The 143,412-nt window shown below is 38.2% G+C and overlaps 12 protein-coding genes and 1 non-coding gene across 14 annotated transcripts; 7 read left to right on the forward strand and 6 right to left on the reverse strand.

Moving 5' to 3' along the window:
• Nucleotides 1–6,200: 6,200 nt before the first annotated feature.
• On the forward strand, nt 6,201–11,672 carry LOC6050814 (probable protein phosphatase CG10417). Its single transcript, XM_001867316.2, has 6 exons — nt 6,201–6,566; nt 8,597–9,690; nt 9,752–9,936; nt 10,001–10,182; nt 10,243–10,440; nt 10,501–11,672. Exons 1-6 carry the CDS (start codon nt 6,456–6,458, stop codon nt 10,804–10,806), a joined length of 2,076 nt encoding a protein of 691 aa, XP_001867351.2. The 5' UTR covers nt 6,201–6,455; the 3' UTR covers nt 10,807–11,672.
• Nucleotides 11,673–11,727: 55 nt separating this feature from the next.
• On the reverse strand, nt 11,728–18,350 carry LOC6050813 (intraflagellar transport protein 20 homolog). Its single transcript, XM_038259722.1, has 3 exons — nt 18,145–18,350; nt 11,929–12,083; nt 11,728–11,870 (listed from the first exon to the last, which is right to left on the reverse strand). Exons 1-3 carry the CDS (start codon nt 18,266–18,268, stop codon nt 11,754–11,756), a joined length of 396 nt encoding a protein of 131 aa, XP_038115650.1. The 5' UTR covers nt 18,269–18,350; the 3' UTR covers nt 11,728–11,753.
• A 110-nt stretch (nt 18,351–18,460) lies between these two features.
• On the forward strand, nt 18,461–20,291 carry LOC119768753 (BTB/POZ domain-containing adapter for CUL3-mediated RhoA degradation protein 3). The gene is given in 3 exon segments (XM_038259721.1): nt 18,461–18,865; nt 19,048–19,140; nt 19,143–20,291. Coding segments are annotated over 3 exon segments (888 nt in total). The 5' UTR covers nt 18,461–18,696; the 3' UTR covers nt 19,769–20,291.
• Nucleotides 20,292–36,090: 15,799 nt separating this feature from the next.
• Nucleotides 36,091–37,132, forward strand: LOC119770383 (dynein regulatory complex protein 8). Of its 2 annotated transcripts, none has more exons than XM_038265137.1 (3): nt 36,091–36,396; nt 36,453–36,904; nt 36,959–37,061. In XM_038265137.1, exons 1-3 carry the CDS (start codon nt 36,375–36,377, stop codon nt 37,046–37,048), a joined length of 564 nt encoding a protein of 187 aa, XP_038121065.1. In that variant the 5' UTR covers nt 36,091–36,374; the 3' UTR covers nt 37,049–37,061. The 2 variants fall into 2 exon arrangements, with proteins under 2 accessions (XP_038121065.1, XP_038121064.1); XM_038265136.1 differs by lacking the exon at nt 36,959–37,061 and adding an exon at nt 37,068–37,132 and having other exon boundaries at nt 36,188–36,396.
• On the reverse strand, nt 37,111–38,305 carry LOC119770382 (INO80 complex subunit B). Its single transcript, XM_038265135.1, is given in 4 exon segments — nt 37,111–37,422; nt 37,424–37,810; nt 37,812–38,085; nt 38,144–38,305. Coding segments are annotated over 4 exon segments (999 nt in total). The 5' UTR covers nt 38,184–38,305; the 3' UTR covers nt 37,111–37,124.
• Nucleotides 38,306–38,481: 176 nt separating this feature from the next.
• LOC119770164 lies at nt 38,482–41,741 on the forward strand. The gene is made up of 2 exons (XM_038264578.1): nt 38,482–38,690; nt 40,999–41,741. Exons 1-2 carry the CDS (start codon nt 38,550–38,552, stop codon nt 41,698–41,700), a joined length of 843 nt encoding a protein of 280 aa, XP_038120506.1. The 5' UTR covers nt 38,482–38,549; the 3' UTR covers nt 41,701–41,741.
• LOC119770165 (PHD finger protein 7-like) lies at nt 41,728–43,519 on the reverse strand. Its single transcript, XM_038264579.1, is given in 3 exon segments — nt 41,728–42,778; nt 42,781–43,219; nt 43,278–43,519. Coding segments are annotated over 3 exon segments (1,560 nt in total). The 5' UTR covers nt 43,437–43,519; the 3' UTR covers nt 41,728–41,816.
• A 1,566-nt stretch (nt 43,520–45,085) lies between these two features.
• On the forward strand, nt 45,086–52,856 carry LOC119769529 (zinc finger protein 711-like). The gene is made up of 5 exons (XM_038262365.1): nt 45,086–45,593; nt 46,661–46,907; nt 46,967–47,126; nt 47,186–47,411; nt 52,751–52,856. Exons 3-5 carry the CDS (start codon nt 47,080–47,082, stop codon nt 52,790–52,792), a joined length of 315 nt encoding a protein of 104 aa, XP_038118293.1. The 5' UTR covers nt 45,086–45,593; nt 46,661–46,907; nt 46,967–47,079; the 3' UTR covers nt 52,793–52,856.
• LOC6052230 (zinc finger and BTB domain-containing protein 14) lies at nt 52,733–58,843 on the forward strand. Its single transcript, XM_038262364.1, has 5 exons — nt 52,733–53,144; nt 56,942–57,514; nt 57,592–58,248; nt 58,311–58,468; nt 58,526–58,843. Exons 1-5 carry the CDS (start codon nt 52,866–52,868, stop codon nt 58,767–58,769), a joined length of 1,911 nt encoding a protein of 636 aa, XP_038118292.1. The 5' UTR covers nt 52,733–52,865; the 3' UTR covers nt 58,770–58,843.
• On the forward strand, nt 54,224–55,017 carry LOC6052231 (transcriptional repressor CTCF). The gene is made up of 3 exons (XM_001868494.2): nt 54,224–54,418; nt 54,479–54,636; nt 54,701–55,017. Exons 1-3 carry the CDS (start codon nt 54,359–54,361, stop codon nt 54,942–54,944), a joined length of 462 nt encoding a protein of 153 aa, XP_001868529.2. The 5' UTR covers nt 54,224–54,358; the 3' UTR covers nt 54,945–55,017.
• Nucleotides 58,844–70,007: 11,164 nt separating the features above from the next.
• LOC6052229 (fumarylacetoacetase) lies at nt 70,008–71,799 on the reverse strand. Its single transcript, XM_001868492.2, has 4 exons — nt 71,535–71,799; nt 71,384–71,467; nt 70,555–71,290; nt 70,008–70,413 (listed from the first exon to the last, which is right to left on the reverse strand). Exons 1-4 carry the CDS (start codon nt 71,616–71,618, stop codon nt 70,070–70,072), a joined length of 1,248 nt encoding a protein of 415 aa, XP_001868527.2. The 5' UTR covers nt 71,619–71,799; the 3' UTR covers nt 70,008–70,069.
• Nucleotides 71,800–75,281: 3,482 nt separating this feature from the next.
• LOC6052228 (glutamate decarboxylase) lies at nt 75,282–121,632 on the reverse strand. The gene is made up of 6 exons (XM_001868491.2): nt 121,124–121,632; nt 106,715–106,954; nt 93,647–94,215; nt 93,050–93,117; nt 83,225–83,303; nt 75,282–77,655 (listed from the first exon to the last, which is right to left on the reverse strand). Exons 1-6 carry the CDS (start codon nt 121,185–121,187, stop codon nt 77,137–77,139), a joined length of 1,539 nt encoding a protein of 512 aa, XP_001868526.2. The 5' UTR covers nt 121,188–121,632; the 3' UTR covers nt 75,282–77,136.
• On the reverse strand, nt 107,012–107,084 carry Trnaa-agc. The gene has a single exon. It is a non-coding gene; the product is annotated as a tRNA-Ala (tRNA).
• Nucleotides 121,633–143,412: the final 21,780 nt, after the last annotated feature.

Here is a 143,412-nt window from a genome sequence, read left to right on the forward strand (position 1 = left end):
AATAATGTTTCTTTTAATTTAATTTTGATATATTTACTTTACTAAAATTCTGAAAGTGTTTTTTTAACTCAATAAAATGATACATTGTTAAAATATAATTTCTATAGAAATTAATGAATGATTTTGAACTATTTTGATACAAATCACAGATATTGCATTGAAAAATAAAAATTAATATAATAAATATAAATATTTCCTAGTTTTTTTAATTATGTTTTTTTTCGTTGCTCAAATTGTCACTCATACTTCTCAATAATTGAATTATTCAAAATTAATATTTAAATATTTGTATTATTTTCTCTTGTGACGCAACGCTCTCACACTTTAAATTATATTTTAAGAATTTCTGATGATTGATCATTCCTTTATTTATTATTTAAAAATGCATCAAATTAATTATTAAGTGAATTATTTTACCTTTTTAACTAATAATGTAATGTTCATGTTAACGATTACTTAAATTTTTACTTCCTGTGAAATAATGTTGGGTTTCAAGCAACTTTTGTATCACAGCTGAGTAAATCGATTTAAGTAACAATTAACCATAACTACTATCAATATGGAATACTTAATCATTAACGTCTTTCAATTTAGAGGTTTATCTTTCAAGAGAGGACAACTCCAGTGTTAGATAAAGTGACAACCGTTTTAGTCCTATTCAATGAATTTAAAATCATTTTTTAGGTAGTTCACAGACATAACGCCAAAATACATATTGCTTTATTTGTGGATACCAAAAAGTGCTCACTTTCACATTTAAATTTATTTATTCATTTTCTTATGTCAATTTCTTTTGTGATGTTAAAGACGGTCCTTAATTGAATGAAAAGATTTGCTGAACAATATATTTCTAAAATCCAAAAGGCTCCTTCTGCGAAGTTATTAAAAAAAAATCATCGCAAAAGTCTGTCGGGTTCCTTTATCGAGGAGATTGTTATCTGACTGCTTTCGCAAAGAACTCCAGCACAGATTATTCATTTTTTTAATCTGACTACCATCACAGAGGTCTGTCTGTCAGGCTCTAACACAGAGAAGACTTTTTTCTGACTACCATCGCAGAGGTCTGTCAGGCTCCAACACAGAGGAGACTTTTTTTCTGACTACCATCGCAGAGGTCTGTCAGGCTCCAACACAGAGGAGACTTTTTTCTGACTACCATCGCAGAGGTCTGTCAGGCTCCAACACAGAGGAGACTTTTTTCTGACTACCATCGCAGAGGTCTGTCAGGCTCCAACACAGAGGAGACTTTTTTCTGACTACCATCACAGAGGTCTGTCTGTCAGGCTCTAACACAGAGAAGACTTTTTTCTGACTACCATCGCAGAGGTCTGTCAGGCTCCAACACAGAGGAGACTTTTTTTCTGACTACCATCGCAGAGGTCTGTCAGGCTCCAACACAGAGGAGACTTTTTAATCTGACTACCATCACAGAGGTCTGTCTGTCAGGCTCTAACACAGAGAAGACTTTTTTCTGACTACCATCGCAGAGGTCTGTCAGGCTCCAACACAGAGGAGACTTTTTTCTGACTACCATCGCAGAGGTCTGTCAGGCTCCAACACAGAGGAGACTTTTTTCTGACTACCATCGCAGAGGTCTGTCAGGCTCCAACACAGAGGAGACTTTTTTTCTGACTACCATCGCAGAGGTCTGTCAGGCTCCAACACAGAGGAGACTTTTTTCTGACTACCATCGCAGAGGTCTGTCAGGCTCCAACACAGAGGAGACTTTTTTCTGACTACCATCGCAGAGGTCTGTCAGGCTCCAACACAGAGGAGACTTTTTCTGACTACCATCGCAGAGGTCTGTCAGGCTCCAACACAGAGGAGACTTTTTTCTGACTACCATCGCAGAGGTCTGTCAGGCTCCAACACAGAGGAGACTTTTTTTCTGACTACCATCGCAGAGGTCTGTCAGGCTCCAACACAGAGGAGACTTTTTTCTGACTACCATCGCAGAGGTCTGTCAGGCTCCAACACAGAGGAGACTTTTTTCTGACTACCATCGCAGAGGTCTGTCAGGCTCCAACACAGAGGAGACTTTTTTTTCTGACTACCATCGCAGAGGTCTGTCAGGCTCCAACACAGAGGAGACTTTTTTCTGACTATCATCGCAGAGGTCTGTCAGGCTCCAACACAGAGGAGACTTTTTCTGACTACCATCGCAGAGGTCTGTCAGGCTCCAACACAGAGGAGACTTTTTTCTGACTACCATCGCAGAGGTCTGTCAGGCTCCAACACAGAGGAGACTTTTTTCTGACTACCATCGCAGAGGTCTGTCAGGCTCCAACACAGAGGAGACTTTTTTCTGACTACCATCGCAGAGGTCTGTCAGGCTCCAACACAGAGGAGACTTTTTTCTGACTATCATCGCAGAGGTCTGTCAGGCTCCAACACAGAGGAGACTTTTTTCTGACTACCATCGCAGAGGTCTGTCAGGCTCCAACACAGAAGAGACTTCAAAATTAACTATGACTAATCAATTATAACGGCAAAAACGTTGCTCAAATCAAATTTCAAAGCAAAACATTGATTGTCAATTTCTGCATAAATCTATAAAATTTTCATTAGATTTCTAAAACGATAGTTTTCAATTTCCACAGCATCAAGCAACAATCTAATATTGCATCAAATTCACATCAAAAATTTATCGTCAATAATAACAACAATCAAATCTTCATTCAAATGAGAACTATACATTTTTTCATTAACCATAAAATTAATAATCAAATTTAGCATTAACTTCAAAACAAAACATTGGTCATCAATTACCATATGAACAATCAAATATTGCGTCAAATTTAAAACTCAAAATTGCCCATCATAAAACCACAATCAAATATTGCATGAAATTTAAAACCGAAAAAAATACCTTTCTATAATAACAAAACAAAATTCTGAAAACAAATCTTGGCCTTCGATTGCCACAACAAAAAGCAAATCTATCATCATATTCAAAATAATAACTGGTTTTCGATTACCACAATATCAATCAAACCTCGTATCTTAATCGAAACAAAATATTGGTTTTCATTTATCGCAAAAATAAGCAAATTTGTCATCTTATCATAACAAAACATTGGTCTTTAATTCCCTCATCAACAATCAACTCTTTCAATCAAAATTAAACCTGTAAATTTTGTAATTTGTGATTTTATTGGACTTTGCATCAAGTTATTGCCACAACAAGCATATCTTTCATTAAATTTAAAACAAAACTAACAAGAAGCAAATATTTATCTTATTCAAAAATAAACATTGGTCTTCAATTACCAAAATAACCAGCATCCAATCCAAAATAAAAATAATGATCATCAATAATAACAACAATCCATAACAATCAAATTTTGCATCAAATTCAAAACAAAACATTGGAGTTTAATTTTCACAACAACAATTAAACATTGCATCAAATTAAAACAAAACATTGGTCGTCAATCAAAACAACAACAATCAAATCTAAAGCAAAAATGTGATTGAACAAAAACAATCAAATTTCGAGCAAATTATTTGCCTTCAAATTCCATCATTAACTTAGAATAAAACATTGGTTTTCAATTATCACAACGAAAAGCCAAACTTACTACTTCAAAACAAAACATTCATTCCCAATATCACAACAACAAGCAAATCATTCATTAAATTCAAGACCGTCAATTATCGCAGATAGTTTTATGCCTTTTATCAATTTCAAATAACAAGTTCAAGCAAACATCTACCTGTTTCAAAACACAGGCAAAACAACAAAGCGAAACTTTGGACCTGCATCCTGGCAGGTAAACAAAACTGTTGGATTTCACAACACAACAATTCAAGCAAAACAAATGATCTTTCATGAATCAAATGGTTCGACTTACCGGACTGTGCCATTGTCGTGATCGGGGACTTTCTTTTATAATAAAAACACAGATATTTTGCAATTAACAAACAACACGTCTTATTCCACAGAAATTAACCACAAAACTGATTTGACAATCTTCATTCTCTCTTTCGCCAGCCGCGCGCATCTCGTTGTTTTCTCGCTTGTTGTTCTCTCTCGCAGCTCGCTAGCGCGCTCTCGCACTCCATCCGCAATCAGCTAACAAGGCAATATTCATGAAGGTGCGCACTTTTTGTTGCGCTCTTAACTATTATTTATGATTTATATCAATGTTATAATAAATACTCATTTAATAATTTATTACATATTCAATCCTGCAACCCATAATCCCTACACACGGTGAGTAGAAGGATCCAACAAAGAGGAGTACGACGAAAAGCGGCATAATCGGAGGTGGTCAGCGCGGGGGTTTACAACACCGGTGAGTATTGAGAATGTGTGCAGTGGATAACCAGCCAACTTAACATACTTTCCATGTCTTTTAGCAACTTCCCGCCCACAAACGCTAACCTCGCGACGGTGTAGCTTCAGCCGAATGGACCTGGACAGTGCTCAAAATCGAATTCCGTTCCAGATGCGCTTTCAGGATCGGGAACTCCCCGTTCAGGCACTTTACTTCAGAGCCGAGAAACGTCGACCACCCTTCCCGAATCAACGGCCAACTCCTCCAAGACTGTCCTGATTGAGGCCGGAAACGTGGCCATCTTGTTCTTTACATTGCTGTCGCGCGTCGAAACCACCATCCGGAACCGTCCAGCCTGGAGTATTCAGAAGTGACCGGTGACGTACCGTAAGAATCGGTACAGCTTTGGCTTAGACTCGGATGTTGTTCTACCTTGGGCAGAAGAGTTTAATACAATAAAAATAGTTTTTTTAACATACTGTTTAATTTTTTTTAAATTAATATAAAAATCAAGCAAATTTTTTTCTGAAATTAGTGTAGTAGTGTTAAATGTTGTGTATTCTTGTCATAAAAGGTTTCTTTTCCAATTAAAAGTAAAATACTTTTACCGATACAACGATTTTGTTCGAAAAATGCATGGTAGTATCAAAAACTTTACAACTTTTAAATTGAAAAGTTTGAAAATATTCACCAACGCGAATCCAACGAACGATCTTTTTAAATTTAGAGTATTTTTTCTTTGTGTGATCACTTTCTTTCCATTTTAATGCAAAAAAAAATTTACAAGACAATATTTTTTAATGAATCAACTATGGTCTTCTAGGAACGAGCTGTCAAGTAGGACTTTTTCTGTCAAGGAGGGCTGCAAAATTGGAGCCTAACATTCCCTTTCACTCAAATGACAGTTTACATAAGGTGTGAAAGGGACACACTCTTGGTTAAAAAAGTTATGTGCCCTAATGAAATGGCAAGCACGAATTATTTTCTTAAAATTGATCTAAAAATCAATTTCTATTTAAGAAAATCTTTTAAATCCTTTGCGGTCGAACAGAGGGTCATTTTTCAGAAACAAAACAATAATATTATCACAACATTTAGCCTCATTTTAGGACCCAATTCATCAATCAATTAACTAATGAGTATCCAGATTTTTGAGCGAAAATGGCGTTACGAATGGTGAACGCCCGAAATGTCAAAATCACGCAGTGGTACCAACATTCCAAAAGAAGTGTGCCATGACATGACAGCCAAACTTGTTTTGTAATGTTGATATCACTGCGTAATTTTGACATTTCGGGCGTTCACCATTCGTAACGCCATCTTCGCTTAAAAACCTGGATATGATTTAAAGGCTCTGAAGCAAACTTTCGATGCATGTTCATTAGAAACTGGATGGGTATGTACATAAATCCAACGATTTTCAACGACTATTGTGAAGAAAATCCTATAAAATCGAAAAATAAATCCTCTAAAGAAACGCTAGGAAAGAGCCCTTCTTTCATGGTGGCAAACGGATTTTTTTCTTATGATTGATCTGCGAAACACACCGTGCAGCCAATTAAGTTCAATTTTGACCATTTCAAATGTTAACTTCCGTGATGAGACGTCACTGTCAAATGCCCGCGTTTTTACAAGCAAACTTTTTAAAATTGCCGCTAGAGGGCTTGTTAAAAGTGCTACTATCCCAACATTTAAAAATGGCTTACATTTGTTCGCATTCAAAAATCGCTATAAAATTTAATTTAATCACAGAAATTTCTAGAAGATTACATCAATTTTTGTTTGGAAAAACATAACTTGTAGCTCCAGTAGTAAATAAAATTGCCTTTAGTTTAAATAAATGTTTGCAGCTGCATAAAAAGCTTTCCCTCCAAGCATCATCCATTTAACATGGACCCTTTCCCAATGTTACGCTCGACTTTTTTCTTATTTTTCATTGCCGCCCGAAAGTCGCCGTGGAGTATCGCGAAAAATCGCATCTTTGCCGGGTCGTAATCGTGTCCGCGCGGCGGATAGCTTCCGAAACGGATTAATCTCCTGTGCGCCGCATTCCGGAAGTAACCAGTGTGAAGTGGAGTGTCGAGTGCAACCCCGAAACGGTGGCCCCACGCGTGAAATTTGCGATCGGAAAATTTGCCAAAATTCACAGCCTGCTGCTGCTGCTGAGCCACAGAAATGGGCGCCTACTTATCGGAACCGCTCACGACGAAGAACTCGTCGGACGAGGCCAACAATTTTCTCGCGTCCGGTTCCAGCTCGATGCAGGGCTGGAGAATTAGCCAGGAGGTGAGGGGGGTAGAGATTATTTTTTGGGGTTTTCTGCAAAGGTTGAGTGTGGGGGAATTGGTGGGAAGGGAGTGCTGCTTCCCGGCATGGTCGGTCGCGTTCCGGCATCTTGATTCTCTCGAGTTTTTCTTCTCACCTCACCGCAGCAAGAAGACTGTCAAGGGGTGGAGGAAGAACGAAAAAAATGCTTGTTGTACGGGTGTTAACGCACAAATTGACGATTTTGTAGAAAACATTTGGACGACACTGTAGTAGAGATTCATGTACTTTTCTGTTGTATGTTTGTAGATGTTTTAGTACATGTGCCATAATGTTTTGTAAAGTCTCCCGGTTAAGAGATTTAGCTTGCTCAGAATTCCCAGAAACTAGACCAGTTACTTCTGACCAGACGGTCGACCAGAACAGACACAGCAGAAACAAGATAAGTAAAGTTTACCCGTCCACAAACACTCTGTCTTTTGAACGCAAAGCGGAATAAAGTCGTCCCTTAACTCTACGCGTATTTTTTGACTCACCGAACATCTCAGGCACAGGACCACATCCAACGCTTGGAATGTGCGTCAACAACGGGAAAGAAGAGTGCGGTGTGGTGTTGGATCATGGTTGATTTGGACTCGTAAGGTTGCCCGCGAGAGGTTTGTTTGTCAGCAAAGGCGGTCTCATTTGCATTTGCATGAGTTTTCGTGTTAAATTATTTAAAATTTGCTCAGTCAGAAGTTGATAAAAAATAGCTTTGGAAATTCTCGATAATGTGCCACTTCGCAGTTAGGAAGAGCGATCCGACCGCACGTCAACTTTGAGACACGCACGCAACGCAGAAAAACAAGGCATTTTTCTAGCATTGTAGCTCGTCTGGCATCGAGAATAGTAGCTATTCTCCTAATGATCACATTACGGAATTGCCCGATCCAGCTGTAGTTGAATCTCAAATCATTGCACAACAATTTACCATTGATTGAATTGAACCAGTTTGAAACTCCAGAAATCAGTGCTGAGTCTGACTCTCTACAACATCCTCACCTCCAACTTGCCGATGATTGATGGAGTCAATCAAACCATCCACATTAACGACCCCCGGGTCTTTTGTGGTCTCTATTGCAAGTTTCTGCTCGAACCTAGGAGTCCGGAGGCTTAAATGGGGAGAGCACCCAAACCTCTTTACTCCAAGGAACCTTCCACCCCAGTGTTTGAACTGACGACCTTTGGATTGCGAGTCCAACCGCCGCCAGCGATTCCACCGGAGTAGGCTTGGTTTGGTGTGTTGTTTGTACTTATGGCATGGAGACGACTCCTACACCTGGAATGACTTAACGGCCTAACAACAACCAAGGCCGGGACCGACATTTTACTTCCTCATCCGATTGATGGAGTGTCGTACGCATTTTTTGCGGACGGTACTGCATACTTGGCACCGAACAAGAACCTGAAGATCGTCGTCACCCACCTTCAAGCAGCACGGAACAACCTCGAGTCTAGATTATTCAGCTGTTGAAAGGCAGTCCAAATCTCAGTAACTTCACACAAGTAATGCTTAAACAACGAAATAAAAGAAATGTAATGATCAACGTCAACGGTCAGCCTGCAACGTAAGACGATAACGTCGTGGTCCTAGGAGTGGAAATTCATCGTCAAGGAGGTGAATCGGTCCATCAAAGCGCTCTACTCCCTTCTGAATTGGCAGTCGAAGCTCAACATCAAGAACAAGTCACTGGTGGGCAAGTGCATCATTCGGCTAATGTTGACCAATGCTTCCCGAAAACGACTTCAGGTTAAGCAGAACAGGCTGCTTTAGATGGTGCACAACCTGGGTCCGTTGTACCCGACCGACGATCTACACAAACTGGACGGCGTCGACACCGAAAGGGCAACGAGAACTTTCAGGAACGAAGCACTCATCCGTCATCAACTGTGATATTAGTTTCAAGCCAAACATAGATCTCTGAATTGCAAACGTAACATTCTGGAGCAGAACTGTTAAATTGAAATAAATAAAAGTGAAAATTAAACTTTTTAATCTATTTTCTCTCCAGGATGCCCACAACTGTATCTTAACTTTCGACACCAATACATCCTTTTTCGCTGTGTACGATGGACACGGCGGATCGGAGGTGGCCCAGTACTGCAGCATTCATCTGCCCACGTTCCTGAAGAAGCTCTCCGCGTACAAGGCAAAGGACTTTGAGCAGGCGCTCAAGGATGCCTTCATCGGGTTTGATGCGACCCTGCTGAGCGATAAGGTCATCGAGGAGCTGAAGAAACTCTCCGACAAAAGCAACGGAGAAGACGAAGCAATAGAGGAGGACGAAGAGGAGGACGAGGACGACAATGTGGACGACCTGTGCAAGGAAGCCTGCATGCCGTTGAACGAAGTTCTGCAGATGTACAAGAAGGACAAGAAAAACCCAGCCATCAGCAAACTCAAGGAAGGCAACAGCTCGAAGCCGGTGTCGCCGTTTTTGAAGGGCAAACGAAAAGATTTGACGTCCGATCCGGCGGAAGAAGCTGCCGCCGGGCCGAGCTCGAGCAACGCCGCTGGCTCGTCTTCAGCGGAAGCGGACGCTTCGAGCAGCAAAAATGAGTCCACGCCGGACGCGGCCGACTCCACCGTCAGCAGCTCCAGCACTAAAACCAGCGAGTCTTCGGAGGTGCCAGAATCGTCCACGGCTTCGGACGAGAAGAAGGCCGCCGACCAGAGCGATGAAATCAGCGACACCGCCGGGAAGGTCACGAAGCAGGAGTGCGCCCCGGACAGTTCGTCCAAGGCGGGTGAAGACGACAGCAAGGACTCGAAGCCGGTCGTGAACGGCGATGCGGCCGAATCGAAGGCCGTCTCTTCGTCATCGTCTTCGGCTTCGGCAGCCCAGGAAAATGGCGTCGGATCGAGCAATTCCGCCGCCGGAGGCAGCTCCGCTTCCGGTAGCGCCGTAGACAGCTCGTCGGCCGGATCTTCATCCGCTGCTGCCGCCACCACCCCGAAGGGACGCAAGGCAAAGAACGGCGCTGCGCTCGCCACCCCGGTGGACGACTCGGACGATGATGACACCGAAACGGACGAAGAGTTCCCGCCGGTCGCGGACGCCAACGAAACGTCGAGCACCGAGGACGGCGAGGAGGATCCGTACTGGTGAGTTAAGCTAGATTGTTGCGTTTCACGGACGCGGACTTATTTGCCACAATTTTTGCAGCGAGGAGGGCAGCGAAGAGGAAGAGGACGAAGACGAGGGCGAAGGGGACTACGACGAGGAAGACTACATGAACGAAGAGGACGAAGCGTTCATGAACAACATCACGGACGAGCCCGGCAAGGACAGCGGCTGCACGGCGGTTGTGGCACTGCTGCACGAGAAGGACCTCTACGTGGCCAATGCGGGTAAGATGTGCGATTAGGCGGGGCGTTGGTTTAGATGTTCAAAAATGTTGTACTTCTTCTACAGGTGACTCGCGCTGCGTCGTCTGCCGCAATGGAAAGGCCCTGGAGATGAGCTTCGATCACAAGCCGGAGGATCAGATAGAGTTCGACCGGATACAGAAGGCGGGCGGTCGGGTCACGCTGGACGGGCGCGTCAACGGGGGCTTGAACCTGTCGCGTGCGATCGGCGATCACGGCTACAAAATGGTGCGTTCGGTTGGTGCGGTTGTCTTGTTGTTGGATATTTTAAAGGTTTTGCCTTTTCAGAACAAGAAGCTGCCCCCGGAGGAGCAGATGATCTCGGCGCTGCCCGACATCAAGAAGATCACGATCGGACCGGAGGACGAGTTCATGGTGTTGGCCTGCGACGGCATCTGGAACTTTATGACCAGCGACGACGTGGTGGAGTTTGTCCAGGAGAGAATCGCGGATCCGACGAAAAAACTGTCGGAAATCTGCGAAGAGGTACGATCGCAATTTGTGGAGGCATTTCTCGACAATTTTTAACTAATGACACCCTTCCAGATGTTCGACTACTGCTTGGCGCCGCACACCAAGGGTGACGGCACCGGCTGCGACAACATGACCGCCATCATCGTCAAGTTCCAGTCGAGTCTGACGGGGGGAGCGTCCCGGAAGCGTGCGGCCTCGCCCGAGCCGGAAACGACCGCGTCCGAGAGCGACTGCAAGAAGGTCAAAACGGAGGAGGCCAAATCCAGCACCAACGGCGGCGGCGGCGCCAGTGACGAGAAGGAGGCGGCCGCGGCCGTGGCCACAATCGCCGAACCTGCCACGTCGGAAGAGGACGCGGCAGCGTCGTCTTCGACGTGAATTCATCGCTCGCAGTAAGTGGAATCATCATTTTTCTTTTCTAATTTATCATCCGACACACGTTGGCCCAGAATCACCCCCGCGATTTCAAGCAAACGGACACGTGCGTGCGTGAAGTTCGTTTTAAACTCAGTTTTCTTTTGACTAACGCGTTACACATTTTATGGAGTAAGTAATTGTAGTACATAAAATCAAACAAACAAACAAACACATTCAGAAACAATTAACTACGTCATTGCGTATGGTCAGTATTTCTTGGGGGAGAGTTGTTGTAAAATTTTGAACCTTTGTTTTTAACGCTGGCAGCAGAAGAGAAGCGATCATGCTTTTAAAGTAGAACTCAAGAGAACAGTAAAAAAATCCCTCTCTCTATTGACTATTGAGAAGTGTGTGCTACACGAAATTTATTGAATAATTATATAAAGCATCGTTATTCAAAAGTAAAGCAAAACACACCCACAAAACAAAGTAAAATCTGATAACCAATAGTCGTTTAATGTGAAAAAGGACAAAACTCGTTTCCATTTGATACATAGTGTCAACTTTTAAAAAAAACGAAAAAGTATAAATTGAGCACGTTGATGCTTAGTAATTACTAATAGATGATGAGCAAAGACACTATACAGGAAAATACAGAAATGAATGTAAATATTGCTTACTTTAACCATCAAACACAAAACAAGAAACATTAACAAAACCAAACTTGCGCCCATGAAATCATAAAATAAAAAAGTGTCTGTAGCAATAACATAAAAAGGAAAAACATAAAACCATACCAACTGCGAAAAAAATCTGAAAAATTTTACCCTCCCCACATAAAGCCCAGGTAATTTGTAGCTGATAGAGGGCAATAAAGTGTCTTTTGATCAAATTTGAGCACTTTTTCTCTTAGTAAGTGTCGTATCACAGTGAAAAACTCCCTAAATTTCAACCAACTCTTTATTCTCCTACTGATTCTGGTAGAAATTGTCCACAACCTCCTGCTGCTCGGACTCGATCCGCTGCAGATACTGATACTCGATCTTCAGCTTGTCCAGCTCGACCATTTTCTCGATAATTTCGCTCTGTAAAAAAAAATCCATGTCTCATTCATAACCACGCACACGCTCAAGAAAAGTCTACCTGAATCTGCTGCTGCTCGGACTCGCGCTGCTTCGAGAACGTCTTGAGCAGGTTCTGCACGCCGACGGCGCGCATCTTTTCCTGGTCCACTTCGGCGGCGAAGCCCTCGACGATGCCGGCGAACCGCTCGATGATGCCGCGGAACTCGCCGAGCTCTGAAAGGAGCGAATTTTTGAAAGAAATACAAGATTTGATTTTCAACAAGTCAGCTGGCAGGAGAAGTTTGTTGTCGACTGTTAGGGGACCTTTTAGCTACCCAAAACCAGATCAAGAAAAACATCGTAAGGCCGCTTAAAAACTGGAACATCAACACTTCTCGTCTTACAAATCCATTTCCTAAAATAACAATAAATACCATAGGACTCATCAAAACCGTTGTCACTGATCTCCACTGGACACTTCTGGAACCGTAATAAACATGCGACGCGTCAAACTTCTTAATTTTGGATAGGGAGTGTTTTAAGGTGTAACTTTGCGACCTTGAACGGTTCCAAGGTTCTGCGGTGGCCACAATCGAAACTAAATTCTCAAAAATCTCAAACCACTCTTGCGACATAACATTCTTCATGGTTTTAATACAGGGTGGCCACCTCGGGAAAAAACCGGGAAAACCGGGAAAAAACCGGGATTTTTATCCGCCGGGAGAAAACCGGGAAAAACTCGGGAATTCGACTGACAAACCGGGAAAATATTTTAAGTTTAGTTAAAATTTGACAAAAGCCTCTTTAATTTATTCAATATGTTCTTTTCTCAATTAGAATGTTATTCCTGTTATTATAAATGAAGAATTCGCGAAAACTATGTTTGAATTTGTGTAGTAGACTCATGCTTCTTGGTTATGGATGTTTTTTGTATCCTATTATATTTTTACAAGGCGATTTTTTTTTAATAAAGCAAAATGTTTCCTCTACCAGCGATTCTCAACCTGGGGTACATATACCCCTGGGGGTACCACAAGCGGTCTCAGGGGGTCCGGAGGACAAACCCCGCAATGGCGAACATTTGTCCCAAACAAAATATTTGAGAGAATAAAAAAACAAATTGCTTTGAATCAAAAAATAACAACCATGCCCAATCAGAAAATGTTTAAAAAATATTTGAATGATAAATCTATAATTTGCATTCGTTTAGAAATTTTATGAATTTGAAGTAAAGTGCACCGTTTTTGAGTTTTTAGTTTTTTTCTACAATTATTTGTTTTAAATTTGTATATGCAACAAAAGAATGGATCAAAAATGTTCAAAAAAGAAAGCAGAAAAGAATTTTCTCAACCATTTAATAGAATAATTTTTCAATTGAAAATAGCTACAACTTCAAAAAAATACTATTTACAAAATTTAAATTTACATAAAAATAAAATTTAAAAAAATATGGGGATGTTTGTAGAAATGAAAAAGACAACGAAAATTTAATTTACAAAAAAAAATTATCTAAATTTAAAGACATTTTCAGTAGTTTTAAAGAAAAACAGGAAACAACATTTTGTTATGAAGCTTTATTAAAAAAAAAAGAAAAAAAAAACTGATTTGAAGAAATGTACATGGACGTTGTGTGGCCTATCCAGTACATGTTTTTAAACAACTCTAGAAACAAGATTTACGACATTTTTAATACTTCAAAATTCATGTTTCTTTCTTCGTGAATTGGAATGTAAAAAAATCTCATGCAAACGAAAAATTTCATGTATGAACGCTAGGGGGTACCAGCAGCTTAATGGCCTATCTACAATCACTTAGCTTAGAAAATTTCACTTAGCTTAGGAATTTGAATCAATGGAAATGAATCTGAGTTTCTACAATGGAAAAGTAATCAAATTAGAAACTGACGTTTGGTTTGGAAAATTTCAAAATCTACGGTAAGTTGACGTTTCCATATCAAAGGTAAACAAACAACTGCATAGCAACGTATATCAGCCCAGCAAGTTTTCTAAGTTGATTGTGGATGACGAACGTAAGTTGCAGACTTTCCAAAGTAACTACTTTACTTAGATGTTCTAAGCTAAGTGATTGTAGATAGGCCATAAGTCAGTCATGCAATTTGAACGGAACCCGTTCTGCGTTCGTTCTCTTTCTTCAAAACGAACTGAACCCACCGCGCAGGAGCCATTGCTTTTCGTTCCAAAAACAGAACGTCACTTTTTCGTGCCGTTCTCTTCAAAGTTTGGAACGCGTTCTGTGAACCGCCTGTAGCCAGAGGCTCTCTATGGCAACTGTTAAACTTAAATAAACATTCAGTAGAATGCTTTGTACAGAGCTTAGTTAGCTCGGTGGTAGCATGCAAGAACAGTATTCAAAGGAAGTGAGTTCGAATCTCAATTTTGGAAACATTTTTTTGTGTGGTGGGTGCCAACTTTTTGACGACGACTGAAATTACATTTCGACGTCGTCGTGCTATCTTGTCGCACCCGCCATTTTGACGTTCCGAGAAAAACGCGTTTTAATGTTTGACCTTGAATATTCAAAAACGAGAGCACGCAATGTAAACAATAACAAACACGTTTTGTTTGGCTGACCATTCTGTGCATTGTCCCAAAGTTTGGTTGAAGTTGGTTGCTGGAGTCCCGAGTTATAATTACAAATGTTTACGGTAGTCTAGCTTGTACGTGCGACAAACGCATCCTGACTTTCCTGGCCTGAAATCCCTTTGGCTTTTGTCGCACTTACATCAATTTTCATGGAGTGACAAGATAGCACGACAAGATTGAAACTACTTTCATATGTAAAGTGACAAAAATACACGGAGTTTTTCGGTTTTTGTTGAATATCTCAGGATTGAAATCGAATTTTGGGGATCTGTGAAGGTCAAAGGTGAGGCATTGTGAGCTGCACAAAATGGCGTTCTTAACTCAATTTGGCCCAAAATGCACGTACGACAAGTTAGCACGATGGCGACGATTTTATACAAATCAAGGGACACTCCAGCTGGGAGGCTAGGAGACTAAATTAAACGGTTAAAAAGCAAAAAAGCACCCCAACTAAAATGGAGACGAAAACATATCGCCACCGTGATTAAAAAAAATCAATGCTTTTCTAGTTCAGGAAAAAAGAGATTCGAACTCATTACCTCTGATTGCTAAACCTAATTGTTACCACTAAGCTAGCAGTACTGATATGTAAATAGGTGATTAAAAGTCAATGAAATTTAGCTAGTCTACTGAGGTCTTATCAAAGGTTAATGTTGAAGTTCTGAACTGGGTTCTCCGTTCGTTTCAAAAAGGCCTACTGAACGAACGTTTCTTAGAGACGAGCGTTCGTTCTCAGAGCTGTTATTTTTCGTGTTGCTGTGTGAACTTGAACGAACGGAGAACCCGTTCAAAAGCATGACTGGCTTAAGTAACACGAAAAAGGGTACCTAGCCTAGAAAAGGTAGAGAACCGTTGAATTATAACATATTTCAACATAAAAATAATAATATCATGGAGTTTCTGTTTGTAAATAAATTTTATTTGATAATATTTGAGAATCTCAGCCAGACAAATTATTAAGGACAACTTGCAATGATTTTTTTTTGCAAAGTTTTTTTAAATGTCGTTTGAAATTTATGTAAAATTTTCAGTAATTTTAAAAATATAATATATTTAGAATTCTGCTACAAAAACGTCACTTGAAATACAGGCAATCACTTTTAGGTGATTACTACATCAACACAAAAATTGAGATCATGTTGAAAATAAGGCCGATGCTAATATTTTTCAAAATTTTTGTCCCTCGGCTCTGGCCGGGGTCAAGTGGGGAATAATCCATAGTCTCAACATTTGAATGCAAAAGTGTTCAAATACATTTTACACTAGTTTATTTGTTTTGTCTTCAAAAAATGTAAGATTTTGCGGTAACAAAAAAAAAACTAAAGGTGTAAAATTTAAAAAAATAAAAGATTATTAAATTAACATGCTTAAAAATGATTCCAAACGCAAGGGAATGCATTTTATATTGATTTCAGCTGGTTGCACTTAAATTTCAATTGAAATTTTGATGTTTTTTAAAAATATTTTGTGCCCCCTGATTTTTCGAGGCAACTAACGAATTAACGAGCATTTACATAACTGTTGATAACAATTTATTTTTGCAATTCTTTTCTTTAAAATTAATAAATTGTAGTAATAATTAATCTCATTCTAAAAAATAAAACGATTTTTTAAATTTTGAGGTTAAACAATCTACATGTATGATGATGAAAAATCCCAATCATTATGGAAATTAGATGTTTGGATTGGAAACAGATAAAAACGGCTTCGTTTACAACTTACTTACTTTTTACTCAAGATTTGAAAGCTTTCTTGAGGATTTCAAACTTTGAACCAAATGTATGCGTTCAAAAAGTATGTTGGTACTAACGTTAGCCTAAAAAAACATTGTAGTTTGGTTTAAAAACATTTCGGAAAATTCTCTCTGGGCTCGGGAGAAAACCGGGAAAAAACCGGGAAATTGAAAATCGAAATCTGGTGGCCACCCTGTTTTAATAAAGAAGTGTTCCTAAATTGAATTTTGTTATCTGCTGGAACCACTATTGAGAATACCTGGACTAGTCATCATTAAAACAGCCCCGATTATCCGAAGGTTTGTACAATCGGTAAAAGAATCATGAACAAAAATGTTTTTTTTTTTTCTTACGCATTACTTCAAATTCGGATTCTGGATCAGTGCATAATTGACAAAGGGAGCGCGTGGTCGTAAAAAATATTCGGAGTGAAAAGTAATTTTTTTGTGTGTGCCTTTTGTTTCACATTTTTGAAAATAAATAAATATATAATGAACGAAAGACGCACTGACAATGTGGATCGTTGAGTTAATAGTGGAGCAAATAACTGTGTGTGAGTGAGTTTGTGTGTTAACCAGAAAGACCTTCCCATAGCATCGTTGCTCAGAAGGCTCGCCGACGGGTCTGTTATGAAAGTCCTCTCCATAGCGTCGTAGCTCGGGAGGCATCGAAAAGCCAATACCTTGAGCAGCATGAGCATGGTTGACTACCAATGAGCTGCTACTCCGTTATTGAGGCATCGAAAAGCCAATATCTTATCCTACTAACCCAAAAAAAAATTAATCACGTGATGCTTGAAGGAGATGCTGTGGATTCAACGGTCTCAAGCGGTATCAACAAGTATACAGCGAAAAACTGTGCGCTTGATGAGTCTGCAACTTCAACTATCGGACTAACATTCCTCCCTTTCGTTGAACTGCAGGCTTCTTGGGAGGGCGCCGGTATTGACTAATAAAGTAGAGATCTTCAGAGGTTAAACAGTGAACGGGTGGTTGGCTCCCACTGATCATTTTTGATTCATTGTTTAACTTCAGCTGATCTGTCAATAACGGAGTAGCAGCTCATTGGCAGTCAACCATGCTCATGCTCATGCTCATTACTTCAAATTCGGTTTCTGCTAGTTAGTGTTAGTCGAAATGATATAAGGAGTCGGCAAGCCATGTACAGTAGTTGTTCGGTAACTGGGCGTTGTTTAACTGGGCTGCTTTTTAACTGGGCGCTCGATAACTGGGCCGTAGCCCAGTTAAAAACAAACAAACGTCAAAAACAAACCGAAATCACCGAGGGGTTAATGGATGCAAAAATCATGTTCAACAAATAAAAAAAACTTTTTTCAAACTTTTTTGTAATTTCAAGTCACAATTAGAGAAATATGAAAAGTAATCATTGTAATTGAATTTGAGTAAGTTTTATTTTTATATTTCATCAAAAAAATATTATGCATCTTTAGACCCCTCGTTATTTTTCGTTCAGCCCAGTTAGCGAACAGCATTCGGTGACTGGGCTACGTTCTCAGCCCAGTTACCGAACAACTACAGTATAAAAATAACAATCGGCTACACATTGTATTGCTTTTTATCCACTCCTGGGTTTACTCTTCTGTAAATTGAAATTGATTTGTCCAAAACCGTGCATGTTGCCTTCGTTGCTTTTTTCATCAATACATTCGCGATGATGTTACTGGCATTAGCAACCTTGGAGCTCGAAACGGACCTGACATCAATGAATGGAGCAAACCAGAGAGAGTTCACAGCATAGCTAGATGCAATCAACAGGGCCGATGTGACTAACTGAAACAACATCGCTACAGAGGTATTCGATGTTCAGAGCTTCCTCACTAGCAGCTCTGAGCTCTTTCTCAACGACATCAAGATTTGTCGGTGGTTGTTTCTGCAGTTAGTCCGCATTCTACACTTTTTTTAATCTTGCGTGTTCATGGAAATATAAATGCATTCTTACTTTCCGTGAATTTCTCGCATTCATCCTTCAGGTCGTTAGTTTCATTTGCCACCTCTGGATCGATCACCCGTAGCGTGTACAGATCGTCAATGTAGAGACCGGATTTTCCAAATTCTTCGCTCATTTTCTGAACGATTAAATTTTTTAGACGGAGATTGCTTGTTTATAATTTAAATTCGTCAAAAACTAAAAGTTTGCTCAATAGCATGCCATGGTAACGAACCCCGTATGAAAAATGCTACTAAAATTTATTGCCACATTTCATAGGGGGGCCCACGTCGCTGCTGCCTTCACTGTAGTTCCATGGATCTGTCATTTTGTTTTTGTTTTTTTCTGACACCCCACAATCCGTCCCGTCCGTCGTAGTCGTCGTCGATTCGTCATTTTCACAGTGATGAGTGGACGCACGAAAAAAGAAGGTGAAAATTAGTAAACTCTGCACCATTCCACGAACGTCCGTCGCGCGTTGTTCCGCGGATAGTCAAGTGTAGGTAGCTAGCTATAGGCGGAACCACCAAAACCAAAATTGCGAACCACGAAGAATCGGCCAGGATGTCGGGAGAACAGAAACCTACAACCCTCAAAGGCAGCCCGTCGCAGTATGTCAAGCTGAACGTAGGAGGATCCCTGCATTACACCACGATCGGGACACTCTGCAAGCAGGACACGATGCTGCGGGCCATGTTTTCCGGCCGAATGGAAGTGCTGACCGATCCGGAAGGTGAGTTTTGAGTTGGGGCTGGCCTCCAAATGTGGAGTCAATAACGCGAGTTTTGACACTTTCGCTCACCTTGAGTGGGGTGAACGGCAGAACATTGACCAGACTCCTCATCATGGTGGGAGAAAGTGCTTTGTAGCTTTGTTAGTTTCGATTGATGGCAATAACATCACCTCCTTTTGCAGGCTGGATCCTGATCGATCGCTGTGGGACGCACTTTGGCACAATTCTCAACTTTCTGCGGGACGGAAGTGTGGCCCTGCCGGAGACGACCAAGGAATTGCCGAGCTGCTGGCCGAGTCCAAGTATTACTGCATCGAGGAGCTGGTGGAGGCGTGCGAGAAGATCCTACTCCGAAAGGAGCGTGAATCCCAGTCGGAACCGATCTGCCGCGTACCGCTGATTACCTCGCAAAAGGAGGAACAGTACTTGATAACGACGGCCACGAAGCCGGTGGTGAAGCTGCTGATCAACCGTCACAACAACAAGTACAGCTACACGAACACGAGCGACGACAATCTTCTCAAGAATATCGAACTCTTCGACAAGCTTTCGTTGCGGTTCAGCGGGCGCGTGTTCTTCATCAAGGACGTCATCGGTTCCAGCGAGATCTGCTGCTGGTCGTTCTACGGCAATGGCAAGAAAGCTGCGGAAGTGTGCTGCACGTCGATAGTGTACGCTACCGACAAAAAGCACACCAAGGTAGAATTCCCCGAGGCTCGCATTTTCGAAGAAACCCTCAATATTTTACTTTACGAAAATAAAAATGCCCCCGACCAGGAGCTGATGCAGGCCACTTCTCTGCGTGGCGCCGTCGGGGGCATTTCCTCCTACACCAGCGATGAGGAGGAGGAACGGACCGGCCTGGCAAGACTGCGCTCCAACAAGCAGAACAATCCCACATGATTCACAAACCAGCTCGTCCTGCGGAAAAAGTTGTTGCCAAAGAGAAACTGAGCCTCGTCGTCGTCGGTTCGGAGTGTATGGTTTGTTTGAGAGAGCGCGGGAACAAAATCAGAAATGTTTTTTTTTCTTCTTGGTACAATTGCAGGGGAAATGTTATCTATGAAAATCATTAAACAGATTGACTGAGTATCAATCGTAGCGCGTCAAAAATATATCGTTGTCTGTTCCAATCTGCGTGACACAACTCTTTCCTAGCAGTGTCACTCCCATCCCTCAAGTGAGATTCCTGAAACTCAACTGTAAATTAAAAAAAAAAGTCCCCTTCTTTTATGCATGGATGCCAACAAAGGTTCCGTGTCCTTTTCAGAAATAAAATTTAATAATATCTAATGGACGAATTTCAATAAAAACAAAAAGTATGTTGCTGGTGACGAACGAGAGGAGAGTCGCTGTCTGTGTTTGTGTGTAAAACTAATAATGGTAACAATATATTAACAATAAAAAAAATACTATTTTAGCGTAAGGTTCTGATGCGGTTTTCATTTCTAAAGAAATTCAATTAAAAATGGTGTAGTTTGTGAGTACTGAGTTTTGAATTGTCATCTTTAGAAAACACCGATTTTTACAATCTTCGTAGTTCCTGAGTCAATTTCACAATAGAAACATGTATAAACAATAAACATGTTTATTTTCATCCATTATGTGATTCGAGGATTTTTTTGTTAAGGGTGTAAAAGGATGAAAATAAATGTTTTCATGCATATTTCATTTGTGAAATTAACTTAGGAACACGAATATGATAAAATTATCACCAGAAAATGTAATCTAAGGGGTTCTCCGAGCAAAAATGTATGACCAAAAAATTCACTGAAAAAGTAAAGTGTCCATTTTGTATGTTGAACTGCCTTAAGGCTAGTACGCTGATCGGAAGGAAAGGGGTCAAGAAATGGCGTTACGAACAGCAGAACAAAGGAGAGTGAGCGATTTCTTGGGGCTTTTCTTCACCCTCTCTGGCTTGCTTTCGCAGCCGCTGCTGCCCATTTGAAATTTTTCTTGACCGATTCCTTCCGAAGTGCATAGGGGCAGGGGGGCAGAATGGGCCACCCTTGGTTTTGGGCTTTAGAACCCACTCTAACTTTTGGGGGGGGAGCGGGCGATTATCGGGGGTTGCCAGTGCCAGTTCAGATCCTCTATCCAAGACTCAATCCATGATTTGATTCAGCACACGCACACAAGCATACCCCACCATGCTTGCACGCACACACTTTTATTTATACATAACGCCAAGAAATGTCAACCAGAACTGTCAAAATTTCTCACTGACCGTGTCGAAACGTGTTTCGTGTTTTTTTTTGCTGCTTAAACGGAGCGTCCATCAGGAAGTTGGTCAAACTGATGGCCAAGAAATCACCGGTAATTCAGGTGCCAGTACCCGGGACATTCGTCGATTTTGGGAGGAGGCACATCCCAGAACGGTAGGTAAATATCGCAGTTTGTTGATTGGGTAGTTAATTTTCGACGGTTTGTTTTCCCCCCCAGAACCACTGGCTGTTGCAAATTTGTTCACTTCTCCGGGTGGATGCAAGTGGCCAGCTACAACCCGCTATCGTGCGATTCTAACGTGGTTCAAGTGGCCGCCGTGAAAGTTGGCAATGTCACTTTCTCTCGGTCACAAAGAAGTGCCAGCATCCGCAACGTTCAACGATCGGTTCCAGTTCCAGATCGAAGAGAGAGGGTGGCAAAGCCGTAGCCGGTCCGATAGTCGTGCAAGCTGGGTAAAATTATTAAAAATCATTGATACTGAATATTGTGAAATGACTTCGATTTTTCGACAGCGCCACAGCCGCAGCAGAAGTCGGCCCGAGCCCCACTCCAGATCGAAGAACGGTTCCCGTATGCAGGGTATAGAACCAGCCAGTAAATCTACGACACCGCAGGTAAAGACGACACCCTATCGTAGGCTGGCGGCGTCAAGGATCAGGAGATAAATCAGGTGCCAACATTCCGGAGATCGCAGTTCGGCTAATCAAGTATCTGCACATCCGGCGGAAGACAACAGTAGCAGCAGACCATGCTTTTCCTGGTGTTAAACACGGACGCGAACTTAAATACGATCTGCCGTGGTACATACGAATTTGCCACCTGAAATGGGGATAGTTCAAACCACTGGCGGTACCAAGGGAGAGAGGGCGGGGTTGTTCCTTTTTTTGTCCTCGGCTTTCGTTGTTCGGAAAGGTGTCGGTCTCAATTAACCGTCACCACACAATTCTTTTAGGTGTAAAAAAAGAAAGAGAAAACAAAACACACAAAAACACAAGAAAAGACAACACCACAAAAACACAAAACTAAAAAAATACTAAAAACAAGAATCCAAAAAAAAAACAAATACACAACATACCAGTACACAAAATTAGGAAAATAATAGAAAACTAACATACAAAAATCCAACAATCCAAGCATCTAAAAAAATCAACTAATATTGAAACTATTCTATAAAATATATAAAAAAAAATAAAAAAACTAAACCTCATAAAATTTAACTCAATTTTACACAGTTCAACTTAGTTCAACTAAATCTAATTATCTAAACTTAATATTATTTAATTTACATACTTACTAAGTCTACTTTTATTTAACTCGATTTAATTGAATTCAACTCAATTTAATTTTGAATTCAACTAAATTTAACCTAAATTTGCTTACTTACTAACTCAATTCATCTAATTCAACTCAATACATATGCTAACTAAATAAATTGATTCAACTTACTTTAACCAAATTAATCTAAATTCAACCAAATTAAACTTAATTTAACTGAGTTTAAATAAATTTAGCTCAATCAAACTTAACTTAACTTAATTTATCTAAATTGAACTAAATTTAATTTTTTTGATCTTATTTTTTTTTAATTTTTAAGTTTATTTTAATCAAACTCGACTCAATTGAATTTAATTTAATTCAACAAAATTTAACTTAATTCAACTTGACTTACTTACGTTCTAACTCAATTCATTTAAATTGAATTGAACTAAATTTACCTAAATTTTACTTAAGTTAGTTAATTTTACTTAAATTTTACTTAAGTTAGCTAAATTTGACTAAACTTAACCAAATTTAATTAATTTAGCTAAAATCAGCTGAATTAAAATTTATTTTATCTGATTTAAAGTGAATATAACAATATCTCATAAAATTTAATTAAATTTAAATATATTTCATCTCAATTCAACTAAATGTAACTGAACCTAATTAAATTTAACATTATTCAACTTAACTATACTTAAGTTAACAAATTCAAGGAAATTTAAATTTTACTTAATTAAACAAAATGTAACTCATTTTAATAAAATTTAACGAAATTTTTAATGTATTTAAATTAATTTATGTAATTTAAGCTAAGTTTAACTTAGTTTGACTAAATTCAACTTTATTAAACTAAATTGGAATTAAATTATATTCAAAAAAATTTAGCTTAGTTTAACTAAATCAAACTTAATTTAACTTGATTTCATTGCATTTCACCAAATTTCGCTAAATCTAAATAATTTTTTCCCATCAATCTAAATTTAAATAATTCTTTTTAAATTTATATAAATTTAATTTAACTAAAATTTTATAAATTTAACCAATTCTTAGTAAATTTAACTAAATTTCGCTAAACTCTAAATTTAAAATAAACTAGTTAGTGGAACTTTGTAACAACCATGTAAATTTGGTAAGAATCAAATAAATTTTGTAAAATATTGTGTAATTCAGTTAAATTTAGTGAATTTTAGTTCAATTTTGTTCAATTTTATTTTAATTAGGTACATTTAGCCCACAAAATATATGAAGCAAATTTTGCCAAATATAACAAATTCAACTAAACATAACTAAATGAAGCTCAATTTAACATAATTGATCTAAATGTTCAGACTAATTTTACTTGAATTTAACTAAGTTGAACTTAATTTCACTAAATTCAACTAATTCTTACTGAATGACACTAAATTGTTATTAACTTAAATTTTCTACATTTAACTTAATTTAACTCTATTTACTTACTTACTCAATTTATTTAATTTTGTTTTATATAAATAATCTCAAGTAAATTGAACTAAATTTACCTAAATTTTACTAAAGTTAGCTAAATTTTACTAAATTCAACCAATTTTATCTAAATTAAGCTTACTCAGCTAAATTTTATATAATTTTATCTTATTTCAAGTAAATTGAACTATATCTCACTAAGTTTAACTAAATTCATATTAATTCAACAAATTTTAACTGAATCTAATTAAATTTAACATAATTCAAGTTAATTTTACTCTTCAACTAAATTTAACCTTTTTTCTAAATTCAACTTAATTAATTTTATTTTGAATGAATTTAACGTAATTAAACAAAATGTAACTCAGTTTAACGAAATTTAACAAAATTTAAAAGAATTTTAAATAAATTAAAGTAAATTGAGCTAAGTTCAACTTAATTTGACTTAACTGAACTTTATTGAACTAAATTTAAATCAAATTAAATACAACAAAATTTAGCTTAGTTTAACTAAATCTAACTTAACTTAACTTAATTTCATTGTATGTCACCAAACTTTGCTAAATCTAAGTAATTTTTCTAAATTAAACTAAATTCAACCTAATTTAATCAATACTTGGTAAACTACATTAAATTTAATTCAACTAAAATTTTATAAATTTAACTAATTCTTGCTAGTTTTAACTAAATTGAGCTTATTTTATCTTAATTCAACTAATTTTGGTCAAATTGAATTTTACTAAATTTGGCTAAACTTAGTTTATCTTGATTTAACTCAATTTAACTTAATTTAATTCAATTTAACTTAATTTAAAACAATTTTGCGATGTTTAATAAAATTAATTGAACGTAACTGAATTCAACAGAATTAAACAAAAATTAACCAAGCTTAACTAAATTTAACCAAAATTAATTATTCAAATTAATAAACTCAACAAACAAACAACAAAATTTAACACAATTTAACGTTAATTTAGCCAAATTTAACTAACAAAATTTGGCTAAATTAAACATAATTTAACTTAATTCTACTTAATTTTACTAAATTTAATTAAATTTGACGGGATTGAAAGTTTTGAAGTTTTGAACACTCTATTTTACTTATTTTATCTCAATTTAGCCAAATTTAATTTAATTTAACTCAAATAAACTAAATTTAAGTGAATTCAGCTAAAATAAGCTCAATACTACTTTATTTAGTAAAATTTTACTGAATTAAATGACATTTTACTAAACATAAATATATTTTACTTAATCAAATCAAATTTTACGTAATTTAACCAAATTTTATTGAATTTAACTCATTAAACTAAATTTTGCTAAACTTAACATTTTTAAACTAAATTTAACTAAATTTACCTGAATTAAATTTAGCTGACTTAACTTCTGCCAAATTTTACTCAATCTTAGTAAATAAAACATAATTTAACTATTTGACTTTATTTTACTTTACTCTGCCAATTTTTATCTTAGTTTATCTTAATTTAATTCAATTTCACTTAATTTTACTCAATTCAACTTAATTTTACTCTATTCAACTCAACCAACCTACATATATACTATTGAGTTATAATTAACCTGATTTTACTTAAAACTTTATTAAGTTAAAATACACTAAATTAAACTTGGTTTAACTTAATTTTACTGCACTTAATTTCATATAAACTTACCGTAATTGATTTTTTTTAAACTCTTTATTATAGAGTTTTTCAGCCGGAGGCTGGTTCAACTCTTTCCGTAATTTAGCTTAGCTTAGCTTAATTTATCTTAATTTATCTAAATTCTAAAAAAATAACTAAATTTAACTCAATATAACAAAAAAAAAATACTAAATTCAACTACAACTACAAATTTTCTAAATTATACTAAAATTTCCAAAATTTTGATAAATTTTGCTAAATTTAACGAGGTAAAACTATTTTTTTAATATATTTAATTAAATTCAACCAGGTTTTTTAACTTAGCTTAACGCATATACTTAATTACCTAAATTTAATTTAATTTAGCTAAGATAAACAAAATTCTACTTAACTGAATTTAACTCAATTTAACAAAAAAAAAACTCAATTCAACTGAAGTTTACAAAATTTGTTGAAATTAAACTAATGTATCAGTTTTTCCTTAATTTTACAAAATTTAACTAAATTTTACAAAATTAATCTGAAATTATCTAAACTTAACAAAAAATAACTCAACTTTACTATATTTAACCAAGTTTAAAAAAGAATAACCAAATTTAACTAAATTTAGCTCAATTTAATATAAATTATCTTAATTCAAATAAACTTATCTAAATTTAACTCAATTTAACTAAACTTCAATTATTTAAAACAACTAAATTCAACTTAATTTAAACAAATTTATTTAAATTTAACTAACTTAACTTAATATTAACTGAATTTATATTAATTCGACGATAGTTTACTTAGTTTAACTAAAATTCAACTGAATTAGCCCAATGTTATAAAAAATAATATTATTCAACTAAACTTAACTAAATTTTACTTATTTTAAATAAATTTAACCAAATTTAATAATATTAAACAAAATTTACCTAGTATTAACTTAATTTTACAAAATTTAACTGAATTTTACAAAATTAATCTGAAAATATCTAAACTTAACAAAAGTATGTAAATTCAACTAAATTTTACTAAATTTTACTTAATTTCACGAAATTTAACAAAAAATAACTGAATTCAACTAAGCTTTGCTGTATTTAACCAAGTTTTAACAAAATTAACCAAATTTAACGAAATTTGACTAAATTTACCTAAATTTAACTTAATTTAGCCAAATTTAGCTCAATTTAACATAAACTATCTTAATTCAAATCAACTTATCTAAATTCAACTTAATGTAACTCAATTAAACTAAATTTAACTAAACTTCAATTATTTGATATAACTAAATTTAACTTAATTTATCTGAATTCAACTAAATATAATTGTATTCAACTTTATTTAACTAAATTGACCCAAATTTAATCAAATTCAACTAACTTAACTTTAATTTAATTTGACTTAGTTGAAATAAATTTAACTTGATTTAAATAAAATTTAACTGAATTAAACTCAATTTAATACAATATAGCTTTATTCAACTGAATTTGACTTATTTTAAATAAACTTAACCAAATTTAATCGAATTAAACTAAATTTACTTAGTATTTACCTGATTTTACAAAATTTAACTGAATTTTTTAAAATTAATCTGAGAATATCTAAACATACCAATAAATAAGTCAGTTCAACTAAAGATTACTAAATTTTACTTCATTTCATCAAATTTAGCAAAAATAACTAAATTCAACTAAACTTTACTATATTTAACCAAGTTTAACCAAAATTAACCAAATTTAACTAAATTTGACTAAATTTACCTAAATTTAACTTAATTTAACTAAATTTAGCTCAATTTAACATAAATTATCTTAATTCAATTAAACTTATCTAAATTCAACTAAATTTAATTCAATTTAACTAAATTTAACTCGATTTAACTCAATTTAACTCAATTTAACTAAAATTTACTCAATTTAACTAAACTTCAATTATTTGATACAACTATGTTTAACTAAATTTAACTTAATTTATCTAAATTTAACTAAATGAAACTGTATTCAACTTAATTTTACTAAATTTAACCAAATTTAATTCAATTTAACTAACTTAACTTAATTTTAACTGAATTTATCTTAATCCGACATTAGTTGACTCAATTTAACTTAATTTCAATTAATTCAACGTAATTTAACTTAGTTGAATTAAATTTAACTTGATTTAACTAAAATTTAACTGAATTAAATTCGATTTAATAAAAAAAAAACTTTATTCAACTAAACTCAACTAAATTTGACTTATTTTAAATAAACTCAACCAAATTTAACCAAATGAAACTAAACATAACTTAATAGAACCAAATTTAACTAAATTTAACTGATTTCAACTTAGTTTATCTTAATTTTATCAAATTTATTTATACCTCATTTTGTAAACTTATTTCAGCAAAATTAACCATTAGAACCAATAAGACCTATATAAAGTCATGTAATCCTACTAACCCAACTTATATTTATCTGAGCTAGTTATAATTAGGTTAAGTTTGTATTGTTGATGTAAGATTTAATTGAATAAAATTTTTAATCTGTTTTTTGTTTTTAAACCCTAATTATATGATCACCCTAACCGAAACTAAACTGAAACCGGAAAAATAAAGCCAAAATCCGCCGTGCGCCCCGTTTTGCCCGCCTGGTCAAAACGGGCAAATCGTGGGCAAAATGCGTAACGCCGCCAAATGCGTAACGCCCGCCTAAATGTTGCATTCTGGCACGAAATGGGCCACAACGAGGGGAAAAAGCGTGCTGAAAATCGGGCCCGCTTTCAGGCAAAACGTCCCCGCTTTTTGGCCGTTTTTCGCCCATTTTTCTATGTGGGAAAGGATTTAGACCAACTCGAGCCAAACATTTCATTAGGGCACAAAACCAAAACGTAAACATTCGGGATTATTACACTATTCCATTCATTAGTACACTCCCTACATGCCCTCCAAGAATCAGATTGATAACAAACAATTTCCTATTGAAAAAATCCAAAACTCAAAAGGGCCCATAACAATGTTCACTCCGAACCAGAAAAAAAGTTCAATTGTGCCCTTTTCTTTTTCGTTAGTTTTTCGTAGTTGAGGAACTTTCTATGTTATAAAGTGAACTTTTCATACATTATTAACACTAATTCACTTCAAAACAACGTTTGGTTTACGTTTCACCAAAGATTTCTGCAGAAAAAAACTTCGCCGAAACACAATATTTAATACGGTCCCGCGGATGCTGTTCAGTACACAATTGAAGAATTTTTATGTTTCACATGCTTTATTCTCACCATTCGATCACAAAACTTCACCAATTAACATAATGTTCGCTGAATTCCTCATTATTTCTAACTGAACAAAAGGTCCCATAAACATCATTCAACACAAGAATCGGATGACAGCGCTTTAGTGCCCTTTCAATTCTCTTTGAAATTGCATCTAGAAAGGGCCCATTATGAACAACAGTTGGAAAGTTGAAAGGGCCTAATAACGAGATTTTTTTTAAATAATGAGTTTTATTGCGAAAATCAACATAAATTAAAAAGCATTCAAGCAGAGTTGAGGATAATGATGTGTTTTATCGTATCATAAGTAAAAATACCATCAGTCAAGCTTCTTTTTTAAATAGGAATTGAAACAAGTTGTGCACTTTTTGCAAGCGATTTTCTCGAATCGCGATTTTTGGTTTTGTGCCCTAATGAAATGTTTGGCTCGAACTGTAAGGCAAGGGTCTTATAAACGACGTCAAATAACATCACCACACCGAAAACGACGTTTGAATTCATTGTATTTTTCGAATTACAGTCGACTCTCTTGTTGTCAATATCCAAGGGACCGTCGAGGAAGAGAATCATCAGTTTACAGAACGATGCAAAATGAAGACTCGATTGAAAATATTTTTTTCTTGATACCCAGCTATGGGAGAGAATCATGACAACGTCCATCAAACAAAAACAAACCAATGTCAAACACCCTTCAAAGCTTCGTTTCGCCAAGAAAAATGTCTATGTAAGCCATGGGAAAGTGAAATTATTGACAACTGGAAGAGATTTTCAATGCAAACAGAATCCAAGGGACCGTCGAGGAAGAGATACATCAAGCAAGAGAAAATATCGAGGATAAAGCCAATCGAAGTATGCAATGTGAAGGGACTGAAGAATTCATCGATAGATGGAATTTTTTTTTTTTTGAATTAAATATACTTTATTGAATCTTTCTTATAATAATTACATTTGGTTTACATAATAAGTGGTCAGCTGTGGCTCTTCAGCTTTAGTTTGCTTTTCGTGATTTAAACACTGTTCATTTTCTTAACTTTAAAAGTATATGATTTATCATTTTTGTAACACTAGGTACAATGAGGAAAAAAATTTAAGAAAACATAACCTAACCTAAAACTAACTTAATCTTACCATAAACTAAACCAATCCTTGAATCAAGGGGTATTCAGATATAGCACATTTTTCCCTGAATTTCAAACATTTTTCTTGAATCTTCTGATCCAACATTTTTACTTCTGCTAATTCATGAACCTCACTTGATCTTGTCCAGCCAGGAACATTCAAAACCATTTTGAGTACCTTGTTTTGGACACGCTGGAGCTTCAATTTATGAGTTCTAGCGCAACACTCCCAAACAGGTACTGCATACTCAATAACGGGGTAAATTATTTGTTTGTAAACTGCTAGCTTATTTTTCAAAGATAGCTTTGATTTTCTGTTAATTAAAGGATACAAACACCTGATGAGAATGCTGCACTTGTTCAATATTTTATCTACATGCTGCCGAAACAATAGTTTCGAGTCAAGTATGAGACCTAAATAGACAACTTCCTTTGACCAGGGTATTGAAACATCATTCATTTTAATCAAAACATCATCCTTTGGGACAAATCGGGCCGATTTGGAAAGTGGAAAAATGATGGTTTGAGTTTTGGCTGCATTTATGCGAATTTTCCAGTCGCCAAAGTATTCGGAAAGAACGTCAAGACCCTTCTGAAGACGGCCAACTAAATATCTGGTTATTTTACCCTTATAAATAACGGCAGTGTCATCAGCAAAAAGTGACAACACACCATTACCAGGAAGAGTAGGCAAATCAGATGTAAAAATATTGTACAGAAGTGGGCCAAGAATACTTTGGGGAACCCCAGCATCAATGTTGAATAATCCAGAAGCAATCCCATTCAGAAAACCCTGAACGATCTCTCCGAAAGATAGTGCTGGATAATTTTGATAAGATACATTGGAAAACCGTATAAATACAGTTTATGTATCAAACCATCATGCCAAACATTGTCAAAAGCCTTCTCAACATCCAACAAAGCCATAGCAGTTGATTTAGACTCAAGCTTGTTCTGCTTGATGATTTTAGTTACTCTCGTAAGCTGATGAGCAGTATTATGTCCCTTTCGGAAGCCAAACTGCTCGTTCAAAATTATATTATTATCGTTGGTAAAATCCAAAAGCCTTGAATAGATGACCTTCTCAAAGAGTTTGGACAGACTACTCAAAAGACTAATGGGACGATAACTTGTTGGCGATGTTGGATCTTTTGAGGCTTCAAAATTGGTATGACTTTGCCCAGTTTCCAATTGGTGGGGAAGTAACCAAGTTGCAAACATTTATTGAAAATATTGGCTAGATGTTGAAAGAACTGATCACTCTGTTTTTTCAACACTAGATTAAAATGTTATCAAAGCCAGGAGCTTTCATATTTTTCATTTGTTTAACTGCAACTTTGACTTCCTCACCAGAAACATGGGAATCTGCAGGAAATTCAAAGGTAGAGTCATTGATTGTTGAAATACTATTGGCAACTGATGTTTCTTTACGGCTGGTCATGGAAGCGCCAAGATTATGTGAACTAACAAAATGAAGCCCAAGTGCATTTGCCTTTTCCTCGGATGTAATCAAAGGAGAATCCTCAACAATAAGAGGAGGAATAGGCTTTGGTTTGTTTTTAAGAACTTTTGAAAGTTTCCAAAATGGTTTTGAATAATTCCCAAGCTGGCTTACATGTTTTGAAAATTCTTGATTTCTGATATTGTCAAGTCGGTCTTGTATGATTTTGTTCAAATTGTTCACTGAAATCTTTTGTCATAGTCCCCAGTCCGTTGATATTGTCTCCTATAAACATTCCTAAGTCTAATCAAGTGTTTAGTATCTACGTCAATATCAGTTACCTTAAAATTAACAGGAACCTCCCGAACGTTGGCAGCCTCTGCTTGGTTGATAGCCTGCTGGATCACCTCCAGCGAACGATCAATATCGGCAGAAGTTTCCGGGTGTTGATCATAGTCGATGTTGCTGTCGACCACTTGCTGAAACTGCTGCCAGTCAACGTTGTGGTAATCTTTCCGGGTTGGTTGCCGCTGCGGAGTAACGGAAGCTCCAACCTCCACAACCACCGGATAGTGATCAGAACTCAACTCTTCAAACACCTCAGGATGAGCCACGTTCTCAGCCATATTGGTAATGAAGAAGTCGATGATTGAGTGATTCCCAGACCGAGCCACCCTCGTTGGACGATCCGGACTCACAACGTTGTAGTATCCGTTTTGCAGATCGTTGTGCAGAATCACTCCGTTCCGATTCCTCCTGCTGTTGCCCCAAACTTCATGCTTCGCGTTGAGGTCACCAGCGATGATGTACTTTGCGCTCCGCCGTGTCAGCTTCTGGATATCGCTCTTCAGTTTTGCTGCTGAACCATCTCTGGCATTCACCTGACGTGGGCAGTATGCAGCAATGAAGAGTACTGGGCCAACCGAAGTGGGAATTTCCACCCCAACGGCCTCGATGATGTCCAGCTTGAAGTGTGGCAGCCGGCGTGGCTTGAGATCACGATGAACAGCGACAAGCACACCTCCTCCTCCAGAGGTGGTCCTGTCGAGCTGCGTCGCGATCTTGTAGTTTTGCAGATAAACTTTTTCACCGGGCTTCAGATGAGTTTCCGTGATGGCAGCTACGTCGATCTCCTTCTCGCGAAGAAAATCCACCAGCTCTAAATTCTTCCTCCTAATGGAGCAAGCGTTCCAATTCAGCAGCTTGAGGGACCTACGATCCATACTGGATGACGAACGAGGTCAGCACTTCAATCTGCTGGGTCTTGGTTTTGCATCCACGCAGTGCAGCGGACATCTGTTTGAAAATATTGAGGAGTTCGGTTGAGGTGTAAAGATCATTACCATTTTCCTCAACTGCTGGTTCTTGGGTTGGTCTTGGCTCCTGGCTGAAGCCCGGTGGTGGCGGTCTCGGCTCCTGGCTGGAACCCGGCCGTGGATGATTCATCTCAGCTCTCTTCCTGGGATCCAACGGCAACGGTGCCAAGTTCGGGACCTGGCGTCGCGGTTGAAGAGGTGGAAATTTTGCTCCACCAGGGCTGGAGGAGTTCTACGACGCTGAGGCTGATTCTTCGTCGATGCTTGCTGCCGAATTTTCACGAACTCAGCTCTCTTGGGGCACTTTCGGTCGGTTGACGAGTGCTCACCGTTGCAGTTGAGGCACTTCACCAGCGAATCTTGGATGCACTGGGATGTGATGTGCGCATCGGTACCACATTTGGCGCAACGACGCTTCAGGTGGCAGTTCTTACCTCCGTGCCCGAAACCCAGGCAGTTGAAGCATTGTGTGACGTCACGATGCACTGGTCGGTATCGCTCCCACGACACGATAATGTTGAAAACCGCTCGGATTGCCTTCAGCTCAGGAAGCGTCGTCGATCCCTTAGCCAAATGCAGCAGGTAGAGCTGGTCACGGTACTTGATGTCTTTGTTGCGTCGGCTCATTTTGTGCACGGCCAACACATCCAGTTTCAAAACTTTTAGCTCGGCAGCTAATTCCTCCACTGGCATGTCGTACAGACCTCTGACGACGATTTTGTACGGCTTATCCATGACGACATCATGGGTAAAGTACTCCGCCTCGTTTTCGGTCAAGTAATCCTTGACCAGTTGATAGTGCTGCCTGGATTGCACCAGCACCTTAAATCCGTCCTGACACAGACGAATGTTGCCTTGGACTTTCCCAGACTTGATGAGTTCAACCAGCCCCGCTCGAAAGTCGATCGTTGCTGCTGATTGCCGCACATAAAAAGGAGGCAGTTTCTCCTTTCGCTGTTTCACTTCATTCTCCTTTGCTTCCGCTACCTGGTCCTCGTCAGGCAGTCCAGCGAACTTGTTGTTCTTCAAAAGCTGCTCCTCGTGCGATGAAGAGTTCTCCTCCTCCTCATCCATCGGTACAGTACCGTCGCTCTTTTTCGTCTTTTTGCTGTTCGATGTCACTTCCAAAAGCACCTTCCTTTTGGAAATTCCCGGTTTTTGGCCATCAGTTGAGGCCTCAACCTTCCTTTTGGAAATTCCCACTTTTTTGCCTGCTTGAGCCGCAGGTAGGGCAATATTGCCGGCGTTTTGCGCCGGGACGCGACGAGTCATGTTGATTCAGACAACCTTCACCAACGAATGCTCGGATAACAATGATCATCATCGATAGATGGAGCAATATTGATATCGAGAAGATCGACAGCCAGAGAGTCGAATGTATGAGCAAAAATGTAAATTTATTGACAAAACCATGCAAATGTTCGTTTATTTCGAGGTTCTTAAATAAGCTTTCTCGAAAGTTAGATTGTTTGAAAAAGTTTGTTCAATGTTTAGAACGCTAACAGGAGCTATTACGAATGTAATCAAACAACAACGGATCCTTCAAGTCATTTAGAGGCTTGGTGGTGGAAGTGTTAAATTAAAATCCACTTGGGGGCAGAATGGACCACCCGTTTCCTGCCTTATAAAAACAATCAAAAGTTATGAAATTCTGGTTAAATGGATTATTTCACTTCTGGTAGCTTCACAAATCACGTTTAATGCAACATTAGTTGATTTTTTTAATTGTTTTGATGGTTATTTGTAAAAACAATGTCTTTTACAACATATTATCACTATTTTCAAAAATGTTTGTTTTGGTAGGAGACTATTTTGCCTTCCTCACTTTACTGAGGAAAGGCTATAAAATCACTCGAAAAATGAACTTCTCAATTAGACCTCATAGACCCACCTTCATGTATACCTATCGACTCAGAATCAAATTCTGAGCAATGTCTGTGGGTGTGGTGGGATGTTGATCAAAAAAATGTCACTCGATTATCTCGACATTGGCTGAACCGATTTTGTCCGTTTTGGCGTCATTCGATCCGTCTTGGGGTCCCATAAGTCGCTATTAAAAATGATAAAGTTAAGTTAAGTACTTCAAAAGTTATGCTAAAAAAACGATTTGAACAATAGTCCGGAAGATTATAAAAAGGGTGGTTTTTGTAAGAAAACCCGTCATGCTATACATTTTTAGAAAGGTATTTAAAAGACCTTTCCAACGCGTCCAAGACATTGAAGATCTGACAAATCTATCAAAAGTTATAAGCTCTTAAGTGTTATTTATACGCTTTTTGGAGGCCGTATCTCAGATATGTTGATGAAAACGTTGTCCGGATCTCTCATGCGACCTATTGTTGGATAGGTATTCAAAAGACCTTTCCAACGCGTCCAAAACATTGAAGATCTGACAACCCTATCAAAAGTTATAAGCACTTAAGTGTTATTTACGCACTTTTTGCATTTTGGATAGCACCCTTTAAATGTGAGGAAGGCGCCAACCACCTAAAGGTGGATTAAGTAACGTTTTTATAAAAGTGGTCTGACTTCATGGAAACTATGTTAGAAAGGTCCCTTTAGTCATTTATCATCTCCCTTCAACGTTTTATTAGACAAAATGGCTTGTTTTTTAAGGTGGCCAATTCTGCCCCGCACCCTGGAAAAGTAGTCGAAAAAACTTTTTTTTAAGGTGGCTCAAAAATAGTTTTAAGTAAAAAAAATGTATCAACCAAGTATACAACAACATTGAAGGGAACATCCCAAAGCATAAGCCTACTACACTTAATTCATAAATTTGTATGTTTTTCTATGGTTTTTGGCTCATTTTACTTAGGCGGACCATTCTGCCTTCTGCCACAAGTTAGCACGACGGCGACGAGATAGTAGTCCCAGATGTCCCAACAAAATGTCCTCCCTATAGCATCTGCATCGGTTTTTTTTCGTGTTTTTTACCGTTGTACATAAAAATAGACACAGGGCTTAAGTACCCAATTAATGAAATATGAAAAATAAGCATTGCAAATAAGTTAATAATAATTTAACCGGGACCGTGGTGTAGGGGTAAGCGTGGTTGCCTCTCACCCAGTCGGCCTGGGTTTGATCCCAGAAGGTCCCTGTGGCAAATTTTGAGACGAGATTTGTCTGATCACGCCTTCCGTCGGACGGGAAGTAAATGTTGGCCCCGGTCTAACCTAGAGGTTAGGTCGTTAGCTCAGTCCAGGTGTAGGAGTCGTCTCCCTGGGTCCTGCCCCGGTGGAGTCGCTTGTAGACAGTTGGACTCACAATCCAAAGGTCGTCAGTTCGAATCCCGGGGTGGATGGAAGCTAAGGTGTAAAAAGAGGTTTGCAATTGCCTCAACAATCAAGCCTTCGGGCACCTAGTTTCGAGTAGGAATCTCGTAATCGGAAACGCCAAGGCAATGCTGTAGGGCGAATAATTTGATTTTGATTTTTTGAAATAAATTTGATTAACTTTTAATGTAACTTGTATGCATTGGTGGACCCCTCGTTATTTTCCGTTCAGTCCAGTTAGCGAGCAGCATTCGGTGACTGGGCTACGTTCTCAGCCCAGTAACCGAATAAGTACTCTATCATAAAACTCGGTGCAAAACTCCATTCTTTTCAGTACTCGTGGTATTTACTCGCGCTGAAACTATCTTCATTTTACTCGTTGCATAAACTACTATTTCTCCGAACACTTGACTTGGCATAATCTGGCATATTAGCCGAATTTCCAAATACGGTCAGCGCAGCAACCCCCTTGTTGCCATTGGTAACGGTTTTTTAATAAATCGATTCATTCATGGTCCTGCTTCTAATCTCCGAGACCGGATTCAACTGCTGAGATATGGCTGATTTGGATTATCCAGGTACTAAATTGTCCTTATCCACATTCCAAGCTGGTACTTTAATTATAGTTTTCCAGAGATAAACCCCGCCAATGATCTGGAGAAGCGTATCGCGGACGCGTTTCTTATATTTGACCACCACGGCAACAAAACTGTGGACGTGCGTGAAATCGGCACCATACTGCGCTTCCTAGGTTGCGTTCCGACGGAAGCGGACGTAAACGAGGTGATTTCCGCTACCGAGTTTGAAGACTCGAACGGGACGGTGCACCTGTCGAAATTTTTGCCCTTTTGCAGCCAGCTCATTGCGGAGCACAAGCTGGAACCGGCCCCGCCGGAGAAGCTGCTGAAGGCGTTCCGCGTGCTAGACCAGGAGGGCAAAGGCCTGGTCGATCGGGATTACATGACGAAGCTGATTACGGAGGAGGGCGAACCGTTTACGGCCGAGGAGCTGGAGGAGATGATGGCCGTCGCGGTGGACATGGCGACCGATAAGATTCCCTACGAGAATTATTTAAATCAGCTGTTGGTGAGTTTGGGCTTGACATTTTGAGTTAACTTTACTAAGGTTTATGAATCCTAGCACGAACCTCAAGACTCAATTTATGCTTTGGCTGATCAGTTCAGAAATCAAATCAAGAGAAAGACAATTTTCAAATTTTACAAGCGATAATAAATGTTTTTAATTGCAGGTGGACTTCTAATAAACGTAATTTGAAAGAAAATGTCGTGAAATACAGGTTTTTGAACTAGCAAATGATTTGTTTTATTGAGTCTACGTTCATTTTGTAGCAGCGGAAGCTGCAAAGTGGTACGTTTGTCTTGGAGCAGTTGTATCGTTTGAGATTGGAGCAGTTGGGCATGCCGCAGAGGATCGGTTTCGGCGGTTCTTTTCCGATTTGGGGCTGCAGTGGAAAGTCCATTCCCGGAGGCAGTGAAATGGTCGCACTGTCGGCGGTCGTCACATACTTGATCATCGGGATCGTCGTCTTGGCGGGTCGATTTTTGCTGGCCTTGACCGCTTTCGATTCTTGCTTTTGAGCAGTCGTTCCATGGTTTTTTCTTGTCCTTTTCGCGCTTTTCGTCCGCCAGCTGTTTGCGCTTCTGTGACTTTAGCTGAGCCTTCTGGATGGCTTCCGCCGTGAGGACCTTCTCTTTGTAGCCGGTCGGCAGGGCCATCAGTATCTCCGGCGCCGCCGTTGTATCTTTGTCGGTGTTTCGCTCGTACATGGCCCGCTGGCGGGCGGTCATCAGCTTCGGATCTTTGGGTTTTATTTTTTTCAGCTCGTCGTCGACCTCTTCCAGCTTGCCGGACTCGATCGCGTCCAGCCAGCGTTCCTCATCGCTGGACGTTCCGCTGTCGCGACCACCTTTGCCTTTTTTCTTCTTTGCCGACTTTCCGATCGTGGCGGGCTTCATTGAGGATTTGCCCGGGATGGTCCCGGGAGGACAACGCCGCGGCCAGGGTGGGATCGATGCCGGATGTGGACGGTTCGTCGGTTGTTTCGATTTCGGCTATAATCTCCGGCTCCGGGTCTGCCTCCATGTATTCAACCTCGCCCATCACTTCGACCGTTTGTTCCACATCCTCTGGGACGTAATCGTCCTCGTCTCCTTCGTCCTGGGCCTGCGCTCGCGGCTGGGATTTGCTTTTCTTGTGTTTCTTATGCTTTTTGTGCTTCTTGTGGGCGAAGCCGTGGAAATCCTCTTCTGAAATTGTACCAGTTTTAATTTACCGATTTTAATGATTTTTTCTTTTGCAGCTTACCTCCGGGATATTCGTTGAGTGCATCTTTCTTTTTACCCATTCTTAAAAAGATTTCACAAAAAATCTACTACAGAACTAGTTGTAGTTTTACAACAGAATCTGTTACATACAAACTGGTTGTGCACAAATGAATCTCAGGTTTCATTCAATCAAATTTACAAACATAAACAATGCAGCGGCACCTTGCTTGACAACTGTTCCACGATCATTGGAAATGAGTCAATTTTGTGCACCCAATTTGGGTTAAAACCGTTTCAATCGGTATTTTTTGGAGATGTGTATGCGCATCTTTCAAAATATCAATTCATTAGCAGCGGTACTATTTATAAATATTTCAATTTAATTCTTGAATCGTTCGAGCCAGCAAATTTTATAACGGGACTGTGTGTAGAAGGTTTAAAAGGACATGACCGCGAGAAAGTTCCCGGAAGAGGGCAAGTGTCGCACGTGTCGATGTCCGTGCATCGGTGCAACCACAGATTTGTTCCAAGACAGCTTCAAAGGGCAAACGTACGGGGATATTTTACGCGCAAAACTTTCCGTTGAGGTTCGTGCAATTTTAAACCATATCTGTGTTTAATGTAAGGTATGCACTTCGGAAGAACCCGGTCAAGAAAAAAATCGAATGGGCAGCAGCGGTAGCGAAAGCAAGCCAGAGAGGGTGAAGAAAAGCCCCAAGAAAACGTTCCCTCTCTTTTGTCCTACCGTTCGTAAAGCTGTTTCTTGACCCCTTTCCTTCCGATCTGCAGACTAGCCTTAAACTGTAGGTCTATTCCCGTACTGCAGAATTCTGCAATTCTGCACAAAAACGGCAGCAGAGCGTTTCCGTACTTTTCTGCAACAAAAGTAACTTTTCTCTCAGGTAGAACTTCTGCAGTGAGAGAGAAGTTGCAGCAAAACCGTTCCCGTACTTTTCTGCAAGCTCTCTCTTCTCTTTCTTGTTGAAAATTTACTGCAATTTGGTGTGATGGATGTTGAGTACACGCTTACGTAAAATTTGCAAGTTGGGTGAAATCATCAATTTAATTATTAGTTGCAATAAACTTTATGTTTTATTGTTACTAAATTGAAGTAGTCTTTTTGAAGGGAAGTTTGTATATTTTGAATTAATGGATTTTTGGGGTAGTTTTTTTAATGTCTGTTTTTATTGAAATGGGTTTCAGGCTGAACTACATTATGATATAGCGATTTTTTTAGTGTTAATATTTTAACCTGACAAAAAAAGATAACTAAAGTCAGTATTACAGCACGGCTAATACCTCAACAAAAAAAATATTATAATAAAAGATTGTTTTAAAAATCTTTAAAAGACACATTACTTTTGTGTTTAATAATTTCAAATAAATATTTGTTTAGAAATAATTTTTGATCTTCAATTGTTTGTGAAAAGACTAAATATGTGTGTTTAAATAATAGGTAAATTTAATTGGCAAATAATACATTGTACCTTTAACGGTGCTACCAATTCGTATTCTAATATGAACCAAAAAAATTTGATGTAGTTTTGTCAATTCTTCTATTTTAAAAAAATTAAATTCCAAAATTTGGAAATTTTTAAATGCCGCCATCTTGAATCATAAAAGTACAATTTTTATTGGAGTCATATTTTAGGTTAGAAGCTCAGATTAGAGGTTTTAGAGGTTGGAAATTTTGACAAGTTCTTCGGAAAATAGAGTACTATCTGTTTCTATTTTTTTAATATCTGAATTTTAAAATTTTTGATTCACAAAATTTTAAAACATTACTTATTTTTTAATTTTTTTAGCAGCTTTATTTTTTTTATTGAAGCTTTTGAATTTTTGGTGTTCTGGACTCTGAAATATTCAAGCTTTTGATTTTTTTATTCAGAATTTCAAAATATAAGAATTTTTAAGTTTAGGAACTTTTAAGTTTATTTAGAATTTTTAAAATTATGATTTTTTTGATATTTTGAACATTTTGATATATTTATTTTTTAATTATTTTTATTTTTCAAGTTTCGAACGAGGCTTTGAATTTGTGTTTTATTTTTTTTCTGATATAAATATTTGCATTTTTAAATTTCTCAAATATCAGATTTTTTTTAAGTTTCCCAATTTGAAAATATAAGTTTTTTTTGTAAATATTATTAATCATGAATTTCTAAATGTCTAGATTTCTAAATTTATGAGTTTGTGATTCACTTATTTTTTTTAATTTGTCAATTTCGCTGCGTCACCGTTGTTCTTCCAAGTGACATCCATTTATAATTTATTTATGTTTTCCTGAATAATATTTCAAACATTTTGCTATTAAAACGTGTATTTATGGTACCTTTGTTTGTCATTTTTAAATTATTTTTGTAAAACGTACCTGCAATTCTCACTATTTTTTACCTAATGTAAAAGTTTTGAATTATTTTTAATGTATAATTTCTACCTAAGCATAATTAATTTCTAGTTACCTAATAAATGGTGCATGCTTTTAAATAAAATATAAAGTTGAATAAAAAAATAATGCCCCCGTTCTAGAGGCAAACTCCTTTCAATTACTATTTTCTCAATCCCCTCGTCAATCCCTCTATTTTAATTTTTTGAAATCATTAAATAACTTTAATACCCAATTTGAGTAAATCCACACAACTGTGTACAATATTGCAGAAAAAGTACTGGAACGCGCTACCCAGGCAAAATTATTGCTGCTTCTCTCCTTGCAGAACTTCTGCAAAAGAGAGAGATGAAGAGAGCGAGTTGAAAAGTACGGGAACGTGCTGCAAAAAAGTGACTTATGCGGGCTGCAGAATTCTGCAGAAGCTGCAGAAATTCTGCAATTCTGCAAGTACGGGAATAGACCTTGTAACTTACGATTTATTACTATTTTTTTTTTTCGCGTTGTAGCTACCGAACATAGCCGGCGCAAGCTGCACAATCTGCCTGCGATGCACAAAGTTGCTGGAAAGCGTGTACGCATTCGTACGGCAATGCCAACTAACCAACGATTTGCTGGAGCAGGTTCCAGCGGAACCGTCCGGCTTCGAACCAGCGACGAAATGCGAGCTGGAGGAGCAAAAGGACACTTCCCAAACGACCTGCTACCTTGAAATGGACTGCGACGAGGACGACGAGTTCAATGGGTTCTCTAACGACGACGATGAAAGCTCGGATGTTCCGAAACAGGACGCCACAAGAAGCGACGAGCTGGTGGTGAAGCTGGAAATGGTCCAACCCGCTGATGCCGTGGACAGTGCAAATGAAGAGGACGACCAGGAGGAGGAGGACCTGGTGCTGTTTGCGTCCGAGTTGTCGACTCCAAAGCGGCGCGGGCAGGGCGGACGGGGACCGGCCTGGAAGGATGACCACCTGCAGGAGTTGCTGCAGGTGGCGAAGAGGTTTCGTGTTGCGGACGGAAGGATTGACAACACGATGGTTCACCTAGCCCTGCGCGACAATCCGAACCTGGCCCGGTACAGCCGGGAAGCAATCAAGTCGAAGCTGCACGCCGTGAAGCGAATGGTCAAGCAACCGGGAATGCCAAAGGTGAGGAATCGGATTTACGAGCGGGACGCGCTGGAGCTGTTCGGCGGGGAGGTGGAGTCGTGAAAGATTGAAATAAATTTTAATTTCCTGTTTAAATTTTGAATGTTCTGCTTGTTTAATCTATTTTACGATTAAGAGTTAATGGTGGGATTTACATGAGATCGAATAACGTGGCGGTCCTAAAACAGTTTAATAAACGTTGCATCCATACAATCAGGGCACACGTACTCGCTGGGATCGTCCACCCCGGCGCAAGTCATGTGCATGGTTGCGCCTCCACACGCCTTACAGCCGACCAGTTGTTTCGACTTTTTTCCCGACACTTTGCAGCCCTCGGCGCTGCACTTGGACAGATGGATGTCCTTGAAGGCGTACTTTTCCCGCTCCCAGCTGGCGTCCCGCATCGGAACGAAAATGCCGTGCATTCTGGCGTACTCGGTGAACTCGTTCATTTCGAAGCAGTTGGGACACTTGAAGTAGTAACCGGCTTGGAAGGCAAACTTTTGCACGCACATCCGATGGTACCAGCCGATTTCGGTTTTGCCGGTTTCGTGCTCCGGCGGGCACACCGAGCAAAAGCTCGCTACCGGATTGTACGGGCCAATTTCCTCACAGCAGATCCAGCAGGTTTGATTTTCGCTGTGACATTCCGGGTGGTCATTCGGGGCATGTTCGTGACAGTAGGATGGATTTGGGCCGCTAAACTGAGTCAGGCAGTTGTTTTTGACGCCACAAATGTAGTGAAACGATCTCTCGCAACCCGGTTCAACGCATACGACGGCTGCCGAAAGCTGGCCACAGTAGCAGCACTTGTTTTGGCGGTACCTCTTGAACGAACTGTAGATGTCGTTCACGAGAAATCCGAGAACTCCCGACGTCTCCCTCCCGTTCTGTACGATGTATGTTCCGGTTAGCAGACAAAAGTAATGGCACCGGAAAATGTCCTTCTTTTGCTGCTTTTCGATAAATTCCCCAAACCGAAGTACATCCTTCTCGGTCAACAGGCAAATGCCGCACGAGTAAGGAGATTTGGAGCTTAGCACGGTCAGATTGAACCGTTTGTCTACGGCAATGTACGGCTGAAGGGTGGCATTCAGTGTTTCACTCCTCCTGACTAGATCCGACGTCAACCAGCGGTTCTATTTCCCCCTCTTCCCGAATCTCCTCCACCACCGGGCAAGCCTCGACCCGAACCGGTGACCTCATCAGCTGACTTTCCCTGTAAAACTGTCTGATCTCCGCGGCCTTGGCCGCCAGCACCGTCCCAATCTCCTGCAGCCCCGAATACTTCCAGTTCTCCAGCGTGAACTCCGCCAAACAGCCGTCGCACGAGCTCGAAGCGCGCGTCCAGCGCCAGGCAGAATGAATCGGCCGGCAGCTCTCCATCCAAGCGAGTCTCGACCGTCACGAGGGTGCGCGCCATACGGGCGTACTTCCGGTAAAACGGATTCGAGTACTCAAAGCCCTGCAACGCCGCCAGCAGAGCGCTATCGCAGAGGACACTTTCGCCGAGCTGCGGGTACATCTGGAGCAGGTGCTGCCGCCGGGGGACGCAGCCCGGGCAGAACAGGAGTTGGTCTTTCTGTAAGAAACGATGAATGACGATTTTGCTCCAGATTCCCGTTATCAAGCTAACTCACCTGAAGACCGAAAACGACGTGCTGGTTGCCGTCGTTGGGCGGAAGGTACACCAGGAACAGAGTGAACCGAGAGCAGCTCCGGCACGACAAATATTGCAGCCGGTCGATGCCGACGTAGAACGAATCCGCGTCCACCAGGAATTCGTCGGGAATTTCCATTTTGCTTTTTGTGAAACTTAAGTTGCAATTGCAGCAACAAACCGACAAAATGCGCGCGCAATGTTGTACACGTTTATTTTAATCGGAGTTCGCTTTTTATGGTACCGCTGTAATTGAACGTCGCCCAATCGTAAACAAAAACAAACCACTCCATAGTTTGTTACGATTTATTTGTGGTTTTATTTAACCGACCAATCAACTTATTTACATTAGTTTAAAATCATCAGATCACACCATTAAGCTCAGCCATGTCGGCAGCGCGTCGTCGTGGCACCAACTTCCAGCCGCTGGAGGTGCAAGCCCTGCTGCGAGCCTGTCTCACCCACAGCGTGGAGGAGTTCCGGCGCGCAGGGAAATGCACCGGCCCCCTGTTCTACGACATCCAGCGCGAGATGGCCGCGCGCGGGGACTTTCCTGCGCGTCCGTTGAACCATCTGCGCGCGTACTACACCAAGGTGGAGCGCAGCTACAAGCGCGGCCGCAAACCGTACCCGCCGGAAGCGCGCCAAATTTGGGGTGGGCTCGAGGGGGAGGTTGATGGTAGCATGTGATACGTGATACGTGAAATCGAGCCAAACATTTCATTAGGGCACAAAACCAAAACGTAAACATTCGGGATTATTCCACTATTCCGTTCATTAGTACACTCCCTACATGCCCTCCAAGAATAAGATTGATAACAAACAATTTCCTATTGAAAAAATCAAAAACTCAAAAACGCCCATAACAATGTTCACTCCGAACCAGAAAAAAGTTCAATTGTGCCCTTTTCTTTTCGTTAGTTTTTCGTAGTTGAGGAACTTTCTATGTTATAAAGTGAACTTTTCATACATTCTTAACACTAATTCACTTCAAAACATCGTTTGGATTACGTTTCACCAAAGATTTCTGCAGAAAAAAACTTCGCCGAAACACAATATTTAATAAGGTCCCGCGGATGCTGTTCAGTACACAATTGAAGAATTTTTATGTTTCACATGCCTTATTATCGCCATTCGATCACAAAACTTCGCCAATTAACATAATGTTCGCTGAATTCCTCATTATTTCTAACTGAACAAAAGGTCCCATAAACATCATTCAACACAACAATCGGATGACAGCGCTTTAGTGCCCTTTCAATTCTCTTTGAAATTACATCTAGAAAGGGCCCATTATGAACAACAGTTGGAAAGTTGAAAGGGCCTGATAACGAGTTTTTTTAAATAATGAGTTTTATTGCGAAAATCAACATAAATTAAAAGCATTCAAGCAGAGTTGAGGATAATGATGTGTTTTATCGTATCATAAGTAAAAATATCATCAGTCAAGTCAGTCAACCAGACTCTGAACGTAAAGGTTTGTCCAACTACAACAACAAAACAAACAAACCATCCACATTAACGACCCCCAGGTCTTTTGTGGTCTCTATTGCAAGTTTCTGCTCGAACCTAGGAGTCCGAAGGCTTGAATGGGGAGAGCACCCAAACCTCTTTTACTTCAAGGAACCTTCCACCCCAGTGTTTGAACTGACGACCTTTGGATTACGAGTCCAACCGCCGCCAGCGATTCCACCGGAGTAGGCTTGGTTTGGTGTGTTGTTTGTACTTATGGCATGGAGACGACTCCTACACCTGGAATGACTTAACGGCCTAACAACCAAGGCCGGGACCGACATTTTACTTCCTCATCCGATGGAAGGTTGCAGCAGATGGGAATCGAACCCAGAATCATCCGCTTACAAAGCGGACAGCGTAACCATTCGGCCACGCACTTGTCCAACTAAAGAAACGTAATCATTGACCTTCTAGCAATTCAGTTTTCTTCCAGATGCTGTGGAACGGGTATTCTTCTGCAGTAATCTGTCTGCTTTGTTCGACCTACGTCGAAGGGTTACCAGTTTTCCGGAATCAATGCAGGGAAAGCTGCGATAAGCTGAACATTGAGTTTGATGACCAAACAAGAACCGCAGCCATCATTTTGTGAAACAACATCCGGAGCTGGCTCTCCGCCAAACGACAACGAGAAAGCCAACAGCCTTGAATGTAAAGATTTTCAGACAAACGATACTCTTGATGAGATATCTGTTAAAGAAGAAACACTGCCAGTCGAAGTTCAAGTTGACGCCCAACCAGATGAGGACCCTACAGAAGATGCCCGAGACATGCTCAATAGGGTGTAATATCAAAATCGATTTTCCAGCACAGCAATTTTTCAGTTCCTTTGGGGTCCTAAACAACTCCCCAAAGTTTGGGCACGATTGGATTAGTCCTCACTTTGCGCAAAGCGATTCAATTTTCCATATAAATTTGTATGGGAAAAACCATTTTTTTGAATTTTGATATTTATAAAATCCACGTTTTAAGCTGTACTAAAACCGGATTCATATTCAAATGCTCTGGAAGGTGCTCTACAACTTTCCCGAAGAGAGTATGGTGCTAGCATGTCCCTAAGAGAAGATACAGCGTCCTCAAAACTCGTCTAAAACGTGATTTTCGAGCAAAAAACACATTTTAGACGAGTTTTTAACACGCTGTATCTTTTTTTAGGAGCAAGTTAGCACCATACTCTCTTCGGGAAAGTTGTAGAGCACCTTCTAGAGCATCCGAATATGAATCCGGTTTTAGTACAGCGTGAAACGTGGATTTTATAAATATCGAAATCCAAAAAAATGGTTTTTCCCATACAAATTTACAGTAGTTGTTCGGTAACTGGGCTGAGAACATAGCCCAGTCACCGAATGCTGTTCGCTAACTGGGTTGAACGAAAAATAACGAGGGAACTACCGATGCATAATATTTTTTGATGAAATATAAAAATAAAAGTTACTTAAATTCAATTACAATGATTACTTTTCATTTTTTTCTAATTGTGACTTGAAATTACATAAATGTTAAAAAAAAACAAAATTATTTGTTGAACATGATTTTTGCATCCATTAACCCCTCGGTGATTTCGGTTTGTTTTGGTTTTTTGACGTTTGTTTGCTTTTTAACTGGGCTACGGCCCAGTTATCGAGCGCCCAGTTAAAAAGCAGCCCAGTTAAACAACGCCCAGTTACCGAACAACTACTGTATATGGAAAATTGAATCGCTTTGCGCAAAGTGAGGACTAAACCAATCGTTCCCAAACTTTGGGGAGTTGTTTAGGACCCCAAAAGGAACTGAAAAATTGCTGTGCTCGCTAAATTTGGACAACTTTATTTTTTTCCATACAACCATATTACACCCTAATGCACCCTAAAGTCGGTGCAAATACTGGAAAAGAAAGCCAAAGCAATGCGAGTTGTGCGGTAAAACCGTGCTCGACCTCAAAAGTCATATCAACAGCCACTACAAAAACAAGCCGGAAGCGTGTGATTTTTGCTCGAAACGCTTCACCAACCGAAATCAGTTGCTGATGCATCGAAACAAACACACTCGGGAGAGGAAATATCCGTGCTCGTACTGCGGTGCTGTTTACGACACGTGGCCGGGTAAAAACTATCACGAGGTATTTGAAAAGCTGCTTTTTTCTCCAGTTAACAATTAATAAAGATCAAACATTTTCAGAAAACTCACATCGCCGAAATCAACAACATTTCCAACACGATTGCGATCAGTGCGAGGCCACGTTTAGTGTGGAGAAAAATCTCCGAAACCACGTCAAATTCAAGCATCTCAATATGCGTAAACTGCAATGCCTCGACTGCGATTTCAGTACAATTGCCAAGTAAGTGTAACCGCAACCAGTTTATAAAACAACTTTAAATTTTCAATCTTCACATTTAGAGTACGCCTGCTGAACCACGCGCGCAGCATCCACAGCAAGGAGCGTCCGTTCCAGTGTCCGTACTGTAGCTTTACCTCAAACAGCAACACCGGCTACTTCATCCACTTAAAGAGCGGAGAAGCGACCGAGTATCGCATCAAGTGCGGGTATTGTGAGGAAATGTTTTCCAAAGACGCCGCCTTGGAAAAGCACATTGTTCGGGACCATCCGGATCGGGCGATAACGGTTTGAAGTATCGAATTTTTTGTCGTTTGTTTTTTTTACGGTTCTGGAATGGAAACTCCCCCTTTTTCTCGAGCTTGGGAGTTTAGGTGTTAAAGAGTCGCAAGCTCTGTCGCAAGCAGTGATCCCCGTGCACCGCGTTCTCTGTTTTCTGTACTCGATCAAACACCAGCACCGCGTGTGCACGCGTACAGGCAAACCTAAACTCTGCCGTGTACAGTCTGTACGCGCACACGAACCTCGAGTTTAAAACCGAACCTTGCACCCCGGGTACAAACCCCGAGCAAGCCGACGACGCATAAAAGAGACAAAAATAGTTCCCTCACGCTCCCTCTGCTGTAAAGCGGTGTTTCATTCTCCGCTGCAGTCACACTACCAGGGTTGCCACATTTAATTCTGTATAAGGGGGACGAAAATCTGTATTTGGAATCTGTACTGACATTTTCAAACAATTTTTTGAAAAATAAACATTCCTTATCGTTTTTTAATGCGTAAAAATGCCATACAATCAAACATTTAATGTTTGGGCTCATTCAGCAATTTAAACAAAATGGAAAATTATTTAATTTTAATTAAACATTTGTAAAATCTGTATATCTGTATGTTTTCCTTAAAATCTGTATTTCTGTATATACAGATTCTGTATGACCTAATCACCTCAAAATCTGTAAAATACAGATAAATCTGTATTTGTGGCAACCCTGCACACTACAGTGTTTGCCACAGAGAGAGTGAGAAGCAGTCATTTTTTCGTCTCTTTACACACTCTTCGCTCGCACGGCGTTGTACCCAGCCCTCTGTCACGACGGCCATGTTTATGAAACCTAAATGTTCGACGCGAACATGAAGACGACAAAGAAGATGAAGAACGCATTTGCTGTCAAAATTTGAAAATAAACAATCCGCGTGGTAGAAAAAGGCATTATTTCATAATGTTGAAATGATTTCCATGAAAAAATAACGGCATGGGACGGATTTCCAATCGCAAGTTCCCGAAGGACCCTATCCGCCAGAGACTATGGATAAATGCCCCGCGAAGTGGCGATGAAGACGGTTTTGCAAGTTCAAAGTTCAGATTTGTTCGGACCACTTCGCGATGAACTTCTTGTGAGTCTACGAAAGGTCGGATTCTACACAAGCACGCGATTTCTTCGATTCTCTGTGCGAGTCGACAGCGGGAGTTGGCCAGGATGTTTCTGCACTTGGTCGGTTACTCCCTGCCGGAGATTGCAGCGAGTTGTTCGGAAGGATCAACAGCGGGACTTGGCCAGTCCCCGGTCCAGTACTACCCGGCAAATCTTCCCGGTCAATCGGAAGCAACAGTTCTCATCTTTTTTTCGTAACAGATTTGCACACACAAAAAGAGATGTTTCTTGAAAATTTGGTGTAAACAAACAGACAACACCAATACTGCTACACTCACAGAACCCACGCAGTAGTATTAGTGAAGAGCCCACGATTAACAACGTGGGCTCTTCACTAATACTACTACGTGGGCTCTTCGAGGTTTTGGTGACTGTCAAACGTTCTAGCCATTTACAGTGGTGCCAGGGGGTTGGTTGTACCCGAGGTGTGCACCCCGTGTTTACACCGCGTGTAAACTTGAGTGCGCCGTGCGGGGAGAACTCGAACATGGCAGCCTGGTGTGTTTGAGGTTCATCTGCACTGAAAACTTGTACGGCGTGTACGGCGTGCGCGCGTTTCGGGAAGACTGGTCGCAAGACTTGTTTATTTCGAAGTTTTTATAATGTTACTAGATGGTACTACCAAGGTAAACAAACAAGAACGGAACCTTCAAATCAATCAGAGTTTTGGTAGTGGAAGTGTTAAATTAAAATCCACTTGAGGGCAGAATGGGCTACCCTTTTCCTGCCATATAAAAACAATCAAAAGTTATGCAGTTCAAATTAAATGGACTATTTCACTCCCGGTAGCTTCACAAATTACTTTTAGTGCAACATTAGATGATTTTTTTTATTGTTTTGTTGATGCTTATTTGTGAAAATAGTGCCTTATTTAGACATATTTACACTATTTTCAAAAATGCTTGTTTTGGTAAGTGACTATTTTAAAAAAGTGATCAAACTTCATGAAAGCTATGTTGGAAATGTCCCTTAAGTCATTTCTTCACACCCTTCAATGTTGTATTACAAGAAAAGGTTTGTTTCTATCATTCTGCCCCGCACCCTGTAAAGTTAGTCGAAAGAACATATTTTTATGTAAAAAAATCCTCAACCAAGTATACAACATTGAAGGGAACATTCCAAAGCATAAGCCTGCTACACTGAATTCATGAATTTGCATGTTTTTCTATGATTTTTGGTGCATTTTACTTAGGTGGACCATTCAGCCCCCCCTGCCTCTTCTCCCAACGAATAATTAACTAAAAACTCGGAGCTTCCTCTCATGTAGATTCAGAATTGTCAAACTCAGCCCACTTCAACGACTTATCTCTGCGACGTGGGAAAGCATAAATCTTTAGCTGCTGCCGGACGGGTGTATGCATTCCAAATTAGGGATCTGAAAGGCATCATTCCCGGTCGGCCATTTGGTGGCTTTGCCTGTTTAAGAAAAAAATTCAAATCATGATTTAGAATGTATCAATCAAAACAATGTTTTTTGTGTTGTTTGTAAAAAAAAGCATTTTAAATATCGTGATTACCATGCCGCTCACGACATAGTAAAACCACAGACACAGTAAGACCACAGACTGTGGTAAAACTGACTGCATTGATCAGTCAATCCAAGCACGGAATGTTTTCAGCAAAATACGTCGGTGCGTGTTCTCAATTTAACCCTACAATTAGGTTTTACGCCGACTCGATTTGGAGGTTAGAAATTTGACAGCTTGGCTGCACTGTTTACATTTTTGCACGTGTGTCTCAGTAAAAATGTGTGTGCGTGTGCGCTCGTGACGTCCTGGGAGGGAGAAGCGAAGAGGTCTTCTTATTCTTATTCATTTTCTTGTTGTTGTTTTTATTTTTTGTGCAAGATAATTTCTCTTCCCATTTAAATTTCCAGTCAGTCGTCATCTGCCCTTCTTGACAATACAAATTTTCTTGCAGCACATTTCAAAATAGTGCTCAAGATCGTGCCTGACTCATGTGATGCAACTTTCTCCGCCAATTTTTTTTTTTATTCATAACTTATTTTTATTAGGTCCTCTTCGGTGCCGAGACGAGGGTAGGACCGGAAATCATGAAAGTTACATAAAAATAATGATTTTTTAGCTGGGAGCTGAACTCGTTGAAGATCCTCCACAGCTCAGCCGAACTGTAGAGTACCTCCTTGCCTTGTTCCTTCGTGACTCCAAAGGCGTGAGGGGCCAGTATTTTGTTTGCTGCTTCCTGCTTGTCGAAGACGATCCTTCTGTTTATATCCGGAACCGCACCCGACAGCGCTGGAAACTACAGCGTCGTAAGCGCCGGTACTGCCGGACTTTGTTTTCTGTCATTTTCCATTCTGGTTGCAATAAAATGCAAAACCCGAGCTGTGGAGGAAGTGAAGTGAATTCGCTGTGACATGATCATTCTTCCGAGATGCCGGCTTTGCAGAGCGATTGTTTGAAAAACGGTGGCTAATGTTAAATTGAACGATCTTAATTTTTAGGCAAATTTTACCAACGATGATTTTTTTTTCAAAAAAAAAAATGAAAACGTTCTGCTTCTTTTTTATTTATGTCAACCTCCAGCTCGCCGTTTTTCCTTCTTTGTTCCTATATTCGTTCAAAGAATTTGCTTCACTTCCTCCACAGCTCGGGTTGTACTGAACGATTTATATATTTAAACACATTGACTAACTACTACTAACTAAATAAGTCTTAGTTTAAGTACATGTATGCAAGACATAACATTGATTGATTTATGGTCATATTGGAAATATATCTCATGAATACATATTTTCAACTAAATCTTATCAAAAATTAGCAAAAATTGACAAATAAATAAAGTTAATTATTTTATTTTATTTTATCCTCTTTTGTATTTAATGAATTGTCTCAGTCTGAAAAAAACATTTGCAAATTTAAAAACTTTTTTAAATTTATTTTCCTTCAAACACAATACTGCTCTAGCCAAATAAGAACAGTAACAAAAATTGAAGGCGGCTCTCACTGACAGTTCGCAAGTGGCTGACACTGACAACTAGGTGTATTCTTCTCCGCCCGACTCAGGTGACGTCACGCTGTAAAACCTAATACGGTAGCAACTACCATGGTTGGGTTTTCAGCAAGTTTTCAGTGTATGAATAGTTGAAAAGTGTCTGCGGTGGAGATGCCCTAACATTCTTCGATAAACTACACTGATAATCAACATTACACACTGTTCAGTTCACTTTTACACACTTCTATGGGATTTTTCAGTTCAAGTCAGCCCTCTGTCACGACGGCCATGTTTATGAAACCTAAATGTTCGACGCGAACATGAAGACGACAAAGAAGATGAAGAACGCATTTGCTGTCAAAATTTGAAAATAAACAATCCGCGTGGTAGAAAAAGGCATTATTTCATAATGTTGAAATGATTTCCATGAAAAAATAACGGCATGGGACGGATTTCCAATCGCAAGTTCCCGAAGGACCCTATCCGCCAGAGACTATGGATAAATGCCCCGCGAAGTGGCGATGAAGACGGTTTTGCAAGTTCAAAGTTCAGATTTGTTCGGACCACTTCGCGATGAACTTCTTGTGAGTCTACGAAAGGTCGGATTCTACACAAGCACGCGATTTCTTCGATTCTCTGTGCGAGTCGACAGCGGAGTTGGCCAGGATGTTTCTGCACTTGGTCGGTTACTCCCTGCCGGAGATTGCAGCGAGTTGTTCGGAAGGATCAACAGCGGGACTTGGCCAGTCCCCGGTCCAGTACTACCCGGCAAATCTTCCCGGTCAATCGGAAGCAACAGTTCTCATCTTTTTTCGTAACAGATTTGCACACACAAAAGAGATGTTTCTTGAAAATTTGGTGTAAACAAACAGACAACACCAATACTGCTACACTCACAGAACCCACGCAGTAGTATTAGTGAAGAGCCCACGATTAACAACGTGGGCTCTTCACTAATACTACTACGTGGGCTCTTCGAGGTTTTGGTGACTGTCAAACGTTCTAGCCATTTACAATGGTGCCAGGGGGTTGGTTCAAGTATAATTACACGAAAGTGTGTAATCATACTTGAACTGAAAAATCCCATACAAGTGTGAAAAAATGAACTGAAAAAAGTGTAATGCTGTTTACCAGTGTAGGATAAACTGGGTTAATTGGAATAAATCAAATCATTAAGTCAATTTTATTTAGCGTATCATGTTTTGACAGATAATTTCAATCTATTCCGCTGTAAATAAACAGAACAATCGCAAACACGGAAACAACGTAAACAAAAAGTTGTAAAAAAATTGTTAAGAACATTGTTGAATTTCGCGCTATTAAAAATAATTCAAAGTGAACAAAAAAACCCTTCACAATGTCCATCGTGCAACGTCATCGAATCAACTTTCATCCCCAGGAAGTGCAAGCCCTGCTGAAGGCATGTCTCATCTACAAGGTGGAACAGTTCCGACAGGCTGGCAAGAGCACTGGCCACCTGTTCTACGACATCCAGCAGGAGATGGCCAAGTACGGAGAATTTCCCGAGCGACCGTTGTTCCATCTGCGTGCCCACTACCGGCGGGTTCAAAAGCGGTACAAGCAAGGCCGCAAACCGTATCCACCGGAAGCGCGCGAACTTTGGGGAAGGCTCGAGGAGGAAACCGATGATCAAGGTGGATATTGAAGATCTCTTTTTAATGGTATTTTAAATAAAACGTTTGATTTGTTCAGTTATAGAAAACGATGAAACATGGAAAGCTCTTACAGAACAGAGAATCCTCCTGGAAGCTGGTTGCCGGTATCTCACCAAGTCGGAACTTGCCGAACTTATCCGGGAAGCAATTGAGAAGGACGTTGAGATCCAGCTAGATGAGAAGCAGGAGGAAACGTTCAAAGCTATTCTGAATAATATGCATTCGAAGAAGCTTTTTGTAGGTCGAAATGCAGATGATCTCCTTAGGACTTACCACAGGATGAAGAAACGATTTCTCAAAGGCAAACATAACCGCGAGTTTCCCGAGTCGGCGGCCAAGCTCTGGACTAGAGTAGAAGCGGTTGTGCCGGAATCGGTCGATCCCCACTTTTCTGCTGTGGCTTTTCCTGTTCATAAAAATGAGGACAACGTTGAAATCGACGCAAAAGCTGTTTGCTCGCTTTGCCAAGGTTGCGCGTACGAGTTCAAGCACCTGTTTCGAGATATGTATCAGAACCAAACCTATGCGGAAATTATCAACCAGACTTTGAACGTGAAGGTAGGTTCAATTGCTGAAAAATGATCTTAAAATCTTTATAATAAGAAGTTTATCTTTTAGATGGTGTGGAATGGACAATCTTCTGCAGTAATTTGTCAGCTTTGCTCAACCTACGTTGAGGGCTTACCAATTTTCTGGAAACAATGCAGGGAAAGCTGCGTCAAGTTGAACTTCGAGTTGGTGACCAAAGAAGAACCAGTGCTGGAAGAGCCCACCTTCTGGGGAAACAACTCTGGTGCAAGTTCCCCAGCGCATGATATCGATGATGCATTTGAAGAAATGTTGTCGACAGAAACACCAAATCCGACGATTGACTCGGAAGAGACACATTCCATCGACAAGAGCAAGGCTCTGAGTAAAGATCAACGGACCACAGAATTGACCAGAGAAGAGCTGAACATGCTGAAATTCAAGGAGAGCTTGCCATCGAGCTCCAAGCGCAAAGATAAGAGGGCAAAGCAATGCGACCTGTGCGGTAAAACTGTAATCGACCTCAAAACTCACCTCGATAGTCATTACAATGTCAAGTCGCATGCCTGTGACCTTTGTCCGAAGATGTTTACTAGTCGTCATCAGCTGCGTTCTCACCGCAACACTCATACTGGCGCGATAAAATATGCTTGCTCGTACTGCGACGCTGTGTTCGACGTGTGGCAGAGCAAAAAAATATCACGAGGTAAGTCTGGCAAAAAAAAAAAAACGGTAAGAAATAAAACTGAAATACATCTTCTTTAAGAAAAAGCACGTTGTGGAGATGAACAACATCTCTTACAACTGTGACCAGTGCAATGCTACGTTTAAAGTGGAAAGGAATCTCCAACATCACATCAAATTCAAGCATCTTCAAATGCGTAAGCTTCAGTGCTCCCAGTGCGACTTTGCCACAATCAACAAGTAAGTGTGACCGACCTAATTACGTAAATACAACACAGTTTAACTCTATAAACTTCCCGCTCAGAACACGACTGGTGAACCACGTGCGCAGCATTCACAGCAAGGAGCGTCCGTTCCAGTGTCCGTACTGTAGTTTTAACTCAAACAGCAACACCGGCTATTTCATTCACTTTAAGCGACACAAAAACAGTGGTGAAGCGAAGGAGTATCACATCCGGTGCGGGTACTGCGAAGAAACGTTCTTGAAGGACTCCGTTTTTGAAAAACATATTCTTCAGGATCACCCCGATCGGGCGATTAAGGTGTAAGGGGTTGGGATTTTATATATTTATTGTTTTGCTGTTGGAATAAATGTCAGAAAATGTCTAATTCAAGTTGAAATTAAATTGTGTATGTACTGAAGGAATTCCGAAGGGAAACTCGTGTTCCATGCGGTAAATCTATTTCAGCATTTCTTTATTTATTTTTGCATGCACAAAACTCTTCTTCTTTTTACAAGCTGAAATTTGGATATTTGGAGCAACATTTAAAATGGGCGGATAATCATTATAATGATAATTACAGTTTACGATGTTTGCGGCAGGTAACTTTTTCACAAAACTCAAAGTGTAGCTGGCCTTCCCCACATTAACGACCCCGGGGTTCGAACTGACGACCTTTTGCGAGTCCAACCGCAACCGGTTATCTAGTATCAAAACTCTATACGCGCCAACATCACGCGCCAGCGTTACTCGAGTCTGCATGTGAAGATCAACTTGACAACTTGTCGACGCGGCAACGAGAATCGATCGTCCGTGATTTTTTGCAGATTTTTCGAATGAATATTTCTCGAGAAATGATTTGTTAACGAAGCTTGATTTTGAGTACGAGCCAAAAGCAAACCCTATACCTTTCATTAGTAAGAAAGGCAAAAATGGATAGTGTTCAAAGTACCTCAAGAAGAACTTTTCATAAAATTTTGAAAAGTTAAAAGTTAGTAAACTATAGTTAAGAAAATGTTGATGAATGTCATTATTTGAAACTTCTCAAAGTGTCATGATTTTCTCAATGAACATGATTTTGAATCGGTAGACGGAATGCATTTTCGGATTCATTGGACAATTTTCCTCTAGGAGAAGGTTAAATAAGTTTATAAATAATAACTATATGTGTTTTTGAAACACAATTTAAAAAAATCTCCAAATTTATAGGCAATTTCAGCTGAACAAATTTCATGTAAAATGTGAAAACTTGTGATTCGTGCTTTGAATATATAATAATAATAATAATTTAATAAACAAAACGAGTTTAATAAAAAAAAACTGGCAAAATTCCGACTTTTTAACAATTTTACCTAAAATTTTAATGTATTTTGTTAAAAAGCTTATAAACTTAGTTAACTAAATATAAACATTGATTTTTTTTTCTTAAAAACTATATCAGCTGCTTTAGTGATGGTACATTTAACGTACAAATAAAGTTTGAACATCTTAAATATGATTTTAACAAGAAAAACTATGACTATCAAAGTCACCCCGGAATTTGAACTAAGAATTTTTAGCGTAGCTATTTTTCTAAACACCATTAAAAAAACTTTTTTTTTTCAAAAAAGTGCATGGACTTTGTGTGGTCTACCCCAGTAAATGTTTTATAAATAATAATCTTGAGAAAAGCCTTACCTGTTGGCAAATATTTCAAAAACAAATTCATTTCTCATTTTGCACGCTCGCTCATTCGTAACCCTGGGGATATTAAAAACACCCAAAAGCAAAAACTCAAAATTTGGTTTATTGGACCTTTTTTTTTCAAAAAAAACTCCAGATTTCCTGAAGATACAACCCCGTACAACCCCCTCAACAACTCGAAACATTTGGGTGAACTGACCTAACAGTAAATAATTTAATAATTTTTAGTTAGCGTGCATTGTTTTGGCTAATGATCTCAATCCGTGCCGCTGTAATAAAACAATTCGTGTAAACGTAAACAGTAGAGTAGCCATTGATTAAAAATTTTGTTTTTAATGTTAAAATAAGCTTAAATTACCATACAAAATGTCCCAAATTCGCCGCAGCAACAACTTTCATCCGCTGGAAATACAAGCCCTGCTGAAGGCATGTCTCACCTACAAGGTGGAAGAGTACCGACAGGCTAACAAGAGCACTGGTCACCTGTTCTACGATATTCAGCAGGAGATGGCCAAGTACGGAGAATTTCCCGAGCGACCGTTGATCCATCTGCGGGCCCACTACCGTAGAGTCCAGCGGAGGTACAAGCAAGGCCGGAAACCGTATCCACCGGAAGCGCGCGAACTTTGGGAAGGCTCGAGGAGGAAACCGACGCCCAAGTTTCAGAGAACGATGAAGCATGGGAAGCTCTAACGGAGAAGAAAACAGCCATGAAAGCTGCTTGCTCGTATCTCACCAAGCCGGAACTTGTCGAACTTCTCAGGGATGCAATTGATAAGGACGTTGAGAACCAGCTGGATGAGCAGCAGGAAGAAACGTTCCAAGTTATTCTGAATAACATGCAATCGAAGAAGCTTTTCCTGGGAAGAAATTCAAATGATCTCCATCGCACATACAAACGACTAAAGAAACGGTTTCTTAAGGGCAAACACAACCGCGAGTTTCCCGAGTCGGCTGCCACGCTTTGGAGTAAAGCTGGTTCAGTTGTGCCGGAACCGGTTGATGATTTTTCTGTTGTGGATTCTCCGGGACCCCAAGAGGCGAATGATTCTCCTGAATCTCAGGATGCGGAGGACGTAAAAGTTGAAGAAACCGACACAGAAGTTGTGTGTTCGATTTGCCAAGCTTGTGCGTACGAGACGAAGCACCTCTTTCGAGATGTGTATCAAAACCAAACCTATGCAGAAATTATCAACCAGACTCTGAACGTGAAGGTTTGTCTTACGTTTATTTATTGCCTTACGAATAGAAACGTAATCGTTGCCTTTCTAACCATTCAATTTTCTTTTAGATGTTGTGGAATGGCTATTCTTCTGCAGTAATTTGTCAGCTTTGCTCGACCTACGTAGAAGGCCTGCAAGTTTTCTGGAACCAGTGTCGTGAAAGCTGCGACAAGCTGAACGTTGAATTGGTGACCAAAGAAGAACCAGTGCTGGAAGAGCCCACCTTCTGGGAAAGTACCCCGACATCCGGTTCTCCACAAAACGATATCGAAGAAACCACCAGCATTGGATGTGAGGATTTCCAAACAGACGACACTTTCCGAGAACTGACGCTAGAAGAAACGTTGGCAACTGAAACACCGACAATTGACCATGTTTTGGAAGAAACGCAGCCCATCGAGAGGAAAGTCCAACCAACCAAGGAACTTACCAGAGAGGAGTTGAACATGCTCAAATTCAAGGAGAGCTTCTCAGCGGGCGACAGGCGTAAAACTAAAGATGTCCCAAAGCAGTGCGACTTGTGCGGTAAAACCGTAGTCGATCTCCGAAGTCATCTTAACAGTCACTACGGCATCAAGTCTCACGCTTGTGATCTTTGCCCAAGGAAGTTTACCAATCGCTCTCAGTTGCGTACTCATATCAACTCTCATACTCATGAGAAAAAATATGCTTGTCTGTACTGCGATGCTGTGTTCGTTTCATGGAAGAACAAAGACTATCACGAGGTATTGTTGGCAATTTTTAACGTTAGACTTGAAATGCGAGAAAACCCTTTTTTTGTTTTCAGAAAAAGCACATTGTAGAGATGAACAATATCTCGTACGACTGTGACCAGTGTGATGCTACATTCAAAGTTGAGAAAAATCTCCGAAACCACATCAAGTTCAAGCATCTAAACATGCGCAAAATCCAGTGCTCCCAGTGTGAATTCGCCACAATTACCAAGTTAGTGTGAGCCAACTTTGAAAAAAATAATCTTCTAACTATCAACTTCCCACCAAGATCGCGTCTGATGAACCACGTGCGAAGCATTCACAGCAAGGAGCGTCCGTTTCATTGTCCGTTCTGCAATTTCAACACAAACACCAACACCGGCTACTTCATCCACTTTAGGCGGCACAAAAGCAGTGGAGAAGCGACCGAGTATCACATCAGGTGCGGATATTGCCAGGAAACGTTCTTGAAGGATGCAGTTTTTGAAAAGCATATTCTTCAGGAACATCCCGATCGGGCGATAAAAGTGTGAGGATGGAGAGGGTAAGTGCGTGATGCTTTTTATGTTTTATCGATTCGTCCCTATAAAAAAAGTGATTATCAAAAGTGGATTTTACTGCAGAAAGAACGCCATTATGGGATAAAACATCCATATTTGTGAGCTTGGTAAACTGTCAAACGCGAAAAATGCGAGTTTGTTTGTCATAGTCTAATACCTCTTTTGAGCAATTCTCTACGAAATCGGTCTTTTTCTTCAATTTTAATTTTTGTATTTTTAATCCGGCTGAAACTTTTTGGTGCCTTATGCCCAAAGAAGCCATTTTGCATCATTAGTTTGTCCATATAATTTTCCATACAAATTCGGCAGCTGTCCATACAAAAATGATGTATGAAAATTCAAAAATCTGTATCTTTTGAAGGAATTTTTTGATCGATTTGGTGTCTTCGGCAAAGTTGTAGGTATGGATACGGATTACACTGGAAAAAATAATACACGGTAAAAAAATTTGGTGATTTTTTATTTAACTTTATCACTAAAACTTGATTTACAAAAAACACTATTTTTAATTTTTTTATTTTTGATATGTTTTAGAAGACATAAAATGCCAACTTTTCAGAAATTTCCAGGTTGTGCAAAAATCACTGACCGAGTTATGAATTTTTAATCAATACTGATTTTTCAAAAATCGAAATTTTGGTCGTAAAAATTTTTCAACTTCATTTTTCGAAGTAAAATCAAATTTGCAATCAAAAAGTACTTTACTAAAATTTTGATAAAGTGCACCGTTTTCAAGTTATAGCCATATTTAAGTGACTTTTTTGAAAATAGTCGCAGTTTTCATTTTTAAATTAGTGCACATGTTTGCCCAGTTTTGAAAAAAATATTTTTGAAAAGCTGAGAAAATTCTCTATATTTTGCTTATTCGGACTATGTTGATACGACCTTTAGTTGCTGAGATATTGCAATGCAAAGGTTTAAAAACAGGAAAATTGATATTTTCTAAGTTTCACCCAAACAACCCACCATTTTCTATCGTCAATATCTCAGCAACTAATGGTCCGATTTTCAATGTTAATATATGAAACAATTGTGAAATTTTCCGATCTTTTCGAAAAAAATATTTTTGGAATTTTCAAATCAAGACAAACATTCCAAAAAGGCAAAACTTTGAATATTACGCCCTTTTAATATGTTAGTCTTGATTTGAAAATTTGAACATTGAAAATCGGACCATTAGTTGCTGAGATATTGACGATAGAAAATGGTGGGTTGTTTGGGTGAATCTTAGAAAACATCAATTTTCCTGTTTTTAAACCTTTGCATTGCAATATCTCAGCAACTAAAGGTCGTATCAACAAAGTCCAAATAAGCAAAATATAGAGAATTTTCTCAGCTTTTCAAAAATATTTTTTTCAAAACTGGGCAAACATGTGCACTAATTTAAAAAAATGAAAAACTGCGACTATTTTCAAAAAAGTCACTTAAATATGGCTATAACTTGAAAACGGTGCACTTTATCAAAATTTCACTAAAGTACTTTTGATTGCAAATTTAATTTTACATCGAAAAATGAAGTTGAAAAATTTTACGACCAAAATTTCGATTTTTGAAAAATCAGTATTGATTAAAAATTCATAACTCGGTCAGTGATTTTTGCACAACCTGGAAATTTCTGAAAAGTTGGCATTTTATGTCTTCTAAAACATATCAAAAATAAAAAAATTAAAAATAGTGTTTTTTGTAAATCAAGTTTTAGTGATAAAAGTTAAATAAAAAATCACCAAATTTTTTACCGTGTATTATTTTTTCCAGTGTAGTCCGTATCCATACCTACAACTTTGCCGAAGACACCAAATCGATCAAAAATTCCTTCAAAAGATACAGATTTTTGAATTTTCATACATCATTTTTGTATGGACAGCTGCCGAATTTGTATGGAAAATTATATGGACAAACTAATGATGCAAAATGGCTTCTTTGGGCATACCGAAGGCACCAAAAAAGTTTCAGTCAGATTAAAAAATACAAAAAAAAATCGAATGACCGAAATCCTAGAGAACTGCTCTTTTTCAAAGAAATTCACAAAAATCTGCAACAGATTGAATTTCTTCGAGAAGTTTTGGAGCGATTTTCTTTTTTTGTGTGTCGCCTCCTCTCTCCTTTGCGGATAAAGAATGTTTGCAAGAGAACTTTTTTGAGATTAATCCGGCCTTAGTTCCTTATACTACATGTTAAACAATTTGGTTAATTTAATACATTACATATTAGTTCAGAGTAAAGTGAGTTTTTGGCAACACTGCTTATGTTTGTTTACATCCAAGTTTGTGTCGCGTATACTTTTTAATCGATTTACGTTTGTAAATTCGCGTTTTCGTCCAATTTTCTTAATTACCATTGATCCTGAGTGACCGTTCTGTGACGATCTGTTGGAGTACAGTGCATTGATTGCGGTTTACCTGTATGCTGCCGTTGTGAAACATCATCACTCCCGACCCGTACAAGATGGCCACCGAGTGCAAGACCTGTGAGGTGGAAATCACTGGGATCGAGAAGATGGTCTGCCGTAGTTGCGCCTCGGCATTTCACCGGTCGTGTATCGACGGCCTCAATCGTACCGCATTTGAGGCCATCGGAAAGTTCCAGAAAAACTGTTACTGGCTTTGTGATGGCTGCGCAGGTCGTTTCGACCAATTCGTACAGTCGATGGATGTTGATGAAGATTCGGGTCAAGCGACTGACGTCGCTAAGCTGAGTGAAGCGGTTGACAAGCTCAGCGGTATCGTGACCGAGCTCTCCGGTCAGCTGAAGGAAAAGAAGGTTGAGCAGAGTTACGCTAACGTCGTTTACCCGGGCTCAAAACGCGAACGAGAGGACGACGAAGAAAAGGAACCTCCGGCGAAGGTCAAACCAGTCTGCGGAACGCGCACGATCCAGCACCAGATCAAAACAGTGGTCAGTGAAAGGGATTTGTTCTGGGTGTACCTTGGTCGTCTAGATCCCAGTCATACCGACTTGGAAATCGCCGAAATGACCCAGGAATGTCTTGAGCTCTCTGAGCTACCCAAAGTGCGGAGACTCGTGAAAAAAGACGCAGACATCTCCAAATTGTCCGTCGTGTCGTATCGAGTGCTGCTCCCGGACGACTTGCGGGATGTCGCACTTCAAGCGGATACTTGGCCAACGGGAGTTGCGGTTCGGGAGTTTGACTTCGATCTAGGACGGTCTCCTAGATTTCGCCGATTGTGAGCTGTTCGAATGTTCCAGACATCTCATCTGTGTTGCTGTCATGGGACGTTTTACCAAAAGCCGTTTGGAAGTGCCCCGTGCCCCGACACAGTTGAGCCAAACCATTCACCATCATCAAACTATTTTTCCGGTTCAGCTGCACGTCCCGGCCCTGTGTTCGGTCACGGCAACGGGGCCTTCCAAGCTGCCACCTCAGGCAAGTACACTCATCCGTTAAGAACCTCACCGCGCCCTGATGCGTTGTCACTTTCTAGTAAGCTGCGATCCGTCGACGAAGAAATGCTAGCAGTCGCCGAAAGATGTGTCGCTGATGGTCCGGGACGCATGTACCGAGGCATTGAGGTTGAACCCCGCTTTCCCGTCACAGCCGTGCCCTTCACCACCAACACGCTTTCCTGTTTGAGTTCGAGCCAGCACAGTCGTCCCGGCCCTGTGAACGGGACCAGAAGCGGGGTCAGCCGCGCACTGCTTTCAGGCAAGTACATGTGGTTTCCCAGTACTATTCTGCCACCTGATGTTCCCGAGGTTTTCAGCCAACGCTACGTGCCCACTACCGAACCGCAACCACGACTTGCAGTCAATTCAGCATTCTCCGTCCCGGAACAGGATTGTACATTTCAATGTGCACGTGCTGAAATAGCTGATCTGCCGGACCACGTGGATTTTCCCTGCTTCCCCGTCACAATTACGCCGTTCATCACTGCCAATCACCGCTCTGATGAATCAGATACGTCGGGACGCTCGCACCAAGGTAGTGAGGAATGCCCCCGCCCCCCGTACACAGTCGAGTCATCGCAACGTTCCAGCCCGGGTGTTAGCACGAGCCATCAGAGTCGTCCCGACCCTGTGTACGGACACGGCAGCGGGGGTTTCCGACCTCCACCCACAGGCGAGTACAATCAAATTAACGACAGTAGTCCCGCACTGAATCATCAAAGTTTGCAGCAATCCAAAGGCACGCTGAGCTTTATTACCGTCTACTACCAAAATGCTGGTGGTATGCGTACCAAGACGAAGCAGTTTTTCCTCGCCCTGGCCAGCAGCGACTACGACGTCATTGCGCTGTCGGAAACATGGTTGCAGGATGACATCGTGGATGCGGAGTTGTCGTCAAACTACAACTTGTTTCGCCAGGACCGGAACGAATTGACGAGCGATCGCAGTAGGGGAGGCGGCGTGCTCATTGCAGTAAAGAAGGCGCATGATTTTACGTGCACACGTGTTCTTTCTGCGGGATACGAGCATCTCGAGCAGGTTGCGGTTCGGATTAAAGCCCGGAATCATACCGTCTACGTGTGCTGTATTTATATACGCCCAAACAGCCCTCCAGACGTCTACACCTCACATGGGACCGCCGTTCAGGAGCTTGTTGATCTGTCATCTAATGATGACTCAATTATTGTAACCGGCGATTACAACTTACCGCATCTTGCATGGACCTTTGACGTGGACGTAAACGGTTTCATTCCGTTGAACGCATCTACGGAACAAGAGCTGGCGCTGACCGAAAATGTTGTTGCAACGGGACTCCTCCAAATCTGCTCGCTGGCTAATGTCAACGGAAGAATCCTCGACCTTGCGTTTGTCAACGATACGCTCTCAGTCGAACTGATCGAGCCGCCCAAACCGATCCTCAGAACGGATCGTCATCACAAGCCGTTCATTCTTCGGGTGGACTACCCCGATATCCCAGGCGTGGCAACGAGAATCGAGGATGCTGAACCGGATTTCAGTCGCTGCGACTTTGACCGTGTCACCGAATCCCTCAGCAGCATTGACTGGGATGACATTCTGCAAGATCAGGACGCCAATACTTCGACTACGATCTTCTACGACGTCCTTTACGAAATCGTGCGACAGTTCGTTCCCTCAAAGCGTGTCTCACGCAACCGGACTGAGAAGCTTCCATGGTGGAATGCTGATCTGCGAAATCGTCGGAACATTCTGAGGAAAGCACGTAAAAGATTGTTCAAAGCCGGCACACCAGAAAATCAATCCGCTGTCGACCGTCTGGAAATCGATTACGAATTGCTGCAAGACTCACTCTTTCGCGATTACTTGAATCGGGTGCAAGTGGACCTGAAAGACAACCCATCGTCATTCTGGAAATACGTGAGGAGCAGGAAACGTACCAGTGTCCTTCCAACAAGGATTTCGCTCAACGGTTCCACCGCTGAGAATCTGGAGGACGCTGCAAACGTCTTTGCCGACTTCTTCAGTAGCGTGTACGAGGCGGATGCACCTTCTGCTTCGAACGATTATTTGAACGACCTTCCAACATATGATGTCGATTTTCCTCAACCAGAATTCTCACAAGCAGAAGTAAAATCCGCCCTGGACGCTGTCGATCCATCGAAAGGTGCCGGTCCTGATCGGCTCCCACCTTCCTTCATCAAACGGCTTTCTGAGCATTTAGCTAAACCAGTCAGCGTAATTTTCAACCGCTCTCTGTCTGAAGGAACTTTTCCCGACGAATGGAAACTTGCAGCGATCACACCCATTCACAAAACCGGTAGTACTACGGCTGCTGAAAACTACAGGCCAATCTCCATCCTGTCCTGCCTGCCCAAAGTTTTCGAGGTGCTTATCCACGAGGGAATGTACTCTTCCGCCCAGGTAGTAATTTCCGAGTTCCAGCACGGTTTTGTCAAAAAACGGTCCACGGTATCCAACCTGATGGCGTACGTCAGCGCACTGAATGAAAACCTCGAAAAGTTCAAGCAAACTGACGCGATCTACTTCGACTTCGCCAAAGCGTTCGACAAGGTACCCCACACGCTTATTATCGCTAAGTTAGACCGGCTGGGGTTCCCAAGGTGGCTGACAGCATGGATCCGTTCGTACCTTTCGGGGCGGTTTGGCTACGTCCGTCTCGGTGGCGTCCAATCGAGGAATTTCCCGATTCCATCTGGAGTCCCCCAAGGAAGCCATCTGGGACCGCTGATCTTCATTCTCTTCATCAACGACATCTGCCAAAGGTTGCAGTCTCAAAACTGCTGTATGCTGATGACTTGAAGATCTTCCGTACCGTGGCGTCCACCATTGATTGCGTCGCTCTTCAACAGGACATCGACGCGATTCAGGAGTGGTGTAATCTCAACGGAATGAAGGTGAACCCCAGCAAATGTAAAAGCATCAGCTTCACCAGATCACCCGCTCCAATTCGGTACGATTACACCTTCGACCGCCACGAAATGGACCGCGTCTGCTCAATCAGGGATCTCGGTCTGCTGATCGACCGCAAGCTGAGCTTCTCGGAGCATGTCTCTTCCACAACAGCTAAGGCGTTCGCGTTGCTTGGATTTCTGCGTCGCAACACTGCTGAGTTCGAGAACATCAATGCCCTTAAAACGCTCTACATCACCATGATTCGAAGCATCTTGGAGTACGCTGTGCAGGTGTGGGCGCCGCACCACGCTAATCAACGTGATCGCTTGGAGAAAGTTCAGCGCCGTTTCACTCTTTATGCCCTTCGCCGTCTGCCTTGGAGGAACGGCGTTTGGCGGTCGAGCTACAGCGACAGATGCACCTTGCTGGAAATGGTGTCACTAGAAAAGCGGCGAACCTTTCTTCAACGGATGTTCGTCTTCGATGTTCTGACCGGTCGCATCGACTGCCCGCAACTCCGAGAAGAAATCACGGTGCATAGACCAACGCGGACGCTGAGGAACCAGCCCCTTCTGAGGATTCCCTTCCATCGTACTCTATATGGATACAACCGACCAATTGACCGCTGCTGCCGAATTTTCAACTCCGTATCTGACGAGTACGAGCCTAGCATGACCAGAGAACGTTTCAAACGAAAAATTCTAGCTCTTTGATGCGATGTGATTTTTTTTATGTTATTTGACTGTTTAATTTTATTTTAGTTTTTAAGATATTCAGTCTGTGCGACTCTGGTCGAAGACGGTGAACAATAAACAAACAAAATAGCATAACATTGGGATCTATCCGTGGTTGCTACTCCGTTATTGATCAGGACCTCCAAAAAGTGCTCCATGGATCACAGATGAAAAGTAGGAACCAATCATCATAACTTCGCCATTTTCAAAGGCCCCTACGGACCATCCATAAACCACGTGGACACTTTTTTGGGAATCTGTCCCCCCCCCCTTCGTGGACAATTGTCCATACAAAAAAAAATCTTATTTGTATGGGTCGTGGACAATCGCCATCCTCCCTTCTCGATGGTAGAGCTCTCCATAGCTCTATTGACGGGCAACAACACTGCTCCTGGCCCGGACAAGATCAAGTTCAGCTTGCTCAAGAATCTTCCGGACGTCGCCAAGCAGCGTCTGTTGAAACTGTTCAACACGTTGGTGGAGCAGAACATAATTCCACACGAATGGCGACAGGTCCGGGTGGTTGCCATTCAAAAGCCCGGTAAGCCGGCATCCGACCACAACTCGTATCGTCCAATCAGCTTGCTGTCGTGTCTACGCAAGTTGCTAGAGAAGGTGATCCTCGACCGCATCGAACCATGGAGATGGATGGAACGAGAGCACTTGCTGTCAGACACGCAGTATGGCTTCCGAAGAGGCAAGGGAACAAGCGACTGTTTAGCCTTGCTGGCCACAGGAATCGACATAGCCCGTGGTAAAAAACAGCAAATGGCTTCTTTCTTTCTAGACATCAAGGGAGCATTCGATTCAGTCTCCATCGAGGTGTTGGGAGTAAAGCTGCGGCGGAGCGGTCTCAATCCAGCGATGTGCAACTTCCTCATCAACCTGTTGTCAGAAAAACACATGCACTTTGTGCAAGGTGATCTAGCAATCTGGCACATCAACTACTTGAAGCAAAAGTGCCTGCAAAGAACTAATTTTCTGCGCAGCGTCTCTGGAAACCGGTGGGGAGCTCATCCTTCTGACCTGCTTCGACTGTACAAGACAACGATACTCTCGGTGCTGGAATATGGCAGTTTCTGCTTCCAGTCAGCTGCGAAATTACGCTTGTTGGTTCTCCAGCGGATACAGTACCGAAGTCTTAGCATTGTCTTGGGATGCATGCACTCAACTTACAACATGACCCTCGAGGTCTTGGCGGGAGTATTGCCTCTGCGAACTCGTTACTACGAACTGTCTTACTGGTTCATGATCCGGTGTGATAACAGGAATAAACTGGTAATTGACAATTTTGAAACGTTGTTAAACCTTCACGTTGAGTCTCGGCGCATGCTTCTATATTATGACTTTATGTCATCGTGGGAGTGGAGCCCGAGCACAACGGTACAGCGCACGCCTCCGTTACCAGCAGCACCCTGATTAGCTTCGGCACGTCCATGAAAGCCGATACTCGCGATATCCCAAACCATCTTCTGCGGGGAGTTGTACCGTCGATCTTCGCATCAAAGTACAACCATGTTCCTCCAAACAACAGATTCTTCACCGATGGCTCCAAGCTCGACGGCTGTACGGGTTTCGGTGTTTATCATGAATCTTATCAGCTGTTCTTTAAGCTGAAGGACCCGAGTTCGGTTTACGTCGCAGAGTTAGCCGCGGTTTACTGCACACTGCGAATCATCGAGACCATGCCACCTGACCACTACTTCATCTTCACCGATAGCGTTAGCTCTGTTGAGGCTATCCGGTCTCTGAAGCCGACCAGGGAGTCTGCGTTTTTCCTCACGGAAATACGCAAGACTTTAAACAACCTGGCGGCTCAGTCCTTCAGCATCACGGTGGTGTGGGTCCGCGCTCATTGCTCAATTCAGGGTAATGAGAAAGCGGACTTGCTCGCCAAGAAGGGTGCTGAGAGTGGTGACATTTTTGAAAGGCCAATTAGCCTACAAGAATACTACGGTTTTCCGAGGCAGCATGCGCTTCTGGATTGGCAAAAACAATGGGACGACGACACCAAAGGACGTTGGATGTATTCCATACGCCCTAAGGTGCAAAGAAAAGCCTGGTTCAAGGGGATGGACTTGACGCCATGGATGCCACTTGTTTTTTTTTTAAATGTCTGTAAAAAAGTCTGTGTATGTCTGTGCATTTGTCTAAAATTCAAATATATCAATTCATGGTCATTGAAATCCATCAAATATTGCGTGCTTTTGAAGTCTAACGAAATAAGTTTCGACAAAAAAGATTACAAAATATTAATTTAATGAAGTTTTTTAAAAGTCTGTGTACCTCAAAAAATGTCTGGCACAAGCTCAAAAGTCTGTGAAACACAGACAAATCTGTGTATCTGGCATCCCTGCTTGACGCGTGGATTCAACGATGTCCCGCCTTATGTCGAACCATTACTCGTCCAAGGCTCATTTTTACCGTATCAACATGAGTGATACGAACTTATGCGACTGTGGGCAGGGTTATCAGGACATCGACCATCTCGTATGGGCGTGTCCGGATCAACATGTTCACAGAATTAAGTTGAAAGATACCCTCAGGGTTATCTCAACTAGACCTCGATATTCTCTATCCGATCTATCAGTTCCTCTTAGATTCCAAAATAACCATTTAGTTTTTCTTCAGTTAGTTTTCCTCCAGTTAGTTTTCCTTCAGTTAGTATAACTCGCCTTCACACAAAGTTGTCGTTTCTGGTTTGCACCGGAAGTAAAGCAAGATCGCCCCAGCAGCTGGACACCGAGTTGCGGCGGAGGACAAAAGCAAAGGCCAGCAGAGCCAACCAAGACCCCTACACAATCCCCCTTCCCTTCCCTCGCCTTGTCTCTTAACATCAATCCCTTCCCTACTAACCCCGAGTAGGCCGCGGGTAATCGGCTCCCCTCCCACTAACATTTACACACAAGATCCTCTGTAATTATTAAGTCAAATGTAATTACAAAAGACGACTCGGTCCTAACCAGGTCCCAGCACCGAAAAGGACCTAATAAAATAATTTTAAGAAAAAAAAATCGCCATTAAATCGGGAGTCCAATAATCCAATAAAAGTCCCCACAAAATTTCGAAACCGGCCTGCAAATTATTGAAAACACGTCTTTTCTCGCATGTTTAAAAATGAAAGGGGTGTACGGCCCCTCCGTCACGAGAGATCGAAAAAAAGGACCGCGGATTTTTAATCAGGAACCAAAATTACCTCTTAGGACAAAGTATCACGCAAATCGAAGAGGGGTCGGGCAACTGCTGTGTCAGTCGACGCCCGACGGAGGCATAAATTTTCGTATTTTGCCTAAATACTTCTTGATAGAAAAGCACTTCTGGAAAAAATATTTTTGTAGAACCGGGAAAATTTAGCACAATTTTGTCTATGGAACATTGGAAATCGGGCAGCCTCATAAAGAATTCGAATCGATAAAAATGATTTTTTTTCGTAATTTTCACCTAATTACATAGACTGTAATTTTTAACTGACGATATATCGGAAACTATTGGTCAGATTATCTATGTTAAAAAATGAAACTTTTGCGATATTTTCAGAACTTTCAAATAAAACAAATTCAAAAACTTCAAGACCATATCTCAGGTAACTTAAGGCGTGTAGACAAAGTAAAAGTGAAAAAATGTTAAAAAGATGATTAAATACAGTTGTTGATTCGCGGGTTGATGTCGAACCGGGTACCGGTTCTGTGAGCGGAGTGGCGGAATAAAAACATTTATTTTCCACTCGCTACAAAACTTTATCATTTTATTTAGTCAATTAATTACACAGATATTCACAAATAACAATTTACTTACAAGTTCGGTGTTTTTTCACAGCTACTCTTCTTCGCTGCGCCCGTGCTCCCGCTAACTCAGAATGTTTTCAACTTTTCTGCTCTTGATTAGCGACAGCACGGGCACCATATAAACAATAACAAACTTTGACACTACGCAACACAGGGGGTTGCTTCAGCGCCGTACGAGGGACGCGCTCCGTCGCAACAACAGTTGTATTGCAAAAAAGACTTGCGGGCATAATGATGCCAAATGGCTTCTTTAGACAATAGGAATGTTTCATTAGAATCGAAAAATTGACTTTTGAACACGCAGGAATTCCTTTGAGGATGATTAGGACCTAAATTTTTTTGATCTGTTGGTCGGGAATCAGGAATTTTGGAGTTTGCCAAAGCTTATAAAATTTGCCTGTTAAACCAGTTTCAAAACCTTTTTTTATTGCAACATCAATTCTGTTTCCCTCGATCATCACTCAAACGGCTTCGCTGGCAGCACCACCCCACTGGCCGACCCAAACCCGATCCTCAGCTCATCGTTCCGGCAAAAGCCCCGAATGGTGACCTCGTCGTTGTCCTGCAGGAACTTGCGGCTCTCGCCGCCCAGCAGCTGCACCTGCTTTGTGCCCTTCCAGCTAAGTTCGAGCATCGACCCGAACGAGTCCGCCGCGTCGCCGCTGATCGTTCCGCTGGCCATCAGGTCACCCGGCTTGAGGTTGCACCCGGTGACGGTGTGGTGAGCAATCTGCTGCAGCGCCGTCCAGTACAGGTTTCGATAGTTGGACCGGCAGACGGTCGTCGCGACACCGTTGGCAGCTAATGAGTGGGGGAGGGAGAAGGGAAGAAGATAATGATATTCAAAATTTGTTTTCTAATGCGCCTGGTTGGGCCGCGGCTTGGCGACAAACCGGTTTGCGCTGCTGAAAAGTGGTCGGACGGGATAAACAAAATTCTTACGTTTGATGTCCACTTCCAGCTTGATGTCGAAGTTGAACTTTTGCTCGTGGGTTAGATACGGGAATGGTTTGGGGTCCTGGGGGAAGTTGTCCACTTTGAACGGTTCTAGGGCGGCCACGGGGACAACCCAGGGGGAGATGGTTGTTCCGAGATTCTTCGCGGTGAACGGTCCCAACGGAACGTACTCCCACTTTTGGATGTCCCGAGCACTCCAGTCGTTCATGACGACGAACCCGAAGACACGCTTGGCCGCTTCGTCTACGGTGACCCGATCGCCGAGTTCCGTCGGTGGTCCTCCCACGAAGAAGGCCATTTCGAGCTCAAAGTCAAACAGCCGGCACGGCCCAAAGGCAGGATCGGCACCGTCAACGGGCAGGGTTTGGCCGAGGGGACGACGGATTGGCGTTCCGGATACGACCACCGAACTGGCCCGGCCGTGATATCCCACGGGGAGGTGCTTCCAGTTTGGCATGAGGGCGTTTTCCTTGCCGCGGAACATGATGCCCACGTTGGTGGCGTGATGAATCGACGAGTAAAAGTCGGTGTAGTCTCCGATGTTGGCCGGCAGGTGCATCGTGACCGAGGACAGCGGAACCAGTGCAGTCTGCTGGAGAGCCTGGTTGGTGTGAAGCTCCGAACCTTCTAGCAGCAAGTTCTGGGTGATGCGACGAACCTCGGCCCATGATTCGCACCCAAGGGACATCAACGGGTTCAGGACATTGGCAGACAGGGCTTCCTGTTAGAAATTCCCAAAATTAATAACTTGTATTCAAATTTGCGTCAATGATTGTGCAAACATCCGCGCAAAAACAAGACAATCATCACTTACGTGGTACTTTTCGGGATAAAAGTTCTTCACGGCTCCAAGGTCAAGCACATGCTCTCCGATGGCAACTCCGACGCGGTGCTGAGACTGGTTTTAAAAACGAAAAAAACAACCTGATGATATGAACTTCAGATTAAACTTCTAAGTTACATACGTTAGCTTCCGTCGAAAAGACACCGTACGGAAGGTTCTGAATCGGAAAGTCGCTGTTGTCCGGAACCGGTACAAAAGACTTCATCTTGGCGACGCTGAACTGACTGTAATGACCAACCGATAGGACCAGTGCTAAAACGACAGACGATGATAGCGAAACCGCAGCGGCGTTTCGGGTTATAATGATGATGAATGTGGTGAACAAACAAGCAGAGATAAGCTTGTTGCGCGTTGTGAGCTCGGGCGTCGACTGAATATGTTTAGAAATATTCCAGCCAGTTTATCCCGAAACAAGTCGCATTGCTGTTTCGTGTTGGGGTGTGTGTGTGTGTGTTTGCTTTCTACCTGTTCTCGTTCTTTGCTTGGCAGCAACCGTGCAGTAACTGTCGCGGGAACAGATACAGAAATGTTTAGGTTTTATTGCTATGCCATTCCGGGATGATCCACGTGGATGAGTGTGAATGGTGGCACGATCAAGTTTGTTGCAGCGCCAGAGTTAGCAACATAGTTACTTGATTTAATTTATATTATTTAATATATAAGCATGTATTGCTGCTAACATTTCAAACGCAATGTTGATGTACTGTACATGGCGCTATTTGAAAGGTTAGTCGATATAAAACAGATTAAGAAGAAAATCGTCCACAACGTCCCGCCCCTATGGATCAATTGGACCGTGTACTGGACTCACAATTCAGAGGTCGTCGGTTCGAATCCCGCGGCGGGCGCCGTTAAATATGTAAATATGGGTATGGTGGGTAAGTCCTTGTAGATAAAAGGCAATAGTGGCCGACAGCTATAAAGTCAACTTTAGTTTATTAAGAAGGATATCAAATCCTGGGTTATCTCCAATCCTTATAACATTTTTAAACCTACAGTTTTTATGATGGTTCTGTTCAAAATTAAATGAGACGCTTTTTTATGTACATTCCAGACTTGATCCTCTGAAGTCACTATAATACAAAGTTTCGATTATACATACAAAGTTTAATCATCCGAAGGTTTGTATGGGACTTCAGATAAAAGGCAGTTGCAAATGGGTCATTCCATCTCAACTGTGCACGAAAAAGTGCAAATTTGAAAACTACCCTCTCCGATCCTGCTCAAATTTGGCAGGGCTGTTGATACTATCAAAACATGCAAGAATCCCGAATTTCGTCCAAATCGGACCACCCCCTCCATTTTGGTACCTCCATAAAAAAACGACTTTTTGGCAATTTTTGAGCGAACCTCCTACACGGTGCTCAAAATACCGTTATTATGAAAAAAATATGCAATCCGAGATTTTGGTGTCTATCGATTCCTTACACCATAACTCTGAGCAAAAAATGAAAACATTCGCTGATGTAGTTTTCGAGATACAGCCCTTTTAAGATGTGTCATCCGATTTCCAATAAGAAAACCATAACAATCTATACAATTTCAGCATTTCAAAGAATATGCATTTCGAGATAATGATGAATTTTGCTTCATGTGACTGTCAAGTATCTCTGGGAAAAGTTTCAGAAGGTTTGCTGATGTAGTTGTTGAGAAACAGCCATTTTAATGTTCCGAATTTCCGACTTTTTCTAAGAATATCTATTTAATCGGCGTTAATAGCATCTAAATACGGCAGTATCTCAAAAACAACATCAGCAAACCTTTTGAAACTTTGCCCAGAGATACTTGACAGTCATATGAAGCAAAATTCATCATTATCTCTAAATGTATATTCTTTGAAATGCTGAAATTGTATTGATTTTACAGATTTTATTAGAAAAAGTCGGAAATAACATTTTGAAATGGCTATATCTCGAAAACGACACCAGCAAACCTTCCGAAACTTTGCCCAGAGTTACTTGACAGTCATATGAAGCAAAATTCATCATTATCTCGAAATGCACATGTTAGAAGACCGGTCTTGGACTCAATTTTGAAGGAAATTGGACGTAGAATCCATTTTCGTGTTCAAAATTTTGATTAATTCATTGTTTCTACCTGTATTGCGCAATTGAAAACTTTAAATGGCCGTATCTCAAAACACCCCAACATATTTTTGGATTGGATTGGATTGGATTATTTCCCGTTCAATTTTACATAAAAATCACTTATCGACAGAAATGAATATGTTTCGTTCCAGAGATATCGAATTTTAAAGATTTAAGTTTTTGAGATTACCTACATTAGCTTCATTCGCCGCATCTGCTAAAAGTATAGAACTGTATTACTTCGCAACCGATAAAAAGACGACTCGCATGGTTCTCGAGCATAACTCAACCAATCAAGACGTTTTTTTCAGTGATTTGTTAGGATGTCTAGATGATCCTAGAACTTTGCAGAACTCAATTTAATTAAATCTGTAATCTGTAAAAATTCCGCGGAGGCAGTATTTAAAAAAAAGGTGGAACGATGTTTTCGGTCGCAGAAATTATTGAATTTACAAATCAAGTTCTGCAAAATTTTAGGATCATCTGGACATTCTTACAAATCCCTGGAAACAAGAATCGTCCCGATTGGTCGAGTTATGCCCGAGAACCAGCGAGTTGAAGTTACCGTTCCAACTTTTTTAGGAGGCTTGGGCGTCCGTGTTAGTTAGACATGCGTTGGACGTTCCAGTGTTAAAAAATATTTAGTTTTGCATAGAGATTGTCTTTTTTTAATAAACATTATTTTAGACAACAATATTTGCAGTCGGAAAAAACTATTATGGAGCTGTAACTAAAAGTCAAAGTACTGATATGGCAACATTAGAGACACGGTGGAATTAGATGCTGTTCCCCTACTGTCCAAAACAATCCATGATTTTTTTTCAACTTGAGTTTAGTTTTCTTTGGATTTTTGATGAATTATTGTGTAATTATTGTCTTTGCAAACAAAAAAAAAATCGTAGAATCGGACGGTGTGGTGGAAAACTTCAGAGCAACTGGACCGGAAATTAAGCTCCATTATGCTGGTTCATGTTAATTCATTCATTTTTGGCCACTTTACCCTTCTTGATCGTTTGTTGCCCAAATCGTCATAAACTTTTTGAAAAACGCGGATTATATTTTGAAATTTTCTTTAAAATAGCATAAAGTTTACGTAAGATTAAATGCATAAATTAATTTTCTTCGAGATTTTCTGAAATCTGAATGGCTTTCCTTTGATAAAAATAACTCAGGAAAACATAACAGAAGATGTATATTAGCTCTTATTTATTTGGTAATGATGTGGGTAGACATATTGTTACAATAATTCAATTTTGTGGAAATATACGGGATCAAGAGAAATGCCCATTCCGGAAATTTAATCCCGGAATTCGGCCAAACCTTATTGGATAAATCTGGAGTTTTTTTGAAAAGGTCCAATAAACCAAATTTTTATTTTTTGCTTGTTGGCCGTTTTTGAAACCGCCTTGAGTCAGAGGTATTAAAAAACACCCAAAAAGCAAAAACTGAAAAAAATGTAACACGGTAACGTTTGAAAATAAAACACAGATTGTTTAGTGGGTTACAGATACTTATTTGACTTTTTTTTATTTGCAGTTTGATGTTTGCATTTTTTGTAGTGATTTTTTTTTCTTCATTGTAACAACACATAACATCTATTGTGTTTAGTTTTGCATAATGTGTGTCTATAGAGTAGTGCTTGGATCGTCACAAGGGTTCAATTTGAGTCAATTTTCGTTTTGTTTTGTTTCATGACGATTGTTACATATACGATTTTGGTTTGTTACGGTATTATTTAATTGTTCTGGTTTTTTCTTCTTTTGTTTTAATACATCTTTTTGTTTTTTTTGCTAAAATCAGTGCTCGTTTGTGATACACCTTTTGTTGCACGTTTGGGAGACGCTTTCGTTAAAGTTTTCTGTTCGTTTTCGATAGAGTATTTTTTTTTTAAATTTGTGTATTGTTTCTCACTGCAGGTAAACAAGTTTGTTTGGTTCAACAAATCAAGCAACTAATTTATATGATTCTCACTTACGTTGTTCATTTAGTATGTGTGTTTTATGCTACGACTCCCGTCGCTCTCGAGATATGAAATATACATAATGGTGAAAAAGGATTATTTTCTTTTCTTTATTTTAAATGAGCGTTGTTCAAATCTAACGGTACAAGCAAAGGCTGTCTCGTGTGACAGTGCGTATCCTATTTCACCAAGACTTATGGTATCTGAGAGCGAGCGGGAGTCATGTTTTAATTAACATTTCGTTTGAAGGAAGACTTTGTGATTTTGTCGTTTATGTTTTTCTTTTTTTTTCATTCTCTCAACTTGTTTTGCTAATACTCTCGCTCGAATCCTTAAACATATGTATCAATACATGTTTTCAACTAAACTACTGACTTTTTCTTTTTCTTTTGTTAAACTATGAAACACAAACTGTGATAAATAGATGATCAAGCACTTTAACTTCAAATATTCTAAGTTGAATTACACTTCGTGTCAGTCACTAGATTGTTTGTTTGCAAAGGTTTCGACGCAAAACATGGGGGGCAGGAAAATTTTAAAACTCAACATTATTCTTCGGACCGATTTTAATCTTTGGCAAAACTCGTTGCTTACAAGCTCACATGCGTATGGATTTTTGGTTTGTTCATGGGATAAAGGTTCCGTTCTTTCTCTTTAACAACTCCACTCTGATCAACATTCAGTCGGTAGCAATCTTTTGTTTTTCCGCATCAATTCCTTTGGTGTGGGGAAATGTGTGTGTGTGTGTTTGTGATTTAAAGCAATTTTGTTAGTGTATAGTTTCCGCACTTATGTACAATTGTTCACAACATAACCTTGAGCAGATGCAAATGAACAGCAGGCAAAACAATCCTCACAGTGTACACACCTATATCTTTACATTAAGCTACAGGTCATCCTAACCACCATCTTCTTTTATTGCACACTACACATTGACGTTATGTTCAGTTTTTGTTTGATTTGTTTGTTTGTTTGTAACTGAAATTCAAACTTAATATTCGAAAGTTTTTTTTTCCCTTAAAGAAATAATACCAATTAACATGGTAAGGTACGTTTTTTAAACTCTGTCACCAGTACTCAATTTGCGAAATTGGATGAACAATGAACATGTATAGATAGGTGTGGATGTGTGTTCTTCGTTTGTATATTGCATGTATATATATTTTGTATATATAATTCTTTCTGTTGGTTTAATCCATATTTAACAGTCAATTTCAGTAAATATTCTTGCATGGTTTAGTGGTAGTTTGGGGTAATTTGATTTCTTTTTCGGTTTGGCGAACCAATTTCAAATTTCACTAAAAGATATGTCCAGGACACAACAATCATTTGCTTTATTAAAAATAGTTGCTAACAAACACATTTTCTAAACAAGTTCACGAATATATTATTGGAAAACAGATCTCATAACAGAATAAACCAATTTTAAAATAAACTTAACAGCTACACAGTTGTATTCATCATTGATATGTTATTGCAACTGATACTCCTTGGTTGTTAAACGTTTCGTCGCTCTCAAATTGTTCGTTTGGGCAGCTTCAAACCTTCACTTACCTCGTTAAAACTAACGTCTGCTACTTAGTGCTGGGAAAATGGATATCTTTCCTACCAAATTAGTGTGTTATCTGTTTTTTTTTATTGTTGAATGGCAAAGAACACGGCGCAATTGCTACTGCTTACAGATCCTGGCCGAGGCGATCAATCTCGTTGAGCATAAAGTCGACGTCGGCTTCGGTGACCGCGATCGACGAAATGATCGAGCGGAAAAAGTTGGGACGCCGATCGTCCGGCTGGTAGCCCACCATCAGCGTGCCGGACTGCATCATCCGGGACTTTATGATCGGACAGATCTTGCCCAGCTCCGTCTCCTTCTTGGCGTCGTGCGGAACGCCCCGCAGCCGCTTCGGGATGTACCAGAAGGACACGTTCACGCACTCCGGCTCCAGGATCAGGTAGAACTTGTCCGACTGCTGCCGGATGCGCTTCACCTGGTACTCGGCCAGCTCCATCAGGTGGTCCATGTGGCGGGCGAAACCGTCCGTGCCCTTGGAACGCCACTGCAGCCACAGCTTGAAGATGTCGTTGTGGCGGCCACACTGGATGACCTTGTCGCCGGTGTCGTAGCTGATGTCGTACAGCTTGTCCGTCATGAACAGATACTCGGCGGACATTTGGTTACAGCTGATCAGAAGACCCTACAAAGTAAAGAAGGAACCAACGTTAGTCACAAACGTTCTGAAATGGAACGGAAAAATGCACAGCTGACGATGACAGCCTGAGGAATTTCAATTTGTTTTTCTGCCACGGATCAACGGAAGAAGGGGGAAGCATCCGTCGGAACTTGGGGGAAAGATGTTACTTGAGGAATGTGGGATTAAAGGGAACACGCTTCAGCACTCAGCAGAATTCGCACCACGTGGGATGGGTAGCTGTTTTTAAATTGTATCGATGTTGTTTCAATTCAAACTTTAACATATTTACTCCAGAATAGATTCGATAACATTGAAAATTCTCAATATTTTGATTCATGAACAATAACAAATAAAAATACAGCGTGTTCCTTAAAAAATCTACCTACTCCTTTTCGTCTTATGTGGATTTAAGATTTTATGGAATCAAACTGATGTTATTTTTAATTGTTGATTTAATTTAATATTTACTTCAGAATAGATTCGATATCATTGCCTTTTAGCCTATTTCGATTTATTCACAATAAAATGTAAATAAATGTATTTCTTCAAAATTCTACTGTTTTTTTTTAAATCTTATATCCATATTTTTAAGTATGAAGGACGTTACGAATGTTCACGTACGCCTGAAATGTCAAAATCGTATGACAGCTGCACATTTTTTTATAATGTTGGTACCACTACGCGATTTTGGCATTTCAGACGTGCGTAACGCCGCTACTATTCGTAATGTCCTCCGTGCTTAAAACCTGGATAGATTTTAGATTTTTGAAACAATGGAGCAATCGATTCGAGTGGTAGAAATGGGGGAGCAAAAAAATAAAAAAAAATTAAAAATTTAAATTACAAGCCATAGTCTACACATTTAAATGAAAAAAGTGTTTTAAAATGCATTTTACACTAGTTCAGTTGTTTTGCAATCATTAGTTTTAAAAAAATCTAAGATCTGACAAAAACAAAAATTGTATCGAAAAAAAAGATTTTAATAAACCCAAACATGCTAAAAATGATTTTAAACGCAGAAGAATGTATTTTAATTTGATTTCAGCTGGTTGCACTTGAATATTCATAGAAATTTTGAAGTTTATTGTAAAAATATTTTTTTTTGCCCCCTGATTTTTCGGGCCAATTTTGAAGGGGGGGGGGTGACAAAAACTTTTAAAAATATTTGTACCAGCGTTAGTGATTTTTGGAAAAAATCAAAATTTGTGTGTGTGTGTGTGTGTGTGTGTGTGTGTGTGTGTGTGTGGTCCAATCCAATACCCGCTAACCGGTAGCGAAATTATGGGAAAGTATAGTTTGTATCAGACTTTTGTATGTGACGAATGCTGATACAACTTATCTCAGTCCCGGGTATTAGGTAGTGATAGCCCTCGCGCTGCTTCCAACGACCCGTTTCAGAATGACAGAGCTCCTTGCGGTCCAATTCCGAGGTCGCTGGGCATTGTTCGGCCCCGCCTAAACATAGAAGCAAGCATCTGAAGGAAACTCGATCTATATTTAGACTTCCAATCCCGTCAGGCAAATCAGGGATCAGCGCGTATTTAATATGAGAAGATGACATGTTTCAACACTACGGATCATTTCACTGCTAGAGTGTAAATTTTCTGATGGCCGACTGCTTAGCGTCCCAGACCACCGATCCTAAGGCGTGAGTTCGAATCCCGCCTTATTCATTTTCGTTTTTGTACATATTCAAAGTTCAAATTCATGATTCCAACATTCAAAGGAACCGACCGGGATTTGATCCCTGAACCTTCTGCTTGTGAGGCAGAAGCCGTAACCATTAAGCCACGGAGCCAGTTCATTTTTGGAAAAAATCAAAATTTTATGCAAAAACAAATGTGACATCATTTTTTAATGTAAAATTGAATTCGCAATCGAAAAGTACTTCACAGATTTTTTTTTATAAAGGGCTCTGTTTTCAAGATATAGCCACGGAAAGTTTGATTTTAGCAAAATATTTGCAGTTTTTCGATTTTTGAAATTGTGACAATGAGTGACCATTTCTAAAAATATTGTTTTGGAAAGTTCAACAAAATTTGCTTTAAATTTGTCTAAGAGACGTTGAAGATTGGAACTCGGGTTGCTGAGATACAGCCGCTCTAAGAAAAAGAAACAGGTAAATTGAAGTTTTCTAGGTCTCACCTAAACTACACACCATTTTCTAATGTCTTTTTGAAAAAAATATTTAAAAAAAAACTAAATCAAGACTAGCATTTTAAATGGGCGTAATATTCAATGTTTCACGAATGTTTCATGTTTTAACATTGAAAATCGGACCATAAATTGCTGAGATATCGAAATTAGAAAATGGTGGGTTGTTTAGGTGAGACCTAGAAAACTTCAATTTACCTGTTTCTTTTTCTCAAATCGGCTGTATCTCAGCAACCCGAGGTCCAATCTTCAATGTATCTTAGACAAATTTATTGTAAATTTTTTTGAACTTACAAAAAAAAAATTTTGGAATTGGTCACTCATGGTCACTAATTTTAAAAATCGAAAAACTACAAATATTTCGCTAAAATCAAACTTTCCGTGGCTATGTCTTGAAAACAGAGCCCTTTATCAAAAAATCTGTAAAGTACTTTTCGATTGCAAATTCGATTTTACATAAAAAAAATGACGTCAAATTTGTTTTTGCATGAAATTTCGATTTTTTCTGAAAATCACTATTTTTCCAAAAAATCATAACTCGGTGGCAGATTTTTTGACCATGTTTCTCTATGGCTCAAAAGTTGCTGATTTTTGTCCCCTAAAACAAAATCTCGAATATCAAAAAAATACGTATTTTGGGAAATTGAGTTTTTGTGAAAAAAAAGTTGATTGAAAAATCTGAAAAAAAATTTCCGTGTCACTATTTTTTTTTTCTAAATAGTCCTCCACAATACCTACAACTTTGCCGAAGACATCAAATTGATCACAAAATTCACTCAAAGGTTACAGCTGTTTGAATATTTACGTACCATTTTTGTATGGACAGCAGCGAAAATTGTACAGTATGTAAAAAAAGTATTTACACCCCTTGGGCACCATGCACATTTTGTGATGAAACATGTAAACAATTTAATGTTGACATAAACCTAGTACTACGTTTTGTTCAGAAACTCATGCCGAACATTTTGCTGCAAAAAGCTCATGAAAAGATGTTTTCTATAAAAAGTTATATAACAAATACTATTACAAAAATAAAAAAGGTGCAAAAAAAGTTTGTACACCTTTCGAAAAATTAACATAAATAAAGTTATTTGTTGACAAATCACCATAAATCCAGACTCCCAACTCCAAATAGGCATCCTTGACTAATTAAAAAAATAATTTGGATTGAATATAAAGTTTACTAATTACTTAGTATAAAAGTTTATATAACTCTGGAAATTCTAAATAAAACTTATCTAAACTTAATTTTGAACACTTTCAATTTAACTAAATGTCAATATATTACCATAGAATTGCTAAATAAACATTCTGGAGTGGGTATAACACCGTTTTGGGGGTCTTTGTATCGCTAGAATAGATTTTTCGTTGGAATTTCGTACCAACCCGGAATTACGTCGTCGGAAAATCCGCCGGCATTCGAACCGGTCCACAATTAACAAGTCAACCTATGTGGCATCGGAAAGGGCATAAAATTTCCGATCTTTTGATACCCAGACATCTAGGTTTTCTATAAAACCCACGTTTTTAAATACCTAGGCAAAAACGTTGTTATGGTTTCGTTAGAGCAATCTGCCAAAAATGTATGGAATTTCGTAATTTTTGTTCTCGTGGATCAAACTTACTTTTTGCCCAGGTATTTAAAAACGTGGGTTTTATAGAAAACCTAGATGTATGGGTATCAAAAGATCGGAAATTTTATGCCCTTTCCGATGCCACATAGGTTAACTTGTGAATTGTGGACCGGTTCGGATGCCGGCGGATTTTTCGACGACGTAATTCCGGGTTGGTACGAAATTCCAACGAAAAATCTATTCTAGCGATACAAAGACCCCCAAAACGGTGTTATACCCACTCCAGAATGTTTATTTAGCAATTCTATGGTAATATATTGACATTTAGTTAAATTGAAAGTTTGCAAAATTAAGTTTAGATAAGTTTTATTTATTATTAATTTCCAGAGTTATATAAACTTTTATACTAAGTAATTAGTAAACTTTATATTCAATCCAAATTATTTTTTTAATCAGTCAAGGATGCCTATTTGGAGTTGGGAGACTGGATTTATGGTGATTTGTCAACAAATAACTTTATTTATGTTAATTTTTCGAAAGGTGTACAAACTTTTGCACCTTTTTATTTTTGTAATAGTATTTGTTATATAACTTTTTATAGAAAACATCTTTTCATGAGCTTTTTGCAGCAAAATGTTCGGCATGAGTTTTTGAACAAAACGTAGTACTAGGTTTATGTCAACATTAAATTGTTTACATGTTTCATCACAAAATGTGCATAGTGCCCAAGGGGTGTAAATACTTTTTTTTTACATACTGTATGAAGACTTGTATGGGTGAACCAATAACACAAAATAACTTCTTTGGAAACACTTTTTGTTTGGCTGACCATTCTGTGCATTGTCCCGAAGTTTGGTTAAAGTTGGTCGCTGGAGTCCCGAGTTATAATTACAAATGTTTACGGTAGTCTAACTTGTACGTGCGTCAACCTGAAATCCCTTTGCCCTTTGTCGCACTTACATCAATTTTCAGGGAGTGACAAGATAGCACGACAAGATTGAAACTACTTTTATACGAAAAGTGACAAAAATTTTCGGAGCTCTTTTGGTTTTCATTGAATATCTCAGGATTGAAATCGAATTTTGGGGATCTGTGAAGGTCAAAAGATGAGGCAATGTGAGCTGCACAAAATGGCGTTCTTAACTCAAAATGCACGTACGACAAGCTAGCACGACGACTGTTGGAAAATATTCAAAAAATGAACTGAAACCCTCTCAATTTCACCCCGGTTTTCGGTACGATCAAGTCATACCTACCAAAGGCAGAAATTTGTATGCCCCAACCTAACTCCTGATGACGATACTTGAAACTGAATAAGATCTTTGCAAATTTAAATTCAAGTTTTTGTTTCAATTTTTGTGTTTTAATAAATTTCGTCAAAATCAGAAGGGATTTTTTTTTGATTGAAATTAAATTTTTCATTGAAAAAAACTTGTAAAATTGGTTGGGCGATACTTTGTGCCTAATTTTTATGTTTTTAAACTAATAGTATCGTAAAATGCTTTGCCCATTATTACAGTGATGTTTTAATGTCACAAATTTGTAAAATATCAATGAATTTCTAAAAGTATTTTTTCTAAAAGTTTTACTTCTTTTTTTCAAATATTTGTCATTTGAAAACTTACATGTAAAGCCTTAATTTTAGATTTTAGAACATTCTTTTACATATATTTATAACAAAACCAGTTTAAATGCTCACCGTCATTACGTTTTTTCTTCAGTAAAAAAATAATTATTGAACTGATATTTCAGATCCCTCTTCCGGGACGATGTTTTAATACTATTGAATATAACCGTCACCTGTGCATTTTGAAAAACAAAAATTATACGAAATCAATACTTACGTCCTCCTTGAAGTGAATCGTCGAACACTGCAGCAGAGCACCCATCAACTTATGTGGGTTCCATGTGACCGAATCCGCCCTGGAAACAAACGTAAAAAAATCACGTCAGTATTTTTGCCCAAATTTCCGCACTCTCTCTCTCTCTCTCTTCAGCATCACATGATCAATCAGGGCAACAGTTGTAAACGTTCGTCCGTCCTTCCGGCCGGGTCTCCGGGTGTAACACGTTGCCGAGTAATATTTTATGCTCAAAAACAGAAGGGTTTCCCTCCCTGCCTCGCGCTGCACGTGGCCACGTGGCGCCAGCTTGCGTCTGTCTCCCCTCGCCCTATTTTGAACGCGCGTCCGCTTTGATTGTTTGATGTGGCAGCAAATTTTCCCGCATTTCGATACCCGGAGGAGTGTTTAAGAATTAATTTTGTACACACATATTTTATTATTTCACCCCTCTGCGTTATTTGTAGCACTTGTCGTCGTCGTCGTCGTCTCGTGTCTCGTCAGCCAAGGACGAACCCTGTTTGCTGACGGGATGTGGCAGACAGGAAGGATCCCTTTTGTCTAGGGCGTCCAATTTTCCCGGGTTTTGAATTTCCCGGGAAACGGGAAAAATATTTTTGGACTCCCGGGAATTCCCGGGATCCCGGGAAATTTTTGAATCAGTAATAAAATCTACGTTTCATTACATTTGTTATGTATTGAAGCTTAAAATCATAGAATTAGCTTAATAATATCAACTGGTGATAATCCTCACATCAAACAAAGACGACAGTTTTAAAATAGCCTAAAAGATTTTTTTTTGTGTTTGTGGTGTTAAGGATTTTAAATCCACTAATATTTTTAATTCCAGTATGATTTTTTTTATTTGCGAATCAAATTAAATAATTCTTTTTTTTAAGTTTTTTTTTTGAAAAGGTCTAATAAGCTTTTGTCTTCCATATGTTTATAGGACCTTTTCAAAAAAAAAACTCTGAAATTATTTTATATTTTTATTTCTTCTATATATATTTTTATATGACATGACTAAAACAACGTAGAAAAAATTTATATGTCTAAAAAACAAAAAACGAAAATAAATAAAATGATATTAGTCAATGTAAAATTTCAGATAAGTATTGAATTCATTGTTTTATATAAAACATATTTTACAAATTATCTTCAAGTTACTACCGCCAACCGAGGTAAAATCAGAATTACAGTCTAAATATGAAATTTTAGAGCAATACATTAGGAAGTACAAATTGTTTTTTTCTGTTCCTGTTTTAACCGAAGTCATCTAAAACGTCATGCAATTATTGTTTGCTTTAATAGCTGTCTTTATTCGTTACATCTGTATTTATTTGCCCTAGATGCCGGTGTTTGATTATAAATAATTTGATATGATATTGTTTTTCTGACAAATTTAAAATCGAAAATATAGGTACGTAAATATATCCAGTCTTTAAAAAAAATAAAATAAAAGAGAAATTTTTTTAAAGCACTAGGCATTTTGCGAACCTGTTAATTAAAATTATACTATTTTTTCCTAAAAAGCCAATTTGATGCTGAGATTTGCTGAATACAAATTTTAATTAATTTTATTGATTACTGAGTATTCAACTGTTCTACTATTTTCACAACCAAATCTGAATTTCCAGACCAAAATATGATATTTTTTTCAATTTTGGGAATTCCCGGGACAAATTATAGAAAATCCCGGGATTCGGGAATTCCCGGTTTCGGTAAAATCCCGGGATTTTTGTCCCGGGAATTCCCGGGATGGACGCACTACTTTTGTCGACGGGGACATGATGTTTCTCTCCGGCCGGAGTAAAGTGAGAAAAAGATGAGCATTGCGGTGGCGAATCCGCTTATCTCTGTTTGCTCAGTGACACTGAATAAAAATTAATTTAAATATTTGACTTTAAAGGGAGCGCAACTGCAATTTTGGTAGAGCAGATAGCCCATGTTTCGGATGGAAATGGAGTTAAGGATAGAGCTCTGTTTTTGCAAAGTAGAGTTGCTGGTTTGGATTATATGTAGATTAAAAAAAAAACACTTCTTAGCGTATTCTTCCGTTCCATTTCATTGTCATAGAAATAAATAATAAAAATGCACCATATTTGAAAACTTCTGACAACCGTTATATTTTTGGGAATTTGGTTAAAAGACTCAAGGCGGTTTCAAAAACACAAAAAAAAACATTTTTTTAGGCTAGGGGTGTTCAAAGTTTTGAATGGCGGGCCAAATTTGAGCTTGAGGGCAAAATGCGAAAAAAAATTGAAAATAAATTTCGATCTCTTAAACTGAAAAAACATCGGTTGATTTTTTTAAATTCAGGTATTTTTAGAACATTGTCGTCATTTAAAAATTAGAAAACAAAAAAAATGTTTTGAACAATAATTTCCAATTAAATGGTTAAATTTTATTGAAACCGGAAAATGAAAAAAGAAATAACACCACAAATATTATTCGTCCGCATTTAAAAAATTTCACAATTTCAATGAAATTTATGTCTAAATCATATGTTAGGTACTCGGATATAACCCAAAAATTATGAGTTCCAATCACGAGGTGGGAGATTCCTAAGTGCAAAATAAGTTAGTAATAAATACCTATAATAGATAATAAAAAATCATACGTAATGATTTTTGATTCATTCGATTCGCAAAAAAATTCTCTGATCGGGCTCAATTTTTTTCTGGGGGTTCCTTGGTCCGAAAAATGGCAATTTTCGTTGATTTTCGCTAAAACCACTTTTTTTTTGAAAATCATATCTCATCCGATTTTAGCTGTGTTACACGCAAAAGAAAGGTGATTAGTTTGGCTATTTGCGAAAAATAGTAAAAAGTTTCAAAAATCTAGCTTAACATTTGAAAAAAAAAAGTTTGTATATTTCATCGAATAAAAAAAAAATCAGGTTTCGGTATAAACCAGGGTTGCGAATGAGCGAGCGAGCCAGAATCCGTGCTCGCTCATTCATGAGCATGAGGACTTAACAGGTAGCTCGTGCTCGCTCATGCTCAACGCATGCGCTCGCGCTCAATGAGCGCTCATCAGCAAATCAGGTAGATTTTTAGTATTAATTATGAATCTGGCACAGGCCAATTGGATTGCCACTTTTGAAGATAATTTCATCGTGAAAAAGGGACATGAACTCATCAAAGTTGCAAGTTGATCGCGGTGGATTGCGGGGGATACTTTTCTACCCAAGTTTTTTGTGTGATCAATGTGGTAATTGTAAGTTTATGAAACTTTATTGTTGTCAGCCTATATTTTTTTCAGAGTTTGATAATTTAGAAAACTAGTTTGGATTAATTTCCCGATCAATGAAAAATGGCTGACACGCAATTAAAGTGTCTTAATTTGCTAAGAATCCCAGACATTCTTTTTAGCTTATTTCACTTTAAAATTTAGAGTAAACTGTCAAGGAACGGAATTTTTAGGTCTTAAGTAAGCTGTAAATAGGATGGTTATCGATTTTTTTATATTAAAACATGTTTTACTTGTGAGCACGCTCATTTCTCATTTATTTATTTGGATCGACTCCAGCATATAAATAAGATAGTTGATGTGAAAATTATCTTAGACACAGATTTGACATTTATTATGCACAATTATTTACAAATAATTGACTAAACAAGATGAGGTGCCCAGGAATTAAAACATGACTAAACGTATTACCAAGAAAACATATTTGTATTCCTTAAAAGATACTTTTCAGCTTTATTAAATAGTTCACTTTCACGTGTCACTCTATTATCAACTTTTTTTCATTAATCGAATTATTTCTACACAGTAAAAAAGTGTACATTTGGAAGTTGTAATTTTGTTAGATTGAATATTACCTCTTGAATGTTATAATTTTACCTCGATTTAGACTGAAAAAGTTACATTACACCAGAAAAGTGGCAAAATCACACATTTTCAGAAGTAAAATTACGCATTTTTCTAACATAAAAGACGTACTTCCCAGATGTAATATTTCTATGGTTTTTTTACTGTGTACAGATCTTAATGTAACACCTTAACCCCTTAACTCTGACTCCAAAACAAGTTTCAAAACAAAAAAATATGACAAATAACTTCATCCAATATTATTAAGATTAGCCTATTCAAGCCTCCATAAAAAAACAACCTCGAAGCTCTGCTGAAAAAGTTATTATCGTTTACCCGTTACAGGTAAAATACCGCTCATTTTGCTCAATGAGCAAAAATGAGCGCGAGCGCGAGCCATGAGCATTTTCGCTCATAAAATAAATGAGCAAACACGAGCACGAGCAAACGTGAGCTAGCTCGCGTCGCGCTCCTCCTCACGAATGAGCGAAAAATGCTCGCTCATGAGCGGATGAGCGCTCAAAATCGCAACACTGGTATAAACATTTGCATGAAGAAAGTGTTTTATAATGCATTATACACCTGTTCAGTTGTTTTGCAATAATTAATTTCCTAGATTTATATAGGGGAAAAACGAAACTATTGGCACTACGCCCCCCGGGGCATGGCCTTCCTCTAACGTGGGATTTCTGCTCCAGCGCCTCTGACGAGACAGGAGAAACCGGGACCGACGTTTTACTTCACCATTCGATAGAAGCTCAGTGGATAAGGCGGGAATCGAACCCGCGTCTCATAGCATCATCGGGATCGGCAGCCGAAGCCGCTACCCCTGCGCCACGAGACCCACATATATAGGGGAACAGCATCTAATTCCAGCGTGCCTCTAATGTTGGCAGGTCAGAATTTTGACATTCAATTAAAGCTAATCAAAAGCGTTTTCAACTGAAATTGAGTGATAAATAGCTCAATAAGAAGTGAGCATGCAAGTTTCTATCAAAAGTTTTGCAAAATTAGTTGTTTAAATAGTGAAAATCAGCAAATTGGATGGAGTTAGGAGCGAGTGCTTAACCTGCCAAACATACGAGAATTTCCCCTACATATACAGCAATTCCATTTGAAAAGAGCCTAAACCGAAAAAATAAGTTTTGTATTTGCAACGGCCTTAAACTACTGCAAAAAAAATATTCGGCGAAAAATAAAAGAAAATCCTCAATACTAAGATATTTTGAAAACTAAAGATGGCAAAACAACAGGGCAGATGTAAAATGCATTTGAATATACTCAAACCCCCATGGTTTTCCATCAACTGTTGTCAAACGAACGGGGTCACTTTTTACACCCCCTTTTACACGGAGTTCACACACACCACCAAACGTTTGTTTTGATAGAGTGCGTGAGCGCCGTGTAAAAAGTCACAGTTTGTCACTTTTTAGTTTGACATTGAACAACCAACGGGGTACAAACAAAAAATTAGGAGCGAATGACCCATAGGGTCCCCCAATAAAATCAACAACAACAACAAACAAAAAAAAGTATCAAACGAAAAAGAGACCAACCACCGGGGCTTAAGTGTACACTTTTTTCATTCAAATGTAAATACCATGGCTTGTGGATAAGTGCAGTGTTTCTGGAGACGCGCAGTCCTGTTTTTTCGCGATAATTTTCGTCTCTTTTGTGTGAGTGGATGATTGGGTTTGTGTGCAAAGTGAAAAAAAACAATTCAGGATTGTGAGATGGAGTTTTGAGTTGCGCTGTTGCTATAAAACAAGATCGATCTTCGAATTTATTTATATTAATCGGTGAGTTATTGTGTGCTTAAAGCCCTTTCTTCGTCATCGCTGGTTGGAAGACAATTTGACGGTTGAGTTCGTTAGGTTTATCGCGTAAAAAAATATTTTGATTCATCAAGAACGTTGAGTGGTGCGCGAGTCTTTTTTGTGTTGAAAAGACCTTCCCATAGCTCCGTAGCTCGGAGGGCTCGACGTCGGTTGTTTGTGTGTTAAGCCCTCTCCATAGCATCGTAGCTCGAGAGGCAACGAAAATCAATACCTCATATAGCTAACAGAAAGAAGATCGGAAGGCATTTGATGGTTGAGTTCGTAGTGTCTTTTCCTTAACAAATTTATGAATTAAATGGTTATATAATTAAAAAACAGACTACACTATCATTGCAGCATTGCGTTTAACACCTCATTCTATAAATAAACATTATTTGGTTCTATCTTTCCACAGCCGGCTGTCTAATATTAAACCGTTTCATTTAAAATTTAACAGCAGCTAAACGGGAAATGTCTCATCCGCAGCATCCGATTGTTTGCCTTGAGAATAATGTATAAAACATTTCAACAAACACTATGATTGGGTCATCATCTTTTATGATGAATCCTGACCAAGCACCCTATCTTACTAACCATTTTTCAGGTTCTTGGCGCTTGTGGGGTGTAAGCACAGAGTAAATCAGCTGCCCTAGTAGCAACCTGCGCTAACTAACATTCCCGTCCCTTAAAATCGAGATCTACAAACTGACATGGCGGGCGCCGTTGGTGGCCAATGACTGTTACCTATTCGCAACTGATCTAGTTTTAGCAATCATGGTGTTTTATCTTTTCGGCGCATTCATACATGCTGTTGATAAGGGAAACACCACTAGATCGTCGGAGCCTATGATCAGTAGTGCTGAAAGGATATTACGGTTCTGTTCAGCAACGGAGGGGCAACCATGGGTGGTCTCTCATGCTCATGCTCAAATGTTAATACCATGGCCTGTGATTTCAATGTTTATATTGAAAATGAGTGCCTTTTTTATAATACCATGCATTTGGTGTTTCTTTCAACAGTTTTACAAAATAAGTTGATTAAATAGTGAAAATTAGCAAATTGGATGGAGTTAGGAACGAGTGCTTAACCTGCCAAACATACGAGAATTTGCCATAGTTGAAACAATATGAAGCTACAAAATAAATATAAAGTAAGCAAGTGTTGTTAGGCAGGGGACCGCATTCCATCATGCGCAGGTGTTATCATTCACCGGAGAGGATTATAAAGCCAATCCGGTACCTAATAGAGTGCCTTCCCTTTCCACTGCTGCTGCTGCTCGAAACATCCTCCCCTTTTTTCCCTAATAAAACTGAGCAATTCTAATGCATTTGCCGTGTACCGTCTGCTGTGTAAAGCATGCGTAATACGCAAATGAACAAATTTTTGCTTCAGAGGGTGGTATAAACAAGCCTGGAAAGGGATTACCGGATGCTGGTGCACATCTGGTGGACGTTCGTTAGTTTTGTTTTTATTTTTTAAACTAAATCCAGCTTAAATTAATGTGTTGTTGAGTTTAAAAATGTCCAGCACCTGGAACCGCACTTTCAATTAAAAACATTCATTAACAATGTGAACCCCGCATCAATTAACTCTCCATGGGGAGCAATAAAGCAAAGCTTGCAGTATAAAAACAAGAAACAATTTCCCAAATTGATTGTGGCTTGCCGAAAGCCCACGGATTATCGGTTGAAATTCAAATTCATCCTCACGCGGCTAAAATTTAAACAATTCAGCCACACTCCACCTCGAGTCTGTTGATTGCATCCAAAATGGAAATGCTTTTAACCTAATAGCTTTGCGGTGGAGGTTTTTCGCCCAAAAATGAAAATTAGAGTGAGTTGACAAATTTGTGGTTGGCACACTTTGTGACGCGGGCACTGATTGTCTGGGTGGCATTTGATTAATTATGCGTTTGAAAGTGTCAAATGTGCTTTGATATTCCAGTTTTTATTTCAAAGTTTGAATTAAGGCCGATGCAAATATTTAAAAAAGTCGATGTAAATATTTAAAAAAACTTTTAAAAATATTTGTAACAGCCTAAACAAAAAAGTAATAATTGCAACTTATGATTTTCATAGATTTTTTCAATTTAAATTAAATAAAAATAAAGCAAAGGTTGTGAATTAAGGATTTTTCATCATGCACCGTTTTCAAGTTAAATCCATTTTTAGGTGATTTTTTTGAAACTAGTCGAAGTTTTTAATTTTTTTAAATTAGTGCACATGTTTGCACACTTTTGGAAAAAATATTTTTGAAAAGCTGAGAAAATTCTCTATATTTTGCACTTTTGAACTTTGTTGATACGACCATTAGTTGCTGAGATATTGCCATGCAAAGGTTTAAAAACAGGAAAATTGATGTTTTCTAAGTCTCACCCAATCAACACACCATTTTCTGATGTCAATATCTCAGCAACTAATGGTCTGATTTTCAATGTTAAAATAAAAAAAACATTCGTGAAATTTTCCGATCTTTTCAATTTTTTTAAACAAAGACTAACATTTAAAAAGGGCCAAACATTCAATATTACGCCCTTTTAAAATGTTAGTGATGGTATAAAAATTTTGAAAATATTTTTTTCAAAATGATCGGAAAATTTCACAAATGTTTCATAGTTTAACATTGAAAATCGGACCATTAGATGCTGAGATATCGACATTAGAAAATGGTGTGTTGTTAGGGTGGGACTTAGAAAACATAAATTTTCCTGTTTTTCAACCTTTGCATGGTAATATCTCAGCAACGAAGGGTCGTATCAACAACGTTTAAAAATGCAAAATATAGAGAATTCTCTCAGCCTTTCAAAAATATTTTTTTCAAAGGTGGGCAAACATGTGCACTAACTTAAAAAAAAAAAAATGAAAACTGCGACTATTTTTAAAAAAGTCACTTAAAATTGGATTTAACTTGAAAACGGTGCACTTTATCAAAATTTCACTAAAGTACTTTTTGATTGCAAATTTAATTTTACAACGAAAAATGAAAAGGAAAAATTTTTGCGACCAATATTTCGATTTTTTGAAAAAATCAGTATTGATTCAAAAATTTATAACTCGCTCAAAGATTTTTTGCACAACCTGGAAATTTCTGAAAAGTTGGCATTTGAAAATATCAATCAAATATATCATATCAAAAATTAAAAAAAATAAAAATAGTGTTTTTTGCAAATCAAGTTTTAGTGACAAAAAGTTAAATAAAAATCACCAAAAATTTTTTTACCGTGTATCACTTTTTTCCAGTGTAGTCCATATCCATTCCTACAACTTTGCCCAAGACACCAAATCGATCAAAAAATTCCTTCAAAAGATAAATCCCCACCCCCAATGTCACCCCTGATGACGGTACAAATTCAATACATACCTTCAATATTTTTTAAGTTGCTCAGATGACTTTTTTTGCAGGTATGAAACTTTTTAGCACTAAAATACTGTTAATTATGGCGATGAAAAGAAGGCCGTTTCTGGAGTTTTTTTTAAAGGCCTAATATACCAAATTTTCGGTTTTTACTTTTTGGGTGTTTTTGAAACCGCCTTGAGTCAGGGGTATTAAAAAAACATACAAAAAAACAAAAACTGAATATTTGGTTTATTGGACCTTTTTTTTTTTTTTTTTTTAAAAACTCCAGATTTCGTCATTCAAAAATAACAGGAAATTTAAGTAGTTTTAATAGGAATTACAAAAAAATCATTATTGCAAATGATAACATTATCTTACACACCAAAGTTCCTTCATAATATCTCCTTTGGTACCATCTGGAGTGCTATCCTTTTCCATCCCGCTGAAATATTGTTTCCTAATCACACCGCACTTCCGAGCTACTTCATCAACAGGAAAAGCTTTAAGGCTCAGCAGTATGCCATGCAGGATTCAATGTCAGTGTTTGACGAATTGAAACATCGGCCGACTTTGTTTTCCCCCATTTTCCCTGTCGGAGACGGACGGGACCGAGGGGGGTTTGACAATGGATGAATGATTAAAGTTTTAACCCGGCTGTGCCACCCGGAAGGTTAAAAGAACAGCTGGAGCGACCGTGCTCTGTCATAGGGAAGGCCCGTGTGATTGTTTCGGCCCAGCCAGGCGTGCTCCCGGAGATTTTAAATCTCAGTCAGAGAAGAAAAAAAAATCAATTTCGGCGTTACTTGCTTCAAGAGTATAATTACGCGGGCTGGATATGTGCATTTGGGTGAAACTTACCGTTCAACGCCGGAGAATCTTGGATGGCGGTATTTCTTCGACAACAATAAGCCACCACCCCACGCAGCCTGTGAAAAAAAAAGAAGATTAAAGAGGGAGGGAATCAATCAAACGTTTGGATGAAACTGGATGCATGCAGTCGTATTCAAGAAGTAGGTTGGTTGGTATTGGACAGGGAAATTTGTTTTTCGCAAGGGTCGATTATCGGAAAACTGTGTTCTAAGTCGTAGTTTTGGAACTGAACATGAGTCCGGTGAAAATATATATTTTGTTGTCAACCCTAACCTTAACTTGTCTAATCAAAATCCTCCTTTTCTAAACGGCCAGACCAACTGCGTAAAGTTAATCGCGAATATGATTCGTTGAATTGGTTTGAGTTTAAGTTGTTTTTGAGTTTAAGTTTGAGCACGAATGTTCAAACAACAATACTGTTCAGAATTCACAGGAATAAACGTGGGATCCCCCGTTCACGTTGCTGTTCGTCAGAGCAATAAATCGTTAGGAGCACCAAAGAAGCATCATTCTAGGTTCGTTATGAACGCAATCAGTCTTGAATATCACTCTATGATTGAGGAGGAAGTGTAATTTTAAACTTACATCGATGTGGAACCAGCAGTTGTACTTTTCGCAGATGTCGGCAATGGCATTGAGGGGATCAAACGAACCCAGCACCGTAGTTCCGGCGGTAGCATTCACGAAGAAGGGAATCTGTCCACGGGCCTTCCGCTCCAGAATCAGTCGTTCCAGCTCGCTGGGGATAATTTTGCCGTGCTCGTCCGAGGGTACCATCACGCAGTTCTCCGTTCCGAGGCCACACACGGCGGCACACGACTTGATCGAGTAGTGACACTGGTCAGAAGTGAACATCACCAGCTCACCGGGTAAGGCACGGGCTCCATGCTCTTTGTATCCCGGGAACATCTTGTGCCGGGCAGCCAGGAAGGCGTACAGGTTCGAAATAGAGCCGCCGGGGGCCAGGATGGAGTCACCGGTCTCCCAGCCGATGATTTTCCTCATTTTGGTCAGAACCACCGTCTCCATCAGGATAAACACCGGTGCAATCTCGTACGTGAACATGTTGGTGTTGGCGGTGGCCGTGAGCCACTCTCCAGCCATGGACACCACGTCCAGCCCGCAGGACAGCTGATTGAAGAAGTGGGGATGACCTGGAATGTAGACAAAACAGGTTCGTTAGGGGTGAATCGATCCATCATAATAACCACGTGGCTGCATCGGGATTTCCCAAGCACTGCCACCGAGATAACTGAACCATCTAATCTTGATCATTAATTATTTGAGAAAATCCTCTCGTTTAGTCCTATTCCGTACATTTTACAGAAACAGTCTGTCATGCCTAGCGAATTGAATCCCAGTCTCGTTTGGTTGCAAATTTGGGGGGATCGAGAGGGATTTACCCGACGGCTCTCTCTTCAGCTCTGGCAGACAATGAGTCCAATCATTTATTGAGTGAAATGTAGCGTATCAATCCGACGAGGCTCCCCAGCGCTTGATTCACTTCACGAACTGTGGCGGCATCGCCCAAGATTATTTAGCCCACAACTTTAATTCTCTGTGTCCACCACATTATGCAAATCCAATCAACGCAAACCATATGCCTTCAATCCCAGAAATCGCTAATAAATTCACTCCTCCCGCTTAAGCCGTTGTTTATACAGTAGATTAGGGCGACACTCTACGGCCGAGTGCTTCAACCCTACTGCGATACCTTGCTGATTGCGTTCAAGTGTACGGCGGAAGATGTCAGCAAACATCCCCTATTCTGCAAAACTTTTCCCCGATAAAAGAGAATAGATTTTTCCACCCTCATGTTGACATAACGCACCCACCCCAGCTATATATTTCTTGGTCGAAACCGTCATTCATCATCGTTTGAAAGGATTCGGTGGCGAAAGTATGAGCAAATTTTTCATTCAATTACAAACACTTTGGGATTTGAGGGAGATGCGGCGCTGCCTTCAGTAGCTCACAACAGGATGTGGTTGATGTTTTGCTATCAGGTCAATACCAAAGTATTGAAAAGCCAAAATCTGGTTTGATTACATTCCATTGAAATGGAAATTCGACCAAACACACGTGCTTGCTCTCGGGGGATATACATAATATTATTACACGAACACCAAAGATTGGAGAAGTTGGGAAAGCTTTGCGGAATAATGTTGTGTTGTTCCTTAAGATGAAAAATTTGGACGCCTGAAATAGATATAACAAGCTCTATTCATAAACTTAACAAAAAAACAATATATTGAAACAATTACAGTTCATACTCAATTACCCGAAGGTCCCGGAAAAAATTGCTTCGGATAATCGAATCATGAAAAATTTTTTGTTGTTGTCTTATTTTTGATTGTCGAGGTTAAGTACGACCCCAAAACTACTCTAAAGTAATTAAAAAATAAATAAATCCCAGATGGCGGCCAAAACGGCGGTGAAGAAATATTGGAAAATGCATTTAGTAGTTTTTAAGGCAATAAACTTTTCAATTTTGACCAAAAATGAGGTCTCAAAGTTCGAATATGATGTCAAAAATAAGATACAAAAAAAATCGCAAAAAATTGTTCTTGATTCGATAATTGGCACTTTGATTTTTTTCAAAAATAGTGAACAGAGTTCATTCTTTCATTCAAACAGTTCATCCCATTGAGTGGTTTATATGGACATCGCTTAGTCACCGGACCATGGTGGCCGACTACATTATCGACTTCATTTTGCTGGGAGTGATAGGAAGCCGTCTATTTTTAGACGATGACTCAGCGCTTTTCCACTTTTGTACTTAAAAAAACCAGATGACAGCACGATGTAACGCCACGGTCCTATTCCTACCGTTTGTCCCTTCCATACCAATCGTTACTGAAAACACTCTCTCTTTGCTCTCCCTATCACTCCAATCGGGTAGTGCAGCGAATGGTTCAGAGAGACCGATTTTCGTTAGCTGACTGAAAATAATTTGCGATATGCTTTGCTTTGATCATTTAAGAAATTGCTTACAATCAATGATATCAATAACATTTTGCAATTTTGTTGTTTACACAAGGACTTTTTTGGCAGCAATTTCCATCATGCCAAATTCTAATTGACGGTAAACTGTGGTAGTGCAGGCCAAATGAGCACCGCGCTAGTATTTTTCTGGCTCTCTCCTCTCTGAGCATATTCGTGTATTTGGAACGGTTTCCAGATTGGCCAATGTTCAAAAAATCATAGCAAATCGATAATTGAACTTAATGATTCGTTTTTACCTTCATTTGAAAGCTTTTCTTGAGATCTTTCGAATGCTGTATCGAACATCTGCAAATTTTAACTTTTATATGAAGGTTTTGAAGAATTACTTTGACCCTTGAAATCCACAAATTCGGAACACTTTTTTCTCACGAATGTAAACAAACTTTGGATCTTTCCAGGAGTACATATTTATTACCAAATAATGACTTCACACACTGAAACCAATGAAACTCAAGCTTAGTGATGTTTTATACATGGTTTGATAACTTTTGTTGTGAAAATGTCAGTTAAATTCAGGTGTTCCACAATTGTGGGAGGCACAATAACATCCCACAATTATGAAACAGGCCATTTGGAGGCAGTGGTGTTCCGAATATGTGGGATGACTGTATGACTCGGACTTTACGAACGGAGTAGGAAAAAAATCATGAAGTAGGGGAAATATACACTTACTAATCAAACACATATCTTCGTCTTATGGAGAGTTTGATGCTCGATTAAAGCTCCAAAAATACTATTTGGGCTATAAACTTACCAGCAACAGCACCGCCTCGAGTAAGCACGCAAATTCATGCCATTTACTGGCCAAAAATATCAAATTTAATGCACTTTTGATCATAATTTCTATTTTGCGAGACAATTTCTCATCATTTTGGTGGCACACACATCCACACGCAAAAGTCGCCATCAATATCTTTTCACTTGCGCTAACGATTTCAAAGCGCTTAAGATATAAAATTGCTTCCAACTACCGGCAACATGTTCTTTTGCACATTAGTTAGTCACTCACTTGAAAAATAATCCCGAAAAATGTAAATAATTAGCAAGCACCATCAAAATCAAACGCGCTAAGTCTTTTGACGTTTCAATTTTGACTACCCATTCCAATCGAAGGCTGAAGAAAACCGAGCGAGGAGCGAAGTCAAACAAAGAACAAAGGGTAGCCACCAACACCACCAACATGCTGGTGCAGCGCCTGTTGGAGTGAGCCAGTGCTACCAGGAAACTTTCGCTATAAAAGCTATTTTTCGCGAGTGTTCGCTTAAAATTTCATCAATTTTGACAGCACTAGGCAGACCCAAAAGAACGCTGGAAGTTAAAAAGAACTAAGCTGAAAATAGAAAAATGGGCGTGGTCCAATGCACTCGACTGATTAGAATGAATTTTTGAAATATTTTTTTAAATGCTTGTAAAAGGAATAGCATAACTTTTGATAAAAGTGAAAATAAACAGAAATGTTCACAGAAAGTTGCTCTACTCGTTGGTGTACTTGGTTTTAGTGAATTTCAAGGAACAATTCAGATTATCCAGCATCATTCAAACACGACCGCTTATTAGGCTTAAAATGAGAATATTTCCCCAATTTGTTTCGCTGAGTGAAGCGATTGAGCAAGCCGCTGGTCGCCAGCCTGTCGTGTTCGCTCGCGGCGAATGTTTGCGCGCTCCAGTCGGAAAAGATTCGTTCGGTGATGAGTGAGAGATTTCTGATCTTTGAACTAAAAATCATAACCCTTGCCGACATTTTTTTCTGTAGGGCAAGGGTCCTGATTTTCGGTTCATTGAACGGAAACCACTCACTCATCGCCTATCCATTCGTCGCCTATTCCAACCCGCTAGTATTCATGAGCGAATGAAACTCGCAAGCAGCTAGCGAGTGGCCCGAACTGTTCACTCAGCGAACAAATACATCGTGAAAATATTTGTCTACTCCGTCGCTCGACGACACTCACACACTACCATGCTCAGCGAAAAGCCACTCTCACAAAATGCCAGCGCGGCAGTCTTTTTGTCTCCACGCCCTCAGTTTGCCATCAATTTGATTTTTTCTTGGTGGAAATTTCTTTTAATGGTGTCTATAATGTTATGAAATCAAAATAAATGCACAATTTAATTGATTACATTGATTTTAGGCAACCCAAATCAATGAGCATAACGCAGCGAATCAGAGAAAAAATGTGTTCAGTTCAGAGTGATCAGCGACGTTCGGCCTGCCTGAGCTGTTCGGAGACTGAGCCGATCAGAGAGAGAAGGAGAGTAGAAGAGAGAGTGTCCGGGAGCGAATGGTTTGAAAGTGACAAACGGTAGGAATTCATCAGGGCAGTATCGCGTCGCCTGTTATTTGTACTCGCGAATGGAGTGGTTGATTTTGAGCAATCAGGACCCTTGCTGTAGGGTAACTTTTTGGGAAATGAACCGATAATTTCGGGATTTATCCTCTCCGTTTATTCACAGTACACTAAACCCCCGGTGGTTGGTCTCTTTTTCGGTAGACACTTTTTTTTAGTTTGTACCCCGTTGGTTGGTCAAACTAAAAAGTGACGAACTGTCACTTTTTACACGGCGCTCACGCATACTATCAAAACAAACGTTTGGTAGTGTGGGTGAACTCCGTGTAAAAGGAATGTCAAAATAAAACGTGACCCCGTTCGTTTGACAACAGTTGGTGTCAAACCATCGGGGTTTGAGTGTACCAAAGTTTGAACCTAAACTCTTCATCACATATTCTAAAAAAATTATACTTTTCAATATTGGTTTTAATTAACGGTGAATTTACTAAACACCTGAATATTTGACAACAAATTCCATTAAAAGTCTGTTTTTTTTGGAATTGCAAAAAATATTCAATGCAGCTTGTAGCAAAACTTGATTTTTATCAGTACTCGTCGTATTTATTCATTTCGGTAAACCTCTTTAGACGACTCGTGCTAAAAAAACTTAGTCTTGCAACTTGTTGCATAAACCACTATTAAAGTTGGCTTGATTCATAATTTTTTTTTAAAATAGGGTAACAAATAAAATAGTAGTTTATGCAACAAGTTGCAAAAAGAGGATTTTTTCAACACGAGTCGTACATTTATCCAACGAGGTTCACCGAGTTGGATAAATACGAAGAGTGCTGAAAAAATCAAGTTTTGCAACGAGTTCCATACAACATTTTTTGCAATTCCGAAAAACACCCATTGAGTGGGAATTTAAGTCAAATTTTCATGTCAATAAATTGTTTAAATCAAAAAAATGTTGAAAAGTGTTTCTTTTTGAAACAAGTGCTGAAAAGTTTAATTTTTCAGCACCCATTTCAGTGCTGAAAAGTAGAACTTTTCAGCATTTATTTTGAAATGTGTTGCTATTCGATTCTGTTATTTTTGGTACAGAAAGTAGGCTATTTCGTCATCCAAGAATGACAGGAAAAGTAAGTAGTTTCACGACGGAATTGCAAAAATTACTTTTTGTGGTTTTCCATTTCATTAGGATAAATTCCAGCTGGCCACACGTGATAACAATAACACACAATCAATCATTTCATCACAACAAACAAAAACACAAATTTGAATAGCGCGTCTTTCACCGTAAGCCATCTCCTTCATCGAAGGGCTCTCAACATCATCCTGGCGGGAGCCATTGTCGTCGTCGTCGTCGCGTGCCAAAGTCGCTCCCAGGGGCGTCACGGAATAATAGAATTAGCGGTAATAAAATGCAGCCCTCGGGCCTTTAGAGATAGATGGGACAAGGGGGAAAAGGTGAGGAATTTCTGTTGAAATTTAATCCTAATTCATAATACATTAGCATCTCTCTCTTGCTGGCCTGGCACTGACGTTGCTGCTCTCGGTACGCATCGCTGAATTCCGCAGGATTTTAACCTGCTCCTGGCAGCACTTCGCCACGGTTCCCAGACTTTGCCAGCAAGGGATTTCGAGGAGGGACACCAGAATAACAGCGCTTGATTACATTCAAGGGGAAGGAAATGTTGGTTTTTCCTTCTATTTATTGCCACTTATTGATCTAATCTCGGTCACGTGTCCCGCCTGACTTGTGATGTGGTCCTGCCTGCAGCACAGCATCCCTTCGACGAGGGGGTGTGGGTGGCGGATTGAAAACAATTTCCAGTCGAGATTTTCTTTGGCACCCATTTTTTGCAGACAGGATGTGACTTTTATGGGCAGATAAGGGCCAAGTTTAGAGAGGAGTGTCGAATTTCGCTTGCGGGCGAATTTTGGGGGTATGATTTTGATGTATTTATCTTCGCATTATGATAGTGATGATGACTCGGTGACGGGGGAGAACTTGGATGTGGAGGAAGATAAGGGTTCTCATTTCCGATACTATTTTTTGGTTCACTGAACAAGAGAACATGCTTTGATGTGTATCTTTGCATCATTTTTTAGGCAGCACCTAAAACGAGAAAAGTTTGTCTGCTCGCAAAAAAAACGAGTTTGGATAATATTCAGCAATAATTAATATCCCATACCGTAAAACGGGGTGACTTTGATAGGTTAGCGATTTTTCCGCAAAATGAAGAGTACAATTAAAATACGTAAGGAATGGTTCAGAAACATACTGACCGTGGTAGAGAAGTGTTCAAAGTACCTCATGAAGAACTTTTCATAAATTTTTAAAAAGTTTATAAAGTTAGTTAACTATAGTTAAGAAAATGTGGATAAAAGTCATTATTTTAAACTTCTCAAAGTGTCATGATTTTCTAAATGAACATGATTTTTAATCGGAAAACGGATTGCATTTTCGGATTCTTTGGACAATTTTCCACTAGGAGAAGGTTAAATAAGTTTGTAAATAATAAATAATATGTGTTTTTGAAACACAATTAAAAAAAACTCCAAATTTATAGGCAAATTCAGTTGAACAAATTTCATGTAAAATGTGAAAACTTGTGATTCGTGCTTCGAATTCAGTTTAAAATGCAATATAAATCGATAATTTTATAAACAAAACTATGTTTAACAAATTTCAGGCAAAATTCCGACTTTTTAACCATTTTACCTAAAATTTATATGTATTTTGTTAAAAAGCTTATAAACTTAGTTAAACTTAGTTATAAACGAAAATGCCATCTAGAACAAGCTGAGTGCCGTTAAAAAGAGCTCATAGTGCCGATGCATGTCTGAATATAAACATTGATTTGTTTCTTACAAACTATATCAGCTACTTTAGTGATGGTACATTTAACGTACAAATAAAGTTTGAACATCTTAAATATGATTTTAACAAGAAAAACTATGACTATCAAAGTCACCCCGGAATTAAAACCAAGAATTTTTAACGTAACTATTTTTCTAAATACTATTGAAAAAACTTTTTTTCCAAAATAGTGCATGGACTTTGTGTAGCCTACCCCAGTACATGTTTTAAAAATAATTATCTTGAGAAAAACCTTACCTGTTGGAAAATATTCTAAAAACAAATTGAAATCCTATCAAAGTCACCCCGGTTTACGGTACATGATTTCCCTTCAGTTTGATATTCTATCATATTGGTTCTAGTTCATTTAAAAAAAATCATCTTTCTTGTCATCTGTTTGCCATCTAAAATCAGCCATGGTCACTTGAAGTTTCACAGCAAAACATCATTTTTCTTTAAGGATTGAATTAACTATTCAATCATTTTTTGACAGATTATTTCACTTTGGTTGGTTTGGTTTGTTGGATTTGGTTGAAATAATGTTAACTTGAGGAATTTTACCTAAATACATATTACCAAAAAATACTCAGTTTCGAGCAACATTAAAAGGGTTCAACATAGGACATCGTAGAAACTAACTTTTACAAAAGTGGACTTACAAAAATGAAGAATACTGAGTATTTAAGCACTATTTTAAAGAAACATTTAACAAAAGCTTACCTATATCAACAATCTTGATTCATGAGTAAAAATACTGTTTTTTTATGTTACTCAAGTCGTAAGAATTTATGCTGAATCATTATTATAGATTATTAAACTTGAATAAAACATCATAATTTATGTTTTGGGGAAAAATGTGTTTAAAAATAAGCTATATTTTAATAATGTTTAAAAAATCTTTTAATTTCACAATGAAAAGTGATCAAAAGCCACAATTGATTCATCCTATCCTTTGACTTTCGCATCAAAACATCAAATATCGTAAAAAATGATATAAAAATAGTAGTTTTCTTGAAGTGGACCCGGGTCCATTATAAAAAAAGGGATTCATTACAGGCAAACGAAAACATTTTTTTTAAAATGGCTACTTTATTGTTGGAAAAAGACAGAGCCAATACAGTCCAAACTCGATTTTCCGAGGCATCTATTATCCGAAGTTCGAATCAAGAACCGATCAAGAACAAAATTTATTTTTCGTATTTTTTTTTTATTTTTAAGATCAAATTCGAGTTCTGCGACTCCATTTTGGTAAAATTCGTGTGATTGATTGCCTGTCAGCATGCCAAATGCATTTTCTCAATATTTCATCACCGCCATCCTGGATTTAAAAACTCTTTATCACTTTAGATTCGAATATCCGAAGATTCAATCGAACTTAGAGCACCGACACAGCAGTTTTAAGAGCACTTGAAGGCTTCAAATAATTACATCGATGTTTTATATTTGTAGTTCTGCGTCTAACCTTTCAGAAACGAGGTTAAAACCGCAAAATATGGAAGTAAATAACCAACAAAGTGACCTTGAAAATAATGTTTATAAGCTGAACTCAATTTTGAACTGTCAAAGTGGAACCAATTAACTGTTCGCCAAAAGTAGAGAGTATTGGTTTCGATCATTAAACTTTGTTTTTTTTTTTTGCAATAGTGAAAAATCTGTGGCTTTTGAGGACCTGGAGTTGAAGTCAAGAAATCTTAAGAAAGTTGAAGGCGTTTTGTCATTATTTATAATTATGAATGGAAGTTGTTTATGAAGTCGATGTGGTTGTATCCATCCAGAAGCTGTCTTTATTGTTCGATTCCGTTTGAAAACCTCACACAAAAAAATATTTCCGAATGTTACATCATTTATGATGTAACACTTTTGCTCGTCATTAAACATTTAAATTTAAATGCAATTTGATGTAAATTTGCAACAAATTATACGTAAAAACAGGGTTTTACGTGTGATTCAACCGTTTACGTCGAATCTCAAGTTTACATCAACTGAGTTTAAATGTGATTCATTTTTTCCGTGTCGAGTAAATTCACATATTTTTTTCTGTGCTGGTTTAGTGAAAATCTTCTCTGTTTGGTGGATCAATTTTTTTCAATTTGGTTTTATTGGTGAATAATCAAGATACAATGAGTTATTTTGAAGTGCATAACAGAGTTTTGGAGTTCCTTACAGCTGTGTGTTGCATCATAATCCATTTAGGAACAATTATTTCTTTAACTAAGGCACTAGCAAGAGTAAGAAAAAACTATAAAAAAAACTTACAGAAATTGCAAAGGAAAAGGGATAGAGGAAGAGTAAGCTTATATCTAGATCACAGTTCCCCAAGGGCCAGGAATTGTTCTGCCTTGTTCCGGCAGCTCCGAAACCGCGTCATCATCTCCCCCGCGAGAGCAAAGAACTCCGGCAGGGTGAAGAGATCTTCTCCGGTGACTTCTTGCTGGGCCGTACTGCCGCTACCGGCAGCGACCACGCTGGCGAACGAACGCCCCCAACCAGGAGGGAACGCTGAGTTTTCCGCTGGAACCGTACGCTGTCCAGCTGCAGGAACGGCTGCGCTCGTACTTCGCTGAGGAGGGTGGGACGCTTTCTTCTTCCTCTTTTCCTGCTCCAGGAGGTAAGCCTTGCGCGCGACGCATCCGCGGTAATTGCCGGTATGGTTGCCGTCACAGTTCGCGCACTTTACGCGCGGCTTAGTTTGTTCTGCATTTCCCCCCAAGTCCGTCTTTCGTGGCAGTGCGCACGCCTCCGAGAGGTGTGACTCACCGCACTTCACGCAGCGGGGCCGGAGGTTGCAGTTCCGTGAGCCGTGGCCGAATTTCTGGCAACGGTGGCATTGCGCTACGTCCGTCGGGTTCTTGGTGTAAAACCGCCAGTTTACCCAAAAACCGTCCAACGTTTTAGTCCGCCTCAGGTCTTGGATCTTGACGGTGCCGCGGTCGAAGTACAACAGGTACAGTGTGTGTGTACCTGTTACCGTTGTCTTGCGCGAGAGCACTTTAATCTCCCGCGGTTTTATTCCGGCGTCCGAAAGGTGACCCTTCAGGTCGGAGATCGGACGGTCTTGATAACCCTGCAAGACGACCTTAACAGGGGCTTCTCGGGGTTGAATGTGTAGAAGTTGAAGTTGCTACGCTTCAATTCTTCAAACACCAGGTCGAAATTCTTTTGGTCAGTGTGATCACTTGCACTCCCGACTTACCGATTTTCAGACAATATCCGAGGCCTTCCAGCAACTCGTCAACATCGTCCGCTAACGTGTCCAAAACAAAAATTGGAGGTGGTCTACGTTCCGCTGGAGAGTTGTTCTTTTTGACGTCGGCACTTTTTCCGTGCACGACCATCATCGTCGTCGTCGTCGTCGGTAGTGCTGCTACCGTCAGAGTTGTTATTTTCTTCGTCGTCGCTCAGCATCTGGAACTCGTTCCTGATGGGGATGTTGGCGGATGTTGATGTGCCACTGGTCGTGGCACCGGAAGTACCGGAACGGGTTCGCACTGGTGATCTTGGGACATATCCAGGATGTAGTAACTTTTGTCGATGCCTTCAGCGCTGACGCCCCTGCGCTATGGCGGCCGACACGGCGTTGGTTTGTTTACCTTTTTGCACACGGCCGGTAGACGAACTTCGCGGGTTTTTCGAGGCCGCACTCGAACTGCCACGGCCACGGCCGGCCTTTGGCATGCTGGAGAAGCAAACTCGCGGGTAACCACAATCAATTACGGCGAAAAAATCGAAAAAACGATGGAGCACTGAGCACTAGCTGCATGCTCTCGTGCGTACACGGAGGGAGCTGTTTGGTGGATCAGCTTTGCTAGAATTAGCGATGTTTTTTCGTTGGACCAGGAAGTGCTGCAGGATTCCAAAATCAGCCAGGGAATTTATCTGCGACCTCGCAGAATGACACTCTCGCCGCAGTTCTTCGTCACCCGAAAAAAGAAAAATCTCTTCTAACCGATCGAAACGCAACAAATTTCCAGCAAAAAATGTCAAAAACTAGACAAAATAAAACACATACTACTGATTATAAAACAGCTCATTTACCAGTAAGCACAAAGTCATGATTGTGTTTGAACAGCCTCCTACTTTCTAGACATGAACAAAGTGGGATCATTCGAAAATCACGTTACGCATTCTATCTATTCATCACCTAGTTTATACATACCAAAGGTTTAGTTTCTTTATGCTCTTTGTGAAAACTTCCAAACAAATTGTTGATTTCCTTGAGTGTATATCAATAATTTAAAAATTAACATTCAAATTTTGCACTTTTTATAAAAGTTTTGATATAAAGATTATTGCTAAAATAATGACATATTAGGCTAAAAAAAACAAATGGGTTATGGACCCAAATTTTCGAACCATTTGTTGCTGAAAGTCATCTTTCAAACTTTTATTTTTTTATAAAAGTGTTGATGTAAAGTCCACATTTCATGGCCAAAGTAATGTCCTCGACAATTTTTCCGATAGTTCTAGCAAAATTAAGCAAAACAAAATAATAACAAATTGGGATTTGGAAAATTGGTAAAAAATTTCCCATAGTTAATGTTAAATTCAAAAATTAGAAATAATTGTTTATTTTAAGTTAGAATAACACATGAATAACGCGATCAATGATTGAATGATTTCCCATGTGCGATAACTTGAGTTGTGATTGTCTTACTTTTTGGCATTCTCTCATAAGATCTGATAAATAACAATTTTTACACTAAGTTACCGATGGTCCGATGGATTACCGATAGTCATGATTTTCTGATAACAAAATCAGATATTTTAACAGGACTAGTTATTGAAATGACCACCGTTTTTTATTCCCACCATTGCTGGAGCAATACAAGTCAACCTGGATGTCCCTAATAGTCCATTAATTAGGGTACAAATTTGTAACTGATGTTCCTGCTGGGATGATGTATGAGATAAATGTTTCAGAAAAATGACAACTGCTTGAAGTCATTCCCTAATAAATGGGGATACTTAAGGACATGACTGAAACACCTTCTCAAGTAGACTTAAGAGCCCATCCACCCTTCTTACGTCCCAAGTGCACGTAGAAAACGAGACAAACCAGACTGTTTACCCCCAGCATTGTACAAATGTTTGCAATTTCAGAATCAGACGGCGGCAAAAAGGCCCTTTTCGCCATCCGGTTCCACCGTATGCTACATCAACCTTGGATGGGGGCCTGGGCAAAAAGTGAGAGCTGATCCGGATATACGTCTGTTGTGCTATTTCCATTGTAATCCGTCGTTTTTCGTACACTGCTGTGTTGTGGGAGCACGTGGACGAGGAAAAATACGTTTTGTTCGCGCTGCTGACGTCAAACGCGAGGGGTTGTTGGATTGATCCACCATCCCATCCCATCCGGATGTTATTTTCGAGGGGTTTGTCTATGCTGGAAGAGGATTTTCTCGCCTGGTTTGTTTGACCCTTCAAAATTCACTGACATCATCATTCTGCAATTAATTGTGCTGCCTTTTTTGCAATTTTCTTTTCTTTTTTAAGCAAAAACAAATTGAAACTTACCCGTCTTCACCTGATACTTGAGCGTCAGGGCGCAGTCTTTCACGAGTTGCTGCAGGGTAACGGCATCATCCGGGACGTCCAAGCTCAGCAGCTTCTTCATGTCCTCCGGGTGGTGGAAGTCGAGAATCTTTTCCTTCCGATCGTTCTGAACGTTCACGTAGTCGATGAGCAGCTCCATGATCTTCTGCAGGAACTCGCGCGTTTCGGCCGAGTCCGACGATTGGATCATCGGGATAATGTCTGGAAAATTCGAGAATGAAAGAAATGTTTAGGTTTAAACTCGACAAAAAAAAAAGTTGGAGATGCCGGGTATCGATCCCGGTGCCTCTCACATGCTAAGCGAGCGCTCTACCATTTGAGCTACACCCCCTGATAAATGAACATTATTGTATCCAAACTTTTCTGACATTTGCCAACGAAAAAAATCCATTTTTGAAAGTAAACCGGTCACGTTTCATTAAAGCAAAGTTAAACAGCGCTCAAGTGCACTCATGGCGCGAAAAAGTGAGGGCAACATTTATGGCATATAAGCCAGAAACATTTACCGTTATCTAGGACGATTTTGGATTGCGGTTTTGGTTTCAACTGTTTTAGTAAAAATCATGTTGTACACTCTAAAATTAACTGTTGTTTTGTTATTCGCAAAGTTATTCGTAGATGGACTCATTTCACTCACTACACTTAGAAGTAAAATGCTCGATATATATTGAGCAGTAGCGTGCCCAGCTCCTCGAGGAAGGTGGGGCAATTATATGGACGTTTTGAAAATTTCGTCGTTTATGGATGCCCCCTGACTAAAATTAGAACAAATTTCTGAGGATAGTGGGGCAGTTGCCCCATGTTGCCCCACCCTGTGCACGCTAGTGATATTGAGTTGAAAATCCATCAGCTTGAGTATGTTTTCAAATCGCTTAAAAATTTTGTGTGAAAATGTGAGATCCGCGCGATAAAAAAAAATCGGGGATAAAGTTTCGCCATTCTCCCCTATTTTCCAGTAACAATACTCTTCTATTCATCTTGTTATATTAAAAAAAAAAATAATACTTTTGTTGTGTGCATTTTAATATATATTTTCAAGTATTACATTAAAAACGATATTTGCTCATCATCTTCTTTCCCATTTAAAGCCATCAGAACCGTCCATGCAATAAAACCTAATTTTAGATACCATCCCCAAACCCAACGAACTTCCTCTTTCTCTTCAAAAAGACAACTTAAGCTCTCGCCAAATCCTCAATTAGCAATTATTCTTGCAATGAAATAGCAGACACCACCGAGATAAGGCCCAAAAACAGGGGACAAAAATGTTTCGGAACGACCTACCACACCCAAGAGTCGACCCCTTTTGTGATGGAATCAATTTTTGAGTCCTCGTCATTCGTTTCAATGAACGGGAAAATACCTTCGCAGATAGAGCGTATCTTCTCCTCTACAGGAGAGGAATTTCCCTCGCATTTTCCGGACCAAAAAAGAAGGGTGGCCAGGCGAATTAAACTTCCCCTCGCCTGTCGAGTTTGACGTGTGTATAGATTTAATAACACACAGCTCACTCTCGAAGGGATTTTGGTATTAAAAGGCAACCCTCGGAGCATTTGGAGTGCGGGCCGTTTATTCTCCTATTTTCGGCAATAAACGCTAAATAACGCAGTGGGAATTCCCTTGCAAACTTGATGGGTGGAAAGGGAAATTGGCGGGTTTGCAAATAATTACAGCATGATGAATCTCAAAAAAAAAATTGGAAAGCGGTTTGCTTGTGTTTTCAGGTGAAATGATATTTGAACATCATTTTTTTTGGGAGTTCATTGTGGTTTACAGAAAAAAACCATAAATAACACTGTATTTGTATCGTAATCCTTCAATATACTCCTGAGGGATCAAGTCCTGTTTCGTGGCAATGGATTCCATAAAAAGAAACATCTATATTGCGTAGATAAGACTGCTGGTAAAGAAGCAAAGGAAGATAAATCGATAAATCATTTCAGTAATCTTTTTTGAAAAGTGAATCTAACGGCAAGAAACTAGTCGAGGCAAATACAACAATCGATTGTCTATTTATTTTTATCTCCCTTTAGTAAAAAAAAAACATTTCAGTGAACTTTAGAAATCATACAACGAATGAATTCAATGAAGTTTGGCATTCAGAAAAAAGGCTAGGATTGCTTGAAATAAATTTGTTTTTAATAACGTTGATACAAATATTTAAAAAAGTTTTAATCCCTCGGCTCTGCCCGGGGTCGACGGGGGGCAAAAAAATTGAAGTAGTCTCAACATTTTAATGAAAAAGGTGTTTTAAAATGCATTTTACGCTAGTTCAGTTGTTTTGCATTTGCATTAGTTAAAAAAAATGTAAGATTTGACGAAAGCAAATTTTTCTTTCGATATTTAACATCGAAAATTTTTAAATATCCAAAAGATGTTTTAATGAATCTAAACATGCTAAAAATGATTCTAGACGCAGGGGAATGCATTTTGAATTGGTTTCTGCTGATTGCACATAAATTTTCATTGAAATTTAAAAGATTTAAAAAAATATTGTTTTACCCCCGATTTTTTTGGGCCGATTTTTATCGGTCTAAATGCCGCGGAATTATGATTTCTAGAAAATGTGATTTTTGCAAAAATACCAAAATTGCAATTTTTGGGACTACGGTCTAGGTCACCCTTATGGCAAAAAAAAAATCTTTGCAAATATTGATGTAAATCACCATATTTTTTACTATATTATAATAATATAATATTCATGTAAAGTACTTGATTTTATGGGTAAAGTCTACGTTAAACTAAACTCAAAAAAATGACAATTATGCTTAGAATGGCGGCAGTATCGCAACAAGTTTTTTTTGCAAAACATTTTGTTTTTCAAGTCTTAGATTGTTAAACAGCCAATAACTTTTATGTCTATTTATGCATTTATGTTTTAAAACCATGGCCTATATTTTTTTGGGTTTTCAATGAAATTTTGCAGTATACCCCTCGGCGTTTCATACAAGTGTACTTACAAAGTGGGGTTAACCGAACTTATGCTTTATCTTTCAGCTTATGTTTTTTTTAAGGACGAATTCTTGAAACATTTTTAAATCAGCCTGAAAGGAAATTTCTTTAATTTATTCTGTCAGTTTTACAATTTAAATATTTTTTTTCATACTTCCCGAAAGTTCTACAAAATGTTCGTGTTTTTTTCATTAAAAACAAAAAACATTGGGATTTCATTTTATTTAATTTTTTTCAATGAATTTCAAGCATTATCCACATTTTCTTAATAATGTCTTGTAAAAGTTTACGGGATTCCTAAGGGCTGTAAGGATTTTCAATACGTCCTAAATATTCTTTTCATTCCCAAATAGATTAAAATAACTTAAGGAATTGAAGGCTTGTTAGGTTAAAGTCTGCCTGTAAGGTTCAATTGGACCGCGCTCTGGACTCACAATCCAAAGGTCGCCGGTTCGAATCCCGAGGCGGACGCATACAATTCTTGGTATTCGGTGCCCTCTCCCCGTGCCGTATCTTCACACTTCGAAGACCAGGGAGGCGAAGACTTGTCGCAAAAAGATTAATATACGCCTGTGAATCCGTTGACGGAACCGTAAGGTTGCATAGGGCCACATCATTTGGTTATTTATTGTCACCGCCTTCTGCATAATGCCGCACAGACTGTGGTGTTAACGTCGAGTCCGTTATTCCGGTATACAGTATGTAAAAAAAGTATTTACACCCCATGGGCACTATGCAAATTTTTGTACTGAAACTTGTAAACAATTTAAAGTTTGACAGAAACCTAGTACTACGTTTTGTTCAGAAACTCATGCCGAACATTTTGCTATAAAAAGCTCATGAAAAGATGATTTCCATAAAAAGTTATATAACAAATGCTCTTACAGAAATCAAAAAAGGTGCATAAAAAGTATGTACACCTTTCGAAAAATTAACATAAATAATGTTATTATATTCTGGAGCGGGTATAACACCGTTTTGGGGGTCTTTGTATCGATAGATAGAATAGATTGTTCGTTGGAATTTCGTACCAACCCGGAATAACGTCGTCGGAAAATGCGCCGGCATCCGAACCGGTCCACGATTCAAATCAACCCAAGTGGCATCGGAAAGGGCATAAAAATTCCGATCTTTTCATACCCAAACATCTAGGTTTTCTATAAAACTCACGTTTTTTTTAAAACCTGGGCAAAAAGTATGTTTGATCCACGAGAACAAGAATTACAACAAGAAAGCCATTTAGAATGAATTATAATATTTTTTAACAATTTGTTTAATTAGGGGTAAAACAGGTTTTCACCTACTTGATACAGCATTTGACGTATTGATCACAGGGTAAATAAGATCTATTTCTTTTTTCAAAAATGTTCTATCTATTTTTTTTTGATTCAATTTACAAATTTCAGTACTTCTAATTAACGTGAAATTTTCCGAGGATTCCGAATATGACAAAATTGAGACCAAAAAGTGCCGCTATGAAAGCCTACAGGGCAAAAACTAACGTTGTAAAATATTTGTTGTAGAAAAATCGGTAAACTATGAGAAAAACTGCGATTGGCCAAAAAGTTAATTCCGTAGGCTTATAGTCCATGAAATTCCCTAATTTTTTACCTATAGGAGTAGGGGAGATGGGGGTAAGACGGCCACCCTAAAGGAGAAGTCTCATAAAATTAACACTACAGATTATTTTGATCTTAAATCAGGTACATATTGTTCTACTAATAGTCCATTATAGAAATGACATCAATTAGTTGGTATTAAAAACAATTTTCAATACTTTTCAGCAATTTTAAAAAATAATTAAAATCGAATCATATATGAAATACGCGGGGTAAGACGGCCACCCATGTGGGGTAAGACGGTCAGTGCTATAAATTAACTTGATAACTTTGTTAAATCCACCCAAATACCTACATGATTGGTTGAACAGACTTCATGACTATTTTGGTTGAAAAAAACAAGTTTCAAATGTGAAGAAAATGTTGTTCAACAAATTTTATATTTTGGCTTTGTGAATTTCATATTATTGCGACCACATTTCATGAAAAACTATGAATTTTTACACGAAAATATACCCAATTTAATGCAAATTAACTGGTTTGTGTATTTCGATTAGAATTAGTAAATCTATGTAAAAAACATAAAATTAGCGACTTTATTAAAAGTTTGAATGGATTTCATACTATTCAATGAATTCTGCTATATCACAGTAAGGAATATTGACGAACCGGCAGTTAACAGCATTTTGATAAAAAATTGATAGTTTTATCGAAAGTATGTCAAATATGTCTTAAATATGTCTTAACAGTCAAAAATCCATCAAAAATGCAACCTTTATCAAACCAAATTTACAAATTACGGGTGGCCATCTTAGCCCCGTGGAGGTGGCCGTCTTGCCCCCAAATTACTTATTTTATAAAACATTTTTTGCAAATAGCACAACGCATTTTTTAAACTTTTTCAAGGGTCATAATCTTGGGAAAACTTCAGTTTAACATGAAAAAATATTTAAAGAAAGTATTACATATTGTTACCTAACCAAAATGCTTAAGTTGTAAATCATAAAAATTACATCCAGTTTCAAGTAGAAAAAATATTTGTTTATTTTGAGCTATTTTTATACTATTTCAAACAATAGGTTTGGCAAAGGTGACTCCATATGCATTATTTAGCATGAGGAACAGTATTGCTTAACATTTTAGTAATATTCATTAGTATACTTAGTAAAACAGTGGGGTGGCCGTCTTACCCCGCCTGGCCGTCTTACCCCCAGCTCCCCTATAGGTGTTGGAGGCTGTTGCAGAAAGATAATAAGGTTTTTAAAAAATCAATTTTTAACAGTAATTTGCAAAAGCTATGAGAAAAGTCAAACCAATCCTGGATGTCTATGGCACATTTTGAAGTGCTTCAAAAGACCTTTCGAATGCATCTAAGAGAGTTGGAATTGATGAAGTTTTACGGAAATGCGAGCAATTTTAAGAGTTTTTATGTTTTTTGGACCTCAAACTTAAAAGCCCGTTTTACCCCACTTCCTTTTGTCGTAGAGGGCTCATATTTGGCATGAGTTCATCTCATGTATAGACAGACAAACGCTGAAAGTTTCATCCAAATCGGAGCACCTTGATGCGACCTGTTACACATTGGTGAAAACTTCTATTTTCATTGAAATTTTGAAGTTTTTTGAAAAAAAAAAACATTTTTGTTCTCAATTTTGGCCTTAATTTGAATTAAAAACAATTTATTCGTTTTGCTGGAGACGTTCTAGTGTATGTTTTCCATTTGCTGTTTCAGTCTAATTTTTTATTTTCAGTAATACAACCAAACGATCCCCTTATTGTACAGCGAATATCAATGTGCTACCAAATTCAAAACGGAACGAATCGTGTTTTATATGCTTAGCGCAAAGTGCACAGTCCAAAATGTCTGTAACAAGTGTCACCAATCGTTACCAGATTGTGTACCGAAGGCAAACAGCCAACCCAGTCGTGTTTCTGATATTGAAATATTTGCTAACTCAAGCGCAGAATCGACCACCAAAATCTATCCTGTGCCCTGCACGAGGAATTTCATCTGCTTCCAAGCTAAACGTTTTAACACGAGAGAGCATACAACTGGATGGACGACAGTTCCGAAACAGCCCCTTTTTGAACATGCTACTGATGGCAGGCTGGTTTCCCTCAAATTGGGGTGGTGGTGGTGTTTAAATGTTACCAAACTACCCTTATTTGCGGATGGATGATGCTGACGGATCTGCAGGACTGGCGTAACTCTACTGCAAGTAGCCGACGCTACACAGGGAAAGTTTTCCAGAGGGTTGTTTTTAATTTAACATTGCATTTATCATTCCTGCATGAAAAACTGTGAAGAATTTGCTGCAGAGGTATGCGAAGAATGTGGTTCGTTATTAAATTTATTCTAAAATGTACAATCATTGCGTACAACGCGAGTGTGTTTTATGTTTTGCCAGTTTTGTAAAGAATTTGCTCTTGGAATAACGAAAAAGATGTGCAGAGAAAATTCTTGCGAGATACATCCAAAAGTCATGTGGGTAGCCTTGGGGGGAGAAATTCCATTCTTTATTTCTTACCTTGAGATTTGGATGACGTAGTTTATGGTTGGTGCCCAACCCATTGAAAGTGACTTACACACACGCGGCGTTGGCTGTGTGCAAATATTTGGTCACAAATAACTCGATTATCCTCACTTTAACGGATCGTTAACTGCAGCCCAGAATTGAAATCGCTCGTGCATGGCGATGGAATGGTTTTGATTTCTCTCCGCATTGTGTCCGAGGAAAATTGTCCCAGCGGAAATTGTTTTCCAACCCCCCTCCCTCCCAGTTTTTGTTTGCCAGGCAGATGCTCTTAGGTCAGGTATTGTTAAACTTTCAGCGGCAGAAGATGATAAGCAGCAGCATCAAGATAGATACAAAACCCAACAACTTTTGTGGCTTGCAAAGATGAGTTCAGATTTCTTATTCGCGCTCGTTGGAGCGTTCGTTTTGGTGGTTTTTGTCTGTGACCCGAAATGATGGAGCTCTGAGATTGGATGAGAGTTTATTTTTACCTGTTTCTGTAATGTTCTAGGTTTGGTTGGAACATTATCAGTATATAGTATGTTTTGCGAACAATTTGAACTTCAAATCAATTTGGCTAGATCATCTAATTTTATCTTAAAATAAATAATATTGTTTATAACAAGTTTTTATTCTAAGAAGTAAAATTTTTTAAAACATTAATATTATAATAATGGAAAATTGAAAACATTATTATTATTATGACATAACTTTAGCTTGTTAGCTGGACTATGCCATTTGGATATGTCGATAAAGTGATTAGCAATTGTCTCTCTTAGAGCGTCCAATTTCCCGTCCCGGGATATCCCGAAGAAAAAAATTCCCATTTGCAAATTTCCCGGGAATTTCCAAAATTCAAGCGGAAGTATACATTTTCTAAAATTTTTGGAACTATTTTTTGAAAATGCTCTGAAAAATAATAAATGAACAAACTCAACATGATTTTGTTTAATTTAATGTATTGTTTGGTTTATATATAATTAATCAGATTATCAGAAATTATGCTATCAGAAATATTAGCATAGCATAGCATTGGTGTCTACCCGTAGCTGCTACTTCGTTATTGACCAGGACCCCCAAACATTGCTCCGTGGACCACAGATGAAAAGTAGGAACCAATCATTACCCCTTCGCAATTTTCAAAGGTCCCTATCGTGCTGATCAATACCGATGCCGGCCACGACCAGAGGTAAGACACGAAGAAGTGGATGGGAATGTTAGCCGATACTTGAGTGATGGGACCGCTAAATCAGCTGCGTCTCCGACAAAGTATCACATGAGTTTTGAGGGGTTAGTAAGATGGGTATGAGGTCAGGATTCACTGTGGTAGGTGATGCGACGATAAGCAATTTGTTTATCGGTTGAAATTTTAAAAATCTTAGGCAGCCGGCTGCAGAAAGATACCTATCTAGGGATTTAAATATAGTATTAATTCGACCGCGATTCTCCAGAAATTCTCCATCGGCGTGCCTTCCGATCAACGGTGATGTAGGAAGGGCTTCATTCATTAAAATTATTTTATATCATAAGCCTTAAAACATATTCGTCGACGTGCCTTCCGATCCTCGATGATATGGAAAGGACTTAATCCAGCAATACGACTTGCTTGTCTCAAATAAACAAAAATCGGATCGTTTCTATCGAAAACTATATAAAGAGAACAAAAATAAAATTCATCGGCCAACGAACGCGCGAACTAAAAAAAATGAAAAAAGAAGAAGAAGAAATCCAATCACCCCATGCACTCGAACAGCGACACAAAAGAGACGAAAATTATCGCGAAAAAAACAGGACTGCGCGTCCCCAGAAGCACTGCACTTATGATCAAATTATGCTATCAGAATTATTTCTGATAATATTAATTTTTGAAGCAACTGGGAATAGATCTTACTCAATTAGCATTAAATTATTACAATTAGGTAAGCTTTTAACAGATTGATGTTATTTCATCAAAACGATATTAACTCCTTACCTCCAAATCAAAATTGAGAATTTTGTACGTTTTTGTTTGGGACCATCCATAAACCACGTGGACACTTCAGGGGGGGGGGGGTATGGCGATTGTCCACGATCCATACAAAAAGATTTTTTTGTATGGACAATTGTCCACGAAGGGGTAACAGATTCCCAAAAAAGTGTCCACGTGGTTTATGGATGGTCCCTTTACCATGATCAAATGAGATGAACATCGAATTTGTGCAAAAATAATTATTTACAAGATAGGTTATTAAAAAAATGAAATTACTTTGTTTTAATTTAAAAAAATAATCTATCAGTGGAAGTTTTTTTTTAATTTCTGTTATTTTCACATAACATTAATAACATTTTCGTTAGTAACATTTTAGTTAACAACAATTCCGTTAAAAAGTGTAATTAACTTCGTTGTGAGCTAGAAATCCATCTTTTCAATGGAAAAAATGTTTGAAATACCCTTAAAGTTGATTTGCAATCATTATATGCAAAACATTTAGGATTCGACGTAAAAAACATTTTAGCGAAAAACACTAACTGCATTTTTAATGGAGCACTTCCATTCGAGCAGTTTTTGCATTTTTCTACAATGTATTTCTAATAGAAGAACTGTCATTCCTACCACTCGAATCCTGTGCTCCATTAATTTTAGCTGATTGCACTATAATTTCCATTGATATTTTGAAGTATTTAGAAAAAAGGCGCCTGATTATTTGAGCCAAATTTTAAAAATGAAGAGGGAGGGGAGGTATTGTTGAGAAAAGCTTTGTAAAATATTTGCAACAACCTTATTCCTCCGATTTCAATATTTTGCCTGAATAAGATGGTAGTCAATCAGATTCGTCATCCTAACCCGAGGGAAGTTCGATGGTCAGTTCATAAAAATGGTCATTATGACATTCAAACTGATATGGAATACTTATTTTTTTTTAAATTATTACAGATTTCTACCTTGTCAACGTTTGATAAACATTTCTAAAAATGTTTGATGAAAGTTTTGACAATATTTACTTGTTTAACTTACATTGAAACGTGTAAAATTGTTTAAATTATTAAGATTGTTGTGCAAAATATTTGTTTCGTAAAATGGGATCAATATATTAATAAATCATTAGTTTTTGTTTTGACAAAAAATTAAAAAAATGCCACCATATTTTTTTAATACTCCAAATTATGAAAAAGTATGAAATCACTTTACTAGTGTTCCACGGGCCATTTTACATGATCATTCAAAATGGGTCCGCGGGCCACAAAAAACACCTTTGGCCATACTTTGGTCACCCCTGATTTAAATCATGTTGCATAACAAAACAAGAAAAAATCATTGAAAAATTACTTTCTATTGTTTGTTCTCAAAAAATGCAAAAATATATTCAAAGCTTGCTTCAAATATTTGAAAACATCGGGTTGTTTGGAGTAAAACCAACACTAAAAAGCTTTACCATTTGTTCAAGAGCTCAGTATTTGTCATCTTTTATTTAAAACTCGTATGAATTGAATTGAGCTTTTAAGATAAAAACAGCCATGAGTTAAATAAACACATTTCTCAGCATAATTTTTGTCACAAAAGGGAGAGGAGGGGGGAGCGGTGGTTTGGCAAAAACATAAAAAAAAAACTATTTTTTTGCCATACCCGAGCATGATGGGTGAATAACAAAGGGAAATGCAAAATAATACCATTTCGTGGTATCAATACCAAATTTTGGTATTCGTTAGCTGTTGAAAAAATGTCACAAGTGTAAATTAAAACCAATCTGTTGTATCTTACCAAATCGACGTCGTCGTGCTATCTTGTCGTACCCGCCATTTTGACGTTCCGAGAAAAACGCGTTTTAATGTTTGACCTTGAATATTCAAAAACGAGAGCATGCAATGTAAACAATAACAAACACGTTTTTTTTGGCTCACCATTCTGTGCATTGTCCCAAAGTTTGGTTGAAGTTGGTTGCTGGAGTCCCGAGTTATAATTACAAATGTTTACGGTAGTCTAGCTGGTACGTGCGACAAACGCATCCTGACTTTCCTGGCCTGAAATCCCTTTGGCCTTTTGTCGCACTTACATCAATTTTCATGGAGTGACAAGATAGCACGACAAGATTGAAATTACTTTCATATGTAAAGTGACAAAAATGCACGGAGTTTTTTCGGTTTTTGTTGAATATCTCAGGATTGAAATCGAATTTTGGGGATCTGTGAAGGTCAAAAGGTGAGGCATTGTGAGCTGCACAATATGGCGTTCTTAACTCAATTTGGCCCAAAATGCACGTACGACAAGTTAGCACGATGGCGACGAAATGATGATGTCGTTTTTTGAAAAATATAAAATTTTGACTTTAGGGAATTTACAATCAAAATGAAAACGCAAATCTGCTTGAAATTATGGCCTAAAAAGGTCATTTAATGTTCTTTACAATTTTGGGAATACCATACATTGGTATTCTAACGGTATTATAAATAAAAATAAAAATAAACAAGCTTGATTCAGAAATATTCTAAGTCACAAATATGGTTAGCATTTCTAAAATTATGCCGAAACAGTTTAAAATGTTAAAAAAATAACTATTTTTCGAGACGATGAAGTTCACGTCAATATTAGGATAAACCCAAAAAAATGAATTTTAATGTGATAAAATAACTCTTTCAATAACAAATTTTGGTATGCATGTGGAATTTGAACTTCGTTCTTAAATCATATGAATATGGGTAAAAACAAGGGAAATTCGTAATAATACCTTTCTCTGGTATTAAAACCAAGTTTTGGTATATCTGAACCATTTAAAACAGGGGTGCCCAACCTTTTGGCCCTGCGGGCCAGATCTGATTTTTCTGAAGCAATGGCAGGCCGGAATTAATATTTGATAAAAGCTGAAAAAGTAAACGCTTTTTTTCAATTTTCTAATGATTCGGTTCTTTTAAAGCAAATACATAAAAGAAATAGTGTTGCAAATATGATTCATATATCTTGATTTAAAAAATGAAAAATAAAGATTACAAAAAAATGTGTTTATTTGACTTATTTTAATTTTTGCTTGTTTAAAATTGTAAAGATATTGTTTTTGACGATTGCAATTAAATACCTTGATTTTTTTATATAAAAAAAAAACATTAAAATTTCAATGATCGTTGTAATGTTGAAGTTTTTGATACATTTTTCAATATTTTAAAAATATTTCCAGCGATCTATTTTCAGTATGAAAAATTTGATTTTTATGCTTAAAAAAAAAATAAAGAATTAACATTTACGCGGAGAAAAAAGAGTTCCCAAAATTGTGAACACCCGTTCATGAAATTGGGAACCACGAACAAAGTGTTCAAATTCCATGGTACGTTTTTGAAAATTGTACCATGGCATTTGAACACTTTGTTCGTGGTTCCCAATTTCATGAACGGGTGTTCACTATTTTGGGAACTCTTTTTTCTCCGTGTAGTCTCCTTTTGTAAATTTTAAGACAACAATCCAAGATTTTTCATTAATTTCACAATTTTACGAAATGGATTATTTTGTTTTCCTGCACAATTTTTCTGTTAAAAAATATCAATATAAATGTTCTTATAATATGTTAAAATTTGATCTCAAGCTTATTTTTTTTTATTCAGACAATAATTTTATTTATTTAATACTTCATGAACAGCCTTAAGGGCCGGTCATAGAAATATTTTAAAAAGCCGTCGTGGGCCGGATGAAATTGCTTCACGGGTCGGATCCGGCCCGCGGGCCGGACGTTGGGCAGGCCTGATTTAAAATGTGTCTTAAGGATTATGCAAGGGCCAAATTTGGAATCATGCCAATTTAAGGTACTGTTTTGATATTGCAAAATAGCAGAATTTGTCAAAGGTCGAACACCACACTTTGGTATTCTTTTGGTATTACAGTATTTTATCAAATTCCTCTGAAACTATGGAAAAATTATGACCAAATTTGACAAAATAATTAATTTTGCGCTAAAATGATGTCTCAAAGCGAATGCTTTCATAGAAAACCGAAAATTTCAAACTTAATTTTATTTTTTTTAAATATCCCCTAAGGAAATGACTTAAAATTGTGGAAGATTTTCAGGAAGAAGTCAGGATACCGCATTTTGATATTATTTTGGTATTTCAGTATTTTTTCAATTTCTTTGAAACGGTGGGTAAATTTTGATCAATTTTGATAAGGTAATTAAATTTGAGCTAAATGACTTGAAAACCAAAAATGTCAAAGTTGATTCGTTAAATTTTTGATATACCCACTAAGAAAATTTGTAAAATCGCTGAAATTTCTCTAAGTCGGGATAACCAAATATTTTTATGGATGAGTCAATAAAAAGTTTTATTGATTTTTTTGGAACATGAACCAAGTTTCATTTTAATAACATTTATTTTTCAATTTGGTTATTTTTCAGATGCTTCAAGAATTTCAAGGATAAGCCGTTCATCAATGACAAATGTATTCGTTGTGGCGAAGAATATCACCAAGAACATCATGGGATCATCAGGTAAGTAGATTTTGCTATCGCATGTGGAAAATTGTGATATCATTTGCGTTTTTTAAATAACTGCAACTGCTGCACTAAAAAATGGCATGAAAATGAAATGAAATTACTTGTGGAAATACCAGCGATCAAAATGTGCCCTTGGTTGCCCAGTAATAGATGGTAAAATACCATGAAATTATACTAAAATCATGTATGTGGAAGACCACAAGAATACCAAAATCTGATCTTCCAAGGGCGTGGGTATACCACGAAATAAAACCATGGCAATATCAAGTTTTGGTATTCAAGCAGTGTTCAAAAATCCAGAATACCTTAACTTGGTATTTAAATAGTTTTATTTTATGGTATTTTTTACCCTTGGAAAAACATGTTCTGGGATTGTTGTGATCTTCCACAAACATGATTTTGGTATGATTTCATGTTATTTTACCATCTATTACTGGGCAACCAAGGGCACATTTTTTATATACCAAAATTTGGTATTTACCCTTGCTCGGGTTGGAGAAAAGTGTTAATTTAAAAAAATACCCTAAATTAAAAAAAAACTCACTAAATTTTGATTCTGAAGGCATGTAGAACATTTATAATTGCGTCGTGTCATTTGATAGCATTTCATCGAGAAATTACGATCGAAATTTTGCGAATAATTGATCGTGGATCCAGAAATTACGATGAAAATATGTCGATTGAATACAATTATTAGCACAAATATTATGAAAAAAATTTTTTTTTTGCTGCAAAAATAATTACAAATATACAAGTAAGATTTTACGCTGCACATTGTGTATATTCCCAACCCGTTAAAAAAAGCTTTTCGAGTAATTTTCATCTTGCTCCCCGTTACGGGCCGCCATCTTGATTACGCAAGCGGGTGATTATGTAACCGTTCACACTTACCTTTCGCTGTGAGTTTGGCCGTTTTGTCGGACAGTTTGTATTTGTCTACGTTTATCGACGTCATGATTGCGTTTGATTAGTTTGTTCTATGCGATGTACTTTTAGGTTGAATTATTCCTTCTTACAGAAAGATTACTGCGTTACAATCTGGGCGAAACTTGTCAACGGTAACGGTTACGTAACAACTTTAACACATTTAATCTGGCTAAAAGTGGTGCAGTCTTATCACAATGCGAATAATTGAACTAATTTGATAGATTTTCCGCAGTTTTGAAATGTTTTATTTCGTTTTTCTTCCTTCTGTTGAGATTAGATCTCCAAAATTTGGTAAACTTTTTCAAATTTTCAACTGATGGAACTTTTCCTCCTGTTCACACATACACCCACGGGTATCCGGACGGATAGTGCAAACAAAGACCGCTCGACCGATTCCAAACCGTGCTGTCCGACGTTCTCACTAGCTATGCGAAAAAGCTGAGGATTTCCCAGCAGCAAAGCTTTTGCTTGCTCTCGATTTTCCAAGAAGAAGAAAAAAAAAAGTGAAAAGCTTCGTGCAGAACATCCAGCATCCAGCCCAGAACGAGGGCGCTTTGAGAGTATGTGTTCGAGGTAGAGAGACCACATGATACTCATCGTCGACTTCTATTACGTCATCGTTTTGGCCCACAACGCAAAAGGACTGTAGAATTTCTCTCCCACAACGACCGGATGTCCTTGGTGGGGTTGGGGAGGAGAGAGAGAAGGTGAACGACGGGAATCCGGCGCCATCATGCAGAGGCGGAGCTTGTGCGGTTGTATACATTTAGGGGAAAAGGTTGCTGAATATTTTATGTACAATCCTGTGCGCATTCCCTGGCTGTGGTGTGTGGGTGGATTGTGGGGACTTTTGTGGAGGATTCCGTTTGGCCAACTACGTGGAGGCAGGTTTTGGTGAGAAGGGAAACCATCGGTGAATGGACACTTGAATTGTGTCAGTTTGCTGGCCAAAAAAGGCTTCAAACTCATTGATGCGAACAAGCAGCTTGGCGAAAGTTTTTTTTTATTGCGTTTATGGAAACTATTGCTGGAAGTTTGATATCGAAAACATAAATACATATAAGAAAATATCATTATTTTTTTTCAAAATTTCACAGGCAACGTTATGTAGAACGAAAAATCTTGCTATTATAAAATTACTAACGTTTTCAAAACGCACTGCTAGGTAATTAAGGCAGTTGATGTATAGTACCTGTAGTTGAAACATGCTGAACGGGTGTTAAATAAACTTTTTTGGCAGATGTTGGACGTCAGCAAATTACGGGCAAACTTATACCACTCTGTGTTTTGGTACATGCAAGAATGCCATGTTAGGTAGACCTACACCAAACATAAGACAAAAGTTTACGGATTCTGCTGACGTCAACCGAAATGTGCCACATAGCCAAATAGGGATGTATTTACTCAAGGTAGCAAAAGTTGGATATGTTAGCTCCTGCTGTTTTAACGACATGATCTTCCTTAAATGCTAATTTGGAAAATTCCGTTGTGTTTCTTATTTATTACAGTTATTTTTCGAGACTCTACTTAAATTGCGTGACTCGTTACACTTATACTAGGTACACACACACACACACGGAGAGGCTGTGCCCAGAAATTTTAACAATTAAAATTGTTGATTTTACTTTCTTAAATTTTAACAAAAACGTACTTGTCACTGCCAATTTTCAGTTAAATTAACCAAAATTCATTATTAATTTGATAACCTGTTTGTTGAAAATGCTAAAGGCAAAAAGCTAACAAATTTCCCGACCTCGAATGAACGTGCTCGACTGTTAGCTTTGGTTTTAGGAAAATCAAAAATGTTTTTGGATGAATATAATTAACAATTGGTTAAATATTTAAAAGACGAACTTGGGTTTGTTTACGTCTGTCATTTGAAGTCAGGATTCGAACGAGAGCGGTCGATTTGTTGAGTTTGTGTTGTTAATTATGAAGTGACAGGATGCGAAAGGTGAAAATTACACTATTTAGCTAATGTTGAAGTGGCAAATCAAAGTGTTGCAACTGGGGAGGTAGAATTGGTGAGTAGGTTTGTTGATGATTTCTTTGCAAGTGAAAAACTATGAAGAGCAAGATAACAACCTTCGGCATGAGGATCTCTAATGCGAGTGAGTTAAACAAGTTATAAGAATGTTTGATGGAAAGAGAGGGCAGTAGAAGGGAGATGCGGGCCAACTCTTAACGGATAGAGCAGCCCGGGCAAATTTAATAAAATGTTGGTTAATCCAAGTAAGGGGTACCAAGACCGCCCGATCTCCGACCTCAAGAAGGACCTCTCGGGTGCCGGCATAACACCGCGTGACATAAAAGTCCTCTCGCGGTAGTCAACAGTCACAGGTACACACACCCTGTACCTGTTATACTTCGACCGCGGCACCGTCAAAATTCAAGACCTGCGGCGAACTAAGGCGTTGGACGGTTCACGGAAAAAAAAGTGTTCCGGAAATCATGCAAATCGTACCATGAAATCGTGAATATCGCGATTTTTGCTTTACGAATTTTTGAACTATGCATATTGGGCACGAATTATCCAGGAATCGTGAATAAATATGCATGACTTTCCATGGCCGATTTCACTCGTAAACGTGAATAATGTTCATGATTTCATGAAATAGATGCATGTAGTCGTGAAAAATATTCACGATTTTATGAATAAAAATTCATGATTACGGTCGAAAAAATATACATCGTGAATAAAAATTCATGATTTCATGCATAAAATTCATGAAATCGTGAATTTTTATGCATGAATTCGTGCACAAAATTCATGAGTTCTGGAATATTTTTTATGATTTATTTTTGAAGGCGTAAAAAAATTCGAGATATCATGTATAAACTTCATGAAATCATGCATAAATTTCATGAATTCGTGATTTTTTTTTTATAATTCATGAATTTAATTCACGTTTACGAGTATATTCGGGCATGTCTAATCATGCATATTTATTCACGGCTACTGGTTTATTCGTGCCCAATATGCATAGTTCAAAAATTCGTAAAGTAAAACTCATAATATTCACGATTTCATGGTACGACTTTCACAATTTCCGAATTACTTTTTCTGTTCATTTACCATATTGTTCCACTGGGTGCAAATATCGGAATTGACAAGGAACCCTGTTTTGTGAAAAAACGGAGGACATTTTATGTATTGCCAATGTACTCTGGCCCCACTTGGCCACTTTGGAACTGGTCACCGGTTCCCGGTGGTCACTGGGGACATTTTGGAATGTGCAAGGAACCCTGTCTTGTGACATATCAAAATTCATGAAATTTAAAACTGTGGCCATTGTATGTGATGTCAATGTACTCTGGCCCCACTTGGCCACTTTGGAACCGGTCACCGGTTACCGGTGGTCACTGGGGACATTTTGGAATGTGCAAGGAACCCTGTCTTGTGACATATCAAAATTCATGAAATTTAAAACTGTGGCCATTGTATGTGATGCCAATGTACTCTGGCCCCACTTGGCCACTTTGGAACCGGTCACCGGTTACCGGTGGTCACTAGGGACATTTTGGAATGTGCAAGGAACCCTGTCTTGTGACATATCAAAATTCATGAATTTTAAAACTGTGGCCATTGTATGTGATGCCAATGTACTCTGGCCCCACTTGGCCACTTTGGAACCGGTCATCGGTTACCGGTGGTCACTGGGGACATTTTGGAATGTGCAAGGAACCCTGTCTTGTGACATATCAAAATTCATGAAATTTAAAACTGTGGCCATTGTATGTGATGCCAATGTACTCTGGCCCCACTTGGCCACTTTGGAACTGGTCACCGGTTCCCGGTGGTCACTGGGGACATTTTGGAATGTGCAAGGAACCCTGTCTTGTGACATATCAAAATTCATGAAATTTAAAACTGTGGCCATTGTATGTGATGCCAATGTACTCTGGCCCCACTTGGCCACTTTGGAACCGGTCACCGGTTACCGGTGGTCACTAGGGACATTTTGGAATGTGCAAGGAACCCTGTCTTGTGACATATCAAAATTCATGAAATTTAAAACTGTGGCCATTGTATGTGATGCCAATGTACTCTGGCCCCACTTGGCCACTTTGGAACCGGTCACCGGTTACCGGTGGTCACTAGGGACATTTTGGAATGTGCAAGGAACCCTGTCTTGTGACATATCAAAATTCATGAAATTTAAAACTATGGCCATTGTATGTGATGCCAATGTACTCTGGCCCCACTTGGCCACTTTGGAACCGGTCATCGGTTACCGGTGGTCACTGGGGACATTTTGGAATGTGCAAGGAACCCTGTCTTGTGACATATCAAAATTCATGAAATTTAAAACTGTGGCCATTGTATGTGATGCCAATGTACTCTGGCCCCACTTGGCCACTTTGGAACCGGTCACCGGTTACCGGTGGTCACTAGGGACATTTTGGAATGTGCAAGGAACCCTGTCTTGTGACATATCAAAATTCATGAAATTTAAAACTGTGGCCATTGTATGTGATGCCAATGTACTCTGGCCCCACTTGGCCACTTTGGAACCGGTCATCGGTTACCGGTGGTCACTGGGGACATTTTGGAATGTGCAAGGAACCCTGTCTTGTGACATATCAAAATTCATGAAATTTAAAACTGTGGCCATTGTATGTGATGCCAATGTACTCTGGTCCCACTTGGCCACTTTGGAACCGGTCATCGGTTACCGGTGGTCACTGGGGACATTTTGGAATGTGCAAGGAACCCTGTCTTGTGACATATCAAAATTCATGAAATTTAAAACTGTGGCCATTGTATGTGATGCCAATGTACTCTGGCCCCACTTGGCCACTTTGGAACCGGTCACCGGTTACCGGTGGTCACTAGGGACATTTTGGAATGTGCAAGGAACCCTGTCTTGTGACATATCAAAATTCATGAAATTTAAAACTGTGGCCATTGTATGTGATGCCAATGTACTCTGGCCCCACTTGGCCACTTTGGAACCGGTCATCGGTTACCGGTGGTCACTGGGGACATTTTGGAATGTGCAAGGAACCCTGTCTTGTGACATATCAAAATTCATGAAATTTAAAACTGTGGCCATTGTATGTGATGCCAATGTACTCTGGCCCCACTTGGCCACTTTGGAACCGGTCACCGGTTACCGGTGGTCACTAGGGACATTTTGGAATGTGCAAGGAACCCTGTCTTGTGACATATCAAAATTCATGAAATTTAAAACTGTGGCCATTGTATGTGATGCCAATGTACTCTGGCCCCACTTGGCCACTTTGGAACCGGTCACCGGTTACCGGTGTTCACTGGGGACATTTTGGAATGTGCAAGGAACCCTGTCATGTGACATATCAAAATTCATGAAATTTAAAACTGTGGTCATTGTATGTGATGCCAATGTACTCTGGCTCCATCTGGCCATCTTGGAACTGATTACCGGTCACTGCGGAAGAATTCTAAATTTACAAAGGTCCCAGTTATGTGATGTTCAAAAATGCCTTAAATAAATGAAAAATACAATCATAACTTAAGTAAAACCAACATTCAAAACTTGACATGAGCATTTCGGAAACGTTAATTGGGTACCGATCGTTTCTATACAAAAATACAACAAAAACTTTAATTAAATACAAAAAGACCTAAAGGATTTCATGTGCAGTCCAGACTCGATTGTCTGATTGTCTGAGTGCATAATAGAAAAATCGATAATTCGTATAATTAAGCCATTATTTTTTTGTCTCATTAAGAACTCCAGTAACAATAAAGTGATTAATTACAATAATGGGATTTTTTTGTTAATGCAGATGATCAAACACTTTAATTTGACGAAAATAGATTCATAGAGAGTTGAATTGAAAATTTGAAAAATAAAAAAACACCAAAATAAAATACTCAACATACTCAACAAATCTTAAAATCTTAAAATACTTCAAAAACTCAAACTATTCAAAATAGGCAAAATAAATTAAATACTTCAAAAACTCAAAATATTTGAAACACGCAAAATACATAAAATAAATAAAATGCTCAAAATGCTTAAAAAACTAAAAAAAACTTTTTTTGTATACTTTAATAAAGAGTTTTTAAGCCGAAAACTGGTTCAACTCTTAACTTAAAATAATTAAAATACTTGAAAACTTTAAAATACTTAAAATACTTAAAATACTAGAAATACTTAAAATACTTAAAATACTTAAAATACTTAAAATACTTAAAATACTTAAAATACTTAAAATACTTAAAATACTTAAAATACTTAAAATACTTAAAATACTTAAAATACTTAAAATACTTAAAATACTTAAAATACTTAAAATACTTAAAATACTTAAAATACTTAAAATACTTAAAATACTTAAAATACTTTAAATACTTACAATACTTAAAATTCTTAAAAAACTTAAAATACTTAAAATACTTAAAATACTTAAAATACTTAAAATACTTGAATTACTTAAAATACTTAAAATACTTAAAATACTTAAAATACTTAAAAAACTTAAAATACTTAAAATACTTAAAATACTTAAAATACTAAAATCACTTAAAAAACTAAAAATACTTAAAATACTTAAAATACTTAAAATACTTAAAATACTTAAAATACTTAAAATACTTAAAATACTTAAAATACTTAAAATACTTAAAATACTTAAAATACTTAAAATACTTAAAATACTAAAAATACTAGAAATACTTAAAATACTTAAAATACTTAAAATACTTAAGAACTTAAAATACTTAAAATACTTAAAATACTTAAAATACTTAAAATACTTAAAATACTTAAAATACTTAAAATACTTAAAATACTTAAAATACTTAAAATACTTAAAATACTTAAAATACTTAAAATACTTAAAATACTTTAAATACTTTAAATACTTACAATACTTAAAATTCTTAAAAAACTTAAAATACTTAAAATACTTAAAATACTTAAAATACTTAAAATACTTGAATTACTTAAAATACTTAAAATACTTAAAATACTTAAAATACTTAAAATACTTAAAAAACTTAAAAAACTTAAAATACTTAAAATACTTAAAATACTTAAAATACTTAAAATACTAAAATCACTTAAAAAACTAAAAATACTTAAAATACTTAAAATACTTAAAATACTTAAAATACTTAAAATACTTAAAATACTTAAAATACTTAAAATACTTAAAATACTTAAAATACTTAAAATACTTAAAATACTTAAAATACTTAAAATACTTAAAATACTTAAAATACTTAAAATACTTAAAATACTTAAAATACTTAAAATACTTAAAATACTTAAAATACTTAAAATACTTAAAATACTTAAAATACTTAAAATACTCAAAATACTTAAAATACTTAAAATACTTAAAATACTTAAAATACTTTAAATACTTTAAATACTTTAAATACTTTAAATACTTTAAATACTTTAAATACTTTAAATTCTTGAAAAACTTAAAATACTTAAAATACTTAAAATACTTAAAATACTTAAAATACTTAAAATACTTAAAATACTTAAAATACTTAAAATACTTAAAATACTTAAAATACTTAAAATACTTAAAAAACTTAAAAAACTTAAAATACTTAAAATACTTAAAATACTTAAAATACTTAAAATACTAAAATCACTTAAAAAACTAAAAATACTTAAAATACTTAAAATACTTAAAATACTTAAAATACTTAAAATACTTAAAAAACTTAAAATACTTAAAATACTTAAAATACTTAAAATACTTAAAATACTTAAAATACTTAAAATACTTAAAATACTTAAAATACTTAAAATACTCAAAATACTTAAAATACTTAAAATACTTAAAATACTTAAAATACTCAAAATACTTAAAATACTTAAAATACTTAAAATACTTAAAATACTTTAAATACTTTAAATACTTTAAATACTTTAAATACTTTAAATACTTTAAATACTTAAAATTCTTGAAAAACTTAAAATACTTAAAATACTTAAAATACTTAAAATACTTAAAATACTTTAAATACTTAAAATACTTAAAATACTTAAAATACTAAAATCACTTAAAAAACTAAAAATACTTAAAATACTTAAAATACTTAAAATACTTAAAATACTTAAAATACTTAAAATACTTAAAATACTTAAAATACTTAAAATACTTAAAATACTTAAAATACTTAAAATACTTTAAATACTTAAAAAACTTTAAATGATTAAAATACTTAAAATACTTAAATTACTTAAAATACTTAAAATACTTAAAAATACTTAAAATACTTAAAATACTTAAAATACTTGAATTACTTAAAATACTTAAAATACTTAAAATACTTAAAATACTTAAAATACTTAAAATACTTAAAATACTTAAAATACTTAAAATACTTAAAATACTTTAAATACTTTAAATACTTTAAATACTTTAAATACTTTAAATACTTTAAATACCGTCAGTGGGGGTGACTATGGGTCAAAAAACGATACACCTCTCGAAATTTCTTAATAACAAAAACAATTTAAATAACATCGAAAATCTTTCAACGTAGATTTGTTCTTAGATAGTTTACTAACATTTTCCCAAAATATGGTGGATTTTGATGAACACTACTTTAAATGCCAATTGTTTGAAAATTGACCCAATCTCACCCCTTAGAGGGGGTGACATTGGGTCAAATGAAACTAAAATGATGCTCAAATACAACGATATGGTAAAAACAAGTCATCCAACTGCGTTTCTTGTTCAAGGGAATCGTTTTGACACGCTACAATGTTTGAAGTGGAGATTTTCAAACATTTGGGTAGTTTTCGAGCAATTCTAACAAAAATTTTAGAAAAATGATTTTTCGAGAGGTCATTTTTGGCCAAAAACGTACCTCAACTTTAGACAGCTGCCAAAATAACAGGATTAGTTCTAGGAACGAGATTTTTTCAGCGAAGTCATCTTAAGATGTCCCCTACACAACCCCTTTGAAAGTATTCAGTTTCATTGAGAATAACCTGAAAAATGGTAAAATCCGTAAAAAATCACTTTGACCCAATCTCACCCCCCAGACCCAATGTCACCCCCACTGACGGTACTTTAAATACGTTAAATACTTAAAATACTTAAAATACTTAAAAAACTTAAAATACTTAAAATACTTTAAATACTTAAATACTTTAAATAATTAAAATACTTAAAATACTTGAAATACTTAAAATACTTAAAATACTTAAATTACTTAAAATACTTAAAATACTTAAAAATACTTAAAATACTTAAAATACTTAAAATACTTATAATACTTAAAATACTTAAATAAATTAAAATACTTTAAATACTTAAAATACTTAAAATACTTTAAATACATAAAATACTCAAAATACTTCAAATACTTTAAATATGTTAAATACTTTAAAAAGTAATTAGCTACAATATTAAAATTATTAACATACTTAACATACTTTAAAGAACATCTTTCAAAGGCTTAAAAAACTTGAAATAGGGGAAATATACCCATTTTAATCACACTAAGCCGTTCGACCCATTCTCATCACTTTTGCCATTTTCCGCTATTAAATCATCATTTTCAGATGTATCAACAGTGATGAGTTGCTTGCTCACTTTTATTTGAGCTATTTATCACTTTGGGACAGTCAAAAACACTTTCTTTAAGCTGTAATTCATGATCAAAGTGCTGATAGGCCGATAATAGAAATAGGCTGAGAAAGGGTATAGTTCCCCTACTTGAAAATTTTAAAACCTGGAAAAATAATTGAAATACTTAAAAACTTTAAAAACATAGAATATTAAAATACCTGAAAAAATGAAAATACTTAAAATCACACCTTAAAAAAATGAATATTTCAAATACTTAAAATATTTGAAATACTTGAAATATTAAAGTACCTAGAAAAAATTAAATGCTTAAAATTATTTAAATACTTAACAAATTTTAAACACTTCAATAATTTCAAATACTTCAAATGATTAAAAACTTTAAAAACATATAATATCAAAATACCTTAACAAATGAATATACTTAAAATCATTAGCATATTAAACATACTTCAAAAATAAATATTTCAAATACTTAACATATTTTTAAAACTTAAACAATATTAAAATACCTAGAAAAAAATAAATGCTTAAAATCATTTAAATACTCAACAAACTTTAAACACTTTGAATATTTAAAATACTTGAAATACTTAAAAACTTTTAAAAGTCACAATATTTACATACCTGGAAAAATAAAAATACCTAAATTCATTAGCATATTTAACATACCTCAAAATAATAGTAATTCAAAAAACTTATTATACATTACAAAATTAAATACCTAAGAAAATATAATTGCTTGAAATGCTTAAAAAAAGCTTATGCTTACAATATTAAAATCATTAAAATTATTAACATACTTTACCTGTCCCCATTTCTAGCTCAAAACAAATCGCCGAAATGTCACTCAGCGCATCCATGGGAACCAATAAAAAAAACGGGATTTTTTCGTTTCCAAAACCAAAACAAACCTCACAGTCTGTCACACGCGTAGAATGCCCCGACAATTGACAGAAAACCGAAATCCCTACAAGTCCGCGACCAAGAAACTGTCACACGCGGAGATAAAACACGGGAACAGTCTTATGGACCATGTTCCTTTGATTCGGCAATCAAAACAAACACGCGAACCAACCGGGAACTGTTCTGTCTTTTGCAGATTGTCCTCACTCTTACCTTGTTACTCCTCCTGCCGCTCGGTCCTCCTCCCGCGTTCTGTCCTCCTCCTGCCGCTCGGTCCTCCTCCTGCCGCCCGGTCCTCTTCCTGCAACTTGGTCCTCCTCCTGCTAGCTCTTGGCTCCGTTGCCATTTCCAACGGAACGGCCGCAGATCTTTTCCCGGTTCCGGTGGACAGCACCTCTAAATCCCGGGTCCACAAATCACGGTCACTTTCACCGGCAAACACAACAAACAGGACACGACAAGTCACAACGCGATTGACTTCGTGGCTAATAAACACGCGGCTGAACTGGCAAGCGAAAAACAAACTTGACAGTTCGAGCGAAACTGTTCTTGATTGATCAAGATCACTCGTCATAAACATGGATAAAAATTCATAAACCCATGAATGTTATGCACGAATTCATGCATTTTATTCATGAAATCATGTAAACTTTCATGATATCATGAAAAACATGATTCATAAATTCGCGAATAAAATTTTACGGCGTAAAATTTACGCATGCATAAATAATCGTAAAATCATGAATATTTTTCATGAATTCATGAAGTTTAGTCATGACTTCATACCAGCAACTACCGTGGATGCAGCGCACGGAAAAACTACCTCGAGGAGCAGGAAAAGAGGAAGAAGAAAGCAGCAGCGTCCCACCCTCCTCAGCGAAGTACGAGCGTAACCGTGCCGGCAGCTGGTCATCGTACGGTTCCAGCGGACAACTCAGCGTTCCCTCCTGGATGAGGGCGATCGTTCGCCAGCGTGGTCGCTGCCGGCAGTGGCAATACGGCCCAGCAAGAAGTTACCGGGGAAGATCTCTTTACCCTGCCAGAGTTCTTTGCTCTCGCAGGGGAGATGACGACGCGGTTTCGGACCTGCCGTAACAAGGCGGAGCAATTCCTGGCCCTTGGGAAGCTGATGATCAAGCACATCTATAAAGGATAAAAAACTGTGATCTAGTTTTAAGCTTTCTCTATTTCTATCCCCTTTCCCTTGCAATTTTAGTAAGTTTTTTTTTTTATTTTTTTTTCTTACTCTTGGTGACACCTTTTGTTCGGAGCGGACTGTAGATTTTTGCTTAAACCTTCGGCGGACTTGGGGAACCAGTTTGGGAGGGTCGGAAGTATCGCAAACACAAACACAACACTAGAATTTCTCTCACTACTTTCTATTAACTACTAAAACTTAGCTTAAGTGATCAATTTAGTGTTGCTTCCGACGATCGCGACGAGGTCACTTTACGTCCGACCGGTTCGGCTGCCTGCGAAAAACTTAAATCTTCACTTGTTCCGACGCACAGGCTCGTCCTCGTCGTCCTCTTTCGTTGCGCGCCAAAACTCCTCCACGAACATCTTCGTGCGCCGTTCGTTCTCCCTTTCTCTCTCTCGCTCAGGCCGTCGTCAACGGCGCGTTTTTGCCGCGCACGTCGTTTCGCGCGATCCCTTCACGGCGTCGTCGTCGACGCGCTGTTGCCAGCTCTGTCTCGCTTGCTGCCGAGCACACGTCGTTGCGCGCGTCTTTTTTGCTGTTGGCAACGACGCAGGCTGGGTTGCCACCTTCGTGGCAGTTGTCATCACAGCAAGCGCAGTGCTGCCAAAACGAAACCAAAATTTTCTTCGAGCTGACAGGTTCAGGCTCGAACACCTTTATTTACAAGCAATAACTGTTCCAACATGGGTTATGATGCAACACATAGCTGTAAGGAACTCCAAAACTCTGTTATGTACCTCAAAAGAACTTATTGTATCTTGATTATTCACCAATAAAACCGAATTGAATTGAATTGAAAAATATATTCTAACATTGACCACTTGGCAGGAACAATGAGACAGCTGGGGAACAATGAGACTACGAAAATCAATACTTTTCTAGTAAAACATCATGTTTTTGTATTGTTCCATTGCAGGTGACTTGCCTTGAACATTTTAAAGCAATTTTGCCAACATGAAACTGAGCAATTCTCTGAGATTTCGGTCATTCGATTTTTTTTGTATTTTTTAATCCGGCTGAAACTTTTTTGGTGCCTTCGGTATGCCCAAAGAAGCCATTTTGCATCATTAGTTTGTCCATATAATTTTCCATACAAATTTGGCAGCTGTCCATACAAAAATGATATGTGAAAATTCAAAATCTGTATCTTTTGAAGGAATTTTTGATCGATTTGGTGTCTTCGGCAAAGTTGTAGGTATGAATATGGACTACACTGAAAAAAATTGATACACGATAAAAAAAAATTTGGTGATTTTTAATTTAACTTTTTGTCACTAAAACTTGATTTGCAAAAAAACACTATTTTTAATTTTTTTCATTTTTTGATATGTTTTAGAGGACATAAAATGCCAACTTTTCAGAAATTTCCAGAATGGGCAAAAAATCTTTGACCGAGTTATGATTTTTTGAATCAATACAGATTTTTTCAAAAAATCGAAATATTGGTCGCAAAAATTTTTCAACTTTATTTTCCGATGTAAAATCGAATTTGCAATCAAAAAGTACTTTAGTGAATTTTTGAAAAAGTGCACCATTTTCAAGTTATAACCTTTTTTAGGTAACTTTTTTGAAAATAGTCGCAGTTTTTCATTTTTTAAAAATAGTGCCCATGTTTGCCCACTATTGAAAAAAATATTTTTGAAAAGCTGAGAAAATTCTCTATATTTTGCTTCTTCGGACTTTGTTGATACGACCCTTAGTTGCTGAGATATTGCCATGCAAAGGTTAAAAACATGAAAATTGATGTTTTCTAAGTCTCACCCAAACAACCCACTATTTTCTAATGTCGATATCTCAGCAACTATAGGTCCGATTCACAATGTTAATATATGAAACATTTGTGAAATTTTCCGATCTTTTCGAAAAAATACTTTCAAAATTCAAAATCAAGACTAACATTTCAAACAGGCCAAACATTCAATATTACGCCCATTTGAAATGTTAGACTTGATTTAAAATTTTTGAAAGTATTTTTTTCGAAAAGATCGGAAAATTTCACGAATGTTTCATATATTAACATTGAAAATCGGACCTATAGTTGCTGAGATATCGACATTAGAAAATGGTGGGTTGTTTGGGTGAGACTTAGAAAACATCAATTTTCCTGTTTTTTAACATTTGCATGGCAATGAACGGCCCGAGCGGTTTAGGCTTTCAGGATTTTTGTGATATTTACTTGTAGAGTCAAAACAGATCAGTAAACATCGCTTATCTGTATATTACACTTTTTGAAGATTACATTTTTTTGCGGTAACACTTTCACCTTCTACGCGCACGATCACATCACTCAACTTTTTGTTGCTAATTTCATTAAGACTTTCGTCGAGCCAATTCTCTACGTTGAAGCTAGACTTGTCCTCCAGACCTCTGCGCCGAGCCATGCCAGACCCGAACTCTGCTACGTCCCTGGTTGACTCTTCACAGCGGCTAAGTCCCGGTGGACTCTTCACGGCGGCTAAGTCCCGGCGGACTCTTCACGGCGGCTAAGTCCCGGCGGACTGCGGCCTCCACCGCTAAGTCCGGCTGGACTGGGGCCTCTGCTACTGGTGGCTGCTGGCGGTCCGGCTGGTCTGGGGCGTCTGGAACTGGAACTGCACTGGAGTGGAGCTGGCTGGAACTGACTGGAACTAATTCTGGAACTAACTGCCCTCCTCAAGAATTTTGGGGTTTTTATAGTCAGTCCCCGAAAACTCTACTAAATTTTGTTCTACTAAAAGTTGTCCGTTCCGATGAGAAGCATCGATGAACCTCATGAATTAAATTATGCAGATCTCTGCAATTCTTCATGACGTTCCGTATGGTGTAGTGAGTACACCTCAAAATCGGAAGTCATGGGTTCGAACCATTGTCGTGAGACTTTAAATTATGTTATTGGAATATCAAAATTATGTTCCTAAAACATTCTCAAAAATGTTGGTCAATAATGAGAAGGTCGAATTCTCCATTGAACAAACATGCCAATGAATTTGGTTAAGCCACACCTTCAATTTCCCCTATGGAATAACATCGCACATTCATAATTGAAAGCTTAACCATTTTTGTGATTGCCTAATAATTGGCGAAAATTAATAAAGGGCTTTTCAGGTGAGGATGACTCATGATCCACACCTGTACATAAGCTTAATTATTTGTCGCGCAACGCGAGTCGACGGGTAAAATTATTTATGCTTGCGTAAGCGCGCATGGTCAGAACTGTGGTGAGGTTCGAAAAAATGGACAAATTTAATGATTTAAATTTGAGGTCGCTGCAGCAATATCTCAGCAACTAAGGGTCGTATCAACAAAGTCCGAAAAAGCAAAATATAGAGAATTTTCTCAACTTTCCAAAAATATTTTTTTCAAAAGTGGGCAAACATGGGCACTATTTTTAAAAAATGAAAAACTGCGACTATTTTCAAAAAAGTTACTTAAAAATGGCTATAACTTAAAAACGGTACACTTTATCAAAATTTCACTAAAGTACTTTTTGATTGCAAATTCGATTTTACATCGAAAAATGAAGTTGAAAAATTTTTGCGACCAATATTTCGATTTTTTTTAAAAATCTGTATTGATTCAAAAAATCATAACTCGGTCAAAGATTTTTTGCCCATTCTGGAAATTTCTGAAAAGTTGGCATTTTATGTCCTCTAAAACATATCAAAAAATGAAAAAAATTAAAAATAGTGTTTTTTTGCAAATCAAGTTTTAGTGACAAAAAGTTAAATTAAAAATCACCAAATTTTTTTTTACCGTGTATCAATTTTTTTCAGTGTAGTCCATATCCATACCTACAACTTTGCCGAAGACACCAAATCGATCAAAAAATTCCTTCAAAAGATACAGATTTTTGAATTTTCACATATCATTTTTGTATGGACAGCTGCCAAATTTGTATGGAAAATTATATGGACAAACTAATGATGCAAAATGGCTTCTTTGGGCATACCGAAGGCACCAAAAAAGTTTCAGCCGGATTAAAAAATACAAAAATTAAAATTAAAGAAAAAAGACCGATTCCGTAGAGAACTGCTCAACTTTAATTAATCAAAGTTATACTAAAAAGTATTTAAATTTTGTAAAATCCCTTTATTTATACCAAATAACTTTATATTTTTTGTTAAATGAAGTTAAAACTCTATAAATATGCCAAAAATCACTGCATGTTTTGAAAGCTTTCCATAAATTTTTAAAAGTTTAATGAAGAAAAATCGAAGTGTCTCATTGTTACCCATGAGCTGAAATGAGTGGGGAACAATGAGACAGCCCTGGATTCTGGGTATATTCTAAATGTTGGCCAAACCTAATGAAAGGACATTGTAGCCCAACTCAATCCCTATAGAACGTCGAAAGAAATTTGAAGAAATATTAGTTTTGGTGTAAATGGCAGCCTACGAGCGAAAAAGTATTTTTTGTCCATAATTTACTTTTACACCCCAGAATCAAACATTTATGAATAACTTTTCAAGGGAGCGTCCATAACCAAAGCCACTTTCATGGCACACCTTTCCCTCAAATATGAGCCTGATTGGTTGAAACCACGAATTTTGAGAGCCATTTTATCATTGTTCCCCGTATCTCATTGATGACTACTCTTCCCTAATGCAACGTAATTAAAAAAAAAAATAGTCAAACTTTACATGTTTTTTAACAACAGTTAAAAAAAGTTTTGTTTTGATGCTTTTTAACAGAATTTAACAACTTAATGCAAAAAAAGAAAACAAATTAGTACAAAACGTTAAATTTTTAGGCAGAATAAATGCGAAAATAAAAACATTCAGCATTAATTTGTGAGGCATTATTACAAAATTTACTGCAAATTCAATAAAAATATTGTTAACCTCGGCTAATTATTGACTACATGTGCGAGTATTTTTTTTTTCTTTATTCAAGTAAGACATTAGTTAAAATATAGCTAGAAATTCGGCCCAACCTATATCGGTAGATAATTAAAGAAAATATATACCAACACTTACATAAATTTTGTCTAATTAAAAAAATTTTTTGTTATAAACCACTAATAATTTGCTCCATGCAAAAATATTTCGGTTCATACAACAACAAAAAAAAAATAGTTGAAAAATATGTCGCATGTCCAACTTACACGGACGCACAAGCCTCCCAAAACAGTTGGAACGGTAACTTCAACTCGCTGGTTCCGAGCAAGTTCCAAGCATAACACAACCAATCTGGACGGTTCTTGTTTCCAGTGATTTGTTAGGATGTCTGGATGATCCTAAAACTTTGCAGAACTCAATTTGATCAAATCTGTAATTTCTGCGACTGAAAACATCGTTCCACCTTTTTAAAAACGACTGCCTCCGCGGAATTTTTGGCGAATTTTTTTACACGCAAAAAAAAGTTGGAACGATGTTTTTGATCGCAAAAATTACTTTTTTGATCAAATTAGGTTCTTCAAAGTTTTAGAATCATCTAGAAATCCAAACAAATCACTAGAAAGAAGAATCATCTTGATTAGTTGAGTTATGCCCGAGAACCAGCGAGTTGAAGTTACCGTTCCAACTTTTTTGGAGTCTTGTGTCAAATAGAGTTATCTACGTGCGCATGTATTGCGTGTTTGTACACGAAGGGTTTTTAGGTTAAAATTTGTACCCGCCAGCAAAAACAAATGGTTAGCTAGTGTGCGTGAGATGAGGCTTAGATAGTTCTATAGAGTTATCTAAGCCCGCTCTCACGCACACTAGCACCCCATTTGTTTTGCTGGACGGTACAAAATTTAACCTCACTTTTTTTCGTGTACGTACACGCAATACATGCGCACGTAGATAACTCTATTGAGATATGAACGCCATTTTGTGCAGCTCACAATGCCTCACCTTTTCTCCATCACAGATCCCCAACATTCTATTTCAATCCTGAGATCATCAATAGAAAAAGCGTTTGACACACGTACATGCCCGACTACCGTAAACATGTGTAACTATAACTCGGGACTTCGGCAACCATATTAAATCAAACGTGCGACAAGCTAGCACGACAGCGTCGAACTTAATTAGATTTCTATGAGAAATCAGCCGATTTCGAACATTTTAAATTTTGGTTTGAGATCTCCAAAAAAGTGTCCAGGTGGTTTATAGATGGTACCGTTACAATTTTGAAATTTGCAATCGAATAATATTTTACATAATTTTGATATAGTGCGTTGTTTTCAAAATGTTCCGCCGATTTTTTCTCTTGATAAATGTCCAAAGATTTTCTTTTGATGAGGATTGTTCGTGCAAGACGGTATTTGTGTCCGTTCCATGTGTTTACTTCTGTACCTTTTCGAGAACAATAAAGTTATATTCTGCCTCTTCGCGCTCTGACCACCGTCCGAAACGGTTAGCTCAGCAGCCACACAAACGAGTTGTTTTATTCTTTTATTTGAAAGATTCTACGCGCCTGGATCAATTGAAGACACAACGTAGGGAATTCGAAGTCAGCCCCTGGCTGAACAAGGATTATTCCATCGCTGTTCACCACACATAACCTTCGGACGCAGAATCTTGCAAGAGAGACCACAAAAGAATCGGGGGCAAGCCCGGGGGTCGTTAAAGTGGATTGCTTTGTTTTTTTTTTTGCAATAAGCAAGACATAATTCATCAAACGTTTTGCTTAATAATTTGAATTCAGGAAAATTGTATGGAATAATACAGTCCAGTCTCGATTATCCAAAGTCATCGCCTAAAATACACTTCTGATAGTCGATGCACGGTTGTTTTTCGTTGGCTTCAAAGTATCCTAGTAATATGCTATGAATGTTAATTTGGTCATAAAACAAGCAATCAACATCTCAAATTTGCCTACTTTAAGATCGCTGCAAACGGAGTTGGTCCTAAACATAACAATTTATCGAAAATGTCCTGCTAGCAATTAAAGAGCCAAGTTATTTCAAAATGCCGGTACAAAAAAAAAACTTGGAAACATTATTTATCGTTACAAGCTACTGTCTCTAGCACTCCAACTAATAAAAACCACGATAGCAGCACTGATTACGTATCAAACAGAAATTACCCGCGTGGCAGAGCGCAACGAAACTTTTCAAATACAAATTTATTCCAACACCATCATCATTCATTGTCAGGGAGAGAGGGAGGAAGGAGTCCCAAAGCCATCATAAACGCGTTGACCTCTATCGCAGGAGTAGCTGCAAATTAGAGCCCACCAAAAACAGTAACAATATTCCCGCTGAGCGTGGGATATTGCGTTTCGTCTCAAAGAACCAATGAAAATCAACACAACTCGAGAGGAAAATCGTAGTGACGCAAATGGTTTCAAGTCTCCTGGTAAAACCCTGGATTTAAAAAAAAAACGTTCTGTTTGTCAATGCATTACCCTCAATAGAGACGCTCCACAGTAGTACATAAGTGAGAGCAAGTTGAAGTGGGGATATATAATCCCTCCCCCCGCACACCCCCATTTCAAGCAGGTCTCGTTCAGCACCCAACGAAAAGCTTCATTGCAATTTCGCTGGGGTATTCTGAGGACAGAATGACGGGAGGCCTTTGGGTGGATTCCTGTGGGGTTGGCGGGAAAATCGATAGAACCATTTCGCAGAACCACGAGACCAAACCCAACATTCGGCCCCAAAAAACGGAAGTCGCAAGCTTCGTCACGTGCGACGAGTGACCTCCTCTCCGTCCGTAGAGGTGATTTTTAGGTCATGCCTTGGAAGCCTAAAGACGCAGTTCCTTAAACGGCACAGCACGTTCCGATAGCCTTTCCTTCTGCCTTTGGCACAAAATAAAATGATAATGTTGCGCAATGATGGGCTTTTCCATAGAAATAATTTCTAAACCATTATTGTGATATAGCCTCGATGGAGGAAATTGAGGTGATAAATTTTCTGGAATAAATTAATGTGCGGTGAACAAATTGCAATTTGGTTTGAAATTCAGGTTATATTTAGAACACTCCATTGAAATAACCTTGTCTGGGTTTGCCTAAGATTATTTTCTATTGCGAAAAAAATCGGACCGGAAATGTTATCACAGATCATAGTTTCATTAAAGGTAAAAAAGCATCCTTCTTCATTACTTTTTTTTGTAAAACGCGAAAACTCGTAATGTTTATAAGCAAACCTCTTATGTTTACATATCAAAATTTGTGTAATTGTCTGCTCTACAACTTTGTAGAACATTGTTACTCTCTAAAAACTAACCCTGCAAAGTTAGGTCGTTGCAAATATTTTTCAAAGTTTATGTCCCTCGACTCTGACCAAAGGGGGGGGGCAAAAAATAAAAAATATAAAAATTGAAATGTAATTTGTAATTTCAATTACAAGCCTAGGTTTCAACATTTGAAAAAATTGTGGGACTGTACATTAGTATTTCATGAAAAATTAAAATCTTTTCAAAGGAGTTCAAACATGCTAAATTTGATTATAAACGCGGGAAAATGCATTTTAACTGGTTTTCAGTTGGTTAAACTTTAATTTTCATTAAAATTTTGAAGTCTATCGAAAAAAAATTTGAAAATGAAAATTTTTGTTCTAAATAAAAAAAATGTCCTTCTGGGTCAATGTACATTCGAAAAGTACATTGAATTTCCCTTAAACTGACATGTTCAAAAAAAAAAAAATACAGTCGAGTAACGGAAAAAAGACAGTTTTTAAAACTTTTATAGTGTTTCAATGTTTCAATGAAAAATACGTTTTTTCGGAATTCTGAGTACGCCATCAAATAAGGTGCGTACAATTTTACATAAAAGTCCCTTTGACACCAAATTTCTATCTAATCACCGTTTCAGGCTGCAAATTATTGAAAAATACGTCTTTTTTCCCATGTTCAAAAATTGGAGGGGGTCTTACCGTCCCTCCGGCACGAGACAAAAGTTACCCCTTACGACAAAGTTTCACGCAAATCGAAGAGGGGTGGGGCCACTTTTCCAGATTTCGTGAGAGTTTGTAGGGATTACCCTACAACCGTTTTGTTAATTTGAATATCAAAATTTTTGTTGAATCAACGCTAAACGTCAAAGCAACTTTTTCAAAACAACGAAAGATTTTTGTGGAATTGAGAAAATGAAGGTTTGTTCCAACGCAACATCGGCGTTGATTATATTCAACAAAAATTTTTTTGAGTCAAACCTCGTAGAGGCTGATCGTACAAAATATTTTTCTGCGTGTATGGACAAACTAATGATGCAAAATGGCTCCTTCCCACTGAGAATTTTGGCTCGAGCTTCGACTCGATTCAGGCTCGATCTCGAGCCAGAGTTAAAATTGAATGACCGAAATCTCAGAGATTTTTTTTTTTTAATTTTTAATCATATGTGGCATATTTTTTACTATCTAACCTTTTCTTTGTCTACATTAACGAACCTAGCAATCTATAAATAAAAAAATGTTTTGTTTCCTAATTTTTCAAAACAAAAAAAAAAGAAAAATAACAGTTTTGTTTTCACGAAGAACTTCATCAATGGGCTCGATACGGAGTAGCAATCCAAAATTTCACGAAGCGATATAAAGCGCCTTAAGATGAAACACCCTTTCCCATCCCAGGACGTATTATTCAAGTTTCTAAAGTTCATCGCCATGACGGTGATAAAACAAAACTGTTGTATTTTGTTCGAAGGACCAAATGCGTGGACTATCCCCAGACTTCACTTTCCTGAAACTTCTTCCTACGTGAACTTCCTTGTTTCTTTCCTCCTTATTTTTGCATGTTCCTTCACGTCAACTACTCTTTTCCACCACCCTTGCATGTCACTAATCACTCCCGCGCGTAATTAATGTTTCGGACTTAGTTTTAGTGAAAACGACTCATTTTCGTTGTGAGCGAACTAAACTCCGCGACGAGTTTTATTGTTATTTTGTTTACATCGATTATGCTACACGGCGAGATGACAGATCTCGCGCAGCAGTGGTGCTAGTTTTAGGGTTTGTGTATGTCTGAAGAATGATTTGTCTGCGTGTACACTCAACCCCCGGTGGTTGGTCACTTTTTCGTTTGACACTTTTTTAGTTTGTACCCCGTTGGTTGGTCAAAGTCAAACTAAAAAGTGACGAACTGTCACTTTTTACACGGGACTCACACATACTATCAAACAAAACGTTTGGTAGTACGTGTGAGCTCTGTGTAAAGAGGGTGTCAAACGGCGAGATGACAGATCTCGCGCAGCAGTGGTGCTAGTTTTAGGGTTTGTGTATGTCTGAAGAATGATTTGTCTGCGTGTATTTGAATGTAACAAAATTACTTTTTGTTGGGCATTCAAAGGCTTGTTCCGGTGTGTTATTTCTCTCGCTAGTAACGTACGCAAGTTTAGACTAACATTAGAAACGTTTATTTAAGAATAAAACTAATTTTAAGTAAGAGCGATGAAATAACGTAGTTTGCTTTTCAGTTGCTCGTTTAGACAAAGCTGTCACCGTGCAAGGTGTGCCATTCGCACAACGTTTAGTGTGTTGGTGCGGCGTGCGACAGTGTTGCCATAGCACGGTGGGCGCACTGAGCTTGATTGGACTACGGCCACAGGAGCTAGCCAGGTTAACAAGCCCCACAAAGGTTCATTGTTGTTACATTCTAGTAGGTATTTACACTTTTACACTCAAACCCCGATGGTTTGACACCAACTGTTGTCAAACGAACGGGGTCAAGTTTTAGTTTGACACCCC

The sequence above is a fragment of the Culex quinquefasciatus genome, chromosome 3 (assembly GCF_015732765.1).
Source record: "Culex quinquefasciatus strain JHB chromosome 3, VPISU_Cqui_1.0_pri_paternal, whole genome shotgun sequence".
In the NCBI taxonomy this organism is placed as follows: Eukaryota; Metazoa; Arthropoda; class Insecta; order Diptera; family Culicidae; genus Culex; species Culex quinquefasciatus.

Bases quoted from the DNA above. Each gene is read 5' to 3' on its own strand.
- LOC6050814 (XM_001867316.2), top strand. From the start codon at position 6,456: ATGGGCGCCTACTTATCGGAACCGCTCACGACGAAGAACTCGTCGGAC. The intron at 6,567-8,596 runs GTGAGGGGGGTA...TTTTCTCTCCAG, and splicing joins GCTGGAGAATTAGCCAGGAG to GATGCCCACAACTGTATCTT. The intron at 9,937-10,000 runs GTAAGATGTGCG...CTTCTTCTACAG, and splicing joins CCTCTACGTGGCCAATGCGG to GTGACTCGCGCTGCGTCGTC.
- LOC6050813 (XM_038259722.1), bottom strand. From the start codon at position 18,268: ATGAGCGAAGAATTTGGAAAATCCGGTCTCTACATTGACGATCTGTAC. The intron at 12,084-18,144 runs GTAAGAATGCAT...CGCTCCTTTCAG, and splicing joins ATGCGAGAAATTCACGGAAA to AGCTCGGCGAGTTCCGCGGC. The intron at 11,871-11,928 runs GTAGACTTTTCT...TTTTTTTTACAG, and splicing joins CCGAGCAGCAGCAGATTCAG to AGCGAAATTATCGAGAAAAT.
- LOC119770383 (XM_038265137.1), top strand. From the start codon at position 36,375: ATGGCTGATTTGGATTATCCAG. The intron at 36,397-36,452 runs GTACTAAATTGT...ATAGTTTTCCAG, and splicing joins GGCTGATTTGGATTATCCAG to AGATAAACCCCGCCAATGAT. The intron at 36,905-36,958 runs GTGAGTTTGGGC...TATGAATCCTAG, and splicing joins ATTATTTAAATCAGCTGTTG to CACGAACCTCAAGACTCAAT.
- LOC119770164 (XM_038264578.1), top strand. From the start codon at position 38,550: ATGACCGCGAGAAAGTTCCCGGAAGAGGGCAAGTGTCGCACGTGTCGA. The intron at 38,691-40,998 runs GTTCGTGCAATT...TTCGCGTTGTAG, and splicing joins GCGCAAAACTTTCCGTTGAG to CTACCGAACATAGCCGGCGC.
- LOC119769529 (XM_038262365.1), top strand. From the start codon at position 47,080: ATGCGTAAACTGCAATGCCTCGACTGCGATTTCAGTACAATTGCCAA. The intron at 47,127-47,185 runs GTAAGTGTAACC...CTTCACATTTAG, and splicing joins GATTTCAGTACAATTGCCAA to AGTACGCCTGCTGAACCACG. The intron at 47,412-52,750 runs GTTTGAAGTATC...GTAAATAAACAG, and splicing joins ATCCGGATCGGGCGATAACG to AACAATCGCAAACACGGAAA.
- LOC6052230 (XM_038262364.1), top strand. From the start codon at position 52,866: ATGTCCATCGTGCAACGTCATCGAATCAACTTTCATCCCCAGGAAGTG. The intron at 58,249-58,310 runs GTATTGTTGGCA...TTTTGTTTTCAG, and splicing joins AGAACAAAGACTATCACGAG to AAAAAGCACATTGTAGAGAT. The intron at 58,469-58,525 runs GTTAGTGTGAGC...CTTCCCACCAAG, and splicing joins GAATTCGCCACAATTACCAA to ATCGCGTCTGATGAACCACG.
- LOC6052231 (XM_001868494.2), top strand. From the start codon at position 54,359: ATGCTTGCTCGTACTGCGACGCTGTGTTCGACGTGTGGCAGAGCAAAA. The intron at 54,419-54,478 runs GTAAGTCTGGCA...ATCTTCTTTAAG, and splicing joins GAGCAAAAAAATATCACGAG to AAAAAGCACGTTGTGGAGAT. The intron at 54,637-54,700 runs GTAAGTGTGACC...CTTCCCGCTCAG, and splicing joins GACTTTGCCACAATCAACAA to AACACGACTGGTGAACCACG.
- LOC6052229 (XM_001868492.2), bottom strand. From the start codon at position 71,618: ATGAAGTCTTTTGTACCGGTTCCGGACAACAGCGACTTTCCGATTCAG. The intron at 71,468-71,534 runs GTATGTAACTTA...TTTTAAAACCAG, and splicing joins TCTTTTCGACGGAAGCTAAC to TCTCAGCACCGCGTCGGAGT. The intron at 71,291-71,383 runs GTAAGTGATGAT...AATTTCTAACAG, and splicing joins TTTATCCCGAAAAGTACCAC to GAAGCCCTGTCTGCCAATGT.
- LOC6052228 (XM_001868491.2), bottom strand. From the start codon at position 121,187: ATGACGTCGATAAACGTAGACAAATACAAACTGTCCGACAAAACGGCC. The intron at 106,955-121,123 runs GTAAGTGTGAAC...CGAATTTTCCAG, and splicing joins GGCCAAACTCACAGCGAAAG to ACATTATCCCGATGATCCAA. The intron at 77,656-83,224 runs GTAAGTATTGAT...TTTACTTTGTAG, and splicing joins CGATTCACTTCAAGGAGGAC to GGTCTTCTGATCAGCTGTAA.